Below are 144,179 nucleotides of genomic sequence, written 5' to 3'. Positions count from 1 at the left end.
GTTTTACACAATGTTATTAAAAAAATGTTGTTAAGTGCCTGACCTCATGTCTGACATTTGACCTGTTACGCAGTCGTCACCAGTGCTACCTTTATTTACCTAATAACCCCATTAGAACATTGTCCATTTTGCATGGCTGTTATTTTGTTTGTACACATACTGGGTCGCTAGCACACCAACATGAACCTAAGCTATTGTTAATGTTTTGTATCCTTCTGTATTATGAACAAATATCTGCTGTGAAAACGGTTTAGAGATCTTCCTTACGTCTGGACCTGCGAGTGTAGTTTCCACCTCCTCCTCCAGAGGGCAGAGATGTAATAATGTGTTTCCTCCCGAGCGGCTCACACAGTACATACATGGATAAAGCTGGAGCTTGTTGTATTTAACACTGTGTCCCTATTAACCATATCATAGTTTACATGGGTTCTGAGTAAACCTTGGTCTATTTCGAATACAGGGGTAATCAGTGCTTAGTTTTTAGTTTAAGTTTAGACCGTAATTAAAATGTCAATGTTCTTTTTACACTTTCCTGTTTTTCCTGTTTACCTCTTTGTGTAGTTAATGTTGCCATTACCCACTGACATTAATCAAATACTTGTCCGTCTGTCTGTTTATATACATGACAGTATGAAACCTCAGATAACCCCATCATATCAAGGAAAAGTCAATTTATCAACTTTGATTTGTCCAAAACACGAAGGATACTTTGCATTTAAAACTGCTGAATGGTAAATGATGACAGTGCAGTTTTGCCATTCACACACACATTCATACAGTGCAACTATGTGACATTATTCACACACAGTCAGGGGCCATTTGGGCTTCAGTATCCTGGGACACTTCAGGGCAGTAGTGGGGAGACAGGAAACCAACTGTTGAGCTTGTGGTTACATGACGACCTGCTCTGCCTCCTGAGCCTCAGCCACCACAATGTTACATTTAGGCGTGTTACAGCAACGGCATTTTTAAACTTGTTAAAGCAGCAGAAACACAAGTGATTCTAACAGTATGAACAAAGGCCCTGCCACGTTCAAGTGTCCCAGTGTGTGCAATAACAGGACCGTGAAACTGAAACAGCTAAATGGGATAAACGTTATGAATCTTGTTATTGAAGCCTGTTGTTTCACATGTCAAAGCACTTTCCTCTAAAAAGGCCTAGGAGAGAAACAAAAGGCATTTCTTTGTGACTGTGCCGTTTTCTGTGGCCTTGATTTACAACTCACTCTCTCCTTCATTCACCGTGTCTGATGCCTCCGTTCATTCTTTGCTGTGTTTCTACCCCGCCGCACACTGACCTGCACATAAACCCGAATGAAGCTCGAGTGAGGGTGCTCAACGGAGGAACCAATCAGCCAATCACGCACCCTTCCAAACCATGTAATTCATGTGATTGGAAAGGAGGAGTTGGAATTTACATGGAAGTACACACACTAACACTTGTGTTGTCGCTTGATTGCAAGTGGAAACAGCACAAATGAGGGTGATTACAGCACGGCCACAATGACAGCACTGTCAGAGGATTATGAAACAAAAAAAAACCCAACCCAACAGAAAGCCACACACATGCCACACTATCATTTCCTCATATCTGACATTCTGTGTTTCCTGTTGGTTGCTATAGCGACCCTTCTTTAGTGTTTGGTGCAGAATAAATCCGTCTCTCTCTGTTTGGAATAAAACAATGACGAGGTTCAGCTAATCATTCGCAGCATCTGATGAACAAGGCACAACTCATTAGCACAAGAGGACTCACAGCACTGACATGGCCACTTACACTGACACTGGCGGCCAAGACATATCCGAGGGCCCACTCCATGATTAGGCTTGTGCTTATTATTGAAAATAATCTAATCTTGTGTTTTTTCTTGTTCAGATGATTCAATCATATGTATCCCAGATTCAACACATTCCCGTCAATTCTTTCTTGTTGTTTTTTTGTGCTTATTTTTGTTTTGCGCTCTAAAATCCACAATATTACAAGGCCTGCACTAAGGAACCACCATCTCTTCTGCATTTCCCAGCACATTCTGAGGATATACCAGTATGCATGGCAACAGAGGAAAGGAAAGTGTTTGCTCTCCACGTCATTCGGCACCAGTCAGACAAAAATACAAACAAATTGGAATGACTGTGTCCAAGACTAAGCATAATTTATAGACATATATATGTATATGTATATACACACCGACCATCTCCCTTCACAAATCATAAGACAGGATTTCTCCCCGCACTTATAAATAATATAATTTGTTCATACATTTGTTCAATTGGCAAAGGGAAAATGATCCTCAGTTAATTTATCCATAACTGGACATGATGATTGTACCTCTTTTAGAATGGAAATACCTTTTTAAGATGATTTTCAAAGCATGTAAGAGTTATAACATATGAAAATAACTAATTACTTTTTCAAAATTAGAAAGAAGATATTATCACATACTAATCAGGCCTCTTAACTGCATGTCAGACACCGTCTTAGACTCTTCCCTCTTCCTTCCAATGTGCTGCAAGCATCTCATCAGAACTGATCACTCATTCATCGCCATCAGAGCGCTCTTCTGCTCTGTGTTGAATTTCTCAATGTTACAAATCAATGGGACGCAGATTGTGAATGACATGGAAATGCACAGGGAAGCCGGAGACGTGCTGGAGACAGTGTTTCACTGTGTCATGGTTGCGGACTGGGAAAAGCCAGGGTTTAGGGTGCAGTGATTACCACATGCCTTCTGGCAGAGATGTAAAGAGGCTTTCAATAGATCTGTGTGCACCTGGAGACAGTGCTAAACCTAATGAGGTTCAGAGAAGGGGAGAGTGATTGGTCAACCGCTGCTTCTCTTAACATAACAGCTTTCGATAAAACAGCATTCTAACATAGGAAGAAGAAGAATCAGCATGACACCCTGACAACAGGACTGCATATATGTTCTGTTGTAAATGTACATTAGATCCATGTTGCACATACAGGGAATTTGGGATTATATTTAAAATGGTCGGATTAGTGTAAAAAAATGTTATTTCTGGATGTTGCTATTCATGGACTCTCTGGAGAGGAGGGTTTTTGAGCCATATTCTTTAACTTTCTCTGTTAAGACATATTCGATTGAAAACCACCTGTTCAATCAAGTTACAAAAACTGAGTCAACTTTTTCATGAATTGATTGAAATCATCAAACAGAAGGGAAACGCTGTCCAAAAGTGACATATTGTTTTGAGTGAAGGGGCATTAGGTAGCTGAAATAGGTTCTCAAGTCTAAGCTGGGATTAGCAGGGCAGCTCCGTATATTGCCAAGGGATTTCTGTTTTAACCTTACGCCTCGGGTGATGCCGGGAGATGAGGGGGGGGGGGGGGGGTAGCTGTGGGTGAGTTTGTATGGTGACAGGGGAGAAACACTGTGAGGAAGGAACCTCTTCATCACTTTAATTGCTCACCTCATTTAATGCTGATGAAGAGGTTTGACTCGATCTATTTCGCAATTCAGGATGTTCCATTCAAAAGCAACTTTATGTGTTGACAAATTATTTCACATGGTCCGTCTCATCAAATCGAATGCTGACGTATAATTAATTATGAGAAACCAATGTGTATACCTGAAGAATTTTAACTTTTTCCTTATTCTATAAGAAAGAGCAGGACGTGAGGCCTTTGGTTAAACCAGCTTCTGTGAGTTAGGTACAGTATGTGGTGATACTACTCATGGGTTATGACACATACATATATACATACATTCATACATACATACATACATACATACATACATACATACATACATACATACATACATACATACATCATACATACATACATACATACATACATACATGCATACATTCATACATTCATACATACATACATTCATACAATCATACATTCATACATACATACATCCATACATACATGCATACATTCATACATACATTCATACATTCATTCTTACATACATACATGTATAACATAATATAAGCTTTTTGGAAGTATTTCATGTTTGAGACATTTAATTGCCACATATTGTTTCAAAATGTGTTTATAATCACTTTACTTGTTTTTTACGTTATATTCAACAATAAATATTTAATAAACTTGGAGAAAAATACAAATTTGGAGCATAACAACAACGGAATTATGACATAAAGTACATAAATATAATCAATACAGGTGGAAGATGTAATGATAAATTGTATTACTCCACCATCCAGAGTGTCTGTGCACGGGCGTGCGCGCGCGTGCGTGTTCATGTTTGTGTGTGTGTGTGTGTGTGTGTGTGTGTGTGTGTTTGTTGTGGACAGTGATGGACAGGACTCCTCCCCTCGCTGATCCAGGATTGGTCAGCCATGTCTCCTCTCTCCTCATCCAGCAGAGCTGTTGGACTAATTATGGAGAGAAGACGTCGATATTTTTGGTGACGTTGTGCGCGAACGAAACGGGCCGAAGAATATTTTGACGAGAGGATTTATGTTCTATTGGTGATTTGAAGATGGATTTATCAGGAGGTGGTCAGAGGAGAATGGCTCGTTTGCTCGGGTTGGAGAAGTCAGTGTGAGGAGGCTTCAGACAGGTGAGCTGAGTGAGAAAGTTATGCGTAAAAAGGCAGCAGGTATTAAGTAGTAACATCTTTTTGTTTTATTTTTTTGGATAAGGAATCAATAAAGTAAATTAATTACGGTTAAAATGTCTTAAAATGAACATGTGGTTACAGCAAACACAAAATGTAAACTGGTGAATAACAATTACTGAGTCTTGACTGAGATAACATATGGAATGATAGATTTAGATATGTACAGTTATTATGTCTTTGTGAAATGTGATGTTTTCATTTAACAGATAATGCCTGTATGACACATTGCAGGCCTGTAGGTGTGTTTGAACTGTGTACAGTGGGCCTTGATCTATATAACATTATGAAGAAACCAAATCAAACAGTCAATTAACATGCGTAAGGGGCTTTAATGTGGATAATGAGTTATTCGTATATTAGGGTAAAGGCTGTCTCTGTGAATTCACAACTTTACCACAAGACACAAGCCTCTTAGTGGGTCTTGACCTGTGGTGCTTCAGAACAACTAATCTCCAGGAACAGAAATAACATTAAAACTGTGAGACTCAGATTTATTTTATTTTTAAGGACTCTATTACGACAGAGACACTATTCAAAAAATAAAATGATGGAAGTGTCATCACTAGATTTTTAAACATACGTTATGAGTGAGTTCAAGTTCTCTGCTTCAGTTTGTCCAATTTCACGATGAAGAAAGCAAACAAGTTTGATCAACCACGATTCTTGATGGAATCAAACTGAACCCCTCTCAAGGGGCGAAAATTAGCAAGAGTTGGTTATAATGTTTGAAAGTAAGTTAAATTAAGACATAGCTACTCAGATTATCCCATAGAAAAACATAAAGGCAAATCAAATTATATTCAAATAAATTTTTTTAAAAACTTTTAGTTCTCGGTTATTCTCAGTATCAGCCACACACACTCTGGGCTTTGCCTTTTATGATCCTTCAGTTACCCGGCTTCTTGGTGATTCTGTCAGCATAGCTTAGTTCAGTGGGGGTTGGATAACTCCCTGGAATTAGCACTAATCTACATGTGTGCACGTGTTACGAACATTGGCGTTCCCTAGAGATCAGCAAGTCATTATTAATTCCAAAGGCACATGCAAAGAAAATCATTTTTTTTAAGGTTTGAAAAGGAGTGTGATCTCACTTAACAAGTTGCATTTTGAGTCTAATGCACGGGAATTTTCACAAGAGCCCAAAAAACCAGCTGAGTGGTATGTAAATATAAAAAGATTAGTTTTTTGGGATGGGGTTTTACAGGAGCTGATGTGGCTGCTTCCCCAGACCGAACTGAGGAGGGTCACTGCCCTCAGCCACGTACACTTGTAACTGTTCTTTATGTGGCGCCCTAATTGACTTATCAGGCCGTGTGCAAGAGCAAACATAGCGACTATAGTCTACCTGTAAGCCATAGCTTAGTTATTTTAAAAAACAGCTGATCGTTCACAGAGCGAGGGGACTGATCCTGTTTAGTGTTAAGGACATAATGAGGATGTATTTTTAGGTTCTCCTCTCAGACAGACTGTGAACAGTGGTACTCATGGGAGACATCAACAACACAGCTCTCAAGAGCCAATGTTTGATGCATGACTTCTGGCTTGTAAAACCTGCTATGTGCCCCACCATGTTTTCAGCCTCGCGTTGTGTATTTTTGTGTACCTGTGTGCTGCAGGCTCGCACGGCCAGACACGACAACATGGCAGAGATCGAAAAGTCCCTTTCAACCAGACAGCGTTTGTCCTCCAACACACCTGCTGATGAGCTGGCGGTGATTGAAAATGGAGACAGCAGGTCTGAAATCAACATAAGAGTCTAAAGATTCAGTTTTATTCAGAGCTTGTTTGTGTAGTTTGCATAGATTAATATGAGGCTTGTCACTGTCACTTCTTCCATCCTGCCGTCTTCCACTAGAGCTCACTCTCTTTGTGAGGACGTCTCTGAGAGAACAACATCCTCAGTGTCCCACAGAGGCTCGTTTACAGGTGCTGCAACAATGGGCAGGTAAACTTCTGCAGTAAGTGGGTATCTACCAATGGTGGAAAGTTTAACCCTTTAGGTGGGACAGACCTCTTTACTATACTCCTAATGGTTGGTTGTTGAATTCCTCTCCAACACATCTAAGTCCAAACGTTGACAACTTCCCCACAGTTTGAAGCACTCGCGTGCACTCGCGTGCTTCAAACTGATTTCTAAGGTTTTGAGACAATGGATGCTGTGATTGGCCCTATACAAATAAAACTGAATTGACTAATATAGGCTATATCAGGTCAAAGTGGCTTCACCCCAAGCAGCTACAATAGTAAAATGCTGTTTCCAACAATTCAATAATGTCATATTTGATCATATCCTGAATGTGTTTTGTCAGATATTCGTCTGTAGAGTGAGCACCTTCCCTATTCAAAAAGTCACATTTAATATAACATTTTGTAAAATATTGGTCTGAACACTTCCCCCACCACTGGTATTTACATATTTAAATATGAGTAAGTATGACCAATAGTTAGTTCCTAGTGTAGTCACCTTGTGCTCTTTGACCCCCCGCTGACCCTTTAGGCTCTCTTACTTCTTCTTCATGCTGCGAAACTGGGCCTCTCACAGAATGCACCCAGAGACAGAGAGGCACGACTCCTTCCTGGATCGCTTCAGAGGCCCTGAGCTCAAAGAAGTCGCCAGTCGAGAGAGCAACGCCCAGTCTGTGGGTCAAAACGACGTGGTCCGTAAGAAAAAGTAAGTACTGGTCTGTGAGGCAACACCGCTGGACTGTTGACTCCTAAAAGGGAAAATGTCTGGCCTCATCTAATCTGATTTACCTCACATGAAAAACAACCCCATCGCTCACTGTGCGAAAACCGTGTCCTTCATTTCTTTCCAAAGTCTCGCCAGTAAGTGGCCGCTGGCTACTTACAACATGAATAACTGCAACAACACAGACGAGTAAGTGTATGCACATCAGAAAATAGAGGTAGATTCTTAGAAAAACAACGTATGTATCCTGTTGGATGTCATAGTGTCTCTGGCGTGCTGTAGCCTGCAGTAAATAGCATAGCCAATAGGACAGAGATCCCTGACACCATATTGTCCAACCCTCCATTGTTTTTGCTCCCTTATCCTCCTGGATTACACAGAAAAAAATCCTCCCTTTGATTAGAATAGGGATTTCTTTGTTGAAAGTCATGATGTGGGTTGTACAGAAGTGTATTGCGTTCACTTGAGAGGGGTGCCATCTGCTGGTATCATGTACGACCTGCACCAGATCTTCCAACAATGTTTCGTGAAGCCTCCTGTGTAGACTGCGTCCTCGTGTAGTCTGGTAGCCAGTCTAGCCCCTCATAGGCCGACGCCGTTCTTTTTCACCACCGTAGAAAGTAAACTTGTGATTCATAGCAAAAAAGAGGACAAGAAAGAGGAGATTAAAAAAGATGAGAAGAAAGACGAGAAGGATGAGAAGAAGGACGAGAAGGATGAGAAGAAGGATGACAAGAAGGATGAGAAGAAAGACGAGAAGAAAGATGAGAAAAAGGATGAGAAGAAAGATGAGAAAAAGGATGAGAAGAAAGATGAGAAAAAGGATGATAAGAAGGATGAGAAAAAGAAAGAGGAGCCCCCGTAAGTATACCAGTAGATAGAAATGGAACACGTCTATTGGTTGTGGGCAAATTAATCACGAGAACATGTGTTTGTAAAAACATGAACAGCGTCTTTAACAGGAATTCATTCTGAGTGTTTTTTGTAGGAAAGAAATCTGGATTATGGATCCAGCTGCAGACCAGTACTACAAATGGCTGACTGTCATCGCAGGGCCAGTATTTTATAACCTAATGATGATCGTAACAAGGTATTTTCAATTGAATCTGCATCAAAACATAAACTTAATTTAATGGGATGTTCATAAAATCTGACAAGAATTCTCTCTGTTTTCTAGAGCTTGTTTTAATGAACTCCAAAACTCTTATACAAAACTCTGGATTTTCTTGGACTACACCTCAGACTTTGTCTACTTCGCAGACACGTTTGTCCGAGCAAGAACAGGTTGGATTTCTTCAAAATGTTTCAAGACAAAATTTTGAAAAGGAATCGTTTGTGTCCTTTGGATTATTCTTTTGTTTGATTTGGCTCTTAATTTCACTTTTGTCACTCAGGTTACTTGGAACAAGGGCTGCTGGTAAAAGACTCCAAGAAACTGAGAGATAAATACAGAACAACATCTCAGTTCAAGTACGACATGATCTCCATGATCCCCACTGATCTGCTGTTCCTGCAATTCGGATTCAACAACCCCGAGTTTAGATTCAACCGTCTCTGCAAACTGCCAAGGCTATTCGAGTTCTTTGAGCGGACTGAAACCAGAACCAGCTTCCCGAACATGTTCCGAATCAGCAATCTCGTGCTTTACATCCTGGTTATTATCCACTGGAATGCTTGTATGTTCTTTGCCATTTCAAAAACAATAGGTTTTGGGACTGACACGTGGGTGTATCCCAACATCAGCCACCCAGAGCACGGCCGCTTGGCCAGAAAGTACATCTATTCCCTCTACTGGTCAACACTGACCCTCACAACCATTGGAGAAACCCCTGCACCAGTCAGGGATGTCGAATTCCTCTTCGTCATCGCCGACTTCCTCACTGGTGTCCTGATTTTCGCTAGTATCGTCGGTAACGTCGGTGCCATGATCTCCAACATGAATGCATCTCGTGCTGAGTTCCAGGCAAAGATCGACTCTATTAAGCAGTACATGCAGTTCCGAAAGGTCTCCAAAGACCTGGAGGCCAGGGTCATCAAGTGGTTTGACTACCTGTGGACTGAGAAGAAGACGTGTGATGAGAAGGAGGTGTTGAAAAACCTCCCTGACAAGCTCAAGGCTGAGATCGCCATCAATGTCCATTTGGATACTCTAAAAAAGGTGCGTATTTTCCAGGACTGCGAGGCGGGTCTCCTGATTGAGTTGGTGCTGAAGCTGCAGCCGCAGGTGTTCAGTCCTGGAGATTACATCTGTAAGAAAGGGGATATTGGCAGGGAGATGTACATCATCAAGGAGGGGAAGCTCGCCGTGGTGGCTGATGATGGAGTCACTCAGTTTGTGGTGCTCAGTGATGGCGCGTACTTTGGGGAAATTAGTATCTTGGGAATCAAGGGCAGTAAGGCAGGCAACAGGAGAACTGCCAACATTAGAAGTGTGGGTTACTCTGATCTCTTTGCCCTGTCCAAAGATGACTTGATGGAAGCACTAACCGAGTATCCAGACGCCAAGAAGGCTCTGGAGGAGAAGGGGAAAGCTATCTTGATGAAAGACAACCTCATCGACGAGGCGGTCGCCAATGCCGGCGCCGATCCCAAAGACATGGAGGAAAAGGTCATCCATCTGCAGAGCAACCTTGACTTGATGCAGACAAAGTTTGCCCAGTTGATGGCACAGTTCACCTCCAGCCAGACAAGGATAAAGAGTAGGATCACCGACATGGAGTCCAAAGTGAAATCCATACAGCCACAGGACCTTTCTGAAGTGGTGGCCGACAAAGACAAAAAAGTACAGTGAAGTGAACGACACCTCACGACTTCACAAAAAAAAAGATGAGATTTTTCATTCATAATAGAACAGTGACACTTTTGAAAAAGGCCCATGTTTATATCTATTTATACATCATGTTTGTTCATCCTAATGTGTCAAATTGTGAACAGTGTATGCAGCAAATGTATATTTTGTGTGCACGCTATGATTGAGAGCCAGTTTCATGTTGTCATGCTGTTGAGTATGAAGCACAGTGTAAGCAAACAAATGGCTTTTCATAGCCTTAGGGAAGATATATATTTTTCGGATCAGTAGCCTATTGACGTCATTTCCCCAGAAAATATCTTCTAAAGTACAAAGGAAACTCACTCACAATTTCACAACTTCAATATCCGTTTGACCTTGTATGAGCAAAATAAACCTACATGCCAGGTCTGTTTGTGAGTTATTCTGTGCAGATGTAAATCTGCAATGTTAATGTTGTTAATAAAGTTTTTTCGTATAACAGATTTGACAGACTGTAGGTATTTATACTGCCAATTTACAGGTTTTCTGCAGCAGCGGGAGCATTAGGACTTTTGGTTTCCTTGCTGGTTTATCATACCTTTAAAGACCCTGACAACTGAAAACTACAAATCATGAAAAAAGGAACCTGACTCATCTAATAATTCCACAAACGTCTGTCTGTGTTTTGAACAAATTATTCTCAACCCGTTCATCTTATCGGCTTAGCGCTTATTATCTGTAATGTTAATGGCCTTGTTCAGTTTTGAATTTGGAGTGAATTGGACACAGGATACCTTCAATATTGATAAAAATGTAATAAAAAAGGGACCAGCTCTCTGCAGTAGTCAGTGGGTTGGAAAAGTGTTTCTTCAGTCCGTGGACTGAGTTGAACATTTCCTCTACGGCCTCGGATGAACAGCAGCAGCAGTTGGAAACTGGCGGCCTGCTGGTCAAAATTGTCATTTTGATAATCTGATTAATTGTAATTCCCCATATAAGACTGATAGACATTCATTAGTGTCAACGGTGCTGATGTCCTTCATGGCAACATCACTCATTGAATCCTAACCGCGTCTTGAAGGCCGTTTGAGTTGAGATTCACTGCAGCATCTGGTGATACATTTTTAATGCATTTGTCACTAAGATCGACCCTTTTCACATTATGCACAGTCGTGTGATGCTTTGCTACTACAAATGTATTGGCCTCAGCAGCTTTGAGTGATTTTGACCATGTTATTAGTAGAAAGCCTTTCAATATTTAAGACAAACTTTATAGATTTTTTTCCCACCTTTTATTAACTTTGCATAATTCTTTCTTTACAGGGGATTTTCACATTATCTGTAAATAAATGATGTACCTGAGTTATTTGGCCTAATAAAAACATTTCATGTGTCTCTTCTGCTCCAACAGGCGTTACACATTTGGTGATCACACCCACTAATAGTCACTGGCACTTTACAGGAAACAAACCGAGAGAAGAGAAAAAAACCTTTTTGAGGATGTGAGAGTCTGAATCGCCAAGTCAGTAAATACATTCTAAAACATTATCCAAACCAAAAACGCCACTCGGGTTCACCATTTCACAACACACAGTATTATTTTCAAACGTTACACAACACGGAAATACTTTAAAATAACCTTTCGGTTGGAGGTGAGTTTGTTCTGTCACTGGCAGGAAACAGTTCAAATATATAAGCTCGCCAGTGAGGCTGTAATAAAAAGGCTTCACCTCAATGACATTCATAACCAAGAAGCACCGTTACGCCCAGTCCACTCAGATGTAGGAAGTTGGGCTAAGGACCGACGACTGCTACATTATGAAGAACTGCAGAAATATAACACTGGTCAGACTAAATCAAAAGACTAAAAGCATGTGCTGGCATTCCCTAAAACACTGTGTATACATGTAAGTGCACTTTCACAGTTTCACAAATATTTCTTCATATGTTGGCTGAGAAACAAAACACACGTGGAAAAGAGAACGGATGTAAGTGCCATGTTAAATCTCTTTGGAAAAAACCTAATGTAAATGAAACTGACTCTGAGGGGAAGAGAGGCCTCGGAGTAATAGACTGACACTGGAGCTCGACTGATAGAGGTGAGTTAGGCACAGGTTTACTGCAGCATTTTGTGTCATGGTCTCATTTCTATCTGCATTTCTGCAGCGTTCCCTTTTTTGTTATAATGCAGTCAGAAAACTCTCCTCCGGGGATCTGTCACAGCATCCCAAATCCTTTGGCGTAAGTGATGGCCTTGAGGAGTCTTTCTTTCAGTTTCTCTTTGGAGGTGTACTCTGGGAGCAGCAGTGCATTGAAGCATGTGTGAGAGGTTGGTAACCTGCAGGAGAGGATGGGAGTAAAAAACACTGATTAACATGCAGTTGACAGCAAGCCACCCGGCCAGGAATGAGCCTAATCATTGGGAGCAAGCACCTGTAGCCATGTAGACAGGAGGAGCTGGGGACTGAAGTGTCTACTTTGTGATTAGCTGACAACCTGCCTTACCTTCTGAGATACAACTTCTCTTAAAAGGTACATTTAAACAACGGACAAACAACAACTGTGTAAGACTTTTGCATATTATTGAGTTTTGGTCGCTGAATCCTTCAACTTATTCCACAAATCTCTGCCTATATGTGCAACGAACATGGCCTCACACTTATCATGTGTATTATTTAAGGCCCAGGGAAGTGCAGTGTCACATTTTGTGTGATATGGACACACAGTCAATATTGTTCAATATTAATTCCATTAATAAGCAGGGCTTTACAGGGGGGCGGAGCCTTGATGGCCAGTTGAACAAGTCTTCTTTTATAATCTCAAATAAACTATATTAGTGGGAGGCAACTGGGAGCCTGGGGGCCAAAATTACTGCCAGATCATGTTGATAGTTTGATAACTTTAATTTCACTGTATCAGACTGGTGTTAATATCAATCATGGCAGCAAAATTAATTGAATTGCCAGCAATTTGTCAAGGACATAAAAGCACAATGTTTGTTTTGTCGGTGCTGAAATACAGAGCTTTTAATTTGAAAATGCACCACACTCTTCTGTACCTGTCTGTGTCTGAGCCGTTCTTGGCGATGATCATTTTTAATTTGCCGAGTCCGCCAACTGGTGCTCTGTCTGTGCCGGTAGTAAACTGAAGGAACAGCCTCTTCTGCTCTTCAGCAAACGAGTGAATCGTTTCCCAGAAATATCTGTGAGGAGAAAATAAAAAGTAACTCTAAACAGAAATGACCTGTCAATTCTAAAATATGACCTGCTGCTTAAAGCATGCTGTCAGATTCCAGTTAACGTCAGACTTACTTTATAATATCACTATCTTTGCTATAACCTCCATCATATTCTGTGGTCTTCTCAAGTGCCTCAAAGTCAAGTTTCTGTGAAATCACAAGAAATTCATCTGTAGGTCATAAAACATCGGCTACAAGAAAGCAGCAAGGAGTTAAAAAAAAAGGTTAACTTCCTCACCCTGCTTCCACAGATGAGCAGTTCCACTTCCTCTGGTCTGAACAAATATTTCAGTGGGGACTCGTTTGTGACCATTAGGAAACCTTTTTTGAAAGCTCTGAATTGTCGTTCCACGCTCTCGTTCAGTATGTAGTCAGCATAGAGATCCACAAACTCCTGTGAATTAGAAACGTAAAAACAACTTTAAATGTACAGCAAAGCAGGCATTCATTTTTTTTTTTTTTTAAACAGAGTCACTTTATTCTGTGCTTTTAGGAGGAAGATGGGAATTTTTACATGATTAACAGCTCAATCATACACAGTGTTGTGAAGTGTATATTTCAACCAAAAGAGGAACAAACTAATTGTGTTATGTAATATTTTTCCTCAGTCAGGAAAATCGAAACTTGATATCAATTTGTCAAAATCATATAAAGTCATCACACATATATAACTGTTGTGATTTAACACAAGATTATATCATTTCTAAAAAAGGTTCACATGTTCCTTAGCCGTATTTGAACCAGTATGAACGATACCTGTAGACTGTATATGAATATGAACGGCATGACAGGCCCCCGAAAGGGAAGCCGAATTCTATTTATCACCCCCTGGTCCCTGGCTGCATTATAAGTCATAATCCGTGTCTCCTCCATGTTAGAGGATAGGACACGGCACAAACTAAAAACTCTTATTTTAATCCAAGATGGTTTCTGTCATTTTAGGTCCATACTACTTCGATTCACCCTGTTGGTTTGACTTGATGCTGACGATTGCCAAATGTGTGCATTGGTGGGACCTCATTACTGGGACCTAGCTCCATCCCCTGAGTGCTACTGCATAGATTCTGGCTTGAAATACATGTTTGGCACAAGACAGCAGTAATCATATAACAGCCACTTGTCATTGCAGTATGTCAAGTGGCTTGTGTCAAATATTGCATGATTACTTTTAGGTAGACATCGCTCTAAATAATGAACTGAGCCAGTTAGCTGCTTTATTACTCTACTGTACTGATGTCATGCTTCTCATTGCTCACTACATTATCACATTAAGACCATCATCTTGTGCTTGTCACTTTTGGCCACATCAGCAGAAATTCCACAGACTCATTTTAAACACAACAGTGGATTTTCAAACACATCACCTGTCTGTTCTCTTTGGTAACAGGGATCTGGTCTCCCTCTTCCTTTAGGTCATGTAACAAAGGGTTTCCAAAAAGGTCTGTGTGTGATATCTGGAAGGTGAGCGACATGTCTTCCTCCACGTTGCCAGTGTATTCAAGTAAACCCTTCAGACTTTGGTAGAGAGGCTGCAACAACAGAAACATTTGCTGTCAAGTTCTGCAGTGAACCTACAGGAATCAGGCATTTTTACAAACTGCTGCACGACTGGTAAAACATGATACCTAGTCTGTTCTGTATTAACTTAAGAGAAAGTTACTATACTGGATGTGAGTCAGACAGGTCCAAGTAAGTCCCCTTCTTCCCCAACAGTTTCCTGTAGACGACCATAGGGAAATGGACGTCCAGGATGCAGTTGTTGTAAATGGCGAGTCCCAGGACGATTCCAATGAGTGTGTACTGCGCTTCATTCTCCAGTGAGGACGAGTTAAACCAGAAGACTTTTGTATCATTGTCGTAGGTGAACATTCCTGTGCAGAAAAAGTCACAAAATTTAGAAAATGTAATATAAATGCATGTTTAAATTACAAGCATCTAGTGAAACGCTTAGTTTCCGAGACCGATCATTTCGGGTCTGTGAGTAAAACATAAAGACAGTTAGCTAAGTATAAAGACTGGAAATCTGACAAAAATTATGATTAATCTTCGGTTTTTTTCCAGGCAACCAGGACAAACACCAGGAAGTCACTTCTCCTAACCAATAAACAGCTCAACAAATATCCCCTTGATCAACCCAAATTGTTATTTCACACTTTCTAGGAATGTATTAATGAGGTATAAAGTGCTCTGGATTTGTTACCTCTGGAAAGAGCCAGGCGCACTGTCTCCATCCTCTCTAGTCTTTGTGCAAAGCAAAACCTAACAGTCTCTTGGCTGTAGCTTGATATCTAAGAGGCCGATATGATGAGTCGTATCAGTCTTCTCATCTTCCTCTCAACAAGAAAGTAATTTTTTCTAAATGTTAAACAATAACTTGAATATGATGTGATACACTGATGCATAGGAAACAAATACAAAATAAAAATCAAACACTATTAACAGGGCTTACATCAGCAATCACAAACTCCCTTTTCCTGATTGGTTTCTGACGAGTCATGACGTTGTATACTTGAAATCTGATTCATCAACGAATCAGTTACAAGAGGTTTGGTATTGACTCTCAACAAACCTCCAAAACCATCTACACTGATATCCTGTAAGTGGCCTGGATCCAGATTATTTTCCTGTGGCTTGCCCTTTTTCATTTGTTAATTATTTGGGTATATTTTGCGTGTTTCATATTTCTCTGATAAATTAGAAAGAATTATCACAAAAAAGAGATAAAAACGTTGTTAAATGGTCCCACCGATATCAATATTGAAAATTTCCTCCAAGACCAACAAAAAGAACTCCTTCGACACCCCTCCTTCGTCTACACCTTGCTCCCCCTCAAACTCAACAAACAGCTGCTTCTTCAGGTCAGAGGGGTTCTCCATGGAGATCATCTCCAGCTGCAACACACAGAGGATTCAATGAAACACAGAGGGACTACGTCACATCAACACAACGGTCAACACTAATGTGACTTCCTGGGACTCACCCTGACCAGGGCATCATCGATGAGGTGATCTCTTCGAACTTTGAGCTTGAGATAGGGGTTGGGCTGCTGTCCCTGCACCATGCTGTAGAGGGCGGTGAGGCGCCGTTCACTGTACATTCTGATCCTGTTGTCATAGTACAGTCCTTGGTTCTTGGTGATGACACTGAGGATGAAGGGGCAGCTCTGAAAAGAGAACTTGGTTTCGGCGTTGACCTTGAAGAAGGTGAAATCTTTGTCCATCTCCACTACATCGTTCACTGACTCGTTAACAAAATCCTCATGGCTGATGAGAGGTCTTATACAATCTATGGACCGAACCCCCAGTTCTCTCTCCAGGGGGTCTGTCCGAGGACCCTTCTTATAGAGCCGCTCCTCACCCAGCAACTCGTGAAGGCTGAGCTCATCCGACTCAGAGTCATCGTCATCCTCCTCATTGTGCTCGACGTCTACGTCTCCACCCAGGATACTTGCATAGAAGGCGACCTTCAAACACTGAGTAGCAGCCACCACAGTCTCGTCATCGTTGACCAGGTTTTCACCATCGTATTCGTTACTGACAACTGTGAAAGTGATGAGCTGCTGGAAAGTCTCCATCATGCGGCGGATGTGTGGGAGGCCGTACGATGACCAGAGTTTTGACAGTCTTGCAAGAGCAGTGACAGGAAGTTTGCTCATTGCCTTGCAGAACTGTGGCAACGCCACTTCAAGGTACTCTGGACTGTGAAGGTTACTGTTCTCCAACACAATGATGAAGATATTCAAGTAATCTGGGTTATTTTCGTACACATCAAGGTAATCTAGGTCAAGTTCCATGTTTGGAGTGAGGTAAATAAGAGCATTCACGAGAGCGGTCTCCACCTGGTCGATGGGTAGAAGTCTGTTGTAGACTCTTCTCACGGCGTCAATGTCCACAGTAACCTCACAGGGGTCGAACATTTCTCTAGGACACTCGTCTGGAAAAGCAGCTGCAGAGGAAGCACCGTTCTTTTCCAGGGGTGTCTCACTCTGCTTCTTGTGCTTGTCCACATCTGTTGGTGTTAAAGAGTCCAGGTCATCTGTTGGATTTGGTTTGTCCTTCCTAAAACTCTTCATCAGTGTTTCTGCAGTGGAGAAAATTCTGCCAATGACGCGGATGAGAACAGAGTAGTCTCCCTGCTCCTCGCAGAAACTCAGGATGGTACACACATTGTTCTCTGTGAGATAATGCACATCTGCAAGAAAACAACACATTGAAAACTGAATTAAGACAGTTAACTGAATCAGTGTTGGTGTGCAAAAGAATCCCAGAGTCAGCTTACCTGAGAAGTCCTCCTTCTCGGGACTAAGGTCCATGTCACTCATCTTCTCGTCAACACTGACGTCTGGGTGCAAGGTGTCAGATTCTCTCTTGGAGATTTGAGGACAGAGTTTGGCGTTAATCTTAAACATCTCCAGCGCTTTGGCAGCGGCTGAATTTTTATCCAAAGGTTGAAAATTGCAGCATGATGCGCAAAACTCATTCGTGCAGTTGCCATTTCCACAGCCTTCAGTTAACTGCTGAAAGTAGCGCTCAATGAGATGCTTTGCAGTCGTTCTGTTCCTGTGTATGATATTCAAACAGGAAGTTTGCCGGGGGATTCAGTGTCATCAGTTATTAGCAACAAGCATAAACACATAATTGCAATGCAAGTAATAAACCCAGGAACCCAGCAGAACTTGATATTTAACAAGTCGTGAAAGGGGTCACTTACATTCGGCTGGATTCAAGTTTCCGCCTGTAGGTCCAAAGGATGATCCCCTGAAAGGAAAATTTAACAATTATGTTATGTCCTTTTTACAATGTATATATTCAGTTTATATATATATACAATATATATATATATAAATATATAAATATAATATATAAATATATATATATATATATATATATATATTGTATACATCATTGTATCAAACATATATTGCAAGTTTACTACTTATCTTAGTCTTAGTGTAGGAGCTATTTCAATTGATTGATATATTGTGATTACTAATATTTGTTATTTTTGCATTTATATCTGTATACACCAGGGGGAACTGAGTACTAGACCAGATAGGATTCACAATAAAGGTAGCAGGTGTGTTAATAAAGGGAGGGGAAATGTTTTTTTTACCAGAGCATGGAGCCACTACACTTAGGATATTATTCCAGAAGTGATAAACCACCGTATTTTAACGATGGATATTGGGTGTCACATTTCAGTCATTTTATATCTATTGGCCAAACACGAATCTTGAAGCTGGTGCCAATATCGATAAATGAGAATCATCATGAACCACCTTTACATAAGTACAACAAAAACAAAATAAAAAAATTGAGATGAGTTTTTAGAGAGCTGGGTGCGAGATATTTTTCGAGTCTGATGTTTGACAGTTGTAAAAATCAGGAGTGACACTGCCGCTTAATGACATCTCTTTTTTACATTAGTCTATTGCAACACACACGTCTATAGTATCAGCTGGTTTTATCAGCTGGGCTCTGCTAAGTGTGTTTAATAAAGATGATCCTTCTTCATACAGTTATCATACTGGGGACAATATAAAACAAATGTTTCACTTAAAAGATAGTTATGAAATTACATACTCTGAGGAAAAACTACATGGGGTCGTTTTCACAAATACGCCGAGGGAGTTTATTCAAAGATTTGAAACCCTGCTCATATTTGACCGTCAAATACTTAGTCACAGCTGAAAACAACAAAAACAAACAACCCAAAACACACAACACAGGAAACAAATAATAAACAAAACAAATCAGACACCTCGAGGCTGTAAGAGAGACGTGATTCAGCAAAGTAAAGAACGACATTTCATCACTTGAGTTCAAAACAATTCTCCAGCATGATGATGCTAAAATCTGACAAGCGAGCTGTCACCTTCAAAAGCCTCGTGACAGCGCGTCAGAAAACACACCCGTCAGATAAACAAATCAACAAACTTCTGAGCTGCGTGTATATACCCATATTTATGAATAGTTGTGACATGTGCATCGATGTGAGTACTGACCTGTGATTTGAAGGGTAGCTGCCTCTGCCTGTGCCTGTGTGTGTGTGTGTGTCAGTGACGGTGCAAAAAGCAGCGGTGTGTTGTGTCAGTGTGTCCGCGGCTGGTTCTCACTCGGGCCCCTTCACTGTCCGCGGCTCCGCTTCGGGTCTGCTCACCTCCGGGAAACTCAGCTGCAGCGGCACGACGTGAACGAGACTTTTAGTCAGAAGATCAAAACAACACATGCTACTCTGCTACCGTGTAAACAAGCGAGACTCGTATCCCGGCATGCAGCGCGGGGGCTGTCAAACATCCAGGCTCCCGCCCCCTCCTCCTCCTCCTCCCCCTCCTCCTCCATCCACTGACCTACAGAAACACACCACACATCAGAATCAGAATCAGAATCAGAATTCTTTTTATTGCCTTGTATATTTTCACATACAGGAAATTGCCTTGGTGTGGTTGGTGCACTTTACGAACAACAATATAAAAGCATCTTTACAGCTGCACACATCTGGACCTGGTTCATTTAGATGGAAGATGACTTTATAATCATTTACTTTCCTCTGACTCGATGGAGCAGACTTAAAGTAAACTAAAAACCTGTCTGTTCCTTTCCTGCTTTCATGTAGTGTTTTATCATTTCATGGCTTGTAACACTAGTTTTATTTATTATGATATACTCATATACTATGATATACTAAAAATTATCATTTCTTTTGTTATTATTGTTATTATTATTTATAATATACTCTGTAGGATTTCATTCTTAGTATAATTTATTTTGTCTTTATTAACTTTTGTTATTTAATTATCATTTGCTTTGTTATATTTACAAATGCATGAGTGCATTGTTGTCTTAACTCATGAATGTTTTTTTTTTATAACATTTTGTCAACCGCTTGTCAAGCACTTTGTACTGCAATTTATTTGTTTGAAAGGTGCTGTATGAATAAAGTTTGATTGAGTGATTTATGATCCCTGGGTTGTGCACAAAGGAGCAAACTTTTGTGTGTTGTGAAGGGATCATACTATCCTGCAAATGCCCAGAGGAAAGTTTTAGTGCTCACTGTAGTCTTGTCTTTGTCTTGTGATAAATAAATAAACTTCTTCTTATTCTAATCTGTTTCTCCCAGAGAAATAGGAGCAATTTAAGATCTGGCTACGTAAAACAAGAGGAAGGCTATTTCCCATGAGCTAGATTTAAGAAGTACGAGAAAGTAGTGTAAATCTCATATTGATCTTGACTTGAGCTTATGTCAATGAGAAAATGGAAAGATGAAGAAGAGATCTTAGGGTGAATTTTAATTTCCTCTAATGCAGTAATGTTTGAACTAGAGCGACAACTGAAAGAGCAGAGAAAGGAAATATCAGAAATCACATGTAGGGCTGATAAACCATCTACTCATATGAACCTGTATTATAAACACATGGCAAATGACTGGGAGAAACAGAATGAATAAGAACAATTTAAGACTTTATTTAGTGATGTTACCAAAACCTATGGTATAAAACAAGTCACAGGGTAAAGGCTCCATCCTCACTACCCTGCTGTCTGTAATACACACAGTGTTCAGCTAAAGACCTTCACAATCAAACATACTCAATGTCTAAAGTTTAGAAGTTGATGAATGCTGTGGGACTAGCTTGTCAAATACGAAGTGTGGAAATCGTCAAAAGTCCTGATGATTTGATCATGCACCACAATCATAAAATATATATTTTTTCACTAGACTGGATAAGTGTGTTTTCAAGCAGGTTAAAAAATGGACAGGAAATAGAATCAAAGCTATTTCCATTATATGTTCCAACCCATTCATAACATTGAATACACCAATAGGTTACTAAAAGGCTGAATAGGATCACCTCAATAAAATGAGAATTCAAAATCACCAATAAATGCAGTCGCCAAAATCCAAACAAAGTTGAATCAAGAACTCTCTAAATGAGTTTAACTAAAACTGAATATTAAATCCTTCATGAAGGAGATTCTATTCTTGGACTTCTGTGTTGGACCACATTCATTTTACCTTATACAGGTGTACCTTATACAGCTGAGTGTAACTATATACACAACCACTCAAAGGTATCATATATGTTCTAGTCTTGAAAACTACACACACAGTTACTGTGAACTTGGACATTTTCTACATTCTGCTACAGCTAAAAAAAACATACACTTTTTGTGAGTTGTTCGTGTTTAATAAAATAATAAAATTAAAAGAAGAGAGCACTGAGCAAGTACTTTTCTCTGCGATGACTTCTATTGTAGTAGGTGAGGTGAAATCAACCCAGATCGTTTTTTATTGAATGGGAGGAACGTGTTGTTTCACCATTCTCTCCCAGTCACATAGTGGTTTACAGCCCATCCAGGACGCTGCTCTTTCCACCTTCCTTTCTCCTCAGATGTCCCTCTTGGACAAAATGAATGGCTGCCATATATCGTGTCTGCAGGAGACTGTCAGGGATGGATCTGGCTGCAGAAAGATTCTTCCTCTGGGTGTGATGAAGACAGGATATAAGCTGTGATGCAGATAGGAAGCTGTGGGCAAATGCAGATGACAGGATCTGTGTAATGTTGTATTTTGAATGGCTGGAATTATTTCAAAATAAAAATTACAACTAAAGCATTTTGTTTTGTTGTAAAGGAATTTTGGTTTATGATAAAATAAATAAATAAAATATGATTTAACATCACCATACATGGTACAACATAAGGTAATGCTGTCTGTTGTTAGTGTTGTTTTTACGTCATCGGTGCATATTGGATATGAGTTGACTGCTGAGCCACGTCTTGGGAACTGTATGAAGAGCTTTGAAAAGTGGCCTCAGTATAGACAAATATCGATTATCAATACTAAAGAAAACTATAATACTGATGCATTTACGTATTTAAATGTTAGAGTAGTTGGTCAAAATGTATCTCATTTTGTGTAGGCCTACTTCAAAGATTGTTAGGTGGTTTAATCTTCAACAATACATCATATATTAGGAGATGATGACATGTAGCGTGTGTGAAATCTGTGAAGTAAGAACTGTTATATTCAGTTACATTCCACCTATTATTATGTGCATGTGTCCCAGGAATTCATACAAACTTAATATATATATAATGCTCCTTAATTATTCCTATCACTAACTATAGTATATTATATATCCAACATGATCATATATATATATGTATATATATATATATATATATAATCATATATATATATATGATCATGTTATATGTATACATTTATATATTTAATATAATACAGCAAACTTCATTTTACTGAAAACACACACACATAAGTCACAGAAGTCGGAGTAAACCAAAGCTGGAAGAGCACAAATCATGTCCCCTCGCTGTGTTGATGGAGGCCAACACAGAAAAATATCATCCATAACCTCTAAATCATATTCATAAACCGTAAACCAAACCTGACGTACGAGGCAGGTAGTCAAACCGCTGCCATCTCATTCTACAACAGGGCCCTTGTAAATTATGCATCATGTAATCCGTGTGCGTTGCTCTCATGGCGCTGAGGAGATGTTTGTTATTCTGTCAGCATACAAGCACAACACAGTGTTACACTTATAGTGTGACATTTATTTGATGTACATATCTCAGTGTTTCACTTCAAACTGAGATGGTTTCATCTTCACAGATTTACCATCGGACAACATTAGGAAAATACAGGAGTCGCACATGAGAATACAGCAAAACCATAAATGGAAAAAAGCCATGCTCCTAGTACATTCATGTCCCTGAAAGCTATCAAGCTACTCGTGAACATACAGAAGTAAGTGTGGACATTTCAAATAAATATGTCATGTTGAATAAAAGAATATGACGCTCAACATTAATTACCAACCTTTTTTCTTATTTTGAGCAGGTAGATTGTACATCACTATAGAACAGGGCTGTAGTGCTGTACATGAACACTGGGAGACGCTGTAAGCACACAAAGCGTCAGGCTCACAAGGTCTTTTGGGCCATTACACCATTATCACATTATACTATAGTAGGGTTTAAAGAAAACTATATTTCCAGTGGTGGAAAGTAACTATGCATATTATGCTGAGGTACTTAGACTTTAATAAAAATACTCCAGTACTTCTAAAAACTATTCTCTACTCCAAAAAAACCTAAGAAAAAATTTAAATTAGATAATAATAATCATAATGATAATAATACTACTAATACTACTAATAATAATGATTCTCATTATTATAACTACAAACTTTTCAAAATCCATATGACAAAGTGCTTAAGCAGACTAGTCATACAATCATCTGTTTTCAAATGGAACAGGTAGAAACATTTGATAAAAAAAAAACACTAACACTAACAGGCTAAGCTTAGACACTAAAGACCTCTGCTCAAAGATCTCAAAGTATGTGCTGGTGCATACAGTACAAAAGGTCAGAGATAAAAGTTAAACAGAGACCATGTGGAGCCAAAAAAGTATTCAGTGAAATATTAATACCTACCCCATCCAAATCTACGCCAGTGTAAAGAGGCTAAAACAGGCGGGATGTGCCTTTATATTCATAACATGCAGCTGGTCAAGACAAAATGTGCAAATATATAAATGTTTCCTGTCTGTGTTAATGATATTACAATTATGTGATCTCTACAGAAACATATGAAAAAGTAGATAAATAAACCCCACAAATAAAATGTATGAGGGTTGACTCTCCCAAAAAATAGCTTTGACAGCTTTGTTGAAATATGGAGTCGCATACCAGAGATGCATATTCAGCAAAAACTAAAATATAGCAATTGTGAATCATATGATGCATCTATTCATGATGGGGATTATGGGTAACTTTGCATCATCATGAATCTCTTTGCCCGTTTTATTCTCATCTGTTTGAAAAGATGTGAAGAGCAGAAAGAGAAATTTACAGGGTTTCGTCATTTCTTAGAAATCTTTCTACGTGTGTGGTTATGTTGTATGTTTCAAATGGAGGAAATTATGGGTTTATCAGCCACTGGATCAGGTCAAGATCTAACACTGGACATTAGCCGACACTGGCAGCGATGATATTTCACTGTGTGTCATAATCTGTGGTCCATTTGATATGGATTAAGGGCGCCTCAAATTGCCATCATCACGGCATGTCTCTTTTCCTGGAACATATCAATTAGCTTCCAATGTACTGTTGGCAATCTGGGAATGTAACTGCAGGGTGGTGCAGAGTTCAGGAGAGGACGCTGAAGGTTACATGTAGGACAGATGTGTAGAATTTTTTTTATCATGGTTGTTAAGTGTTTCCTGGAATTGTGTCATACAGAAACAGGGGTCAGTGAGGCAATCAAGACAGAGCAGAGGTCTTCTGTGATCAGGATACATGTCCTACACAGACATGGAGGCCACGTCTCTGATCAGCCTTCTCACTTCTGGCTCATTGTCCAAACTCATAAACCCGGGTGAATTTCTATACTTCAGCAGAATGAGATGCCATCACAACAAAGGGGCAAGTGGTTGATTGAAATGGCTATGAGGCAAAAACAAGGAATGGGACTTGGTATTGGTTTCTGGCTCACAGTGTTTTCACAGCGTGTTTAAAACACATCCCGCTCTTTTTTATGCTGAGTTTGTTTATTGTGGTTGTCTTGGCTAACCTAGTCGCGTGGCTCCAGGGATGATGTAGTATATTCTGCTACTTTTAACCTTAGTATGAACAAGAATCACATGTATAAGTATGCCGCCGCCATCTTTAGACTCTCAGTAGTTCTTCTATGCATTTCTTGTTAGTTCTCTCCCCTAGGGTATGATCTGTGGCCCCTTAATGGATGAGTGTAGAAAATAGGTTTTCTTATATTAAGCATGAGGCATGTTGTTATGAATTCATCCTTACATTTACATGTTATGTGCTCAGATACATGCAGTTATGCACCTCTCAACCATGGGATGTGGGATGTTGCCATGGGCGTAGGCAAACCCTATATATATTGTATGTTTGACGCCTGCAAAGCGGGCTTCACTATTGGCGTGTGAATGTCTCCGGATTTCTAGAGTCCGTCCTGACCTGTGAAGACTTCTGTGTAATAAACTTTAACTATACAAGCAAGTTCTGGGTCTGCGGAGAATTCTTCCTTCAGCATCAACTTCACCATCATCGACCTCTTGGCTGCGCAAGATATACGATAATGACAATACTGATGATGATAATGAGGATGTATCCTGTTGACTGTGGTGATCGCCTGAGTTTTCATCTTACACTGCCATGTGGTTGACGCCTTGATGACTATTGGATGTATCGTTGATCCCCAGTAATAGACCCTAATGAGTTTTAATGTAGAGCAACTAACAGCCCAATACAAATTTGTACAGACGTTCCTGTTTCCCAGGGGATAAACTCCTTCAGTGATTCCTTGACTTTTTATCTACTGCCTCCATGATGTCCACATACCCGATATTGTATCAATGCTATGTAATAGCCATGAAATTTGATATTCATGCTCCCCTCAGGATGAACCGTAATAACTCTTACTTACTTTTAACAATTATATTTTCATTAAATGTTATCATCCGGTATTTTTTTTTATTTGTTCAATATAATGATTTATGACCAAATACTACACAAACCATTTTGCTGATTTGTATCCTTTCATTTGTTCAAAGATAATCAGACTATTTGTAGTATATTCACTAACTTTCCTTAACTAAATGGTCTGGTCATCATTTAGTACCTCAGTGTGAACCTCAGTGGAAGAATGCATTACTGTACTATGTGTGTTGCTGATTCTAACTGTTTTAAGTTTGGTAGTGCGTTCAGTCTCTCACAAGTTCTAGATGTTACTTCAGGGTTTTGATTATATTGAATTATCAAAGAGCAATTTAACATCTCCTGAATGGCTTGTTTTTATTGTTGTACTGCAGTGACCAAAGATATGATGGGTGTGGACAAATATGCAACTTCTGACCACACCCAGCAGGTGCAACACAAACAGTGAGGGCAGTGAAAACACTACTTTACTTTTTAAGAAATAAACGTAAATATATTACGACATCAATTTAAATAGTTTTTGTCTGAGAACAAGGAGGTTCTCAGTGACGATAGGTGTTTGTCTATCTTTGTGTGTGTCCCTGCCGTTTCTCTTGTGTGAACCTTGGGAAGTTATACTGAAAAAGAGCAAAAATACTTTGGCCCAGCTACTCCTGTGCAGAACGGTGCATTACAATGGCCCCACCACCTGTAAGACAAATGGCCCTGGATTGCAGAAGGTCTTCATTTGTAATTTTGAAGTAAAAACTATGGAGTAACCTCAGCATATCTTAACAAGTATAAATTAACAAGCAGAATTCAGTTATTGGAAGAGTGGAATGGGGCTGTGTGACTTTATAAAAAAACTCCCATAATCCAGTTATCTGACGGCTTCATCCGTCCAAGTTATTTACAAGGCAGCTTTGGAAATTGGAAAAGCTCTGATTTAAGCTTGTTAAAACAAAGTGTCCTGAAGCGGGTCAAGGCCACTGTAATGACCAGAATCAATGAGGCTCCTCTGTGATAAAATGCAAATCAAACTCTATTAGCTTCTGCAGAATAATACTCCTCTCTGTTTGTAGACTGCAGGTCATCAAAAAAATAATTAAAGAAAATGAAAGACGACTACGAGAGACGATCCTTAATTTCCAGTGTGGAGCCTTTTTAATTACATTATCAATCTCTCTCATGAATTCTCATAACAATATATGTGACACGTGTGACAAAAAAACATTATACTGCATGTGCTGCTTATCTAATGCCACAGAGAGCAGATGAACAGCCTAAAATATTGTTGTGTGGACACTAAAGCTTTGCACAATGGCACAAAAGTTCCACAGTACCACACACAGTATGCAGAAAAAATAGCTGATCAATTTGGCTGGTTTACACTCGGGCTTTGAAAGAGATGGAGAGAGCAGCCCTGCAAGGGCAGACGAGTCATCATTATCTCTGTGTTTAGACGGGGAACCTGCACTTGCAAAGTGCAGTGGCGGTCGGTAATTGCAGCGCCTCGCTGGAGTCAGCATCAGCAGAGGCTCATCTGTCCCTTTTCCCTCATCGTACCTTAAAAGAAACATTAATAAGGTCCACCGTGTTGGCGATGTTATGCACACAAGGCAAAGACAAAGTGCTGCTACACCAGGCCAAAGATCTTCCATCTTCTGAAGGACGTTCACCTCACACCTTAGTACCGATGGGAGTGGATGAGAGACTCGGAGGGCTGAAGGTATGGACATGCCCTGTAAATCACTGAGACATTAGACCACTAGCTCCTTCAGAGCCTGGAACTGCTATGAAAAGCTAATGGACAAATGTGAGCTAAATGTTCGAGTCATGTGTGTGTAAGTATGTAAATAATCAAGTCAATGTGCAGTTGCAAACTGGTGCATATTTCTGTCTGAAGCACCTGATAGGAACATGATAGGAACATCAAGAGACGTTTTCACTTCATCAGGATTGTTGGACCTTGAGCAAATACAACCCCCACCTTGCAACTGTGTCATGATCTAACAACTGGGCTATTCACAATTGTGGTGCCGACTTTGCAACTGATTTAAAGGTTATCGTCACTGTTATTCTAGTGGCAAAGCCCAGTGGAGTCAATAATGTACAGACTCAGTCAACATTTTATAGACTTGCCACGTTTCTGTTTACGTCCAGAGGTCAAACACTTGTGACAGCAGCCATTTGAAATTCACTCTCTTTCCAAAGCTGCTCCACTGACCTTAAAAGGGAGGGCGGCGGCTGTGGCTGAGGGGATAGAGCGGTCGTCCACTAACTAGAGGGTCGGCGGTTCGATCTCAGTCTTCCCCAAATTCATGTCGAAGTATCCTAGATACTGAACCCCGAATTGTTCATCTAAAACAAAAGGGCTCCCCCTAGAGGCACCTTCTCTTCAAGCAACGTTGCTTTAGTCAGTATGTTAGTATTCACAAAGCTTGGTGTAATATGAAACAACAAATTCTGATTAACTTTTCCATTTGACAGAAAAATGTGTTATCTGGTGAACATAATGGAACTTTTAGCAGTTAAATTTAAAGTTAAAGTTAACATTATATATACTTTAAAGTTAAATCCCCAAAACAATTGACAAAAACAGAATTAAAATGAAGTGACATCGGACGTTTTCAATTTTTTCAAAGGATGTTATAACATTTTTCAGACAACAATTTTTGTTAGTAGATGATATGGACTCTATGACCAGTTGCAGTTATAAAGAATCAGTTAATGCAGGTGTATGAAAATCAGAGATATAAATAATAGTCACTGAATGTTTCTTATCTGCTTTGGTTTGAGGGCTCTGGTATTACACATGCTTGGACACTTGAAAAGAATGGAATGTCCCTGACGTACCTGCGCTTTCACAACAATAGGTTAATATGTTCTGTTCTGTAACAAGAAAAAAGCTAAAATCTCAAATGAAATCCTGGTAACATGATAAAAACATTACATTTGGGATGACAGTCCCTTCAGACTGTATTTTATATATTGTTGAACTAGGTTGAATATTTATTCCACCGGGAGATTAAAATAAATCTTTTGGCTCAGTTACACAGGGACATTGATCCAACTCACCTCAGCATAGCTGCCATAAACTCATAGTACTTAAAGGTCCAGTGTGTAGAATTAAGTTGCATGTTGCAGCTGAGTACCCCTCACCTCACCCTCCCCTTTCAAGCATAAAAAGCCTGTGGCAGCATTCACTAGTCATAAGATTTAAAAGTTTAGATTGTCCTCTTTGGGATACTGTAAAAAGCACGGTAGCTCCTTATAATAAAAAGTGTTTAAATATAAAGGGCCCATTCTAGGGTAAAGAAAACTCATTCATCTTAGATAATTACACACTAGTGAGAACATCAGTAGGAATATTTTATATTCATTTCGATCCCTTTCACGTAAATCTTAAATATTAGACATTTAAACATTTCCTGGAAAAAGAAAGGAGAAGACTTTATTATCATTTTTATTCTGTTCACAAGTAGCCAAGATACAAGTAATTTGCAATTACTTGCAGAACAAAGAAGTAGAAGAAAAACTTGGTTAACTTTTAGAAAAAAGCAAAAGTATTGTACTTTTTCCAAGTTGGTATGTGAGGTGATGAGTAAATGATGAATTAAGCATCAACAGCAGATCAGTCCCCTCTTTATGTGAAACATAGGCCTGTCTTGTAACCAAAATACCAATGTAAAACAAATTGCGTTCAGATACTGCATGTTTAAGGCCATGTGCGCCGAGATCCGAGGTTCCTGTGAAAGTGGGTGCGCAGCAGTGAATGAGCTTCAGCTTCATTCTGGCATAATTGTAACAACAAGTGCGACGCCACAAGCACAGAACAGACACAACCTATAAAACAAAGTGGACAGACTGCGGAGTCAGAATCTGAACAACATGCCAGGAGAAAGCAACGTGTGCAAAAATAACAAACAGGAGGAGAGAGGCCACATAGCATGGAACATCATAAATATCCTCTACACAAACACTAAATGCTCCTCATTGAATAAAGATGCACTGTCGTATTTGAACAAATAGAACTTCAGCATTATAAGCAAAGTCTCAGATTTGTAATTTCTTATCCAGTGTAAATGCATGTACTATTGATTAGAAAATACGGAAATATAAATGATCTTTGGTAAATGATACTCTATACAAAAATGTACTGCAATTGGATACAACAATCATAACATACTAAAGGCGCTGCTGCTGTAAAGGCGAAACTATCAAACTAAACATAGCTTCTTTCCAAATTTCCAGACTAGTGTTCTTGATGTTTGCAAGTGTGAAAGTGAATAAAACTTGCCATCCTTTCCATACAGTATCTGAGCACTGCACACGTCAATAGCACCGACAACACTCATTAGTACTTCTCAAATTACCCACCGGGGTTTTGTTTTTTACAGCTGAACACAAGCAGGAAAAAAAAACATGAAAAAAAAGTTTAAAGGGACCTTCAAGTCAACTGGTTTTATGAAATGTGTGATTGCAGTTTGTTGTACAGTGCAACCTTCTGTACGAGTATGACATGTTGGGAAATTTGCTAGATTTCAATCAGATGTTACTGATCTGAATTAGATAAGATTGATACCACTCAATTCCTTTGTGCTAAATATGAAGGTACAGCTTGGATACAGTTAGCTTAGCTTGGATACAGGTCGCTTAACATGGCTGGACTGGAAACAGCTGAGCAACAACTCAAAAGCTAACTGGATGACACACTGTATTTTGTTCGCTTGGTCCATATAAACAGTGAAAAAAGACTGCAGTTTTTTACCAGCTGCTATCCAGGATAGCAGTTTCCCTCTGTTTTCCAGGGCTTTATGCTAAGCTAACTGTTTGCTGGATACAGGTTAATTGCTTGGTACCAGTTAGCTGGTTAGCTTAGCTTGGCATTAAAGATGGAACTGGGTTAAACAGTTAGCCGAGCTATTGGACAGATACAAAAAAGTGGCATCAATCTAGTTACCTAACTCAAAAAAAAACAAATGCACATATTTCCTGAAATGACAAAACTACTAACTACTACGAAACTGGCTGAAACTGTTGAAACAGATTCAATGAGTCAATGGACACATGCAGACACACACACACACACACACACACACACACACACACACACAGAAGCATAATTTCTGGTAGAGTTTTGCTGAAATGATTATTTCTCAGTATACCCTCTGAATGGGATTAAATTTAAAGCCTACATCTCTCATCGTTTTTCAGTGGAATGTACTGTTAGACATAAAATATGAACACACTTTTCAGCATCCTAATCTTAGCACAAACAAAATCCAGCAACAAATGTGCGCTGCACTAATGCCACTATTTGTTGACGTATGTAAAAATAAAAACTCTTACTTTCAGGGAAATCCTCGCACAAGAAAGCCAAAGTGTTCCTGTGGAGATGTATAAAATATCTGTCCTCTGGAATTACAACACTGATATAAGGCCACAGTGGCATCTGGTCCGGGTCTTGTTGCGTTTTACAGGCCAAGCTGAAAGAATGAACAGGGTACCATATCAGAGAGAAAACAAACTCCCAAATACCCAATGGTGGAATGTCTGTACGCCACTTGTCTTCCTCTACTTTGAAACCTGTACTGAGGTGCATCTTTGTGAAATAAAATGTTCCCAAGATAAAAGAAAACAAAAATGGGAGATATTCCAGTTCTTCAATCTCCCAAAGCTCAGACATATCTTTGGCTTTAAACAACACAATATAAAGTACCTATTACTATCTTTTATAAAAGATTCTCCTTGAAAAATACAATAAAAATAGATTAAAAAAAACTAATCGTGCAAATTGGAGTTTGAGATAACATACTTAAGACCATCATAGAATCACAAGCTGATGTGCAGCGACTGCTCTGCCATCTGCCCTGTCCTATGTGCTGGATGAATGGTGTGGTCCGGCTGGAGCCTTTCCTCTGAGTTCCTTGTGTATTTCACGCACTGCGAGCCCCCGTCAGGGGGCAGAGTCAGATGGACGCTGGCTGTTTGTGTGAGCAGAGGCGTGGAGGTGATCCAGCTGGAGAGACTCTGCTTTGAAGGCTCTAAAGTCTTATAGAGACACTCTGAGTCTTTGGTGGAAGTAAGCTGCTGCTCCTCCGAGAGTGGAGGAGCTTCTTTGGTGTAAGGAGGAGAGTCTATCCCTGTAGGAACTAATGTGTAGATATTTGAGAGGCCCTTCTCAAAGTCTGTGGGCCCCAGTGGGCTCTTCTGGCCCTTTTCTTCATCTGCTTGTAACACAGACCAATCTTCGGCCTGTGATATTTTGGTGCTTGAGAACCTCCTCTGGTCTTTTTTATTGCAACCTTCAGGGGAGGGCTTTGTGAGGGACAGGAAGGGAGGCTTGGGGCCGAGCGGTGACCCCACATTGACCCTGCTCAGGCTAAGGATGTTCCTGCGGGTTTCAGCGGGGAGTTTATCCAACTGCCTTCCAACTTGAACCTGGCTGGGAAACAGCGTGCCTTGACACGCCCTGTAGAAATATCTGGAAGAACAGCAAAAACAGATATTGGGATATATCAGTACCATTCCAGAGATGAATGAGAGGTTCATGGGATAAACAGCGGAGGCATCTGGACTTAATAACTGATATGATTTATAAATGGTTATTAACATTTGAGAAATGGGCCTGTTTATGCACTCATTACAAGTAATCAGCCGAAGTATACCTTGGCAGCAGCGCTGCTACAGGTGTGATGACACAGAGCAGGTAGAAGAGAGGGTCCTGCAGCAGCCTCTGCATGGTCCAGTATGGGTTAGAGGGAGAGTAGCAGGTGGGACAGGAGGCGTTGTAGCACAGAGCCACAGTGAAGAATAAGGCAACACTGAAGCCGATCGACAGCCAGTTCATCCAGGTCTACAGGGGAAGGAGACAATACTTGTGAATAGTCATTGCTTAGTTTTCTAAAATAACAAGAACTGACTGATCATATAAATCATAAAAACATACCATTGAACAAATGTGACATTATCTACCAACTGATTTCTGTCATAATGTGGCAAAATAAGTTACTAAATAATATTATGTTCAAACATTATAATTCATACTATCAAGATGGGTAAATATTTATTAATATCTCTGTTCAACATTGGCTTTCTGAAGTTTGTTTGTAAAGTGATTCCAAAATTAATGATAAACACAAACATTGATGAACCACGGGGGAGTCAACATTTTTCTTCTAATAATCTGGGTTTAATCTCATAGTGCCCCTAATTAGTTATGAAACTGAAGCTGTTTACTTGAACAAGTTATTGAATCGTTTTTTTGTATTAATTATTTCTAACTAAGTACTTAATTAATTTAATTTTTACTTAAAACATGGTCACATCAAAAGCTGATCATAACCGCCCTACAAACTCTTGCCGATTTAGAAGGCACAGGAGGGTCAACTGAGCACAAACATTTTTTTCTAACACAGATTGTAGTTGGAGCTAAAAAAATTTCACAATGAGATTATTTAGATTTTTGGACAGCAAACCCTAGTTTCAAGAAGATTGGCAGAGAAGGAATTTCCCAACCTGACAATGATCCCAAACACATTGAAAAAGTGAAAACTGCGACTTGGCAAAGTATGTCCCCCGGATTTGAGAAGGCAAAGCAACAAAACCCCTCCAGCAAAGAGCAGCTGAAAAGAATCATCTGTGGAGAGCAGGCAGAACATCTCTTCACAGATGTGTCCAACACCGCTATCATCCAGGACGCACATACACAATATAAAAAATAGAAATACTGCACTAAGGTTGAATTCCTCCACAAATTAATGGAGTTTCAGTCTACAAACATTCATATGATGTCACAGTGACCTTTGACCACTGGAATCTAATCAGTTCATCTTTGATTCCAAGTAACAAATGGGCATAATTGGAAGAAATTCAAATTTGAGATACCTGACGAGATTGTGTTCAAATGGTGAGGGCAACATGACCTTGAGCTGTGACCACCCAAATCTAATCATTTCATCTGTGAGTCTGAGTGAATATATGTGCCGAATATTGAAAACCCTCTCGAGGTGCTTTCTATAAATACCCTCAAGACATACTGAGATGGTGTGTTAACCAGGATGGGGCGGATGGACAGACGGAGGGACAACTTGACAGCATAACGCCTCCGGGTTTATGGCTGTTGATTAGCCTGACGTTGTCAGACTCACAATTCTAGTCAATGTGCAGTTGCAGAACTTCCCGACCTAAAATGTTGTGGGCGGGGCTAAGTTCGTCTGGCATCCAGGCTAGCTGTTGATGGCACAGAGTTGTGGAAATAAACAGAATCTCACTAATGAAGGGAGACTTAAATAAGAGTCTCATTTTAATTAGTGATTCAACATATCTGTTTTTCTTTTTAATTGGCTTAATTTAGTTTAGTGAGTTTTGCCTCCAAAAATTTAAATGAATTAAATGGACCGGCCTTATAATCACATGTTAGTGATATTGATATTGAGATGTAGTCAGTTGAGTTGTGTACTGTTTGTCCTCCTGTGTCGTGAGTTTAGTCTGTCAGGGAGAAAAATGCACTGACGTATCATCCTTGAGTGGACTGGCTGATAAGACATCTGACAAAGTGAATACTAAACCATGGTTCACTTGAGTATTGTAAATCCTGCACGCGCACGCACACGCACTTGTGCACCCCCCTCCCCCCCACACAAACAGATAATTAATTATGGCCTTAGTCTGTATGTGTGAAGAGAACGTGTGCTGTCTGCTGTAACCTCAAATACCTCTAATTGACCTTCACAGCGGTTTACCAATCACGAGTGCATTATTCTCCCGAGCAGCTGGAGAATGAAGTAACTGGCAGCTGAGCTTTTGCAAAGATGTTTGCTTATGGTCAACGCTGCTCACTGTGAACTCTTCCTTGCACGAGGGGCCATCATGTCCAGGAAGGTAGTTAGTGAAAAGAAAATGTTTCATGTATAAAACTTGTCGAGCTATATTTACACCCTCAGCATAATGGAAAAGACTGATTCAACGCAGGGTCGTACATTTTAAATTGCTTGTGACCAAAAATGCGGGGTGTTTATGAGAAACATGCATAGATGCCTGAGAATAAAACCATGCGAGGGAGAAAATAAATGTAACAAAGGTTTTTGGAGCTTTGTGGCAGTGTGAGGTGGATGGGTTCGGCATTGTGGAAGAGACTGTTTACAGTTTTCCTGGACAGGGACAGACACCATGGAGCTGACATATAGGCTCTGATGCTGCAGCACCTTCTGGCTCGATAAAATCAGCCAGAGTTAAATATCCATGTGCCTGTCAGCGTTCACACCGGACAAAAAGCTGAGATTAGTGAGAAAAATCAGTGCTGGCAGAAAATATTTCATTTATCTGTGAAGGCGTATTAGTGCCATTGTAAAATAAATGGATAAATAAATAGAAATTATGGAGCTGAGAGAGGTGCTGTACTATTGTAAGAAATAAACTCATTCTCTGAGATTACAAATTCACACATTTGTAAGAAATCCATCCATTATCTATAACACTTATTCTTAGAAGGTCGCAGGGCGAGTTGGAGCCAATCCAAGCTGACATTGGGCCGACATACTGAGACAAACAACCATTCACTCTGAAGTTTAAACCTACAGTCAATTAAGAGTCTCAAGTTAAACTAAACCAATACATTTATAATACTTTATAACACAACAATTCACCCAGCTGTATACAGGATTATTCTTGATTCAGCGCTGCTACTTTGATCATCATCATCATCACTATGCCAGTTGCTTTTACAGTAAAAGTTCAAGTACATCACTAGTGGATGAACTTAGTGCCTGGATATTTGTGCACTGCTGTGATTGTTCTCGTCATTGTGTTTTGTGTCTTATTGGTCTAAAATGTATACAGCTTTATTTCATTCTATTTATATTAGATTATTTTTTCCTGTATTTGTTCTAGACTTGGGCTGGTGTAAAACCAAAATTTCCCAGTAATGGGGGTGAACGAAGGCCAGTCTAACGTGCAACAGATACAGAGTAACATGTAAACAGACTAAAGGACTGTGGGAGGAAACTGCAGACAGACCACATGGCCACAAGTTTCTGTGTTCGAAGCCGAGTTTCCGTGTTCTCTTGGCATGTAGAGATAATGCCACACAATGCACCTCTGTAAAGCTAGATCATCTCCACTGGTCTCAGGCTTCACTCAAGCCCCTGTTACATGAGCCTGCTCCACAGCTCATTCTCCTGCCTGTTCACCAGTCATCCAGCCTCACTCCCAGCTCAGCCTTCTTTGGCTCCCTCCAGCAAACCGCCACTCCCTGAGCCTGTGAATGCCAGAGCCCTCATCTCCCCAATAAATCTTCACTTTATCACTTCAAGCTGTGTTCTGCATTTAGGTTTACACATTCACATATACTGCATTCATATTTCTGCTTTGGCCAGTTGCAAAGTATGAACATTTTTTAGATCATCCGCTAAAAGAAGGTCCCTGAAAAGACCCAATACAATTTGTTTGGAGTTTTTTCAAGTGAAATTGTGACAATATAAAGCCCCATCCCTGGTCTGCAATATATACGGTATTTACTTTTACCTATATTGGGCCTGATTCGGTGGGGTAATTCTCTCATAAAAGTAAAAAAATTTAGTATTGCCAAAAATATCGAGGATTGCCATCAAGTAATAAAAAATTAGTTTCTTTACCCATGTTTTGGTCTCAATGCCCAAGTGCAGCAGAATGGTGATTAAGGCGAGGGTAGTGATGGGAGTTCCCCATGTAAACAGATCCACATCAGAGTCAGAGTAGGCCTGAGGAGAAGAAGAGGGAGAGTGGGAGTAGAAAGGGCGGAAAGATGGGAAATGATGAGTAAGTCAGAGGAACAAACTGAATGAAGAACAGCTGATGGAAAACATAAAACCAGACTCACAAAGTAAGGAATGAAGAAGCAGACCAGACTTTGGTAGAAGGCATCAATCATGTTCATCCAAAACATATATGGCTTATATTCCTGCAAGATAAAACCAGAGAGTCACAGTTACGAACCTCATCAATGTGACTGAGCAGAGGCGGAGTTTAAACAGTTGTCATGAATTGGTAAGTTGTAGCTGACCTGTGTAAACTTTTAAAGCAGGCTAGACCTTACTGTTGCTTTCATAGATTTTTCCCATTTACATGAATAGCAAACATTCACAAAAAGCTGAATAATCTTATAAATGAAACAAAAAAGAGTGAGGAAGAGGAAGTTCATATAGCAGCTGTTTGTAATTTCCTTTAAAACGGTTTGGATTTATGAATCATTACTCGAAACACCATGAATTTACATATTCTGTGATGTGGCAGAAAACTTCTAAACCAATATAGTCACTGGATCCTTTAGTTAAAAAAAATTATAATAATGAATACCCTGAAACAAAAATATTTTTCTGAATATATTTTATAAAAGTTTTCACAGTTTAGGAATCCAGATGCAACTTGTTATTTTCGAAACTGAAAATACAGTAAAATATTCCCAAAATATATTCACATATTCCCAGAGCTCCAAATCATGTCTTTAAACAGCTTGACATGACTTTATTAGTGGCCCAAAACTATTTAATTTACTTTCTTATATGATACGCACTTTTGAGTCTGAAAAAAACAACAAATATTTTTTATTCTGCTTGAAAACAGTGTGTAAAGGGGCTCATGAATAAATTGGCGTTTATTTTAAAATGATGACGATGTCCTCCATGTCGTGCTTTATAGTTAGTTACCTCCGCTAAGGATCTGTGTGTGTCTCTGTCAGCAGGATTACAAAAATATACGGAATCTATTTCCAGGAGAGTTTGTTTAGGGCATGACCGCAGGAAGAACCCATTCAATTTTTGAGCGGATCTGTATAAATCGGCAGATCCGGGGAATGTTTTTTCCTTTTCTTAAACATGATGAGGGAGGACATTAGAATTAGGTACCTGCTGTCCAAATTGCTTGTTTTTTGTTATGTGATGAATTTTAACTATCATCAGTTTTATGAATTTGAAGTAATGTCAATTTACTTCCCAGAATGTTTAATCAGTAGGAGACGAGGAGGTTTCTGTAAACACACATCTTAATGTCATTTTTCCAGGCCCATACTCTTTACAGTAAAACAGAATATTCAACTGGACCTCAGAGTTCTGGCCGGTCACGTAGAGCTGAGGTAGTTGTTGGAGAGTCGCTGCTGACACGTCTTTGTTCAGAGTGCCAGTGACAAGTTGTGGAAAGGCAGAGAACATCAGGTTGAAGAAGATGATATACCACTGATCAATCATGGCTGAACCCGAGAATCCACAGTAGAACTGATACCAGAAGATAAGTGCTACAAACATCTGGGGGAATCAAAGACAACGTGAATAGATTCATATTAGAGCCAGGATTCAATTCACACAAATGGAGTGTTACTGTGTTCACTTGAGATCCGCATTAATTCCATGAGATCAGTATATATGGCTCAAACAAGTATGGTGAAAGATGCTTACTGCATTTTTGTAGAAGAAATAAAGAATCATGTTGGCCAGCCGGGAGTAGCACCAGTGTCCATGGACCAGCAGAAGCTTCTGGAGATACCGGAAACGTGGAAGAGCAAAGTCGCTCGCCATCACTGCCTGCAAAACACAAAACCAATCAATCTCCTCGACCCAGTACTTGTCGTCAACACGTACATAACTTTGTGCAGTTAATAGGAAACATCTGTTTGAAATGTCTAATGTGACTAATTTCACCTGCCTCTGTTTAATGAATCTTCTAGCGGGTATAATCCTTCCCAAGCAATAACCCTTAAACGAGTCGTCCACCTTTTGGGATTCCTGATTACAGCTGTTGAGAAACCTGATAGTCTCATCTATCAACATCTAAAATAAAACCCTCCCTGTTGTCATGCCTGGTTTATAACTTATACATTAAACAACGCCATGAGCTCTTTATGACACCTCTCACCTGTCGCAATATCTGTCAAGAAAAATAACAGAAGATGCCTCATTGTGTAGCAATTTACTTTCTGCTGCGCTCTAATAACGGCCTCGTAACGAGTGCATGGGGAGTGGGCTCCTAATAGGAGAAAGGTCTGTTAATCGTAATGAGCTATATGCGCTGGCTTGAGTGCAGAAATGTGCGTCTCAGCACACCACGGAATCCTGAGGAGTGACTGCTGTCTCATTAAGGGGAAATTTGATTAACAATGATTAATCTAGCGGCTCCGTTAAGGACAGGATAACCGAGACTTTAACAGATGTGCTACACAGCAGCGCGCCCGTAAAGTCTCCCCTGGAAGGTAATTGGCAAGCTCCATCATCGCCATGCAAGATCACCTTTTCCGGAACACGCTGCTACGATAAAACACACGTGGGGAAGGGGGTGTGGGTCAACATCTTTTTCCTTGCTGCTGTTTTTCTATGTTGTCTCGTTTGTGGTATTGGCCATGACCTCAGAGGGGGAACAGAAGCTGGTGAGGATTAAGTTGAGACTGACGCGCTCATAAAGTGAACGGATTCTCTGCAGGGCACAGGATAAGATACCGGAGTCAGCAACACACAGGCAATCCTATTTAAAGGAAGTGTATGGATGTGGGATAAAACACACACACTTAAGAGTAATGAAAAACAATTACATATGCTAAAGAACGCCTGAGTCTCCTCTGTTCGCTTTATCTCCCCCCCGTGTAGATCATTTCACTGTCTACTCAACCTGTCTCATCCCTGGGTTTATCTTTTTTTTATGATCTCCTTCACCTCACCCTACAGCTTCATCCACTCCCCTCTGTCACTCTCTTCATCTGTCCCCTCCTGTAACCGCACAGTGACGCCCACAACTCTCCTTACCTGCATGCCCTCCTGTCCCGAGATCCCCACGCCCACGTCCGCCACCTGGATCATGCTGACATCATTGGCCCCGTCACCTGTGATTAATATAGTGATGATACATAAACTGTAATCAAGAGATTGACAGGCCGCCAGTTTTCCAGCGGCAGCCTGACAGAAAGCAGAGAGAAGTTTCTTGAGCGTGTGTTTAAATGTGGGAGGAATATCAAAAAAATATTCATCAGCTGTTATTTTACACTAGCTGTGTGTGTGTGTGTGTGTGTCCATCAACAGCTCCACTGTCCCTCTGGCTGAGGCAGAGTCAGGCCTGTGCAGGGGGGTTTTTGCTCCATTTTGAGCACTACAGTTATTTTTTTGGCATCACAGGTGATTGAGTGGGAGATTAAGTGTTGGTGGGCAGAAAGGGGTTTTGTTGTCGCAGTAGTAAACAGCACTGAAGTGGCAACCCAGGCAAAATATGAGGGGTGGGCGGTGATAAATGCTCAAGCCTGAAACTGTTAAGAAGCAATTGGGGGATGGAGCTTTATCGAGGTCCCGCCGATCCACATGCTCAACTAATCATTATTCAGTATCAGCAGTTAATCATGATGGTTCGCCCCCTCATATAACTAATTAAACCCAACGTGACTGAACCTTTTTTAAATTTGGACAAGAAATACCTAAAATGACAGAACCAACTTTGACAAAAATATATGACACCTATTTCGAGTTTGGTTTGTGTCCCATTCACTAACATGGAGGCAACAAGATTCTTGACTTATCAAGCCACCAGTTGGCGATCAAAACAATTTACTCTTGGCAACCCGTTTTCCTGTCTAAAGGAAACAACTTTTACCTGAAAAGGTCAAATATTCCTTATATTTCTGTTTTTGTCACCAGCAGCTCCTGAGGGAAATATCAGGTGGATATATTTGATGTATATTTACTCAGAGGCGCCTTTCATACCGGTCATTCAGAGGGTCCGGACCAAACCTTGACCGTCCAAAAGCCATCTTACTTTTTACAGTGTACAGAGCATGTCTACATTATTTTCACATATTTTGCATCTTTTTTCTTGCTTACTCTAGACAATTTCAATTGCTGTAACAGCAGAAAAACAAATGATATTATCAGAAATATTATGTGAGGAAAAATATAATTAACATATAGACGACAGCAGGTGGCAGCTCTATTCTTGTTAGGGCTAGAAAAACTGAAAACGATAAATAATAAGATTAGAGCGCTGATAGATATCAGAGCTCCACCATCCTCGCTGTGGTGTTTTCCTCAACAATACTGCGAACATAGCAATGAGAGAAAAGCCCTTGTCTGGCATAAACGGGACCTTCCTGAGTGCAGCAGTAGCACATAAATGGAAAACAGAGAGTAAAGTCGTAAGTCACGCTGACATCCTCATGTCACCTCTATTGTGCTATAACTGCATAATTACTACAGCTTTCTTAAAATAACATTGTTTCCACTCAGTGGTGACAGCAAAATGTACACTGCTGCCTAACCTAAATTTCAAAGTCAGCTCATACTGACACCACAGCAGGGCGAACAGTAAAACAGTGAGTCTGCCATATACATATTCATGACAAAATGAGTATAGGGAAATGTCATTAATAATTAAGCAGGAAAACATATTGTTTCTCCATGATGTTTTAACCTTTAGGGAATTAATTTAGGTTTTCTGTGTATGATTAATAACTGCTACAGGGTTATTCGACAGTGATACAGTAGGTGATGTCTGAATTATGAACATGTAGTTTGCTAAACTGACCAAGAATATATTTTCACCTTCCCACACTAACCATATATCAGCTGTTCAGTGTACTGGTATGGACTAGTCAAAGTATATAAATTAATTAGCTTTGTAAGCTTTGCTCTACGGTCGTTTTGCAACTCAAAACTTATTTTCATTACTTTTACCCCCATCTCCTATATAATTGCCCCACTTCTAATAAACCTAAACAAATAACACAAGCTTCCTTTCTTAGACTTCCCAGACTTAACCTATTAAAAAGCCATAATGTTGTCATCAGGGTTATTTTTTAAACTTAAAAAAACTCCACCATCCAGAGCCAAAGCAGACATTGACAAAAAAAACACATAAAACTAGAATATTCAGAGCCTCTTTAAATCAATTATTTAGATTCTGATTAAATAAATACTTATTCACATGAAGAAATATATGGAAGCAAGGGTTGATGCACCATCTGTTCAGTATAGCTTAGCATTCGTCCACGATGTGGTCTGAACAATGAGTTAGCAAGCTTTTGAGGAAAAACTGGATGTATTTGAGAAGTGTTTATAAAGTGAAAATGAGAATATTTCATATTAACAACTTTAAACATAGCAGAAAAGTCAAGTTTTTTTTTTTTATATTTTCAGCAGCTGTGTATAAGAGGTCAGACGCTGCCGGGTCTCCCAACCCAGCGAAAGTCGGAAGTCTCAGTTTAAAAATTAATCAGTTTATATAAAAGTGTATGTGTATATATATATATATATATATATATATGTACTCTTTCAACATAAAAGCATGTATTTAATTATCTATTTTCCGCTCTGAACAAGATTGGAAATTAATCCAAAAAAAGTTATTATTGGTCTTGGTATTTTTTTTTCAAATATTGAACCACTGATCAAAAATTCTCCATGTGGGTTGAGAGCAAGTGATCATCCCTAAAAAAAACAATATCGGTTTTTTTAGACACACTGAAGTCGCGACAGCCTACGGGGTTTTATACGTTTGACTTATTTATTCGTCCAATGAGCAAAGTCATCAAGTAGGTAATGGTTGAGTTGGGTTTTCACTGTAGCATGGATACATATTATTATGGTAGACATGACCTCTATGGTTTACTTAAAAAAGTAAATTGTGTCATTATATCAATGATTGTGATATAAAATCATCACATGGCCTACCCCCAGTCGAGAGCTCAAAGACAAAGGGATATTATACTGTATATATGAATGTGTGTAAAATTGTAGGGTTTACTTGATATTTACCTATGGCCAGGGTCATGACCTTCAGCTTGTTCCGCACCAGTTTGACCACCATGCTCTTCTGCAGCGGTGTGGAGCGGCAGCAGAGAACTGAGCGGCAGCTCCTTGCTACAGCCAGAAACTTATCCTCCAAACTCTTATCCAGGGCATAGGCCAAGGTCCGCCCATCAATAACCAGACCCAACCGGTGCACCATGACGGGCATGGTGTGGGACGATGAGGAGGACGACGTAGATGAAGAGGGATAGATCTCAAAGGGTGCAAAGTTAGCTTGGAAGGCCTTGGCAGCGTGGTCTGAAGCACTGCAGAGGAATTTGGTCTGGATGTAGTGTAAACTCTCCTCCAGCAACAACGCACATCCCTCCTGGTTCAGAGACAGGCACAGAGCGGACTGGACTTTACGATCAAGAATCTGAGTTATTCAATATCAAACTGTCTGACCAGCTTCACATCTGGCAACCAGATACTGCAACAGCACATAATTAATCCATCATGGTTCCTTAAATGGCCCCATGACTCTATTTTGAATAAAGGTATGTTTTTAAATAAGAAAACAACATATAGATATGTTTAAAGGAATAGCTTAAACATTCCTGAGAAATATTATTGTACTTACTTGAGCGTAACAGAGTAGAGAGAGGGAGTGGTGGCACTCGTTTGATTTCCAGATCTTGCATATTTGCAGCTTGAATTTATTTCTATTTTGTTTTAATGATCAATAATTCAGTTCTGAAAGTTGTGAAAAACTACCATAGATGTCTTGAAAATGCTCATTTTGACCAAACCCAGTTGTTCAGTTTAGTTTTTCATAAGACAAAAAAAAAAGGTTAACATAATTTGTAGAATGGAAAACAATTAATCAAGTTGATCAATCAATAATTAATCATAAAATTAATGGTTAGGAATTGGGCTATTTCTTGCCCCGAGGCAGTAACATCAGCGATTGAAGAAAAAATAAACAAATAAAATAACTAAATAACTAAATAAGATAAATCTTTGTTGGGATTGGCCAGCCCTTCAACACATCCCAAAGGTCCTCACAGAAGGCCAAAAAAACCAGCAGACGGGGCAGGTACAAATTATTCTAAGGCCCACATGAAGCTGGTTTCTGGGTCCTGGGAACTTGAGCAAAATTCTGCTGAGGGTTCTTGTCCCTGACCCGTGAGCCGTGAAAACTGTTTATCTATGACTAAATGTAGAGACACACGAAGCAGCTCAGTTGGGGACACAGACCAGAGCGATGCACGTCAACTAAACATAACAGTAATTAGCTCAGATGAAAGCTTTCATGAAAAAAGCAGAAAACTGAAAATAAAAGTCTGTTTATATATAAAACATGCTATCTTCTAAATCTCTGAACCATGTAGTTGCCAGGCTCATGGTGACACCCCCCTCTCACTTTTTGTAATTTGGTTCTACACTGATCTCATACAGTAATCACCTCTTAGATGACCAGAAAGCACCAGGAGGTCACAAGAAACAGTGCTGCACTTAACTGGTAACTAGTTAGTATTAAACAGATAACCTTTTCCCCTGGTTTCCAGTCTTACCAAGCCAAGCAAACTGCCTGAAGATTCATGTTTATTGCACAGAAGTGAGAGTGGTTTCAGGGTTTTCTTAAAATCAAATTTTCTTTGAATTGGAGTTTGTTGACTCTTCCATGTGACAAGTTACAGTTTATGAAGTCCTGGTGTGTGTAGCTCACCTGAGAATCAGCATTCAGTGTCAGGATCTCCTCCTCGGGGTCCAGCAGCTTGCAGGCGTAGGCTATATTTACAGCCGTTTCCTGTTTGTCGCCTGTCAGCACCCATATCTGAAGGCCAGCCTTCCTCAGAGAAGCTATAGTTTCAGGCACGCCATCCTGCAGACGGTCCTCAATTCCTGTCGCCCCTGCACGTGAACACAAACAACATTGACAAACCCTCCCTCAATATTATATCAAATTTTAATGATAATTGTTGTAATTTCATCTTAAAAGGGAGGAGTGAGCTTGACATTTTCTAAGGAGGGCTGAACATTAATTACCTAGAAGATGGAGGTTGGTCTCTAGGCGCTGGGCCGACTCAAAGAGCAGCTCCTCTCTTCCCTGAATGGCCGTCTCAGCCTCCAGGTGACGCTGTAGCCAGCAGGCATACTCCTCCTTGCTCATGATCTGGAACATAATCACAAACATTTATAAACACACTCACACATACACACATTCCATTATCTATTAAAGTAGTTGGGTAAGTGGGGCAGTACTCCTTCTTTTCCTACACAGGAAGCTCCATAGGAGAATGTGAGACCTTGAGAATGCGTTGTAACACATCGTGCTGGTGACGGACTTTGCAAAAGCAGGGACATAATGAGCGCAGCTTGCGTGAGCATAAATTAACAGCCGGGGAAAGTGGCACAGATTGCGGCTGAGTCAAAGAATGTCACTTTGGAGGGTCTGGTCTATGTGATCATCTGTGCTGGGCTATTAACTCGAAGGCCACAGAGACACATCATCACCACCTTCTAACACAGTTTAATTAAAGAGGGCGTTTGTTCAGCACTTCTTAAGAGGTTTTTGAATCCCTGTCACCTTTTTCGCAATGCACAGTGTGCGAAGGCCATCTGCAGCATAAAGGTTCAGGTAGTTCTGGGTCTTGTAGACAATCTTTTTCTGCCGTTTTCCTTTGGTGTTACCTTTAAAAGAGAGGACGACAGAAGGACAGAGATGAAATGTTCTTGTTTTTAGGGAATTGTGGTTGAAAGTGGTTAAGGGTTTTGGATCCAGACAGCCAACAGCTTCTTCCACGAGCCACATGAAAGCCATCTGTTCTCACACCAAAATTAACCATGTACACTGAGCCTCGATACATTTCACCAAATCCTCAGATTCTTCATTGACCTACGTCTGCAATATAATAAGGATAACGTGATAGCAACAATATTTAAAATATCATTTAAAAAACACAATTAATCTACATTACTACATTAATTTGATAAAATTGTCTTATTTCATGTCAGATTAGAAAGTTTGAGGTATCAGGTTTTTTGCTCAAGTGTCTCACTGGCACAGCAGGTTGGCCATCTTTCTGGCAGGGAGACAGTGTACCAACAGATTGGCTTTATCAGACACAGATGAACAAGCCAACCCTCATATTGCCAGCCATGTCATCTGACTAATAACCCCACAGCTACACTACCACACAAACTGATTTTTTAAAACTGAGCGGAATAACATAACACAAAACTGTCACTATTTAAACACAAAGTGGATTTTATTCAGCATGATAGTAGGTAAAATCTAAATATGCTTTTATTCACAACCAAAGCACAGTAATACGGCTTCTTTATTGAGAACGAAAAATTCTGGTTGCTTGCAGCAAAAACTTACTCCTTTTAGCCTGAGGGGGGAAAAAACGTGTTTCTGAGGACAGCTGGACTTTTTGTTTCTGAGACATAGCTGCTAGGATCAGATCAGCCCAGATGCAAAGGCAAACAATGTTTATTTTTCACCCTCCGGAACATGAGAAAAGCAACCAAAAATAGAATTTGTTTCCCTTGTGTAAAAGGCTGTCAAATGTCAAGTCCAATAGTAACTCTCCTTGTAGCTCCGTCCTGGTCTCAGTCGACTCCTCAGAGATTATTTGACTTTCTAGCTGCTAAATGCTCCATGATGTTTACTAGCTAACATTGTCTGTCATTTGGTGCTTGGCAGGTTGCGTGCAGTGGGTCAAGATGGTGTTTCTTTTCAACAGCAAGTGATGGAAAAGAGTTCAGTTGGGTCATCATATCAAAACAATGAACTGAAAGATGCTGAAATGCTCCATACAAAACAAGAGTTATTATATTTGGTTTGTCTGAACAAACCACTCCTTCCACAACACCATCATATTATCAACATATTGATCATAGCACCTTCAATTGTATGATTTTAAGATAATAAAACAAAATAATTGTAAATGTACAAGTCTTACTTCAATGCTGTCAAACAGTATAGCTCCATAAATGTCAGTAAGAGACTCTAATGGTGACATGTAACATGAATTTTAAAAATGTGTAAAATGTTTTAAGGTGGAATGTGGCACTAAACAAGACCCTGCTGCAAATGCAAGAACAGAGTTCATTCATCAGACACACTTCTAAGACCCAGGGGTGAACAATCAACTTCCAGCACCTCTGTGTGCACTGTTACTAATGACACACAACAACTCCCTAGTCGCCTGAAAGGAACCATTATAGATGTCTGTTATGAGGAAGCCAAACTCGTGCCATGCTGGCTGGTTTTACCCAATGGGAAAACAAAGAGGTGAGTTGTCTGAGCGAAGGCACACCCAGTCGTCCTTTAAAGGCATTCAACTGAGACACATGGTGGAGGAGGGGTGAAGGTGTGTGTGTGAGAACTTTCCCAGTGACACGTCTCTCCTCTCGTGTGCAGACCCACTCTGAGAGAGTGAGTGAAAAACTTCTTGGGCTGGGTCATCTTAAATTTTCTTACTTTACTTGCAGACACACACATACCGACACCAACTCAGCTGATGTATCTGACCCTCTACAGTTAAATATCTATTTGTTGGAATGACAACAATATCAACCCTGATCACCACCTTATGTTTTTAACTTGTCTTAAAAGAGTAAAATATTTCTTCATTGCTGGGCGCATGCATTCATCAATTCAGCTCATCCTGACTCTGCTTGCTCTCTCTCTTCCGCTGAAATTCACACACACACAGACAGACAGTTCCACAGTTCACGTCAGAAAAAAAGCTAAACTGAGATGCAGGGGAGTGGACTTTTGATGTGTGACCATAGAGTATTAGTTCAAAGCAGTCTTGATGTTTTCCTAGAATAAACAACAGTTTTTAAAAGTCTTTTATATTTTAAACATAATTTTAACAAATATATATCTATGAGTTGTGGAATATTAGACAAAATAAATAATAATCTTGAAGATGCTGCCATGAGTTCTGGTAAATATGAACAGTTTATAGTTTAAATGATCAACAAATTCACAAAAAAAATATTATGAATAGAAATAATTCTTGGATGCAGCCTTACGATCTGTGTGTTGTTTCAAGCCTTCAGTGTGTGGGCTGTAACAGTCCTCGCTAAGCACTGCTGGACAGATGTGTGGTGGCTGTGTATGAAGCATTAGTGAAAAGTGCCTGTGTAGCTCCTTGTGTGCCTGGAATACTAACAACCTGGTACACCTCTGCCATTAGGATGTTAAAGAACGTGCAGAGCATGGAACAAGGTTTTAAAAAACACACAGGACAAAATACACAAGGAAGCCCAGAATTATTTTTTCAGGCACTAGTCAACGCAGGCATTGAGTTTTGCTGCAGTGACTTGCTCTAAAAATACCAGGCCTTACATAAGAAGTTTCCTTATACGTTTACATCAGTGGAAAGCATGAAGGTGTTGGCCAGAGGAGGGGGTGGAACTTTGAGTGCTCTATAAAGGCAAAGCCCACCGACCTTGTGCAGAAACGTTGATCCACAGCAGAATCACAGTTTTTTCACAAAAGCAGCTACAACTGAAAACAATCCATCAATTTTGACTGACAAGGGTTTGCTGACATGTCTGATTCGCACATGTTAAGATTTCATAAGATGATTTATATAACTATGATTCATCAGTTCTGGTGGAGACGTCCGCCGACATAATGCAGCAGTAGCTACACAGCATCTGGAAATCACATCATTGGTCATGTTGACAGCATTAATAAAGAGGGTTCGACCACTAGGGTTGGGTATCGTTTAAATTTGATCAATTCCGATTCTGCTTATCGATTCGGGAGGTGTTGGCCAGAGGAGGGGGTGGAACTTTGAGTGCTCTATAAAGGCAAAGCCCACCGACCTTGTGCAGAAACGTTGATCCACAGCAGAATCACAGTTTTTTCACAAAAGCAGCTACAACTGAAAACAATCCATCAATTTTGACTGACAAGGGTTTGCTGACATGTCTGATTCGCACATGTTAAGATTTCATAAGATGATTTATATAACTATGATTCATCAGTTCTGGTGGAGACGTCCGTCGACATAATGCAGCAGTAGCTACACAGCATCTGGAAATCACATCATTGGTCATGTTGACAGCATTAATAAAGAGGGTTCGACCACTAGGGTTGGGTATCGTTTAAATTTGATCAATTCCGATTCTGCTTATCGATTCGGGTTTTTTAACGCTTCACCATTTCGATTCCCAATAGGTAAAAAAAATATATATATTTATCAAAAAGCCCTTTATTGGACTGGACCGATGCACAGTAGCTGTGCTTCTTGTTACACAAGGGCAGCAGTTGTAAAACCTTGTGGTAAACAGGCAAATTTACAAAAGAAAACCCACACAACTCGTCTCAGGGCCTGATCATACATCGTTTGTTAGCCATGCATTCTAGGTCACGTCTAAACAAATGGACAGGCTGTTGCGCGGTACGTGATGTAGTCACGTAGGCAGGTTCTGGCAGAAACGTACGGCGTCCTTGCAGTTTCGGAAGCGATAAGCAGAACGGAAATTCTGTTTTTTTTACGGATACCCGCTACTTGTCATTTTGGATTCCTTTCTAATTTGGAACCGAGGTTCGGTTCCAAACTCTAACCACCAATGAATTCCCCTGTAAGGACACAATGACTGCGTTTACATGCACACTAGTATCCAAGGTATTATCAGGTTTACGAAGTATTCGTTTTTTGTGTTTAAGCGCATGTAGACAACATATCCCAATTTGTAACCTGGATAAGCCCTTAGCTAATGACCAAGGCCGACTGGGCCTTTTCTGTCAGGGCTCCCACTCTTTGGAACAATCTCCTGAGAATATCTGTTATTTATTCATCTATGTAATTTCTTTATTAACCCCGGTTAAGTAGATGAAATACTGGTGCATGTAAACATCTTATCCCATTTTGATCACTGCAGACTGGAGCTCAAACCAACCTGATTCATGATCCGACACCATCGATTAATAATTTGTTCAGCACCCTAAACCTAACCATAGGGCAAACACACACACATTTCGACAGCAATCCTAGTGAGGAAATTGTTGGCAAAATGAATTCCCTAGCCCCTTACCCTAACCATCAAAACTAAATGCCTCACCCTAATCCTTACCCAAACCTAAACCTAATTCTAACTCTAACCCTAAAGCCAAGTCTTATCCCTCAAAAAACCCATTAAAAGTGAGGACCGGACAAAATGTCCTCCCTCTGAAGATTGTAGGCTTAAACTGGTCCTGACAAATATATCTTCACAAGTATGCACACACACAATAGCCCCAATATTATCAAAACCGGGATAAGCCTCATGACTGGGATAGTAGTGTGCACTAATGTTGGAATGGCAACAATTCAGTTCCTACCTGTGCTGGATGGTTTGATGAGGTCCATAATAGCAGAGTCTGCTCCTTTAGTGTAGACAGTGATCTGATCCGTCAGAGGATGTCTCACCACAACAGACATGCGCTTCCTGGTGGAGTCGAAGCCCAGCGTGTGCAGGAGCTCAAAGCTCAGCTTCCCCAGGTGTGGCAGTTCCACGGTCACCTGGTCGGGGAGGCGTCCAACGAGGGAGCATTTGTAAGCCCTGGCTGCGTAGACAAGCGCGGCCTCGTCAGGCGACTCCGCCTCGTAGCGCAGCTCACCTTCCTCCATGCCCAGCACCTTACCGTCATAAGATGGCGGGGCGGGGCTGAAGGTGTGGTCCAGCCCTCCGCGAGAGTGCTCCTCATCCAGCTTGGTGAGCGTGCTCTCTGCAGACGGGGAGGACAAAATGCTGGAGCAGCCCTTATTGGAGGAGCGGTTTGTGATGAGGCTGGAGGAGCTGCTGTTGTTGGAGCTTGACGTCAAGCGGCTGGGAGTGAAGCGTTTGATAAAGTCCTCAATGGTCTTGACCGGGGACTTCAGCTCAAACCTCACGCGCACCTGGAGTACGAGAAACAAGATTGATTGAAGCAGCAACTAGCAATTAATTTGTCTTTATGTTCAGCCTTTTATAATTCATGCTACTGAGTGGATATCAGGTAAAGAAAATATGAGTTAAACTATGAGCTGCTGCTGGAAGAAGACATTCAGGGGCTGGTATCCTCCGAACACAGTACTCGGTTGAAACGGTATTTCCTTTGCATTCATTCATTAATCAGATTAATATATCAGGCTATAGGGAACGATCCTTTACTTTAATGCTGCCAAAAAAAAAAAACTGAGCTCAACCTTTCTCTGACGAAGTGCTGCAGTCATCACAGTGATTAAATATGTGCTCAATGCTTAGCTTTTGTGTAACTTCAGTCTTATATTCGTATTTAAAATCTATGATTCATTATTTTACATCAGTACATTAATAGAGGGCGTCAAAGGTCATGAAAAACGAAGTCTTGAAAACCACTGGCATAAACCACAATGACTCATCATGCTCTCTCTGTGTAGGAATGAGAGATTCAATCTTTCCACTGGAGAGTATGAGTGTGTAGGTTTTATTTCTTTTCTCTCTTCTCTCTGTATTATCACTGTTGATATTTCTACTGAAGTTTGTTGTGGACGGTGAAGCCTGCTGGGGTGAGAATGAGGGCGGGATTGGGTGCTATGGTGGATTGGGTGTAGTAAAGACTATAGGGTTGGAGAAGGGGAGGGTGTTTTGAATGGTAATTTTGGAAGAAAATCTCATTCAACATTCAATACAGAGATTATAAAAACAAATAGACAAAGCATCTAGGGAATAGTCCTTACCTTACAATAAATTCTTAAGCTTAAGAAGTTTGTTAAAGGGTTTTAATGATAATTTATTCTTAAGATACAGTATAGTACAAATGCTTCAGGCATTTCATGTGGTTTGAATCTATTCAAGCCCATGTGTGTATTTACTGTCTCTGTCATGTGTCTTTGTCTTTTTTTCACAAACAAATCTAAACGCAAATGAACAATAAAACAATATCTATACTATAATTGTCTTCTCACCTCCAAGGAAGTGCGCTGCCAAATTTGGTGCAATTTGTACATGCAATACATTCATATTCATAAACCGTGAGGCAGCTACTGCTTGGACTCGTTAATGTTAGTGACAATAATTGACAGTGGGCCAACGGCAATGACAACTGATTGTCCAGTTCAGACTCTGCATACTAGGTCGAGCTACACTCAACTCTAAGTAAGCAGGAGAACTGCTCTTTGTGCAGTTTCGGTGCTAGTGCAGTTTCAGAGTTCTGTGGATTGAGTCCAGCAGTCGGTCTGTACTTTTACATTTTTACGGTCTCAGAAAGAAAGCAGCAACAAGCATCACCAGAGGCCAGGAAAACAGCCCATTCCAAAAACACAGGTTTATAATAGTATTAAAATTAGTGGGATGAACGGTATGTATTCATCAATTAACCTCATTGAAAGCTTGTAAACTTTCACTCAGTTGGGCTCAGGTAGATCTAGAGATCAGTGTTTTCCGTCTTTGTGGGGGTTACAACAATGTTGTTATACAGCACCTTGAATGTTATTGTGTGATGGATAAGAATCTTAAACATCTAAAGTGCCTCAAACGTTAGCAAAGTGCTGTGTTTGGGAAACCAGCCTCAGCTTCAGTGGCATACAAGACTTTTGTACTGATGAAAATGCACCTCCTGGCTTTAATCCTTCAGCCAATCCTTTATCCTTAGGTGTTGCAGCACGACAGCAGAGACTGTGACTCACTTTGAGGTCTGCTGGCAGCCGGAGCCAGAGTTCTCACACATAAAGATATAAATCATTCAGGTGCTGGGTTAGCCGGGAAGGAATCATAATAAAATGTGAACAATTACACTTAAATAAAGGACAAAAAAAAACTTAGAGGACATTTGTATCAAAGACAGTGCTTTTGTGCCAATTTACATTTCCCTCCATATTATCAGATAATCTCCAAACAGAAACACAGCAACATAAATAACGTGTCACAGTGTAAAGCTATATCTGAGGTGATTTGTGCATCTGAACAGCAGGTCAGCGAGGCGCTGCACACAGTGAGTGGCGAGAAGAGGATATCACCCCTGAGCAGGACGACCACACCCAGACCAACAAAACAAAACACGGATACACAGCTGCAACTGGAGAAAGCACATCCCAGTAACAGGCAACAAAACAGTGAAAGCTTTGTGCGTACGGAGCGTTTAGGAATGTTTGGGTGCTTTTCAGAATGTTTTTATAGTAAGAGTAGCCAAAATAACAGATTGAACCCTTTTGTCAAAAGATGCAGGCTACTACCATGTTGGTCAAAGGAAAAAAAACAAGAGAAATCAGACATTAGAGAAGGCCTTGTGTTAGTGCTTAGGAATATCAAGAGAATTAGTGCCCAATGGATATTTATGCTCCATGAAATAACCCATAGTTTTCTAGATATCAATCTCAAGACTACGAGCCTGCCGACCAATAGACAGTGATCTGAAGATGCAAACAAAGAAACAAGAACTTAAAAGATTCTATATTGACCATATGCAACATTTTTCAATTCTGCTCTTGTTATTGAAAACACTTAGAAAATATATAATCTATCATCGCTTCACAAAAGCTCTCTTGCACATTTGATCTCATCAGACAATTCTGTATGCTGCGTTTCCACTGTTCCTAATACAGATATCTCTCTCTCCTGCAGGATGTGTGTGAGGGTTGGGTCAGCTCATGCTGCTGTGTCCATGCTGCTGTGTCCATGCTGCTTCAACAGCATGGACACACACCTCACTGGTAGTCGATTCAGACTCGCGGTGGCATTAAACATGTATTTTCTCTCTGCATTTCAAAACTTAATGTTACGATAAAGATCCAGCACAACAAGTCTTTTGAATATAAATGGAGGAAACAAAAAGTACTACAATCCAATAAAGGCAAACTTGCTTCAAAAATTACATCCAAATTCACTGGGTACATTTTCAAAGTGGAGTCAACCCTTTATATGTGTCATATCCGAAAGTTTCCATCTAAATTACTGATAAATACAATTATTTATAATGCAGTTACACCAACATTAATGTGATAAAGAAAAGCCTTTAGGCAGTCTATCAGACGAAATAATGTGTTAACCTGAAGAAGGATTGATAGTGAGATTGTCTTGAGGTGAGTTTTACCTTCTGCCTGGGCTGGTTGGGGGAGGACACCACCACCGTGTTGCAGATGGTGAGAGCGATAAAGAAATCAATGATATCTGAGAGGTCAGAGGGCAGCTGGGACATTGGCTGACTGTGAAAGCGCATGAAGTCCATCTGACTGCTGCATTCATTGACTTTGTCCAGGAGCTGGGGGTCGGGGGTGATATCTTTCTCCTGCGGGACAGAGGAGGATTTTATCAGTGAAGAGCAGACAGCACACAGTGTGACAGCGGGACAGTGATGCCCACTGACCATGGGGCTGCTGAAGGCCGTGTGCTTGGACAGGATGCTGGCTCGCTTGGCCTCCGCTCTGCTGCCCGTCCTGCGATGGGACTTGGTGCTCTGGGATCGCAGCACCACTGGGGCGCTGTGGTGGCTAGCTACGCTGTCCCGCCTGGGCAGGGTGCCTCCGTGAGATGTGCACTCCTCTTCTTCAGAATCCATCTCCTGGTACATAGCAAGTCTCCTAGCTGGATAACACACACTTTTCATTATTAACCCATTAGGACCGCATGAGATAATAGTGAAAAACTAAAGAAGATTTTAAGACCGGGTGTGACATCTTCATGCTTATCTTACACAACTGTAAGATGTTCGCAAAGTTCAGGGAAATTTCAATGATTTACAATGAAAGCAAAATGCTTAACCTATAAAACATCTTTAATTCATGTTTTTATTTGCTGTAGAGGCTGAGAAATAACATGTTTAGTAAACTTTTTCAATTCTGTCAGCTCTACAGAAAACCCTCAGATGTTAGGTGGTCGTCAAACAACACGCTTTTATTTGCCGCAATCTTAGTGGATTAAGAGGGAAGTAAAGAGACAATGACTGGTAACTGCTTTTGTGAGGATGTGTTTGTGCAGTGTGTATCTCACCATTGGCATCATGGGAGTACTCCACACCTGCCACAGTGCAGCGGCGAAACACCATCTTGTTCTCCGTCAGCGTGCCTGTCTTGTCAGAGAAGATGTATTGCATCTGGCCGAGATCCTCGGTTATATTAAGAGCTCTGCACTGCAGGTGAGAGTCTGTCTCCTCGTCGTACAGATCCATGTCCTGATGGATGAAGTACACTTGGCAGATCTTGACAATCTCAATCGAGACAAAGAGGGAGATGGGTATCAGCACCTTGGAGAGGAGAAAGGGTTTATTAGAGAAGAAAGAGATAGAGCTGAACATCAGCATTTTCCAGCCTACATTGTGATGTGTATATATATATATATATATATATATATATATACACATACACAGAGCAGGCAGTGATATCTACATTTCATCATTTCAAACAACACCTGAAAATACAAGTTTAAATGAATATGTGAAAAGTAGTTCCCAGGTAGAACTTAAAAACATAAAAATTACAAAAGATATGGATAAATTCTTGAGATGTTTAACAAAGGGTAAATGAAGATATGTAAAAACAAAGGATTAACACATGGAAAAAAATGGCACATCATTTAAAACCAACACAGATGGAAGAAAAGTGGTGAGTAGTGTAACCCCTAAGTATTGTTTGCTCTGTTCATCTTTAATCAACATCATCAAAGGTGAAAATCAACGGTTCATGCAGATAAAATATAGTTAAAATCATCACATGAACAGCTCATAGCAAAAAGTGACAGATTACCAGTAGAAATAGGTTAGTGGTATATGTATGAAATACATGGTGGTGTTGTTGAAGGGGTTATTTTATACACACTGCTTTTCAGTTAGCAATGCTACGAGCCAAAAACCTATATAAATAAATTATATGAGTTCTTAGTAGCCGCTTGATTGATTAAAAATTGTTCCCTACTGGGACATTACCAGGCAACATTTGTGGAAAGTGGTTCCGCAGAAATGAGTCATAACTTTTGGGAGGGCAGGTCAGCATGCACAGTGCTTGTGCCTGGACGCGTGTTTATTTCAGAGTGTATCGGGCAACGTCTGGCAACACTGGTGGGTCTCCAACCTCAAACAGTTCCTGTTTGTACAGTGTAACCATGCTGCTATCTTCATTGACCTCTCATTTATTTCAGCAGAAACATTTGACACAGGACAGGGTGACATTTGATCTGACATTTTTACATGCAAAGAGAAAAGAAAACAATAGCTGCCAGGTAGCACTTTTTCCTTCTTTGGTCATGATTAATATGCAGCATGAAAAGTACTTTGTTTCTCCTTTTCTACACCAAATGTGACGAAAGAATCTAGAGGTCACACACACACACACACACCTATTGGGGATATAATAACTACTGCCGATGCTTTTGGTTTATAGCAATGCTTGTGTACAGTGGGATCAAATATTTCTAACTTAACGTGATATCGTACGTCTTTTATATATCTGTGTCTCTTTGGGTTTCGCCCCATTTCGTACCTGAAAGACGATGATCAAAGTGAGGAAGAGATAAATGGCTGACATGATTGGTGATAAGTCTGTCCCCTCTGGACTGAGAACGTCAAACACAGGTCTCTTATCTCCGTACTGAAACATCCACAGCCCGTGACCTGGAACAACGACAGAACAAGGTCAACTCGTATAAACACATAAACGAGAAGATATGAATTGAAGCACAGTAAACACAATCCACCAGACTTTATGTGAGATTTATCTTTTGTTTCCAATAAATCCAGCAAATGAAGGTTTTTAAATTGAAATTTCTCCATACAACCAGAGGCATTCCCACACTCACAAGTGTAAACATAACTCTGAAACAGATACACACCCACAGCAGCAAACAGGCACATGAACAGCAGGATGATGACACACCAGAACACATCTACATTCATCTGTCTCTCCAGTTTGCTGCGTTTGTAGCGCGGGCCGTTGTTGTTAAGCATGGCTTTGGTCTCGTGACCTGCAAAGACACACAACGTGTTAGATGCAGTAAGGTTAAAGGTCAAGTGTGGATGTGACAGCTACTCTGGGGGATTACCTGCATAAATGACTATCCCCACGGCCTCCTCTGTGTTGCGGATGGTGCAGCCTCGCAGCAGCAGGTTTTCTTTATAAAGTGCATCTCTTCTGCCGCTTCGATGGATTCTGTCAAGGAATTAATATTACCGTGAGTTAGGCGTGGGCAGTACACCGATGTGTGATAGTGCAACTCGACATTGATTATGCCATACAGACTTCTTCATCGGTTATGGTTTGAATACTTGTCCCTACACAGTACATTTTGGAGTAAAATAAGAGTACACCATAATCGCTATGTTAGCCCAACAGCAGCTGCCCTCATGCCAGGGGGGTGCTAATAAGGGAGAAGCCAAACTGCTCAATTAAAGTGTGGTGAGGTCAAAGGTTGCCTTCTAAGCTTAAAGAGATGAGTGGAGTGTCAGAATCAGACAGAGACATCAAGGCAGCCCCGGTAGAGGAAACTCTCCATCCCCAAAGGAGGCCAGTTTCATTGGTTTGGTTTTAAGCCATCCAACACAGAGCAAAATACAGTACTATGCAATAGACTGGGGCTTAGGTGGCATATTTTGTCTGAACCGGTCCCGGGCTGAGACAAAACTAACAGACCCCGACCTGAACAGTAGGCTTTTCAGTGGATTTTTTTTCTGAATCCCCCTCAAGCACGATGCAGTTGATATAAGCTGCTATGAGTCTGTTACCCTGTCCTTGAAATGCATGGCTATTTCTTGTTTTCCCTGATTCCTGCCATGTGCAGAGTAAAAAAATCAAGTAGATAGCCGAACAAACATCAGAAAACTTGACCAGGCGTTTAAAAAAATTCTCCATATCCAGCCCAGGTCCCAATTGGCTCAGGTCCGGGATCCAGCCCTACGATGAGTTGTAGTCCACAGGTTTATCAAACGCAGGTGAAACGACTCAGTTATGTCTTTACACTCACGTGAAAAATAGTGATGCTTGCGGGGAGAAATGGAGTATCTCTCCACACCAGAGCTACCAAGCCAACATCAGTTTATTCTGCTGAGCGCCTCAATCCATCACGCTCCGAGGCATCATGGACTTCCCTTAGCAAGAGCCCTTATCTCAGCACAAATCCCCCCTGATAAAGAAGCACTGAGCACGCGCTGCACCACAGAAAACCCCCTCGGGCTTTGAATCATTTAAGCAATTCACTGCTTCATCGCTGACCCTTAGATCTCACCTCAGACCTTCTATTATAAAGCTTGTCAGGTTCATCTAAAACCCCACCGTCATATAAAGACTGAATCCAGCTCTCAGAAAAGAAGAAAGGAAGAAGTTTACTTTGAGCATTTTAACTCAAAGCGAGATGTGTGTTGAGCTGCGTTAAGTCAGAGCAGTGTTGTAAGGGTGAGCTGAGCTTTTACTGTCAGACGTAATTCCATAACTATATCAAGGATTACAAACGTGTTAGTTGACTATTAGCTCCTTTAGCTGGGAGCAGAGTTTAATCATTCCTGTTCTTTTTCCTTCAAAGCCACGTAGCTGTTAGCATGTTTACTAACAGGATCGTTCATCCTTTGGCCTCTGACAGCAGGCCCCATGACACACCAGCACCGATATGGATTAATGTCAGTGTCAATGATCTTACACAAACCTCGTCCTCATTCATAACGCACAGTGTTCGAGAAATTGATAATGCTCCTCTCCAAGAAGGCTGAAAGATCAGACTCAGTGCCACTGGTCGTAATGTAATAAAACACTGCGGAGACAATGCTGGGTCTGTGCTCCGCTGTAGCCTGGCAACTGAATACCTGCAGCATCTGGTCTCCTTCTGAGCAAAGAATACATGTCATAATCATGCGAGTGCGGGTCAGCCTGGCGGGTTCACCGTCAATTCAGAGGACACTGCTCGTCTTCTCATCCTCACACAAACGTACGTGTGTCAGAGCAGAGTGAAGAGTGAAAACTTCTTTTATGTTTAGTCAGCACACTGGTTTTTATCCGGGTTAAGTGTTCCTGTGTGGGATTTTTCTTTTAACCACTATGAGCATTTCTACTGCAAACAGAGACAAAAATGAAGTTCGGTGTAACACAGCAAATTAGCTGAGTGACCGGCACATTGTTGCAGCTAACAGGGTGCCGACAGCTAAAGACAAAGACTACACCAAAGTGAAAATCTACTTGTTCAAAGTGAACATACTTATGACTGACTCCAACGCATTGATCCACATTGTCACAAGTTTGAAAGACTTTCAAAACACAACACAGTTTCCTTCCTGAGCACTTCCAGGCACTGGCTTTCACCACCACAAGTATTCGTCTCCTCAAACATGCATTTCCCCATGTCCATTTATTAACTAGCAGGCTGACTTGAAAGACATCAGTTAGACCTAAACCATAGATAGATTAACAATGCAGCACATACCAGAACGTTTTTGGTCTGGCAGAGTAGAAACATTTGCATGACCTTTGACAGTGACATGCCTAAAAAATTAAGAGTTATCCAATCTCAATTTAAGAACTTTTAAAGATAGGTTTGGTAATCCTGGAAAAAGCACGCTAGACTTTGAAAATGAGCAACAGATAGATCACACCCCCTCCCATCAGCCCTCTCGTCAAAGCTAAGCCACAAAGCTACGCAAAATGCTTGACAGCTGCTAATTGCGGACTTTTACATGATTAGCCAACTTCTATCGCCTTTGCTTCAGCGGTGTATGTCTCTCAGACTGAAGACTTTGGTAAAGTGCAATGAGAGCACAGGCAGGGTGCATGAAGGCCAGCAGGTCAGTAACAGACAGGAGCACCAGCCAATCTTTTCATTCTGACCAGACAAATATGATCAAAAGTGCTTCAGAAACAACTTACCAACCCTATCTTTAAAACAGTTTCAGGACCTGCAGCCACCCTGTGTTAAATAACTGAACGGACCAGCTATTTTCCATGCCTACAGATACAACAGCTTTTGTTATGAGGTTGCAAAGAGCAGCTGATGATTCATTTTATTCTGCTTCTAAAAAAAGCACATGTATCTAAAAACGTGCACGGTCAAATGGGTGAAACCCTGCCACCGCATCCCAAGAAGGCAAATTGTAATCTTGATTTGGAAAAACTTTGAGTCATAATTATAGGTTGGAATCTCCAGGCATGTCAACAATCTGCTGTTTCACATTATTTCCATTTCAAAGCTCAACATTGAACAAAATGTATCTGCATTCATTTATTACCAAGTGAAAATGAAATCCTTAATGAGAGTTAACAAATTAAAAAGCCAAGCATCTCCGAGTCTGAACAGATGGTGGGCGTCCGCCAACCACATACACACATGGGAAGGAAATACTCACATGTAGCCTCGAAATCTGTTCAGGTCATTGTTGGGTTTTTCACATTCAATTACGCTGTTGTATTTTAAAGGGTCGAAATCACAATCCTGCAAACAGAAAACATGTAAATACATTTTTTTTTCTTTTTCATGACAATTTTACAATTCCTGACCAAAAAGAGCTGATGGCGCCCTGACAAATACTTGGACTAAAACTACATTCCAATGTCTAGTTTGCATGTGCAAATTTTCAAGAATGCAGTACCTACTTAATAACAAGGATAAGTGCACTAATGTATCTGTAAGTGATGTCTTGTGGAATTTTGTGATGTCTGTGTCTTTTTTTGAAATGTTTAGATACTGATAGGATTTTTGTGAATTTTTGTCTTGGGGAATTTTCAAGTTTTCTTTGCTGTGCTATGGTTGAATGCTCTAACTGGACTGTTGAGAATAATCTACCCATCTATAGTATATGTGTGATTTATTAGTGTTTCTCATTATATTGCCCTCTTACATCGTACTTGTTGGTGTTTTTTTTCTTTTCTCATATAAATGTATCTTAAAAAGGTAAATCCAAAACTTTTCTAGTCCAGGAAAATAAAATGTTCTATTTCCCACAACTTTCAGGTTTTTCATGACTTTTTAAACTCTTCCCTTAATTTTTAAAACATCCAAACTGGTACAGATATACAACATTTATGGGGGGGGAAATATTGTACTTTAAACCCAGTGACATTAAGATATTTCATATTTTAACTTTTAACTGATTATCAAAACTGATTATTCTGCTGTTCAGTGGTATATTTATTAAATTATAAGTTGTATCTGTAGCCACCAGAAGTGGAAACATTTAAGAGCAACAACCAGAGTAAAAAAAAAATTGGGGGGGGCTGTATGTGGAATCGAAATGTCTGAGTCAGTTGCACTTCCCTGAAATGTTCCTGCCTGCCCCTTAGTAAAATAAAAAATGTCCGATTGTGGGCAGGAAAATTTCTGTAAAATGTAAAGCGAGCAAGTGTGAGTGTAGATGCCAGAAGGAGTCAAAGCAAATTCAGGCTCAACCCCTCGTTTAAATGATTTGGAAATGTTCCTTTTGTTGAGAACGCATGTCTGACAAATCAAAACTCCAGCTGCATTCTTCAGAGTTCAGATGTCTGATAACGGTAAAGGACACAAAAGTTCAGAATCCAAGATTAAAAAAAAAAAAACGTTAACTTAAAGTGATCTTCTAGGGTCTCTCCATGGATAAATCCTACTATCTGATTGGCTTAAAGATGTGAGCTAAAACTGTGAAACAAACCTTTTCTGAATTTATTACTTTGTGACCAAAGCTCCTAACCAACTAAATGAAAGTAACCAACAGTCTGAAACTGCAGCATACACACTGAAATCTGAGTAAATGTTAGCTTCTATCAAAGGATTTATCACACACACACAGTTTGTGTGACCACAGGAAAACAAGGGGTGATGAGCATCCGTCTCACCAGGTCAAAGAAGCTGCGGACGACCTGCCTCTGCTTGAGGTTGGTCTCTCCGTCCAGTGTGGCGGTCTCGATGTGGCACAGGCGGTCAGGGTCGCTGGAGCTCAGCAGCAGAACGTCGGCGGGGAGGATTTCGTTGCATCGCAGCCTGATGAAGTCTCCCACCCGCACCTCCTTCCAGTATTTCTCCAAATAGCGTCTCTCCGCTCTGCCAAAACCATGAGGAGGCAAAAGAGATGGTGTAAGCTGGGGGATGAAAGATGTGTAGCTATTGTTTTCAATAACTGGTGGTTCTATAAACAGAAACTTCAGATCCACTTCCATAAATCTGGAACAGTGGACATGTTGAGCATGAAGGAGGACAGACTGTTTGCTGGTGCTAAAGCTGTTACCAAAGACTATAGTGGTAACAATTCCTCTTAACCTAAATTATTCCTCTCAAAGTCGTACACAAGATGTCCATCTAAATACTAAACATGTCCAAAATGTATGAGCACAACACTGCGTCCTCAGAGGACTATAAACATACTGTATGTGGGATGTAGGTGGAGGGACCGGAACTTTCTCAGGAGGTTTAAACAAATGTTATTCCCCAACTGAAGAGAAAAGGATCTCATATCTCATATAACAAAACACTGCCTTTGTCACGAGTCAAACACTTTTGGGTTTTTAGTGTCAACACTCAGATTCTTCTCTCCACAGATGTGGTTGTGTTGTTATTGTAAATGATGTCACTAATCTGAGTGGAATTTGCTGCATTGGACGGATAACATCTCTGAGATTATAATAATGGTAACCAGCCTTTATTTCTGTACAATGTGACCTGGTATCAAATATATTAAATAAAAATATATATAGCTCTGATAGAAACCACCCCTATACACACACCCGCACACACACATTCACTGACATTAATGAGCTACATCAGAGTAGATAAGAATATGTCTTTCCTTTCATTTTCACTGCAGTTCACGTGAATTCATCATGAACATCAGACTATTTCCATGCATAAACTGTTTAAAGAGAACAGGACAATAATAACACAGAAAAAAACACATAGGGAACATGAGAGAGTAAAACTCATCTTCATAGCTGTTTGTGAGGTACAGTTATTCTATTGCCTAGAAATAAGGATAACTCAATAACCTATGAATAAAAAACTATTTAGATCAAGGGAGTATTGAATGTGTGATTCAGCTTTTTAAAGCCAAGTGTGAGACATTTATACCAATGCAAACAGGGGCAAGAGGCCAAAAATAATTACTCATAAAATGATGGTTAATTATCGGTCAACTTGTCAAATTCATCAAATAAGTGAATAATTAAGTGAATAGTCATTTGTTTTACAAAATATTGCATGCACTGTAGGGCTTAAATATTATTTGATTAACTAAAAACTTCTTAGTATCTCTTTTCATAACTAATCACCAACTGAATTCATTATTAATCTCTTGTTCCAGCTTCTCAAATGTAAGGCTTTCTTGGTTTTTATTCTCAGTAAACTGAAAGTCTTTGATTTTTGGACAAGTGGTTAATTAACTAAAGCTATTTGAAGGCATCATCATGGGCTGTGGAAGACTGTAACAAACTAAATGATCGTTAAAAAAAAAAAAAGCAGTTCTTCTTTCCAGCTGGGAACAACAATGTGCATTTATTTTGAAGAAAAAGAACGTGGAAGTCTTTTTCTATAAGAGAAATAAGATTTCCTGTCACAAAGAAGTAAAACCAAGAAAAAAATCCTGAAACGGCTGAAGAAACGTACAAGGTAAATATGTCTACTCCTTGTGGACAAATTTACATTTTAAATGTGTAAATCTAGTGAGCACATGGCTTTGTTATCTTTGACTTCACACCTTATTAAAATGTACACAGCCAACTGGAACCATAACATACCAGGATCATGAATCTATGAATACGAATGAAAGAACCTCGAGCACTCCTCATACTGGTGATCTTTGTATAAAAAGGTCACAGCTACATTAAAAACTTTACTTCTAAAATGAAAGCAACAGTACTGAATGGAGGAAATTGTTTTACTTCTGTGTCAGGTTTTTTTCCGAGCATTTAATTATTTGATCAATGTTTATTTCGATAGATTTGTCAAAAAACTACTTCAGTGTTTTCTGAAAACAAGTAGACTGTGGAAATGCATTATTCCTGTGGTGTAATGGTGGCCAGAGATCAACCCTTCAACGATGACTGAATGAGAAATTTATCTTCAATTCTCCGTAAAGAAAAGAGGGTCATGGAGAAGAAGTCTGACACACGTCACTAATGAATGATCCGGTTATAAAAGAGTATATCAGCTAAGATAGAAAAACAACTAGATAAACTGCTGTGGTAAAACTGAGGCGTTGAGTGACCTGGAATCCAGATTGTTTGAGGACAGCACCATCAGATGCTGATGTCACTTTTAAAAACTGATTAGGAGCAAACTATTTACATTCCATTTAAGTACATTTGCAAATGTGCGATTTCAGTGTTTATGTGCATGTGTCTTTGTAGCGGCTTCACAATCTACATTTAGGAAGAATCCTCTGCTTTAAATCATGACTGTTTCAATCATTCTGACTCTGTAAATATTAGTGTTTTTGATAAAAATGGAATTTCTTTTATCACAGATCCAGACTCCCCCTACTTTGCCATGTGAAAGGTGGCTGTGTGAGGATGAATATTTGTTTTCCTAGACATGGGTTCACCTGTAGCTTTAGGGAAGTGATCCGCAGTGTGAGCGACTTTGTGTGTCACCTTGAGGAAAATGACACAAGGCTGTGGTGTGAGGTAAAGCCCAGTCAGCTGTTATTGGGCATGAGCAAGGAGATGTTTTTCCAAATACAGCCAAAGCAGAAGAAAATTGAATTATGTCCAACCTTGACAGAACAACTCGGGTCAAGACTTAAGCTCAAACTCTGTAGCGGCCGAACACTGAGCCTTTTGATTACCGTGAATTATGCTCTGTACATGGTCAACAGTGCTGCTTTTCATTAGCAAAATGCACGCACGCACGCACGCACGGACACACGCACGGACACACACACACACACACACACACACACACACACACACACACACACACACACACACACACACACACACACACACACACACACACACACACACACACACACACACACACACACACACACACACACACACACACACACACACACACACACACACACACACACACACACACCTGAATCGCAGGGCAACTCACGGTACGATACGTGATACATGGCCTACAATACCGGTAATAATCAAGATATAGGGATTCTGCGATAATCAATGTATTGCAAGACAATCATATAACGATAGATCATGATAACTGTCTACCTGAAGAATAAAAGATGCCCCTAAAGAGTAAAATAACAGGATATGTGTATGTATTCATTGCAATGTGCGGTCACTCAGACTGAGATGAAACAATGTACAAAAAAGTGCATTGCTGAGTCCTCAAACAGTTCTACGATAGACTGTCTTTGTTATTGTTTGTGTGCTGGATGTTGTGTGCAGAGCTCTTTGTAAACAGTCTATCGAGTAAAGTCAGAAGACTTTGTGTTTATCCTACCTGGTTTGTCTGCAATTAAGATTATATACTGAATGATTTTCTGAAAATGACAATAAATCTGCTTTGTCACTGTTCCAATTCGTGCTTGTATATAAGTTTGAATGATTTACTCAACTGCTCTTATTTTCTCACACATTGCATGTGTCAGTAATTTCAGAGTTTGTTAAAACATATTGATAATCCTATCTCACTTGTCAGGATGATTATGTGGTGATGTACCGATATTTTGTCCCACGCTTGGTTGGTAGTAGGGCAAACCGGTTGTTGTTGTTGTTGAGTCATATTAAACCATGGTAGCACTTGCGTGTGTCTCAAGAGGATTCACACCTCTCAGACAGACAGGCGGGCAGGAAACAGGTGGTTTTTTTCAGACTTTTAGATTCTGTGTGATATACGTTGCTCCTGTGTTAGCCAGGTTTAGCTTGACTTTACTTCCTATCCTGGACTGACAAGGCCAAAGTGGATGCATGGCCATGATCAAGAAAAGTCAAAAAGCACATCTTCAAAACTACAGGGTTTGACTCTTTAAAGAGTGGGTTGATTGTTTTTTCTTTTAAAGTGCCCTCATCTGCTCGTGTGTAGGAGGAAGCATTAGTTGCAGAGGACAGTTTGTTCAGTGGACCCTGATGGACAAACGGCAGCATCTGGACACACATCTGGCTGCCCTGGCTGTGTCCAGGCCCTGACGTACCTGCTGAAGACCAGACAGTCCATGTGGTTGATCTCTTTATCCGACCTGTGTCTCCTGTAGTCCTCCCACAGGTCTTTGATGGCAGTGACTGACAGGATGAACACCACGGGGGCCAGGGCCAGCTCGGGCTGGAACGCGTTGACAACCGGGACAAAATTCAGCAAAGCGATGAAGACAAAGTAAACATTGGCGAACCTATGGAACTGCTCGAAGAGGTTCTTTGGCAGGAAGGAGAGCACCGTGTACTTGGTGGTCTTTATCTTGTTGTTTGCATAGTGTCTGTTGGGGTTTTCTTCCCCTTTGGAGAGGTCGTAGAGTAGGTTTGTGTGGACAGTCCTGGTTTTGTTCTCCTTGCTCTTCTTCTTCTTCTTCCTCTGGACTTTGGGAGCTTCGGACATACCGGCGGCGTCTCCGCTCCGCGCCATAGCCCTGCCTCAAAACTTTGCCACACTTCAGCTTGTCGTGTCCCCTCACACAGTCACACGCGCACGGAAAAAAGCAAACAAAATGCTATCATTCTTTGTCCGTGCGAAGAGAGCCTCCCGTCAGTCTCTTCGTCAGGTCACACGAGCTGATCCTTTTCGTCCATGTAGACTCTTCAGGAAAAGTTTTGATTGTTTAGCTTCTTGCCTTTTTTTTTTTTCTGAGGATGCTCGGGTAGTAGGAGGCTCCGCTCGGACTGCCCCCGGACTCGCTACTCGATCTGTACATCATGTGGATGGGGCTCAGCCCATGGTCGCAGGGTGGCGCTGTGTGTATGCAGCAGCGGCGCCGCCGAGGCTGCGCACACACAGGATGCTCGTCACCGACCCGGTGGTCTCTCTCCTCTGGAAATCTGAGCCACAGGCCCCTCCCACCTCCCAAACCTGGGCTTTCAGTCTCCAAGTGCCACGCGGTATTATTGGAGTTTACACTGGGCTACAGGAAGCTGCAAGTACACACTCCCTAAACACTATTTATAAATATGTATGTTTACATGTGTGAGTTATACCAGTTAAAAAGAGTCATTCAACTCATAAATAATTTACGTCTGTACCACCTCTAATGCAGAATGTGAATAATAATAAGACAACTAATAATCATAATAATACTGCGGTGGACGAGACAGCTCAACATACTGCAGGTTAAGAAAACACATGCATATAGGAAAAACACGTGCAAATTAAGAAAACATCGTCATCAATTCCGAAGTTGTTGAAGTGTGCTACTCGTCAGTGGTGATGGAACTTTACAAAGCATTGGACTACAGCCACATTCATGACTTATTGGGTCCCCTGGGGACATTTTCAGTGTTGTTTCTGTATTTGCATGTGTTGTGACTTATTGTAACAATCAATTTAAGCAAACAACAAACAACAAGGGTACTCAAATGACATGACGAGAAATAAGTTTAGCTACATGACATTATTTAGTGCATGTATTTATAAATGTTTCTTCTTTACACTGTTGACAGGGAAAAGTAACTAGCGTAACAATGTGCCATTCAAAGTGAAAACTACTCTACTACTACTTTGTATTAGTGGTAGCTGCATCAGGAAGTCATTTTTACTTTTTCTTGTGCGGTTCTAATTCTTTCGAAAACAGACACTAAACATTACCATCTTATGTTACAGTCAAGTCTAATGTAACTAAATTGACACAACATCAGCAGATAGTTTGGGCCATCAAGTCCATTCAGTGGTTGGTGCATAATCAGACTACTGAAAACTTGACTGACTAATCAGTTTTCCTTGCTAGCTTACCAGCACGACTTAGTGCCAAACACTGACAGGTCATTGACTCTGTGAACCTCCTCAGCCTCTAATCTTGAAAAACTGCAATAAGCTGTGAAAACGTTTAACCAGATGAACTCAATCTGATAAAGGTAGCTCTAAGTTGGTGAGAAAAGTTAAAAAATCTATATGTTAGCAAGCATTTTAACTCACTACAGTGAAACACTTTTCAAAATAGCACAATACAAAAGGGAAATTTTAGGTCACACGATCACCACAACAGCCAAACATGTGGTACACAGCAGTTTGGGTGTTGATTTCTCTCAGTGTTTTTCCTACCCCCTAGTGGCCAAAAAACAATGATTGTAGCTTTAAATCACAGCGATTCTCTGACTCAGTGAGGTTACCAACAATGCCATGTGTAACCTTGATGCTTAAATTGAAGTAGTTTATCTCTGCTGTCTTTTTAACATGTTCCTACACTGTATTGCAAATACAACACATTCAATCAAAATGTAGTATTATTTTATTCATATAACTTAACCCATCAAAATAATTATATTTTTGTTTTTATTCTATGTTGGTCACCTGTTGAGCTGCTATTATTACCAAGTGTATCACAAAATGATTGTCTGACATTTTTTAAAAGAATCATCAGATTTGAAAATATAATCCCACAAAACAAGACAAGGAGTCATTAAAGTCACAAAATCCTACACAAGGGTTTAAAGTTTGTTGCGTGGTTTTTAAGTGTACCAGCTAATCATATTGTACAGGAGTAGGTTGCAGGAAGAAATTCCTAAAGGGAATGTGGAGTCATGCCCGAAAGCAAAGCAGTGAAAAATGAGCACCTCCAGAGACAGACTGTCCAATTGGCCAGCAGGTTCCCCAGAAGAGAATAAATCAAAGGCCTATACCAGCATTTGCAGCAGTTTGCCATGGGAACATCCAGCTGTTGGGCTAAAAACTAATGGCTGATTTTACACTGTGGCATCTTGGCATGGAGAACAATTCAATTGCCCAATGATGAATGACCGGAGTGAGGTGCGAATCTGAGACAGAAAACCTCTGTGGCCTCAAAAAGAAACAATTCAAAACTAAGCCGGGCTGTATTTCTCAACTGAAAATAGAAATCATCCCAAGTTTTTCGCTCTTGCAAAAACGTAAGGTTAAACTTCACCTGCAGATTGTCATCGTCGGGTGTTAGGAGAGAAGCAGTGATAATGCTGTAAGGCATTAGTTATCTACCCACAGAACTCACAGAAATATTTTGAGTGTGTTAAAACTGCGAACGGAGAGTTGGTATTTTTCATTTTGTCACCTAGTGGAATCCATATTCATATTTTCTGCCCCTTTGGTATGGAGTCCCTCCTCAGAGAGAGCTGGCATGCTGCCCTTCAACATAAACTTGTGGCACAACCCAATGGATCTCTTTAAATCACGGTGATGCATATTTGAGTAATGTGCTCTGGCTGTACAGGAAAAAGCATTTCTACCAGCAAAAAAATTAATTTCAAGAATTCTGTCTATACCATAGAGTTAGGCCTTTCATGATATCAGTACAAACTGAAAGACCTTAAAAAAAGATGACGCACAAAGCATCATTGAACTCTCTAGTATACTGACATTATTATATAGTTTAAGTTTTCGTTGTTTATTAGTTTTAGGGGGAATGAAGATATTTTCCTAATCTGCGTTTGATTGGTCTATATTTGTGTGTCCTCTCTTAAATTGCAACACGAGGAAGAAGCTTAATTTCGTCTGTTTTTTAAGCCTCATTATTATCTCTTCGTTAGTACTTTTCTCAGCTCATTGACGTTATACTTTAATAAGACATGTAATACCTTAGTCTTTAAAGTAACTAATAATTATTAGGTAAATGTACTGAAGTAAAAGGTGTTTCCCTCTTGAACGTAGCACAGTATATTTTTACTGCAAGAAATGAAAATGCTCAAGTAAAGAACACATCCATCAAACAGTGGATGTGTTCTTTACTCACTGTAGGTGAGTAAATTCTCTTTACTTATTCTGAGCAGTACAGAATGGTCTCTTTTCAGAGTGCCCTCAGGTGGAAGGTCAAATAATAGGAAAGTGAACATCCCACAGGAATGGAACAGGACTGCTCTGTAAATGGAGCCCACTGGAGGTTAACAGAGACACAGCTGCAGTCCATCCTCTGTCAAAGGCAGCGAGCAACCTGCCAGAAGAGGGCATGATACTCCAATCAGTACGGTGCGCTTCATTTCTCCCAGTGCAACATCTAGACTACAGGACGTGGGTGCAGACAAGGGAATGTTATAAATGGCCATGCTGTAGGTGTTATATGACAAATGAAAAATCCTTATCCTCCATTCTTTAGTTTTTGTTCTTTAAGGATGTTTCGGGTTACACCAACCTCACCAGTCTGAATCACCTGTATGATGATAATACTGTGAATATAAATGAATGAATCGTACAAATCGACTGTTTTAGAAGTGCATTCAGATCACATGACAGCTTTGTTACATTCAGACTCAATTTCCATTTCTTTACCCATGAAACTTTTAACAAGGACAAATGAAGAGGATCTGAATATGAAATATGTGAGGGCGTCCTGTGAAATCAGAAAATGTCTCTGGTGTGAAGATGATACTTCTGTTGCTGGGACGTTTAGCACCTTTGATATGATCTGTAGCTGTGAAGAAAACCAAGAGGAAGCCATAATTGCACATGTTCTAAACTCTCCCATGTTCTGATAAGATAATATACCATCTGTTCCGGCAGTAAACCTGATGTGATGATCTGTCCATGGCTGCCGCTCTATTTTTATCTGTATGTAAAAAATGTCTTTCAAGTCTCTGAAGTGTGAATAATCCATCTCCCTGCCTGTACATCAGCCCGGTGACCCTCTCTTCATAAGAATGGATGTGATGTTTGTCACACAGTAGAGCAATTACTGCCGAGGCCACTGATTTCCTGGTGAGCCGGGAGTAAACCTGCTGATTTGGGTGAAGCTGCAGATCAATCTGTTGGAGTGATGTTGTTGTATCAAAGGTGATCAGTTTCTGCAGATGGCAAACACAACCAAGTGAGGGATGATTAAAATCCTCACCTGTTCATCTTCCTTAGGCAGTGTTGAAGAATTATTATTCAGTTACATAAATTAACAGTCTTATCAAAGTAATGTTGTAACAAATTTGCAATGATCCTATACTGTGTTAAGACATGCTGGCTAAATAATTATGGAGAACTTTGGTTTTGGGTGATTATTCACCAAAATAAGAGAAATTATGATATCTACCTGCTAACTTCACAAATGTCTGTCTGTCTGTCTGTCTGTCTGTCTGTCTGTCTGTCTGTCTGTCTGTCTGTCTGTCTGTCTGTCTGTCTGTCTGTCTGGGGAACACATGCCTCAAGAACCATTGATCTTATTGGTTTCAAACTTGGGACGTTTATTTTTAATGGCCAAAGGAAGCGCAGTGCCGATTAGGACATTTATAAACAGGTGAGCAGAGCCCTGTAGTCTGTCAGGTAGTGAACAAGGGAAATGCCCTTATTTGGCAAGGATTGCTGTTTAAAGTAGACATATTGTGCTTTTTCTGCTAACTTAAAAAGGCCTCAGTCAAGGTCTGTACATGGTCTGCCCCACCTTCCTCTGCGTGTAATTGTGAATGAATGTGTCTGAATGAATGAACAATGATGTCTTGGTATATTTGAGCTTGTGTGTGATTTGACTGGCAGGTCTGGGCAAGGTTTACTTCTGCAGGTCCCTTGAACTTTTGCAGCTGATTCCCAAACACCTGATGCAGTATAAGAACCCTGGTCTGCCTCGCAATCTTCACCAGGTTATAAACTTTCACTACACAGTCGTCTTGTCTTTGTATTGGCTGCAGTTCAAACTCGTTGTGTCAGTGCTTCGCCTGTCTGCTGATGACAAATATCTGCCGGTTAAGAAGTCTCTCATTAAAGCTTTTATTAAATGTCACTCATTGTCTGAGTCTTAATAATGGATCGAATTCCTGCCCCAATCATTACAGGGAGCTCTTCTCCCTGACAGAAAACTCCGGTCCTGAAGCTCCTGACCCCCCCAGTCGTCCACCGATACTTCTGCATCATCGTGATATTACCAAAATGTACACTTAGCGAGTAGTCTCGCACATCCACTAACAAATCCAGGTAAAGAGAGAGTGGAGGGCGACATGTGGTGGTCGTTCAATCACTATAGGGTGTGGGTGGAAGTTGTTCATGCTACTTTCAAATTGTATTCACCTTCTCTAACCTATATGCTCAGACCCTGTTTATTAGAGTTCAGATTAGGGCCAACACAAAAAATATCTAGTTCAGCTGCACATCCTCATGATCTTCAAACAGCATGACTCGAACTTAATGAAAATCATCTGACTACATTTGACACAGTTCTACTCCTGCATGGTGTCCTTGATTGGCTCACATACATATAGATAAGATATTGTATTTAAGTCGTTTCTGCATTTTGATGATTATGTTGCAACATACCAATCCAGCACCTGCATGCTTTGAGTCACAAAGGACTATAAAGTGAAAGATTTAGGTAAGTCATATCAATTGACATATTGAGATTCTTTAAAACAATGAGTAAATCATTGTATATATATACATATATTATTAGTCAGGAACACTGTAAAAAAAACATGGCGGCCTCCACTGAGAGGACCCTCTCCCCATAACATAAAATTAAATAATAAAGGGCCTATTCTAGGGTAAAACACAACAACAATTCATACATAAAAGGACAGAGGATGTCACACCATGTTTAAGCCCTATGAGACAAATTATGATTTGTTAATATGGGCTACACAAATAAAGTTTGATTGATTGATATATACGATTCTGTTAGTTACACACCAGTGACATCATCACTTGGATTATTTACTAAAAAAATTCTGCCAATAGATCACTGTCTCCTACATCTTACCCACTGGCCCTTTAAGTGGAGCGGCATGTACTGGAAGCCTGTGTACAAAGAATGCAGGGTCTTGATTGGTGTTTAATTAGAAAGCACATTGAATGACCATTCCTCCTGAGACTTCGTTAAGTGGATACTGTTCAGCTTAATTAAAAAGTGTTGCCATGTTGATGAAGACGAGATAAAAATAGGTATCTTCCTTGGCTGCAGTGAGGAATGTGGGCGGGTGTAGCACAAACAGGGCTGAAGAGCTGGGAAACATTTTGCAAGATAAAATAACAAGATAAAAATGACTGATGTAGGAGAGACAGATTGAAGAATAAAATACAAACTATTCAAGTTACACACATTTTTTATGATGAGTTAATTATTGCAAATGCAAAGCACCTCTTTGCCCAGGTACAGCTAAACAGAGCTGTTAGCATGAGGAAAGAATCTTGGTCTTGATTTCACAAACAAATGAGCAGTCTTATCAAAGTTCTGTTGATCCGTAGCTCTTGAGAAACAATGTCACTTTCTGTTCTGTGCCCATGACTTGGTTATGAAAGGATTCAGCTGACTGCCTCTTGGGTGTGTAAAGCATTAAGAGGTTCACTGTGCACAGGCCCAAATAAATCAAAGTAATTAACTCAATAATTGATTTGATGAATTTCCCTGCAAAATGGAGACATTTTTGCTGTATCTGCACAAACGTGTAGCTCACAGGGCTTGGGGAAATCACAGCGAGAAAGAGGTCTTGCATAAACAATTGGCATATTGTGCCAGAGGGTAGAACCTTCTTAATTACAGGCCACTGCTACAATATGACCTTTTAATCAGTGACTGAGTGGTGGATAGCTGCCAGTCTGATGTGAAAATGAGAGCAGAGGATGAACAACACCTCCTAATGATCATTCTCCTACAATAAGCATCTTTTCCATACACAGAACTGCGTTTACAACTAACAAAAATAAAGTTGGAACATAACTGTTTGGCGGGGGATATCAGCTCCAAGAGTGTTTTACCCTGTCACTGAAACAGACCAATAAAATATAATGTGTATTTTACCTGCTATGTTAAAAATCTGGATTTTGCGAGGTTATCTTTAAAAACATGTTTTTCCCTTCTTGCCGTGTGTTCCCCATTTTAATATGTTTTATATAAAAGTGAGAAGCCATCACAGACTAAAGTAAACATGAGTAATTACTTCATCAGTCTTTGTCCTTAATGCCAGTCCTACTTAATGAAATTTTACATGTCATTATAGGTGATCTAAAATGAAATTACAGGATCTCCCAATAAGTCATAGAGATGATGGAAGCATTCAATTTTGAATATCAGAAAATCCATGTTGCTGTTCAGGGATACTCTGACAGGCCACTGAGGCCATCAATCACAGCCCAAGTGCACAAGATTGTGATTTCATTCATACACCCATTACTCTTTCAAAGGCACCATAAACTCTTTCAGCTGGGGTGTACTTGGTTGTTGTAGTTGTTATTATGTGTTTTCAAGCTTTGTCGGAACACCACAAGTAAAACCATATTTTTCCCAAATTGCTAAAGGTGAGTGTCATGGGGTAGATATAAGGTGTATGAGTCTCCCCTGGAAAACAGTCTCAGTGTTGCACTTACACATAAAAATTGACAGAAATACAGTAAATATGTCAAGGAGGCTCCTTTATCCCCATGGCAGAGGTAGGTGGTCACAGCATTAGGGGGTTTGTGAAGGTCGGATTTGGACTGTTGCAGAAATGGTCAGACACTAACAACCCCAAGCACTGATCTGATGGACTACACTGGCACCTTGAGGGTTCTTGCAAGAGACAAACGCACCAATCATATGTTGCTATTTTCCCTGATCTCAGAACCCAAAGAGTTCCAGTTCTGTCTGCATTCGTGACATTTAAAGGGTTTCAAAATGACTCTCTTGACAACTCTAACCCAGCCACACCACAGTGTCCTCTATCTATTGTGTTCATCTGTGTCCTGTCACTCCCTCTCAAGGTGATGGTGTGCACATGTGAGAGTAAGTCATCCTGTGCTCTTCACACACCTTGCATGAATTGACAGGCAGATGAACTCCATCCCAAATTACTACACACAAGGTTGAATCAAGTTGACCCTCAGGTCAGTATTAAGTAGACTTTATCAGAAATTATTCAAATAGAACACAAACCGGTACAAATTTACCATGACATAAACATAATAAGGAGATAAGCATAAATAAGCATGATGTTGCTACTATATCACACATTCCTCCTTCCTGTGGCCGCATAAACACAACGTGTCTATTTTTATCTGATCACAAACCCTTAAAATGTCTCTGATGTGGAAATATGCATATTATTAATCATCAAAAAGTTTACTTTGACAAATCAGTCATGGTTTCAAATGCCTGAACATCAGGATGATGTCTGATTAAAAAAGTATCCAGTCGCCTGAAAAAAATGTCATCAACTACAGACACGAATCATGTAACCTAAATGACTGCTAATTGACAAAAATGATTTACTGACTAATAAAATAGCTTAATAAATCTATTTGTGATTGTGATTGAAACAATTACTGCCCTGCCATTGTATGTCTCTGACATCCTGTGCAGTTTAACTTGTTGTGCATTGTCACATTAACCGATTAAATTCCCATACAGGTGTTCACAATAACATGAGGTCACTTCGACCTTGAATGTTGACCTTGGCCTCCAAAATCGAAATCAGTTCTCCGAGTCAAATTAAACATTTGCAAAAAATTCAAGTAGAAATCACCTGCAGGCGTTGTTGAGTTATCTTGTTCAATAAAATGGGACGTCCAGACAGACAACCCACATGTAGGCATAACAAAATCTTACAGCATTACTGCTAAACAAACACACAACACAGAACTTCTCATACAAATACACAGCGGTGCGGGAGACAACCATCATGTACACAGGAGGCTACAGTTGGGTCTAATAGATTATATAGAGAAGCTTGTTACGTTTGTTCAGTGCAGTGGCTCCACCAATATAACTAATGAGCAACACTATGCTGATTCAAAATAGGAATAACATCTGTTTTCACATAGGTGCTAACAAATCATTTTATGGACGGCACTAGCTTTGCTGCTGTCGTTAACAATTCAGCTTATCTTTATCCATCTCTGCAGAGACTATAACGACCTGAAGAAGACTTAGTGGTTGAAACATTGACTTGACAATAAATCACAGTGTCACACGAGGTACATCTGTGTGTTTTCTATCCTCAGTCAGCAACTTCAACACTGGTGCCCTGCTCTCCATCTGCTGCACCCGCACTGGAGCAGCTACAGTGTCACTGAATGTTGGCTGTGGATATTTTTAAATTCATCAATAAGGTGTGGTATCTGACTCAATCAGATACTCTTAACATGTGGGCAGTTTGAATCAGCTTTTCTCTAACACCTAATTTGCAGGAGCAATTATACAAGGCCTACAATAAAAAACTCCTTTTACAGGACATTTGTTGGTGAAAAGCCATCAATTAATGTCTCATTTATGAGCCTATGGTCATATCCTGCATTAATATCCCTCTTTCACTCCTCCCCCTGCTCTCTTTCTTTTTTAAGATAATTCACATTGAAGAGATGAGTTGGCAAAGGATAAAACAATATTTCAAGTAAAATAAAATGAACTGTTGTATATATTCTCTACAGTTTGTGGGCATCGCTGCATGAACAAGGATATATGAGAGATATAAAGAGAGTCCTGGCCCTCGGGGTCTCCAATAATCTTTATTACTCAATGCGTACCAGGGGCCAGACATAGATTCAGTGGCAGAACATTGATCAATTTGCAAGTTCAAAGGGCTTAAACATGTTCCACAAGCCCATAAAAGATCCCAGCATGTTCCTGTGGTATGAAAAAGAGTGTTTTATCTTCAGATGCATGTGTTAAATATTCAGATCCAGAAGAGAAATGATCAGCATTCCTGGATGGGGACGCCAGTGTCTGATTTGTAAAGGCAATCATCCGGACACCAATGAAGGTCTGCTGACATTCTCTTTACTGGCGGACACAGAGGCCGGGCTTTTGCCTCTGGAGGACACAGCTCTGTTCTGCGAGTCCTTCATGTGAGGAGTCATTTCAGAGTAAAAAAAAACTGAATCAATGAGCAACTCTATTGCCCCGTTAGAGAGCTGTGTTAGAGCTTTCTCACACCTCTCTCATATTGACCCTGTGGCTCTGCTGTGCTGCCACAGGCGGAGAATTGTGCTCCTGATACACTCACCTCTGTAGCCACTGGGTTTGACTTGGACACATTTCAGAGGAGAGGGAAGGAGAAAAGAAGCTCTGCCACTGCCTCTTTGCTTACAGTGAGTTTTCCTAAAACACTAGTAATTTTATTATACAGCCTTTTTCAAGGTTATTTTCAAATCCAGCTGATCAGACACTTTTTGTAGGCGTGAATACAGGAGAGTTTTGATGTGGAAGGAAACATTGTGGCTTGACACCCTTTCAAAATGTGCTCACGACTCTTTGTCAAAGTTTGGAAATGTTTTTGAAAGATAAACAAATCAATCACATCAACCTTCTAAATTTGTTATACCTCAAAAATCTAGGGGGGATATGGGAGATTAAATATGCAAAGATTGCCTACAAATCTAATAATCATTTCTTTTCTGTAAAGGTCTTCTGGTACAACTGCCTAAGCGAAACCGAGCACAGTCAATGAGCGCTCACAAATACCAAGGCCCAACAGTCTCCTCATGGAACCACATTTGAACTCATTCGATTTGTATTTGGATCAGCATCAAATTGCACACACTCATAAATGTCAGTCCCCGAACATGTCTGATTCTTTTCATCAAGATCCATCAAATAATTTCTGAGAAATCGACATACATTTTGAAATAATTCTTAAAATAATCCATACCACGTCCTTTCACCAAGTTTTGTAATAATGTGTCCAGTATTTTTGGGGTTGGTGGTTGCGGAGTTAGAAGCAAATTAAGTTACCAGACCTCCATGGCCAGCTCCTTAGCTCTGAATAAGGTTATGCAAAGCAACATTAGCTGCTGCTAATTTAGCCTAATCTGCAACTGGTTGCAGTGTCAAGGTGCCAGGTTATGACTATAGGAAGAAAAAAAGTGTGGATCACGATTCATATTGCATTTCATAAATGTTTATAAGGGTCAATGTTATAGAAGATGGTGTGTTAGTGGAGTTTATGCTCTGAATCATCCGACGAGCTCTAACAGTTATCCTGCTGCCCTTTGGGGCCTCACTGATTTATTGTCCATAGTATAACTTTACGATGAAACAAGTAAAAAAAAGTCACTGACAACCTCTCCCCTTTTGAACTGATATAGGAGCTTGTCAGGAAACAGCTCTTCAGCTTAATATTAGCATGCATTTAGAAGCATGTTTCTGGCAACGTGACCAGATCAAATCCACTTTTTAGTTTTTTTAGTTGTTTTTAAATGCTCCACCATCAGCTACTGGCTAACTTGGGTTTTGTTTGGAGCAGGGCAAGTAACGTAAACTAAGTTGTGGCCTGAAAAACCAAATCAGTGTGTTAGAGGAACTAAACTCTTCATAGAACTTGGGGGAACCACTGTGGTTATACATTTTCTGTGGGTTCATGACTATGAGCACTCCCTTTTACACTTAGAGTCATTGATCAATTGTTAATAGGGAAATATTGATTAAAGCAGCTTTAAACTGCCTCTTTCACCTAAACTCAGCTACTACAGGGTCCATACGATTACTGTTGTTTATTATATGACCCAGAAATGACAGCCTCATTCCTGTGTGATTATATGAATCAGGGAACACTCAGCTTCTACAGCATATCACACCTCACATGACTTTCTTTCCCCGTCTACCTGCAGGTCTCAGGTCTAGCTTTGAATTCTCTCGATTTCTGCAAAGTGAGCGCCGAGGCCGAGTGGAGCTGCGGGAGAAGTGTGTGTTTGCAGGATCAGTGCAGGCTCAGGGGGTAATCAGGTGAACGCAGCATATGTACAGTTATCTCATTAATTTAAAGGGTTTCTGGGCACCGTGCCATCTCCAATGGTGGATGCCAAGCTAGTGGAGCATCACGGTGGTAATATTATTTAGAGGTATTACAATGATCTACAGTATGCTTCATTACACGCAGGGTTAAGGGTGGCTGTTGTACAGGGCTGACTTTGCTGAGCTGGCAGACTTTTTCAGTGCTGACACTTGCAGGTAGGGTGATTGCAGGGGTTTAAAATCATCCTGCTATCTGGTGTCGCAGCTCTTTTTCCAGACAGGACAACAAATCTGTGATACTCTGAGTAGAGTCTGCTCTCCCATATGAGGGGCTGCTGCCATCTGAGATTTTATGGTCAGAAACAAATAAAACCCCAAGTTGTGCTTGATTATACAATTGAGATGTAGGCCTGTTGTGTTTTTTTTTTCATTTAAATGTTTTCAGGATTTATTGTCTTCTCATCATTAACATAATATTTCATACTTTACCTAGACATTATCACTAAATTGGCAAGAGTGTGTTAGTAACTCTGACTCATTGATTGACAAGTGTTAACCTGAAATTAAGATTGAAAAAAATGAATCTATGGGTGAAAGCAGGGACTGATGGGGACCAACAAATCTGCCATGGAATTTAGGGCCAGAAATGATAGTGGCGCCTGATGGTCTTGGGGGAAGCTCCATCCACTGCAGTTTTTAAAACCTAAACAATTACACTAAGACAGACCATCATTTTATTCTATTTCTCTATTATTATTTTACAGATTTCTTTCGATTTTATTTGTATTATTATCTTTTTCAACTTATTCTACAAGTTTTTGTGTCATTTTTATTCCTTTTATCCGTTTTGAATCTCTACAACATTAACACCACTCTTGTTTTAAACTGTGCTTAAAAAAAATACTTTTCTTTTCTTTAACGTCACTGAAAGCACATTGAATCGAGTTCTGTGTATGAAATGTGCTCTATAAATAAAACTTCCTTGCCTTTAGTAAACGACAACTGTGGCCTACTTAAATATTTGAATCTTCTGTTCTATTTTCTAAAATGAGCGGAGAAGTGCGTGACGTGGAGCAGGTTTGCTGTGTTAACCCCCACTCCGACGGCTAGGAACCTGGGCGTAACACTCGACAGCCAACTCTCCCTTACTGCCAACATTTCTGCAACAACACGGTCCTGTAGATTCATGCTGTACAACATCAGGAGAATACGCCCCCTTCTCACTCAGAAGGCGGTGCAGGTTCTGGTCCAGGCTTTGATCATCTCACGTCTAGATTACTGTAACTCGCTCCTGGCAGGTCTACCTGCTACTGCCATCCGACCTTTGCAGCTCATCCAGAATGCAGCAGCTCGACTGGTTTTTAACCAACCTAAATTCACTCACACTACTCCTCTCCTCCGCTCCCTTCACTGGTTACCAGTGGCTGCTCGCATCCGGTTCAAAACACTAGTACTTGCGTACCATGCTGTGAACGGATCCGGTCCAGTCTACATCCAGGACATGGTCAAACGTTACACCCCACCCCGTTCACTCCGCTCCGCTTCGGCCAATCAGCTCGTTGCTCCCTCACTGCGAGCTAAACAATCATCAAAAACACGACTGTTTTCCGTCCTGGCTCCTAAATGGTGGAATGAGCTCCCCATTGACATCCGGACATCAGAAAGTCTACACATCTTCCGCCGAAAACTAAAAACAACTGAAACTAACACTTTAGTAGCACTTAAATGGCACTTACTTATAGCACTTTGTAGTTTTGCTTTATTTGAAGAAATTGTATTTTCTTGATTCTTGTCGTCCTTGGTATGTACCCTCGGGTTTGAATGCACTTATTGTAAGTCGCTTTGGATAAAAGCGTCAGCTAAATGAAATGTAATGTAATGTAATGTAATGTAATGTACAGGCACTACCTATTTAGATTTTCTTTTGTCAACTGGTTTTGCTTATAATTTGTTTTAAATATTTGTTTTAAATATTTCATTCATTCAAATGTGCAGACAAAGGGACTCAAAGGGCTTGACACAACTGCTGATTGTAATAATGAGTGTATCATTGAAAATGGTAGAGAGACAAAGGCAAAAGAAAGGATGCAGTGAAAAGCTGAGCCGCTGTGCTTTCCACAGAGTGCTGACAGTGCACAGTAAAGTCCAAAGAGGTTCAACTCGGAGAAGTCTAATCAATTGTAAAAGAAAAAAGGAGGAAATGCAATACAGTAGCAGCTGGTGGAAAAAATATCGGATCTTATATGAAGACGTACATCCAAATGAAACTTACTGTGGTTTCACAAGAACACAACTTTATTTTATTCTACTATAAACCCATTTAATTTGTAATACTTTTATTACAAATTTGAAGTATCATTATTTCCTCATCATGGATTTCTGTGGGATTCACTAATATATCAGCGACTGTTGTTCCCGTTCTGTGTCGGCTATTGACCTTGAACTAATGGTGAGTTTTCTGAAGCGCACCATCCGCTTACCCAGCCTTTTTCAGCTCCGTGCTTATAATCGACAGGAACTTGAAAAACACTGATAGTTACTTCCTGTGCTGACAAACACACACTAAATAACACTTTTGCTGCTTTGCACATTCACTTTTTAATTCCACACCATTTCACTTCAGCTTGAATTTTTTATGAAAATTACCATGTTTTTGGTACTGCTTCAACATGCAAGAGTTGTTAACTTGGACAGGTAAAACGACGGATGGAAAAATAAGATTAATCCTCAATCAATAAAAGAAAAACCCAACAGAGTAATCTTTATACTATATCAATATTTTTTTTAAATCACATGTTCCTCATAGAAATATCCTATCTAATATGTTAAACAATTTTTACAGTGTCTATCATATTAGCATATTTGCCAAACAATCCAGGCTGCCACTGTTCATTTTCTATCCCATGTCTGAGGTCTCAGGCGACGAGGGACAGTCTACATGGATTATCTTCGGTTTGGACAAAGTCATTAATATGAATGAATGTATCTTTTTCTGCAGCTATAGCTTAAACAATACACTTTGGACAGTCTGTCCAAGGCCTTTATTTTAGTTGGTGGATGTTGAAGTGAAAGTTCAAGATCAAACATCGAGTCTTTGGTTTTCCTTGATTGAAGAGTTTAGAGCTTACTGAGTTTACAGAACTAAAAGGGAATCATCTGAAGTGGTGTTCTTGATCTAACGGGAAAGATTTGTTTGACACCATATGGTTGTATTTTGTTTTCGGGCAGATTTTTTCTAACAATGCGAGTCGCGGAACAGAGTGAGGCTGCCTGCAGTATCAGTATCATACGTCTTCTGAGTTGAGCACCCAGCTGGTGATGAAGAGCATCTTTGATGAGCCTGGAGATCCAATTTCCACCTCACCTCCTGGTTATTGGTTCAACTGATCCTCTGGGATTACTCTCTATGTAGTGGCTGTTGATGCTCCTGCCCCCCCTTTTGATATCACTCATTTAGATTATTTATCCTTTGTGAACACACAGATATTTCAACTGTCTCGTTACATCTTCAAAAGTATTATTGCTTCTGGTCTCATTATCTTCCTCAGAGTTTTCCAAAGAAGTCTTTGGTTGGATTCTTTAGAGATTTTATTTCACTTACACACACTGAGGTTCCTTATCCAAGAGTCAGAAGACATTGAACAAAAAAAGTATTCATGAATCTATAGTATTATGTTTTTATCTCATAATTAAATATAAATGTCTGTCTGCGAGATTTCATTATATTCCACCATAAAACATTTAAGCTTCTCTGAGTAAAACTTTCTCTCTCCTTGAACCATCTGATCCCTTATTTACACGCCAATTACTGAGCCAATGTAACGCCTGATGACTTTATTTTGAGTGACTGCCTCTCACCCGCCCATCCGACAGTTCTCCTGTAAAAACCCTTACCATGCACTTAAATCCTCCAGGCTGCACTTTTCACGGGGAGTTTACTGTCCAGCATCCACAGGGATTTTATCCGAGAGGAGGCTTTTACTTTCTTTAAAAGTTCTGCGAATTTGTTGTGTTTTCCTTTTCATCGTATAGCAAGTGATTGACATTTCTGAAGGCTTGTGTTGTGCTTAAATCCTTATACCAAGAGATTTGGAGATGTTTCTGGCAGCTTGTACCTTAAAAAGATACTTCACAAAAAAATGAAAATTCCCTCATTATCGACTCACAACTGTGCTGATGGAGAGGCGGGTGAAGTTAAGTTTTAAAGTTTTGTAAATTATGTAGTTTTGAGTCTAATTTGAATGAAACTGTTTCATTCAAGTTCGACTCAAAACGTCACTATCCTACGGTGGCCCTGAGAGCTCAACGAACAGCAACTTAAGAATACACATGCAAGATGACAAACACCTGCAAGTTGACAAAACACAAGCAAAGTAAGAAAACATCTTCATCAATTTCACAACACAACACAACACATTACAGAAACGCGCTGCAAACAGACAAACGCGCTGCAAATAGACAAACACACTGCAAATAGACAAACGCGCTACAGATAGACAAACGCGCTACAGATAGAGGCGACAACGCAACGGAAGTGTTTCCAGAGGACAGCTAAAAGATACCGCTGCCACAGGAGACACAAAAACGTCCAATACAAATTCGGTTCCGAACAGGAGTCGGCCACCCGCGGCTCTGGAGCCGAACGAGGCTCCTCAGTCCCTCTGCAGTGGCTCCCTGTACAGTGTTGTGCATGTGTTTCGCGAACACTGAACTTAACAAATCATTTTTCAGATTATCAATGTGAACGTAACGACGAACGTGATTGAACGTAACGTTCATTTTTTAAATCATCATTAAAATTAAATCATCATTAAATCGTATTAGGCCTTCATGAAATACCAGGAGCGGGCGTGGGTGTTTGTGTGTGGGGGTATGTGTGTGTGTGTGTGTGTGTGTGTGTGTGTGTGTGACCAGCGCACCGGGGCTCCGACCCCGCCCACCCGCTCGGAGAGACCCACAGTGAGCTCTGAGCACGGAAGATGGTCTGATCTAGAGACATGCCGTCTTCTCCTGTTAAACTGAATAAACAGCGCTAACAAGCAAGCCCCTGATTGTGAGGCCATGTATTGTTCATAGTGAGCAGGGGGAGGAAACCTTTACTATCAAAAGAGACATTTTGCTCCCTCTTCTGAGCGAGTGGGCGGGGTCGGTGCCACGAGACCCGAGACCGGTCAGCCCGCTACACACACACACACACGCCCGCTCCTGGTATTTCATATAGGGCCTGATACGATGATGATTTAAAAAACTAACGTGACGTTCACTCATGTTCATCGTTACGTTCACGTTAATAACATGAAAACTGATTCCATAAGTTCAGCGATCGCGAAACATATGCACAACACTGTACAGGGAGCCACTGCAGAGGGGCTGAAGAGCAGCGTTCGGCTCCAGAGCCGCGGGTTGCCGACCCCTGTGCGGAACCGAATTTGTGTCTCCTGTGGGCACGGTGTCCATCCCTTTTAGCTGTCCTCTGGAAACACTTCCGTTGTGTCGTCGTCTCTATTTGCAGCGCGTTTATATATTTGCAGCACATTTGTCTATTTGCAGCGCGTTTGTCTATTTGCAGCGCGTTTCTGTAATGTGTGGTATTATGTTTTGAAATTGATGAAGATGTTTTCTTACTTTGCTTGTGTTTTGTCAACTTGCATGTGTTTTCTTAAGTTGCTGTTCGTTGAGCTCTCAGGGCCACCGTACTATCCACCTCTGGAGCCTCATTCGCCCGCATGCACTGCACACACACTGCACATTGCTACTTCCAGAAGCGGGCATTTAGATTAAAAACATGCTGTCAATGCTGCAGATTTGATCAAATTTGAGTATCGGAGCTTACAGAAATCTGGATGACATGACAGGAGCAGTAATTTGTAAAGTTAGAACTCTCTCTCTCTCACACACACACATACATTGTTTAAAATGTTTATGTTGTGGCTGATTGGTGTATATTTGTGGCCTATTTTAATGTGAAGTGCCTACAAGTGTCCCACTTATTGTACTTCCCTAACCCCAAGAGTGGGACCTTTCTAGGCATTTTGTCTCAATGATAAGTGCCTAGAAGTGTCCGGCTCATTGTGATTGGTCGGGACTTTTCTAGGCATTTTGCTATGATGTAAAGTGCCTAGAAGTGTCCCCAGTATTACACTTCCTGAACCACAAGTGTGGGACATTTCTTGGCATTTTGCTTTAAAATAAAGTGCCTACAAATGTCCCACATATTCTACATCTCTAACCAAAAGTGTGGGACATTTCTAGGCGTTTTGCTATGATGATAAGTCCTTAGAAGTGTCCCACGTATTGCACTTCCGTAACCACAAGTTCTGGACATTTCAAGGCATTGAAGTGCCTGAGTCAGTGAGCTCCAGGACCGGTGCTCCTCTTCCAATGCCTGAGTCAGTGAGCTCCAGGACCAGTGCTCCAATTCCAATGCCTGAGTCAGTGAACTCCATGAACGGTGCTCCACTTCCAATGGTTGATTCAGTGAGCTCCAGGACCAGTGCTCCACTTCGAATGCCTGAGTCAGTGAACTCCAGAACCAGTGCTCCACTTCCAATGTCTGTTTCAATGAGATCCAGGACCAGTGCTCCACTTCGAATGCCTGATTCAGTGAACTCCAGGATCAGTGCTCCACTTCCAATGCCTGAGTCAGTGAACTTCAGGACCAGTGCTCCACTTCCATCGCCTGATTCAGTGAGCTCCAGGACCAGGGCTCCACTTCCAATGATTGATTCAGTAAGCTCCAGGACCAGTCCTCCACTTCGAATGCCTGAGTCAGTGAGCTCCTGGACCAGTCCTCCACTTCCAATGGCTGAGTCAGTGAGCTCCATGACCAGTGCTCCTCTTCTAAGGCCTGAATCAGTGAGCTCCAGGACCACTGCTGCATTTCCAAGGCCTGAGTCACTGAGCTCCAGGAACAGTGCTCCACTTCCAAGGCCTGAGTCAGTTAGCTCAAGGACCAGTGCTCCTCTTCCAAGGCCTGAGTCAGTGAGATCCAGGACCAGTGCTCCACTTCCTAGGCCTGAGTCAGTGAGCTCCATACCATAGACTGTATAAAATAGACACACAAATAAAGCTGTTTGTACAGCTATCTTAGTGAAGACACTCATTGGCAGTGCATTCCCTAGCCCAGACATGGGCGAAGTACGGCCCGTTGGGAGAAACTGTCGCAGTTTTCAAGGAGTACCACATCAGCCGTCATCTTGCTACGAAGCATGCTAACTCCGCTAGCAAGCAGTCAACGCAAGAACGGGCGGCTATGGCTCAGAGGTTGGCGTCTAATTTACAGACTCAGCAACATTTTTTTCACCGACAAACTGCGATTCAAGAGTCAAATACCAAGGCAAGCCTTTCTCCAAAGGCGAGTTTTTGTTAAATTGTCTTGCAAATAAATGCCTGCTAACTGTCAAAGGCCATATCCTTTCTTGTGTGATTGTTAAAAAGTTTGCCCACCCCTGCCCTAGCCCCTTAGCCTAACCCTAACCATCCAACGAAGTTTCTAACCCTAAACCTTAATCTAACTTAAACCTAATTCTAACCCTAACCCTCAAAACCCACATCTTAACCCCCAAACAGTTCATTAAAGGGGGGTCACAAAGTGAGGACTGGCCAAAATGTCCTCACTTTCCCAAAAAGTCCTCACTCTGTAGGTTGTAGGGTCAAACTGGTCCTCACAAAGATCCCTGTACAAGAGCGCACGCACATGCGTGCTCGGGCACACTAGAAGAAAATATTTAAACAAATATTTGGACCATTAACTTTTGAGCAGATATTCATGGTCCTTAAATGATGAAACCCAAGAAGTTGGGTTTCGATTTTTCTTTGAGTACCTGGCACCGCAGGGTTTTATTTTGTTCATCTAAAGGTTAAATATCTCACGTGGCTTTGTGTGTGTTTGTGAAATGTATGTTTTAAAGGCTCAATACAACAACTTTGCGTTTTTCAGCAATATAGCGAAATGTTAACCATGTCAAAACATTGCTAACTAACTAACTAATAGAATTGTAGACTATTGGCTGGTAATGATTATGAATGTGACGATGGGGCATATTTATATCTCCAGGCTAGTTTTCCAGTGAGCTGCCATGCTAAGTGGCTAATGTTGGGCTACTTACATGCTTCAGACAAGCCTTGCCTTATGTAAAACAAACTGTAGGTGAAAGTTTGCCTCCAGAGGTCTTCACTCTCTTGAAATGATCCCACACTTTTCATGTATACTTACGAGCTAATAACCACAGGGATGGCTGTGTTAATGTCTGTCAGTAGCTGAGTGCAGTCACCTCCTTTGGAGTTTGATTCTTTTTTCATTTGATCAACAAACCAATAACAAACTTGGCGACTAAAACTTTCAATGACAAAATGATTGTAAAACCATTTGGGGGCAGCCCTGATAATTACTACTATACCAGTTACAGTTCTTTTGTATTACCAAGGAACACATTTTATTAAGTTTACTTGTGCTTATAAATACCTAACAATTGGGGGTTTAGTAAAATGACACATACATTATTCTTTTGTCAAGTCAGTACAATTACCAGTATAAATAAGTAAAAAAAAACAACAGCAGTTGAAGTGTTTTTTTTTGGGCCATTTAGGATCCCAATGGAATTCAAGTGCAGTTAATCTTTCAAGTCTCCACACTCTTTGGAAGTGCTGCGAAGTGCTGCACATTAGTAATGTGTTTTTGTTTGACTTGTTATGGAATGTTGGGCTCTGTCAAGCAGGTGTGCTAAGCTGAGTGGACTGCTGACAGGCGGTGTCACTCCTACGCGCTGCAAGTCGCTCAACCAAGTGGCGCAGATGGTGCGTTGCGAGAGGTGTCGTTGCTTTGGAGACGGGGTACTGCTTATAGCTCCCAATTCCTCCACTTGCAGTATTTCACGACATCTGCCCCCTCCTCCAAGAAAGAATAGACATAATCACAGGCTGCGATATTGTGTTTTATATTTACAACAGAAATAGGAAATGATAATGTTGAGTAAAGACCGACAAAACAAAACAGCAAGTCCAGAATTCACTGCGCAAAACATTGTTGAGCTGAACGAAAATGTGCAGTTACAGTATGTACATTAAACTCCAGGGAGGGTCAAGAAATGTGAGCGTGAGGAGAAAACCTGACATGAGATCTGTAACAGTGATCTGCACTCATTCCCAAATACAACAAGCAGTCTGACAGAAAGAAGAAGGTCGTCATGTGAGACATGGTGTATTGAATAATTAATGATGATAAATATGATGGCAGTCCTAAAAGCACAATGACAAACAATAATTAAAATAAATATTGTAAACTGATAAGATAATGTAAACGTTTACTACACAAGCATGGGCACCTTTTTCTGCTGTCATGTTAGAAATTTTTCATCTGTTAGTTTGTATTTGAATTTTCATTTCAAATAAGTAATTTTAAATGGGTAATTGCAATTGTTGAAGAAATAGTTTGATATTTTCAGAAATATTTTCATTCACTTTCCCGCTGCATGTTAGATGAGAAAATTGATACCACATCACGTGCTAGCTTAGCATGAAAACCAGTTAGGCAAGCTTAGCACCTCTTAGCGTAGCTTAGCATAAAGGCTAGAAACAAAATTATCCAATGGTGGAATCCACTTACCAGAAGCACTAGAGCTCACTAATTAACACGTAATAAAACAATTCCTCAGTCTAATCTAAACATACAAACAAATTAAAATTACCAGTTTTGTCCAGCCAAAGAAAGACCCAATCTGTTTGGATTACAGGCTCGCTGTTTCCCATCGTTTCCAGTTTTTAAACTAAACTAAGCTAAGCTATGCTTATATCTATCATTATACTCAACAGACAAACATGAAAGTGGTGTCAATCTGTTCATCAAACTCCAGCAAGACTGAGCCCATTTCCAACAGTACGTTAACATTTTATTTTAAAAAGAGGCAGTGAATGACAGAATAATGGCTTTTATAAAATGCTGGTATGGATTTCCACAAGGCCCCCTGTGGTTTTAGGTTATAACGCAGTTCCTGTGTGGACCTTTAAAAACTGCAACAGTTGGTGGTATCAACTGCAAGGCAATTTAAAGGAAGAGTTGGGGGGGGGGGGGAATCATTTTGGGGGGGAAGTGCTTTTCGGTTAGCCCCTAATCTAGTGATAGGAAGTTCGGATCATTTTACCGACTCGGTTCTTTGAATCTCGTTCAGTAAAAGGAAAGAATATTTTTTCGAGTCATTCGTTCATTTCAAGAGGGGGGGGGGGTGCAAATGATCCAAAGACTCAAACAAATCGTTCACCTCCCGACCTTGTCTTCAAGATCAGTGATTCATTCTTCTGCCAACAGATTCTTCGGATCAGTGATTCGTTATTCCGCCGGATACAAGTCTTTTGATCCTTTTTAAACGTGACCTGCATCAGCCTATGCAACAGTCCCGATGCGCGGCCACGAGAAAATGAACGAATCTCCCGAGTCCTTGTAAGGATTTGTTCAAAACGAACGAATCATTCACGACCGACACATCACTACCCTACTCTGGATAACTTGAAATCAATTGTAAAATCATAAGAATGATATTTCTTGCTGCACTTATTCTTAGCAAACAAAAGCATATTACCAAAATTTACAACCATTCCCTCAAGACTGGTTTTGGAGCAATTTATGTCCAGATCATAAACTCAGACTTTGGCCTGTGTGTGTATACCATTATAACAAACATGTAATGTAATAATACAATGAATCATCGTCAGTTGTCTTGTCAGTCGCAATATGTTGTAACAAAGTGACCACATTTTAAACTGAAATTATGGGTACAGTTTTCATAACTGACCTAAAACAAATAAGAGTCTGTGCTTCAACCCATGAGATACTGTACAATGTCCCAGGTCTCCACATGAGTCAGGACAGAGCAGTGTCATTCACATACATACACATTCTGTAGATGAATCCTTGTGGTGATGTTGTATGCGCACACTGCCTGAGTGACAGTTCTCTGATCAAAGTCTGCCTTGCTGTGTAAAAAAAGAAAGTTCATTAGGGTCACACCATAATGTTTTCTCTCATTCAAAAACTAGAATGAGGCTGAGCTGGGTTTAAAAAACGTCTGTGCATTAATTGACATAATAAAGCCAGTAGATTAGGTTGAAGAGGGAGAAGGTGAAGGGGAATATTATCCGAGACCATCTGTCGATGGCGTTCACATCGGTGAGGTCTGGGATTTTGATTTTGAGCTGCGAGGATCGTCTCCGCAGACGGGTCTTCTTTAGATGTGAACTTCTGTCTAGACTAAGGCGGCCCGGCTCCCGTGGCCCACTCGGCTTCCTGTACTGGACCCCCGTGTTGTCAAACACCATGGAGGAAGAGTTGTGAGTCTCGCTCACGGTAGTTGTGACCTCATTCCCTCCCATCTCGTTGTGGATCTCCAAGGTTGTCAGCAAAATGTTCCCCTGGGAGTCGACCTGGGCACAACAGACAGGAGCAGCGTTAAAAATGGTCTGTGAGCTGAGGCTTCAGTGACTGATGACACATGTGCAGCATACGTCAGGCCCCGGGGCCGGCGTCTCATTGCAGGCTGATAGATTACAACCTGGAAACAGAGAGAGCGGCCTTCAAAAGCAGGGTTCCTGTCCCAATCACTTCTCACAAATCAGCTCAAGGACTGGATGGCTCTAATACTAGTGTCATGACAGCTATTTCTTCCTACACGAAAACAAATAAATCATTCAGACCCATGTGGCAAAAGTAGAGGCACAAGGTGTACACATAAATAAATGCGGTCACAAGCCACCAGAGGAAGTGACAAAGTGAATATTTATTTTCCTACTCTGGTCCCACTTCGGTGCAAACTAATGACGACCAACATGCGCCCTCACACTCTCAGTATAAATCATTTATATGTATCTGTGGCATCTAAAGCTCAAGCCAGATTAAAACTTTCCACTGATCCCTTGAAGAGCAGCACATGACTGGAAACAAAACTAATAATCTTGGTAGCCTATAAATTCAGACAAATACTTCACATGATACCTGAACAGCTTTATAAACCACTTAAAATCCCTTTCTGTCTTATTTCTCACAGAAAAACCTGCACTTCCACATTCATACTGGTTACATATTTAGGTAATGATATGCTGAGGGGAAAATTGATATATGACATTTGTTTAAAGATCATTTAGACAACCCAACAGAAGTCTGACTGTCCTTCTGCTCACTTATTTAAACATTATAAAAACACATGATTCACTTCACGGGCGGCTGCGGCTGAGGGGTAGAGCGTTCGTCCTCCAACCTGAAGGTCGGCAGTTCGATCCCCAGTCTTCCCCATCTCCATGCTGAAGTGTCCTTGGGTAAGATGCTGAACCCCGAATTGCCCCTCATAGAACAACAAATTGCTGCTAATATATGCACTTTATGAATGTGTGTGTAAAAGGGTGAATGTAAAACTGTACTGTAAAGCGCTTTGAGTGGTCATCAAAAAATGTAAAAACGCTATATAAATACAAAACCATAAACCATTCACTGAGGGATCTATTGAGCCTCCCTGAGACATGCTCCACTTCTTGGTCAAAACAATGCAATACTTCAAATGATTGTTTAAAAAATTGACATCGGAAAATATTGACTTTGACTGCAACATAGACTGCAGGCACTAATGGAAAGACAGTAGGAGTTCAAATTGTATATATAAATGGATTACATATTAATCTATCAATTCATTGATAGTGGTGGATTGATCTTTTGATAAATATTTAACACACAATACAAGTTATTGTAGTTTTGTTATCATAATTATGATAATGAGGATGTTTTAGTCTGCATTTGTATGTGTGATTGCAGGATTATGCAAAAATACCTCAACTGGAGCGGTGGGGCATAATCAAAGGAGGTACACACAAGTTTGTTGCAGATCCCGTTTTTGGGGCTGATCTAGAATGTTCTTCTCTCTAACATTGTGAGATGGGTCATTTTCATTGATTTTAGTTGATTTCTGCCTTGATAGAGGTATGGACCCTCTGAGTGTCTTTCTAGGTGTGTGTTTGTAGTTCATATTCAGTTTTTTTGTATTTGAGTTCATTGAGTTCAGTGTAGATGTAATTACCCCAAATGCTCCATAATCAGTAGAGTGAAGAATACAACAATTACAAAGTAGAAAGGTTCCTGCAGTATTACACAACAATGCAGGCATCTACATGTATCTTGGAATAACATGTTGGTTTGAATAATTAGAAAGCAAGTGAAACATGAGGACAACACCAGGTAAATCACCACAGAGGAAAAGGCAACGTACAGGAATATGTGATGGTGATGATGACGAACATGGCTGCTGGGGATAAAGCACGTTCCTCCGTCACACGAGGAGGTCAAACTTTGCCCTGCAGCAGCGAAGTTTGACTTGAGGTTTCACAGATATGACACAACAGGAAGTGACAGACACTCACCCGTTGTGAGGTATGACGCCCTTGTGCCTGATTGGACAGTTTAACAGATGAAGACTTGCAATTGCCTCCTTCCAGAATGGAAGACTATCCAGGAAAAACACAAACAAACGCCTTTGACTGAGCTGTGTTCTGTCTGAAGAGAGGATGCTGTAAGGACCTGTCAGGCTCTGATGCGACAGAGACTTGGAAATTATTTCATCAAATTTGAATTATATCCACCTAAATTTGAACGATATAGGAAAATACTCAAATGCAAATTGTATCCTCATTTCTATGTTTGAAAATGAATCATCGCTGTTGACATTGCAGTTAAGATATTTAAGATATATATCATTATTTACAGGACTTCTGTAACTAGAAGCTGCTGTCTGTGATGGGACCGTAAAATCCAAACACAGTATAATGAGCCTAGATATTACTGAGAAATACTTACTTTATACTCTAAACGTTTAAGAGGCCATGTTACAGTATGAAAAGGTAATCTGCACTAAATTATTTGGTTGTCAATAAATTCCTCACACCTCTGACAATACTCATTCATGGAAAACCAAGCTTCATTTAATTTAATTTGCACAAAATACTGAATATCTATATATCACAAATATTACTATGGATCTCATCATCCTCATATCGATTAGAGCCACAACACCCAGATCTAGAATAGACCCTGGTTTCATTATATTTACTTAAGAGCAGGTTGACATTGCTTGTGCAACTCGTGTGAACTAAAGTGTGGCTGGTTTCCTCACCTTGGGCCGGTCTAATTTGTTGCGCTCATTGGTGGCCTTCTGTGCCTTCTCTGCCAGCTTCTTCTGCATCTGAGGACCTCTCCCAAAGAAGATGTAGTTGACAAAGGCATATTCCAGCAGAGCCAGAAAGACGAACACAAAGCAGCCCATCAGGTACATGTCGATGGCTTTGACATATGGGATCTTGGGCAGAGTCTCTCTTAAATGGGTGTTGATGGTTGTCATGGTCAGGACAGTGGTGATCCCTGAAAGAAAAAAAAATGAATTAAGAGACGCACATGTTGAGTGACATGACAACACAAGTAATCTTACATATTTAGGTTTAGATTATTTTGTTCTGTCATGTAAGAGCCTGAGCGCCAGGGATATTTGCTATATGACACATTTTTATATGCACAAAGATGTGTCTTGGCCATTATGCAGATGTTAACTTTTTGGGTGAATTTATGTAAATGTGAATGTCAATTAAAATAGTATTTATTCCAGTTAAATTATTCAGCTACAGCTACAATACATATAGTTGGGAGATGTTTAAGAGACAAAATAAAAAAATAAAAACCAAGTTGTAATAGGGAGATATAATACTGATATATCCACAGGATATTTAATATACTATAACTGATCTCTGAGTAAAATACCAACACTGTGCATACGTAACGCTGTAATCATAATCATTTATGAAAGTTAACATAACAAAGTAGATTGTATTCTGGTTGGACAACCCTGTTTGAATCAACCTCTGTCCGAGGATATCAGTCACGTGCCAGTCAGAGCAGCGTGGACACCAGCTGATGTGATGTGAAATCAAATGATTTACTAAGCAGTCAGTCTAAAGGTAAACGGGTCAAATTGCTGCTGATAAGACTCATTTTTAAATATAAGAGGAGTGGAACAAATTGTCATGGCCCAATCACTAAAATTTAGGTTTACTCATTAGAATTTTATTAACTCATTAAGAGAGAACACTTTATCTGTATGTCAAGCTCTAAACATGAGAAATATGAGTCACTTTCATCTGCTGCAGATACAATTCCCTCCAACCTGGTTATGAACCTTCTCCTTTCCTAAGATGAAACCACTCCACTACATGGTTTACAGCTCAAGTAGAATACAAAGACAGAACAGACACAGCAAATACAGCAGCTAAATGAACAGCAGTGTCGTAACGCTCTTGATATTGTGCATGATCACTAATAAATGTGTTTTGTTTTTGGTCTCCTGGATGTCTCCAGCCTGGACGGTGTGTCTATTTCTGTCAGGCTTACATAATTAGACCAAAATTGTTGCACTGTACTGTATGTGTGGGTGTGAAGAGAGCTGTAGGTACATGGCATCGATTTCTGCATATCAGAGGCAAGAACAAGAATCTAAAGCCTCTTGGAGCTCAGAGGAGATGGTTTCTCAACAAACCCTCAAACATTGTCAGTGCAGTACTGTGGACCTCACCTCTGACTTCACATCAGTGATACTAGTACATGGGCGGGTAAAGAACTGATAATCCTATTGGGTGAATTTTGGTAATCTGGGACATTTTTGGCCATTTTGACTTCTGCGCCTCTTAACCAATATATGTTTAACATATTAGCTCAACATATTGAGAAAATTTATTTTATTTAGAAATTACATAAATTTATACCAATGTGTACAAGTCTTCTTATTTCCATAAAGAACCAGACCACAGGACAGACTATTCTGTGCTTTGTGGATCATCTCTGTCCTAGAGAGCAAACTGATTATGTGCTGGTTATCAGTTGAAACAGACAGGGACAGACTGTATTTACCATCAATGCTACATCTGTGGTTTGTCATTTTTTTTTACTTAAGAAAGTCCCTAAATGCATTCAGGATAAATCCCTCTCAACCATGATTTATCACAACTTTATGTTACAGTGCTGTGGGCATTTAAAGAGTTTATAGGGAGACGTTTTGTTCGAAATCCAAACCAGTACATGGAACGAAAAGAAAAGTATAAAGTAATAGGCATTTTCTGTAACATATACTCCAGATATCAGCAAGTCAAAGGTCAAGGAGGACATCAATTAGTTTGTGGAGTTGTAGGTTATCTTTAAAAAAAGCTCATCCAATCATCATATACAATGTCTTCCTACTGTTTAGATAGAACCACCTGAAAGCTACAATAATGTAAGCTAACGGTTGTAGCTCTTTCTGCATGTTGGTAAGCACACATCTTGAAAATCAAGAAATCTAATACATTTAAAATACAATTCTCAAAATCATATTTTAGCCATAATTGTTCCAAAAGTACAAAAATACTAGTTAAATTTAAAATATAACCATATAAAAAGATCTGCCTTGTGGTTTTGTGACATGTCTCTGGCATAGCTGTTTTAGGGGTCTGGGGCTGAAAAGTTTGGGAATCTCTCTTCTACATGGATCATAACCTCATGAGGATGCTACAATTTTGCCTGTTAAGAAAACAGCTTTTACACAGTTTTTTAATCAGGTGTATGATTAGCATATTTAACCTGTTAACTAGGTTCTTACCTCTTAACGAAACTTGTAAAAATTACAAAGCCATTTAGAGACATTGTTTTCATGCTGTTGTTAGCTTTATTAGCCAGCTACAATAAATCTACCAAACTAAATGTTTACCTGCTAGAGATGAGAGAGCATTCAGCAACTGGTTAATTACCTGTTATAAATCTAAAGACATAATGTTCCACTAATCTAAAATAAGCCTGATAGATATACCTACAAATGCAGCCTCGTTATGGAGATATTCATGCTTCCATAATGGTGGAGAGGAATGAAACCTGGAGCAAATCATATAAAGATAATTGATTTTGGATTTGGATGATACACTAAGTGTAAACGGTTTCTAAATTGCATTGATCTTGCATTGTCTCAGACAGTGGTTTTCTAAAGGAGGAGGTGTTACACCAGTTCAACCAGAGGAGTGTGTCCCCTGAACAGGTCTGACCCTGGAGAGGTGCTTCTGTATAATCAACCTCATCCTTCTTATCACAGCTGATGTTTAAGGAATGCTGCAGGAAGCTGCTCTTTCTCGCTTGAGTGCACAGATGATGAATGAGGATTTCCATTAAGGCAAATATTTCAGCAGTGATCAATGCAGTAGAGAGGAAGAAGGGTGTTTTCCAGTGAACTGAACCTCAGATCTGTTTCAGTCCCAGAGGCCTGTGGAAAGTGCGAGTAGTCACTCTCCTATTACACCATTGAGCATCTAACTCAAACACACGTGATGGTACTTCAGTATGTATCATTTTTCATTCTGTTTTATTTTTGTATCTTATTTATCTCAACATATGACTAACGTGGGAACAATTCATCACTAGCATGTTATGTCATATCACAATCATTTCCTGTCATGCCCCGGACCCAGGGATGGGTCACAGACTGTTAGTCCAAAAGCCATAATTTCTTGTAACATAATTTGAGTTATTTAAATATTTTCTTCAACTCCATTAATGACAGCAGGACAACTTTTTCAAGTTCCAGTTTTGAATGGGAACCAGACGTAAAATTATAACAATGTGATGATTCTCTTTGAATTTGTGATAATAAGCTACACCTTTCACATGACACATCATAATGTGATCTATTGTAAATATAACATATTCACTGGTAATGCTTTAACCACCACCAGTGCACTAATCTTAGGCCTAAAAAGCTATTTTTCTCAATACCTCTGTGACTCCACTAACTTTTGGAAAAGGTCCCATCCCCTGGTTATGATCTGTGTTCGGTAACAAGGTCTAACTCATCATCCTGTCAGGTCACAGTATGGTAAACTTCATGAGCTTGACATGAGCTCACAGCAGACACTTTTTCCACACTGCAATGCCTCAGAGGACGAGGAAAGGCCATCAATCATAGGCATGGTCCGTGAAACAACAGACATTTTCTGCTGTGTAGCCATCCATTCAGAGCATCTCATTACCTTCCACTTAAATGTCATCTTTTTCTTTTATGTCTACCTCCTACTTTTAATCTGTCCTTTATGACCTGTGTGACAGCGATGGTTCACAACTGCAGCAAAGTACCATCAAATCTGTGGTTTGTGAGAAGAGATTATTAAATCACAAATTGAAGAGAAATGTGAAGTTAGAGCAATTAAGAAAGAATAAAAGCTTAGTATTATTTATTAATAGAACCCAACCACTTTATTGGTTGGCCCATGAAATGTTGGCATCTTCATTTATGTTTGCCGATATGAAAACTTTTATTTTACAGAATAAACTGTAGAGAAGATGTGCAGTTTTGTTTACATTTCAGATTTGTGTTTTTTCTTTTGCTTTATATTTAGTCAAAATAAAGTATACATACATTGTATGATTAAACTGTAAAATATCAAAATAATATATGATATACATATTATTAGTATAATGGTATCTAACTCATTTTGGTATCAGCATTAAATCCAATAACCTATTTTATGATATAGATTATATATCTGACTTTTCACCTTTTCACCTTTTTTCACAGATAAAACTCTAAAGAAAATACAAATCTGTAACTCCATCCCAGGCAGAATGACTGTGTAGCTCCTCCCTCCCACAGCAGACCTCTGTATGGTTCATTTGACATATTTCCACCACCTATGCAGCATAGACAGAAAACGTTCAGCACCTAAAGGCCTGCTACCCGCTGCCTTCAAATGTCTTTAAGGAAGCTGACACTTCTTTAAAGACATTTGAACTGAATAGTACCAGACGTACAACATATAGTTAATAGTTGTTTCAGTCAAGGCTTCTTTAAAAAAATCCATTCAGGATTCTTTAGCAATAAATATCTAAAGCCCAATATCAAACAAACACTTTTAAGATCATTGAAAAGTCTGTGTTCAAGAAAATTTATATTTTCTTGGTGCAAAACAGTTTCTTCAATATTTGTCAGCCTGTGCACACCGCAGCATTAAGACTGCAAATCAAGTTTTTAACTAACAAGAACACTAGTAGTGTCATGCTATATTAATGTCTTCTTTTTTCTTAAAATAAATATGTTAATTTGATAGAAATTATTGTTAGTTTTAAGTTGTAAGTTTTTTAAGAAAATAATTTTGACTGGGTGGATATCCTAGTATCCGTTGTCTGTCCGGTTTGTAGCTGTGGGACAGAGATTGTCACTGTGTCACAAACCAATACGGCCAAACCATAAAATACAACAGTCTATCTGAAGGTGAAACCAAAGACCTGAGGTCAATCTACTGGACACATCATACCTAATGCAACTCTGGCAGCCGAGGCATCATAATTTATCCAGAAAGACACCCAAGACAGGATGGTGATGAGGATGGAGGGCATGTACGTCTGTAGGATGAAGTATCCGATGTTTCGCTTCAGCTTGAAGCTCAGAGACAGTCGAGGGTAGGCACCTGCAGGAAAACAAGTCTAAGGTGAAGGGGACACAGCTTTAACCTTTAATTCAAGAATATTGTTTTGAATCCTGTGGCAATGGTCTCATGACCTGGTTTCATCACCATAGAAAGTGTGGCCTGAAATTCAAATCATCTGATCAAATTTAGCCATGAGAATATCTGTGCGCAAGGACCACAATATACGGTACAGAGACAAATATGAACACACACAGACAGGTTACGCAGCTATCAATATTAGGACATTGAAAAAAGGAATAGTTTGATATTATTATAATGTCTGCATCATAAAATGGATATAAAGATAGATCACGTGTTTACACTTTCGTCCACAGGCCACTTTCGCAGTAGTGACCAGGGGACCAGCCGAACAATCACAGGTCAGCCTCAGCTTTCAAGACAATTTACTCTTTAAAGCATCAAATTACTAATGAAAACAAAGTTACTGGAATAATTAACACTTAATCAAACATCCGGGTGATAAGAACTACCTGTAATGATAACTTGATTCTGACTTTTCAGCGGGGCCCATTTCCTCTCTGCCAGCATGGAGGAGAAAGGGTCTATGACCGATATTGCAGCAGACCACCAGGAGGCGGTCAAGATGCTCTGGCTTTACTTTTGGGGAGTTGTCATGTCGTCCATCTTTACAGTCTATTTTCTCTATTGTGGGACTAATAAAGGACTTCGAATTCTTATTATAAATATAATGGGATTTAGCATGTTAAATGCTGATTAGTGACCTTTAGGTGCTGATAAACAGATGTGAAATTGACCTTCTGATAGAGCCAGGCTAGCTCCCAGTCATAATGCAAAGCTTATATCTAACCGGCTGCAGCTGTAGCTTCGGAATTTAACAATTACAGTAGGAGCGTTGTGAGTGTTGTCGTCTGTGTTTTGTAAATGTGTACCCAATCATGCCATTGTAAATAGAAAATGTTAAATATTATAGACTGGTTATCAGCTCTCTCAGTATCATCCCCCACAGAATGTTCAGTTAAAATATCCATTTTTCTTGTCACTAATTCGGCAGTGGGAAAAATCACCGTTTTGGTGCCTCTGAGGTTTTGTATTACAGAAGAATCATTGGTGCTTTCTGCTTCATGAATACATTACACCGCTGTAAGTACAGCAACCTTTCCTTTATCAGGAGCTTGAAGAATAATAATAATATTTGCCTCCTATCCCTCCACAGACATGCTTCTCAATAATTATTCCCAGTTCTTGTGTTCTAGTGTGAGAGGCCATGATATGATGAAAAATACGTTAATTAAGAATGCATACACTCTTGCAGGAAAACAGAACACAGGAGATCTGACATTTGGGCACCTTCAGGAAACCTTAGAGGCTTTTCTCTCTCAGCTTCTGACTAGGACTGATGGAATACCGCAAGAAAACTAGTTTTCTACTACAAAAGCAACAACACAAATGCAAAAGTCACACAACAGAAACACTACCAAAATTGAAGTGAGTTACATTGGATGTTATAAATGAAATAAGCAGAGTAACTTATTTTAGATCTTATATCAGATCTCTTCAAACAACATAAAAACACCACTGGAGCATTGAACTCTTAATAAATTATTCCATGTGATGGATAAATACTATAGAAATGTAACATTTCCTGCTGCTTTAAGGGCAAGGGATTGAACACGAATATTGATGCAGTGGGATTTCAGTTTGAAATATTTAAGCAAAAGTGGCTCCGTAGGATGCTATCTCATTGATTTGATGAGAAATATAAACAGTTATGTGTGAACTGGAAAGCATTATTTGGATTTCCGATTTCCGCCCTCTTCCAGGATGACTGTCCACTTACCTGTGGAAAAGACCACATTCCTCGACACCAGTTTGTAGTCGACTATGGAGAACTGAGGCAGCTCGATGCGCGTCACCCCCGTTACTGCAGTGTCTCCTCCTTTCCAGTAGAACTCTATATCATCTGTTGTGTAACCGTCTGCAAAGAGAGACATAGATGACGAGGTGTGACGTGATTCTCATGAGCGAAATAGCTCTGGAATTATAGTCGTCTCATTTTGTAGTATTAATCATGTCTTCTGTCTACTATAGCTGCGGTTGATTTACAACAAAACCTTAGAATCACATGGACAAGTGCTGATTGCTTCAGATGTAAATCTTCTCAGGGCTGTGTTTCCCTGCTGGCAGACACAAAATGCATGGAATCCTTGCATCCATGCAGAGTTAATGGCAGCACAGAGAGACATACCATCAAGATATATGAAGTTGGACAAATTATGACCATGCTCTACTGTGCTGCTCAACTGTCTGGTTAAAACCCGTCTGTATAGACCAAGTGGCTTTGACTGGAGAGGGTGAAGCAAGCAATCTCCCTGAGATACGACGTCTAAATAAATCGAAAGCAATTCAGCCGTCGGTGCAGTTTCTGTCTCCACGAGATGAGGAGTGTGAGAACTTTTTACGACAATTACAGTGCGGTTCATATTTTTAAGTGATGAAAAGGTAGAGCTGTCTGCTCTATTTCTTTACGAAGCACAAGACACAGAACTTAAACTTACAACTCTCAATTTCCAGGGTGCAGTTCTGTTCATCCAGCGGGTATCTCCTCAGATCCATCATGCAGGCTGCTGTGGTCGTGATTCTGAAGCAGAAAAAAACAACAGAGGCAGTCTTGCTTAACCGAATAATTGCATATACTCAGTAGAATTTAAGAAACTGGTTACCTTATATATAAAACAACAAAGGAGGATCAGTTAAAAAAAAATAAAAAATTGAATCCTAAAAAATTGCCATTTAAAGCCAATGACAAAAGTAAAATTTAATCAAACAACCAAAACCCACTGAATGATCTTGAATAATAAATAAATAAATAAATGTGCCACTGTTTGATAAGGTAATAACAGCAGTGCTCACCTGAGGCCATAAAGGACAGTGCCATCTGGGTGGAGCCGAATCATACGGTTCTTTACGGTGACACCATGCACAAAGGACTTCTTGTCATTGAGGAAATAGGTGTCAGGGACCCAGAGCTGATCTGCTACTCTGTTGTCCAGTGTCAGGTTGAGAGGGATCCCTGCATAGGCCAGTCTCTTATCTCTCCAGTACTGTTGGAAGTACATGGTAAGTGTGTAGTCCTGTTGGAAGCAAAACAGAATGTCAGGTAGTTATACTTGCAGTTAAACATGAGTCAGTGATATTTATTTCTCGAAGCCATTGTTGCCCACACTGTCTGTACTGAAGGTTTTTTTCAGCCCATAGTTTAGGATGGATTTTTATAACAAAGATCATATTTATAAAATTTTCCGACAACTCCGGTTCTCATCAGTCCGTCGACAGCAGACGTATTTCAAGACCTGCATCAATGACAAAATCATTCTCTGCTGTTCTGTGTGCAGGGATGTATGGATAGATGTATGGATGGATGGAGGGATGGAGGGATGGATAGATGACAGACAGACAGACAGACAGACAGAGAGACAGACAGACAGACAGACAGACAGACAGACAGACAGATAGATAGATAGATAGATAGATAGATAGATAGATAGATAGATAGATAGATAGATAGATAGATAGATAGATAGATAGATAGATACCATGGTATATTATCAGCCATATGTGCTATGATATGAACCTATTTTAATAATTTACAACAGTATCCATCAAACACAAAAGCTTTTCCAGGCCATTAATGGGGCTCTTTACTAGCTCACTTGACTCAGCCTTGTTCTGCTGACTAATGTTCTCTTAAATAAATAAGCAGGTCTCAAGAAATAAACAAAAAACTTGGCGGCACAGAAAAAGCCTACATTTCAATTCTCTGGTGCGACGGTATATTCATAATGAAGTGGTTCGAAAAATACCTGGATTTCCTATGAACATAAAAATCCATATGTTCTTTTTTTTAACACTGAACTAATAATTAGTACAAGCTGGTCTATGTTGTTGTTCGTGTCAGAAACTGCTGACCTGACACAGATCTATCGTATTTGGACTTTACTACCAATGTTATACGTCTAGCAATGTAATATAAAATATTATGATATAAAGGGACGTGTTAAAGGTTACCTCAAGTAATGTCCTTTATACTGAAGCTGCCAGTGAAGAGAAATGACCCGAAGAAGAAAACGCTGCATCTGACCACAGACGTGGGCCACAGACATCTTTCCAATACATCAGAGTGAGTAGTGAGTAATATCCTGAGTGTCTATCCAGAATATCCCTGCATGGCTTCAGACCTGGCTGTTTTACTTTTTCTATTCTCTGTAGAAATGCTTTCACCCTCCCAACTCCCTGTGACCTCCTGTGAACACAAGATGCCCTCATTACGCTCCAACCCCCACACAGCAGAGGTGTAGGTGGGGTGAATCAGCTTTACACGACAGCTCTTACTCTACAGAGATGGAGCTCATCTAGAGGAGCAGCCCTCTCACTCAATGTCTGGACCACTATTTCTGACAACTATTTCTGACTCTTTTACATCTTCACATCTCTCCTCAGCTGTTGTCCTTCCCTGCCATGAACATTAGCATCTCAAAAACAACACTGTCTCAATGGACACACACAATGCACGCTCCTGCTCCCCTGCAGTACCCTGTGTTACCTGCAGGGTCCCACAGGGCTTGAACCATGCCTCAGTTTATTCCCTACAGGGAGATTAATGTTGGTACACAGCGAGCTTTCCTCTGACAATCACACAGGATATCTGGATATCTGTAACTTTTTAAATGGAAGGCACTGGCTCCTCTGATATATACATAGGGTTAATAACGGGGATGGCCAGGGGGGGGGGGGGGGGGGGGCACCCGCTTCAGCTGAATGTGGTTGTTACATTAGGGGGGCCGGACCTGACAGTAGTCTAATTATTTGAGGAACACAATGTATTTGAACAAGGAATGATATTAAATGATGTTCTGGCTTTTCTAAAAAAACTATAAAGCTAATAGTATGGAATGACCTAAATGTGAACCTTACTGAATCAGGAATGGTTGATGAATGCTGAACATATAATTGGCTCCTGTGGCCCAATTGTGGCCCTATTGTGGCCCTATTGTGGCCCTATTGTGACCATTGCATTCAGAATAAATTCTGAATGCAATTGTCACAATATGATTTAAATTTGAATTAATAAGCTTGTTTGAATATGTTTTGCTAGTTGAACCAGTTTAAATCAATATCAACAAATAGCAAAAGCTAAATCAACAAGATATATTTCATATAACTAAGTACTTTTGTGGGACTTCAGTTCAGTCGTTGTCTTTGGTTATGTCTTTGTGGACTTCGATTAGATTGTTGTTCTTGAAAGACTTTTTTGGGGAAACGTTTCTCATTCTTGTATTTAGTTTAGTATATATTGTTTATTTCTTGGTTATTGGAGATGTGCCTCAATACTGGGGCTGCCTCATCTGGCTTTGTGGGCTGATATGACATGGTCTGATCTTTCCAAGATTTCCATGATCGGTGTCACCAACTTTTTGGAAACCCTTTGAAATGTAATATACAGTATGTGCTGTTAAAAGTTGGGTTGATTTGAAATCCGATACTCAAGCATTTTACATCACTAAGGCGCAATTAATCCTGGGATGGGTTGCACTGGGAAGGATCCACCCGTTGGAGCATTCATGTCTCAGGAGGTAAAGGACTCATTGGAAGGAACCTTCGAAAAGGGGCAGTCTGGTTGCATCGCTGTGACGCAACCATTCTTCAAATGCAGCCATTGAAGTATGCAACCCTTTGAATTGAGACACAGCTATCTTTGTCCTGTTTACTGCCCTTGTGATTGTCCTACTGTGTTCCACTATCCCCGCCCCCTTTGTATATATGGTCTCTGTTTTTCCCTTTTTCATTTTTTCAGTTGAGAGTTTTTTGTGCCTTTCTAATTAAAAATAGAGACTGTTAACCTTCTGATTTAATTCAATATTATTTTCTGCTCTGCCCATCCTTGACTGATGTGTGCATTTGGGTCACTCAAGACAAATTCTATTGAGAGATCTAATACCTATTCCATAAAAGATAATTATCATCAAACCCAACACAACACAACACAAATAATAAAACAGTGGGAGGTTTCGGAGGGGGAAGTGGTGACAAAGTGTTGGCAAATGCATATCAGCAGACTAATAGTGATTGTCAGGTTATAACGGCTTTGCTGTACAGCTGCTTGAACATGATTGGCCAGGATTTGTCGCAAGTAGCCACAGAGCTACTGAGTGAGCCAATGATTCCAAAGCTGAATGAAAAGTTCATGCTTATTGGCTAATGCAACTGCAGAGTCTTGTAAAATGCTAAAATGTCTTTCCACAAAAGGAATTTGAATTATGGACAGCTATGTTGCAATTGAACCTCCAGTGCAGACCATAGACCAGAGAGTGACTGACTGTCAAATGCCATATTATCCAAATAATGTTACTAATGGCTATATCTGATAACAAAGGCTTTCAGCATACACTGGAGCAATTGGCCACAATAGAAGAATGTGAAGATACCTGCAGATGCTCCTCTGTGTCTTTTTTATGTTTGGTCACACTGAAGGGTGCTGTTGTTTGTTGTCAGATATGAAGACTACAAGAGACAGGAAGAGGTTTGTTCTCAGCACCAGTGAGTAAATGAGGCCCAGTGGGAGGACGACACTGTCATGTCATCTTCAGCTCGGAGAGTTCACAGTCTCATTCTCATACATGGTTACTTTGTGCCAGTCAAACATCGTCTGTGTCAAGTCAACACCACAATATCTGCTGGGAATACAGGAATAGCGCTTACTCCTGACAAAAGGGAGGAGTTTCATCACTCCATGAGACAGCTGCCTGTTGCCATAGGATTCCAAAGTGTACTGTAGGTGTTTTACAAACTACGTGTTTCATCCATTTTGGTCACAGCATCCTCCCACGCAGCATTTAACAAACCAGTCATTTTATGAGTTCCTTCCTTCAACCACATTAGAAAAAAGGCTACTGCTAAGAGCTATGTTAGGAGAGAAAAGTTGTAGGGGAGCTATTTTGTTTGTATAGAGAGATCAAGAGAAAAATTCATAATGAAAGGTAAGATCACGGGTTAAATAGAATGTGTGCTGACTAAATTCAAAATGTATTTTTCATGGGGAGGGAGCGCACAATGATAGAATTGGAAATCCATTCATATATGATAGAAAAATGGAAGATTATTTTATTTTTTTATAGCAAAAAGACAATTTCTTGATGAATTTTAACAATAGCTATGCATAAAGCAGTATATGCTGCTTGGTTAGATACAGTGAAGCCTAAAGCCTCAATGGGTCCTGTCAATATGAAAATAATGATAAGTGCAGCTTTAAAGTTTGGTATAATATTCAGTGATTCCAGCTGAGTGGAAAAGGCTTGTCAATGTGTTGTAAGCTTTGTTTGTTTCCCCCTCTAAATATGTCAAAGTATTCACGCTATTTAAGTATATAAATAGTATGTGAAGCTTTTGAATAAAGTCCATAGAAAAATGTATTTTTTGAATGGAGAAAATGAATAGTTGTGTCCTGTGTGCTGTGTTCACATGGATGGGTCAAAAGCAGAGGACACATTTCCCCTATTGCATGAAGTGTGTGTGCCTGTCTGTGGGACCAATAAAGGAATCTTGGGACCAAATTTGTGTCCATTTAGTACCATTCACACCTAAAAGGGTCTGAAGGTCCTGAATAAATAAGGTAGTTGTAAAAGCTCCCTAAATCCTGCCAGGAATCATGTCAGCTCTCACAGCATTTTCTCTCAATGCTCTGCAACCTAAAACGCATTTGATCTTACAGTATAAATCAAATGTATTTCCCACAGTTTTTTTCAACTGGAATCTGGTTCCTTTTGATAAAAGCTACATTTATACCATCTTGTTAAGAGTGATGAAGGATTCTGCTGCACAGAGGATATATATTCCTGTCGGGTCCCATCCCACTAATGGCAACACTCATGAATGTTCCAGCACGGTGTGAAACTGAGCATGTTGTGTTTGGGTGACTCCAGTATTTCTAGCTGAGTTCTTCTTCCCGTATGAGGAGCTGTAGCCTCAGCCCTTCAATATAAATCAGAGAGAACATCTTTAGTGTGAAGTCTTTAAGGGTAACACTTCCTCCATGCAGAAAGTTGATAATGTTAAAGTGCCAACAAGGATTGGTGTTAAAGCACATGATGGATTTTTCTTCCATCTGACTCATACTGTCTTTGCTGAATAAATACGGAACAACAATGCTCTGCTTAACAGCTTAAGGTGCTTTATATGCCTGGACAGAGACTCTGTGGGGTCACAGCCAGGGATTCCTCAAAAATACACAAATATTGCAGTTAGTAAACTTGTGTAATATGAGCACCCACTTAACGTGGATTATTAAAAATAACGACAGAATGGAAAAGATACAGAACATCTTAATATTGGAGCTAAAAATAAAGGAGCGGAGCAAGTTAAGTCAGAAATATATTCATATTCTCATCTCCAAGACAACAGGCTCAGCCGCTCGCCCACACGGGCTATAACGGGCCAACACCTTGTGTGACTCTGTCTCTTTGAACACGTGCCACCAACACCTTTATGCACTCCTCATCTAAAGGGATAGAAACCTAATGGTTCCCTGATCTGTAGAGTATGAGGAGTGTAACTGAACAGTCATCAATCTCCTTTATATTGATTTGGCTCCTAAAGAATCTCTAACATTTTTAACAGGATTGAAAGACAGCTGTTATAAGTGTGCCATGGTTGTTAAAAATCTTGTAAATAGGTTTGAGTTGAACTGTTCTGTCCATAGAGAGATAAATAAATATAAATAATATATAGTATAATAAAAAAAATCAATACAAGTTTAATACAGAGCTCTTTTCTTTATAATCAAATTTTGACCACTAATCTGTGGCTTAAACACAAAAGCCAATCAGCTTGTTAAGACTCAGGAGGTAAAGTACATATAAACCATAGATCTACAGTAAATCAACATTAGAGCTTGACCATACAAACCAGCTGGTGGATAAACTGGCGGATATTAGCTTATTGCGGAGATTAAAGAGTAGAGAAATCCACTACAGCAGAGGGTAGTGACAAGTCGATTTTTCAACTGTACAAATGTCTGCAGGATTGGGTCCGGAAATTGTCCAGACTTTGCCTTTCAAACATGACCAACATATCAGGAGATTCTTTGTTCAGACGTGTTCACAACACAGACATTTCCAACACATTCAGAAGAGAGGTGGTGCAGCAGACAGAGGCCGGACGTAACCTATAAATTCCGCTGTGGAGGTCTCATGTTTTTGTTTACAGCACATTGACATCAGCCCTTTCTACCAAAAGCTCTCTTAAAATCTTTGTCTGTGTCTTTTACATGTGTGGCGCTGCTTTTTCACTCTTTACTATTGGTAATCTTTTCTATGTTAGTTTTTAACATAGGCAGCTGGTGGTGGATCCTACTTGCAGCAGTGGAAAATGACTGTCGACTATAGTGGCATCCTATCTTGATGATGGACTATGATCGTGGGGGCTGCTGACCATAGACTAGGATTGCAGCAGGACTGCTTGTCCTGTATTTAATATTTCTCCTCAGATACTCAACCATTACTGAAAATAATCCATCAATTCATTGACCTTCAGTTATGCTTCAAAATGTTTATTCTAACAATACTGCTAAAACCCTTATCTTGATGATGGTCTCCTCAACACTCGACATCTATTGCACTTCTGTCCATCCTGGGAGAGGGATCCCTCACATGTGGCTCTTTCTGAGGTTTCTACGTTCTTTTTACCCTGTTAAAAGTTTTTTTTTCATAGTTTTTCCTTCCTCTTGGTGAGGGTTAAGGCCTTATTAAAGCCCTATGAGACAAATTATGATTTGTGAATATGGGCTATACAAATACAATTTGATTGATTGATTGATCCATCTGCTCTTTCTTGGATTCATGAAAAAAGTCAGGCACATTTAAGCAACTGATATCTATGAGAGTGAGAAATTTGCAGCTTGATTGAGTTTAAATTTAATTTAAATATCTCAGAATCATTCTCAAAGGTCAGTTTAGCTATAATCAATATTTTTCTTGGCTCCTTTTTATTGATATTTTGTTAAATTAGTAAAACATTTTTTACAAGAATTACAAGATTTATGCCACTCTCATGTGTGTCCAAACAGCAGCCGGTTAGCTCAGCCTGGTCCAAAACAAAGTAACAAACTCTCCCAGACAAATAATATATATCTTGCCAAAGGACACTTCAGAATACAGATTGGAGTTGCAGGGGATCGGACCAGCAACATTCTAGTTAGTGGACCACCCTCTCTACCTCCTGAGCCAGTTGCTACATGGGAGACAACTTCTAACAAAGCAAACACGCTAAATACTACATCTCTGCCTTATTCAATTAGTTGTTGAAGTAAATTCTACCTTTACTGATCCATTGCAGTGAAATAAGATTTTACTGACAATGCGATAAGAGAATCCACGGACACACAATGTCCTCAGATGTCTCATTTGAGGACATCTGAGGCCATTCAAAATAACAGGTCCAGTGAAATGACTCACTAAACTCGGATCGTCATTTAATGATCACAGCTCAGGGTGTGAAAAGGGAAAAAATTAAATAGAGGGAAAAGTGCAGTGAAAATCTGACGTGGTGTGAGCTTCATATTTTCCTCTGGACAACAAGTGAAGACACTCAGAGACACGGCACTAACAGGAGAAAGTGTTGAGGCAAAGAGACGACAGACAGACACACAGTGCACTGCAGATCTCTTACAGCACCACTCTCAACTCGGCATTAACAACTGACACTGATTTACTAAATGTGGTCTGTGATCCTGTTAACAGATTAAAGGTTACTGCAAATAACAGGCCGGCATGCACAGACACTTTCTCACCAACACACTTAAAAAGCATCCAGTCAGCAAGTCAAAGTGGAGCTACAGAGACGAGGCAGATAATTCATGATCAGTTAGTGTAGTAAGTGGTTCTTCCTCCTTCGCATAAACAAAAATAAAAACAATGCCAAAAAATAAACATATTTTTCATTATCAATTAGGAGGATCTTTTGCATTTGGTTCAGCTCATTCTGGCTTTTTGTGCTGTTATTTGGACAAAGTGCGTCTCCTCTCAGTGTCTTCTGGTCAGGCTCAATAAGGCTTTCTCAGGACTCATGTCCCTCCTGCCAAGTCGCTCAATAGATGACTGACAGATCTCATTTTCACTTGGACATCAAAACGAAGCCGTCCATGATCTGACTGGACATGTCTCTCGCTGAGCTGTCGCTTGTGGTGGCTTCACTTCTTTTAACCGGACAGACATGGCAACTATTCTGGAAACGTAAAATCTCCAACACCAACTACTCACAAATAAATGGCCTGAGACGCGATCTGAGGAAAAAGAAGATGCCATATATTCAGTTTCTTCAATTAACTGAAGCAAACTTTAACCATTTACCATAGTATATTGTACAGAGACAACCTCAAAGGGCCTCAAACACAAAGCTGGGACCATTTAGAGCCATGACAAAGAAGGTAATAACAGGACCAACAAAGGGGCATGAATTGATGAGATGTAATGTTTTAAAGTGCAGGAAGGAGCAACGGCTGCTGCAGCTACAGTAAATCAGAGGGAATGTGGCGTCAACACTCCTCTTGGTGAATGATAAGATGGACTGACTCCTTTTTGCACATATCTCACTGTAGAATCTGTCAAGTACAGTTATTTCAAATACACCAAATACACAATTTTGAATATTTTCATGCAACTGTTAAGTAGTAAAAAGAATAAAAAACAAAAAAATTGTAATAACTTTGATTGTTGTAAATTTGTTCCCGAACCTGTCCTTTATGTGCCTCAAGATTCTTTTGAAGTAGCTTTAAATATGAAACGTGAATAACTGCATTGAGTATTTATGACAAAGTTGATGTATATGTAGAATAAGATTTACCTACAATTCATTTTATAGAATTCTGTTGGTACAAAATATTTTTTATAAAAAGTCTGAGGGTACGAAATACACCGGAAAACTAAGTAAGTTGACAACAGTCAAAATGTTGGAAGTAAATGATTACTTACGACTATTTAAGAAGTGGTAATGTTTTATAAGTATGAATTTTCTATAAAATGAATTGTTTTATTTACTGCTTTAGTTTCCTCTGAACTTAAATAAATTACTTGCATTTCAAAACATGTTTTATTTCTCTCAACTTGACTATATTACTTGTAATGAGATTTACTAGTGTAAATGACCAATGACATATGTGGTGTATATATAAATCTTACTCTACTTAATAAATAGTATATACCACAATTGAAAATTCATCAAAGGCAAAAACACACATCCAACATAACTTTTACTCAAGTAAGATACTAATCCCTCTGACTCCATGAAGGAGTCCACACAGAATATGATCATTTTAGTGAAGCCTCAATGCCAATGACTAACAGGCAGCTAATGATCCCTTTACGTTCTTTTCCTCCATATAAGTGATTGGCAAACCACCAAAAAGCAAGCAACGGATCATATTGCCTGTGAGGGAAAAGCCTATCGATATGTCGATTGACAGTGATGGGTGCAGGTTGCTGTTGTTATATGATTGTTTGACCGTTTCTGAGAAAGAATGATTCCAGGTCATTTTCAGGTTCTCAACAACTGAAAAAGTATGAATTTGCTTGAGTGGTTGTACATGTACTTCGGCAGCCTGCCCAAACATAATCAATAAATTGAAACCTGGCAGTGACGGCACAGTGAATGCCTCAAATAACATCTTGTCACAAAACGATGTATCTTATAAGGTACAAAGAGTTCCTAGCAATTTAATATTCATTATTTTCAATCATTATGTTGGTATGATCCCTTTTATCCACACACATCTATCTGTAACCTTGAGCTCTCTAGACAAAAGGTGAGGAAAAGCCACAAATGCTCTCAGGAGGAAGACACAACATGACAAAATAATGCTGTTCAGGACAAATTGCTTCTGTTCAGGGTACCTTGCTGCTCAGCGTACCCTGTTATATGGGAATCATGCCTCCAAGCTTTAATAAAAACATGGAAGAACTGAGGTGAGGTCAGTTTGTTTCCTACGATTGACATGTTGGAGGAGCCTGAGCAGAGATCCTGAAGGTTCCTGTGTGTTTGTCACTGGAAAGCTAGTGACTCTTTTTAGAATCCCACATGAACAGAATGTAATCAGCTCCTGGTGTCCAATCATTCATATCATGGGTAAATCCTTTTTAGCACATGCTGACTGGAAGTCTGCATTTTCCAGAGATGTCCAGTTCCTCCGGCCTGATGAAGAGCTGTACCATTAACAAAACCATTAACACGGTCTGATATGATCACCACTGAGGCAGCCAAGTGCTTTCATACAGTATGATGGCACAGACAGAAACTCTCCAGTTAAAAGCAGGTGTGGTTTCTAATAGGGAAATTAAGTTTGGCCCGTTAAGTGCTGGGATTAGTTAAGTGATTATTGATTTTCATGTGTATTTTTAAATGACATTATAGTAGTCATGTTAAATGATGAGATTTTGAAGCAAACTGAGGACTCCATTCATCCAAATGTAACGCCAGTTATTGTATTTCAGGGATCTTTAAAGTCTAAAACTGCCCCACCCCGAGATGAAATTTCAACTAATGTATTAAAAGTATGCTGAATAGGCTGCTAGCTGTTTCTGTTTGAAATGAGCCCACTGATGTTCATGCAGCTGTCACTTCTTCACTTTAATACTGAAGAAAATTAAAACATTATCATTTTAAGCCTAGTTCTTGACTTCTGAGGAGCATTTTTTTCCATGGTTTCAACTTTGTTTCAGGTTAGACATTTATTTACAATGGACATAGAGGATTTGATGGATATGGAAGTGTAAGGCCAATTGAATCTATACAAAATAATTCTGTGTTATGACTTCTAGAAGGAGCATGAATTTTGATGAAAATCTCATCCCACCTCTCTCCGTGCTCTACCTCATTTATTTTACTAACTTCGGATTTGATCTTTTAAGAAATCCACTCACAAAATCCAAATCGTGCTGAAAATGAAAACCTCTTAACCTTCATCCCACTGTTGTGACAATAAAATAAACCTGTTTTAATATAACCATCATCTTTGACTATGGTTACTCCAGCATCTAACTCATTTCAGAAATATCAATCTGAGTTGTTACTGGAGGGAAGGGTTAAGCATCTCTGTGGCTCTCACTGTCTCTGCTGCTGCGTAGAGATGCATTAAAATGCACTGCGGGTACATTTCATCACACACACTTGTCAGGACAGCATGTCAGTGGCATTTCCTCTTGGTACCATGTGATCAGGCATCAAGCTCTGTCAGCAGTTCAGACTCATGATAGATGGCATATAGGCACTAAACTGTAGAACCCATGGTGTGCCAACCCCCACTCTGCACGCACATACGGAAACACAAACATGCACAGTTATCCTTTATAGGACTTAGCACCGACCTCTAACCATTGAGGACACTCTAACCCAACCCTAACCTTAGCCATAACCAATTTTTTGCAAACCCTCAACTTGACTTTTCCACAAGTCCCAACTTACCCCTTAACTAGTACCTCAGAAATGACCTCTTGCCTGATAAGTACCAAGCTTTGGTTCCCATGAGGACTACTGGTCCTGACAGGGCCATGTGTCTACCAGAAAAGCCCCCAGTGAGGTAGCATGAATGTGTCCTCTTCTGAAGGTCTGACATGTTTTCTATGTTTGAAAGAAGGACTTCTATGACCTTATCTTTAAACAGGACTATTTGGATGGCTATCACTGATAGCCGCATAGCCAATGAACCAGGATGTAAAGCCACACAGCTCTCTGAATCTGAAGACCAAACCACTCTAGACAATACAAAAACTTTATAAAATGTGATATATAACTTGTCTATGTTTTTTGGTTGTGTATATTCATTTGTTTTATACTATTGGATATAGATAAGCTAACATTTGTTTAGTCACCCTAAGATGGTTTTATAAAGCATTGCTTTAATAATGGTTAATACATTATTTACTAATGGCTTATATATCAGTTATTAGCTATTCACACGAATAAGTTTGGATTTCCTAGTTTGTGACATTTCATTGTGGCTACTGTTGTTATATTTCTAAGAGTGTACCATTTGTAGAGGCTTATGCATTTCCATGGCTTCATTATTACTTCAAAATCATTTACCAAAGCTTAACATTTACGATTTTCATAAGAACAACTTTAGGGTAGTGAGTGCTTGCTCTAATGGGTTGTTAGATCACTTAGCTTCTGGATGGATCATTGGAGCCTGCTAATGACTGACCACCATATGCTGACATAAGAAACCCTTGATTTACAAATACATTCATAAATATGTTTAAATAAGACACAGTTAAAATAAGCCGAAGCTTTTTCACAAACTAAGAAATGGCAAAATAATGACTAATAAATTAAACAATTGGTTACATTTTTTCAAACCATTCGTGAAGGGTGTGATAAAGAAAATGGTGCAGTCGATTCCGGTGAACTAAATCACCAATAACACCCTACATTAAGTGAATTGTAGCTACTGAAAGTAAAATCAGTCCAGTAAAGTCGACTAAATAACTACACTTTGCTAAAAAAAAATTGAAAAGAGATTTTAATCAAACTTACCATGTTGACCTCTGACACCATGTCTATACTGGCCACGTCTATACTCATGCCCACAGCCACCGGTGCACCTTAGGAAAACCAAGCAGAGTAAAGTTACTGATGGACTCTTATGAGGCAGTAGAGTTGATGGACACCACGCACAGATGATGAGAGCGACTTGTCAGAGACATACCTCCGAAGTCTGGCCGGAGACGAATATCATATCCTTTCAGCAGTTTGTCCACAGTCTCTTTGACAAAAGACATGTTCCCCCGTTCGTTGACGCTGCAAGAGAAGAGAAAAACGGGGACGGTGAGTGTTTCTGCAGGAGGAGAGGCTGCCTTCGGTCCGGTGTGATGCCCCGGACACTCACCTCTGGGCACCGCACATCAGCGCCACTACCAGCGGCACAGAGAGGACGTCAAAGAGCCCTGTTCTGTGGCTGCACCACATCCCTCCGGAGCTGTGCGCGGACCGAGGGCTGCTGCTCAATGGGAGGAAGCCACGGTGCTCACACGCTGCTCCGTGAAATCAGGGGAGACTTCTTCCACATCATGTCACCCCTCAACCCGCCTTACCGGGAGGCGGAGGCGCGCTGACTTGGATGTCAGAAGTGTTCATCTCCTCCTGTGGAGTCTCACTCAGGCTGCTCTGCGTCCCCATCCCCATCCTCCTCCTACTCCTCCTCCCGTCGGTCTGTCTGACTGACTGACTGCCTGACTGACTGACTGTTTGTCGGTCTGCCAGCAGCTCACACCACACTGGGTTTTCTCAAATAATCCACTATAACCACAGGAATCCACAAGTCAGGAGCCGCGTGCGTAAAATACACTTTCTATCATCGTACAGTTTCAGGACAATCGTCCCAACAGGGAGGCTCCTCGGCTCCGGATAATCTCCGAGTTTGGGAAATGACTCTTCATATGCGCGAGGCTGTCCCGGTAACGATGATAAGACACGTGCCAGTCTGCATATACTGTATGAGCTTATAAAATAGACTGTCCTGATCTGACACACACAGCAGGAGCGTAAATACGGTGCCGAGGCAGGGGCAGGATGGACTGGAGCCCCCCCACACAAATGTTTTTGCTGCACTCTCTATTGGACAAATCCTGCAATTATCCTAGAGCTGGACTATTTGAGGGGATAGTTCATGCGTGTTTGCATTTGGGGTAAAATATGGTCTAAAAGACACCGCTTTGAGTCTAATTTGAATGTCACAGCTTACAGACACTTGGATGACACTACAGGAGCAGTGTGGAGGCATTTTTGTAATTTAAAATTTTACGTTTGGAAAGGTGGTCACCATTAACTTCAATTGTATCAGATTTGGCTGCAACACTGTTCACCTCTGAAACTTCTAAAGTGCCTCAAACACTTCACCCACCCCTCCAGCAGCATAGTGGTGAGTAAATTATGAGTTTTCATTTTTTGGTGAACCATCCCTTTAAGCCCCTTTTCCACTGGTCAAAAAATCCACCAGCACCTGCAACCACCCAACATCTGGCCATTTTCTGCAAGGATAATCAATTAAATCGGCATTCACTCCCCACTCAAATGACTCAGCAGATAACGGATTTAGTCTAGTATGGCCATTAGCTTGTGGTGGCTGATGTTAGCTAACATTAGCCAGAGTATCATTATCCTGTATTAGACCACAGTATCTGCTGATGAGCAATATTTAGATCAAATTGCTTTATATTTGGTTCAAGACATTTGACATGTCTAAAGGAGTCCAGGTATGGTGTGGAAGTGTCAGTTTTTTCTACTGTTTAATAAGAAAATAAATCATGTTCTTCTGCTGCATTTCTGATCAACTCACTCGAGACGTTTTTATTAATTGTTTTTCCTAAAGAAACAGACGTTCTTACCTTGTATCATAGATGGCGTACAACTTTTTGTTCCCATCAACAGCATTCCTGTAAACACACAAAAAAGGCAAGACATTATTTTCTGCTTGAGTTGACTGTCACTGTGTGGTTCCCTAACCTCTTCTATGTCTCTGCTGGAGATTTGTTTCAGAATGAATCGAATCATAAATCTCAGGAAAACAGGAACCAGAAGAGGTGTGCACAGTCAAAATCAATAAAGTTGCAACAGCTTCACATACAATCACTTTTATTAAAGTTGAATAAAATCCCTTTCTGTAATTTACTCAGTTGGAAGTGAGTTTATAGTAACCCTGGTGGAAGTGAATGGATTAATGTTGAAGAGTGGAGTTTTGTCTGTGCTGCTCGCAGACGCGTGTGTCAGTTAGTCTTTTACTTAAAAATCAGGACTTTTTTTTCAGGTATGTGTCCTACTTAAGACAACACTGGAGTAGGTCGACCCGACAAAAATGGAAAAAAATATGGTTGACTAAGAGGCACCCATCCGTCTTTGGCTCCAATGTCTGAAATCAGGATCACCGCAAATACTCCATAAATGTACAATCCATCGTCATTGCATTTCATGTAAAAACATACATACTTTCCATAGCCTGCCTGAGATTTGCAACTACCATCATCTCAAAGGAAATTGATGTGAGCTTATTCACCAAAAATTGCCCCATGTTGCAAATATTCCTGTTGTGCATTAAACTGACATCACAGTCCACTCAGAGGTCACATGGATACAAAGAAAAAGGTTGAGGATTATTTGCAGGGTTTACTTAAAAATTCACCAGTTTTTTAATTATATTTTTAGCCTTTTGGAATAATTACTCATGTTTGGAAACGCTGCTGGCCCTATTTTAGTTTGAAACTCCAGGGCTGTGTTCTAGTCTGGACGGGCAGAAACTGTGATGTTTGGAAACAATGACGTAGACACTCACTACCCATTGCTGATTGGGTCTTTTCAGTCAATGGCAAATGTTTTTCTTTTACAGCTTTTAATACAATAGTATGGATGTACCCTCTCGTCCCAAACCCTAGTTTGAGAACCACTGTTGTAAAATACACATACAAACTGAAGAACCACAACTGTTTATCACTATAAAATGACTTTGATAAGTGCCTAGTGTTACCAGAGTCAAGTCTATAAATTGTTTGTAGTGATGTAATATATTGATAAACCATTATCATTAAAACTTCTAAAGGGTTTGTGTTGATGCGAGCATCCCTCCTTTGGCTGGCATTATACTTTATTCTTTTCTTCCCTCTCTCTCTCATCACAACCCTCCTCCTCTCTCTCCCTTCTCGCCATCTCTCCTCAGCATCTCTCCCTCTCTCTCTCTGACCACACATCCTCCTGCTTCTCACCACACTGCTCGCTCCCCTTTTTAATTCCCACCAGCGTATTTGTACTGTACTTCGAACACTGAGTTGGATTTTTGTTCCAAAGGATGGTCAGTCAGCACCAGTGTCTTTGGGAGGACTCGGGTTTTTCTCTGCCAACCTTTTAGTCGCCGAAAGTGAAACTAGTCCACATCTTTTTTTCTTCTTCTTTTTCTCCATCACCTCCTCCCTCCTTCACTGTCTCTCCAGTGTTACGCGGCCACTGTGCGCGGATGGATGTGACGCGCTGCTGAATAGATGCCCGCTGCTGAAACTGTGCGATCTGCGTGCGAGACCTTCAGTATCTGCTGGAGCAGCTGGGAGAAGTTGGACTGCGCATCGTCTTGTGTGGTAAGATTTGACAACTGCGGCTCCACGCCGGTGCGGCAAGGCGCGTTGGCGGCACAGACCAGTACTGTACACTGGGAGATGTAGTGGGACGTGTGGGCACCAGAGGAGAGTAGACTACAGGGAAAAGCATAACCCCCGAGATCTGCTGCTTCTCCTGCTGCTGCTGGAGAGACAGACTCGTGGAGAAGCGTGGCCGGTGGTGAGGAGAAGAGCAGAGGTACTGAAAGAGGGTGTGTGTTTTTTTTAGGGGGTGTGGGCGCGTAGGAGTCGTGCACGATGCTGGTGCAGGGTGCGCACAGTCACAGCAACAACACCGAGAGGGATCCACTGTATGTGTGGAGTCCGGCTGCGGTGCAGGGAGGACTGCGGGAGTACAGGGGTGCTGGTGTAGAGGATCTCAGAGAGGGGTGCAGATCCTAGATTTCATAGATGTGTGTGTGTGTGTGTGTGTGTGTGTGTGTGTGTGTGTGTGTGTGTGTGTGTGTGTGTGTGTGTGTGTGTGTCTGTGTGTGTGTGTGTGTGTTTGTGTGTGTGTGTGTGTGTGCGTGTGTGCGTTTGTTTGTGCGTGTGTGTGTGTGTATGCGTGAGGCGTTTTCACACACGCGTTATGCTTTTATGGTGGAAAACACAGCGCATGCAGCTCAGCCTGTGTCCTGCCAGAGGTGATCAAGTTGTGGAGGAGGAAGATCAGTGGGGTTGAGGAGAGGGTCTGTAATGGGAGGGGGTCCAGCACAGAGCGAAAGAGAGGACACAGTATTTGAGAGTCTTAGATGAAGAAAGGGAACTCAGTACTTTGCATGATCAGTTTTATTATTTTATTATTTAGACAAGCAGGCCAGATGTTGTGTTTAGAAAAGTGAATGGCACTTTTGGGTGCACAGGCGTTGCTGCATTTGAGTGATTGTAATAGAATTCCCTTTTCTTTCCATTTTGTAGTGAAAAAAACTGATTTAATAACCCTGGAGTGCAGCTGAGTATTTGCCATGCCAATGAATCCCTGCAATAACTTATAGTTACATTTTAGGCTACAATAATGATAAATATAGCGTCTGTTATTTGACATGTTTATAGATACTTTATTCTTTAGTTTGTACAGTGTAGCTGCTGGGGCAAGATATGATTGACAGAAATGTAGAGTTTTTATATTGTTAAATTCAGTCAAATCTGCTTTGTTTTATAGATGCAAACTGTCAGTATTGCTTGTGCCACTGTTAATACACAATCTTGAGAGTGAGGACATCTCCTTTCAGGAATGGGTGATGGAATGTGCTACAGCTCTGCAATGAGGAGTCTGTGGGTCTTTGTCTTGCTTGCGAGCATCACCTGCCGTCTGAGGTAAGGAACTGACTCAACACTTCATAAAGGCACGTTCTGAATTATTCACCTCTGAGGAAATGTGAAACACTTTTTTAACATTCGCTCGGATGATGAATTACGGTTGTAAAAAATGAATTCCGGTTTTCTGAGGCGACACTGAGTTATTTCTTATTTTAAGTTTCTTTCCCCTCATCTCCTAAATGATCATTTGCTCTTGTGTGCAGCCTCTCGCAGGATGTAACTGGAACTCCCACAGAGGCAGAATTAAACGACAACATCACCATCTTCACCCGCATTCTGGACGGACTGCTGGATGGTTATGACAACAGACTCCGCCCTGGACTGGGAGGTAAGCCCAGTGCATAGAGAAGCTTCCACACCTCTGTCACTGAGGTAATTAATGCAGCCACAAATATGCTAGGTGAGAACTGATGATGGCGTTGTGACAGTGTCTTGGACATCTCTCTCTCTAGTCTAATACACAGAATACAGAAAGCTCTAAATGAGAGAGGGACGCCTCAGCGTGAAAGATTACCGTCCTCACAGAGAACAAGGCTCCGCACTGCAACATCTGGCATCTGTCCGTGTTCATCAAGTCCTCCACAAATGATCAGCTGCGTAGGCCTCCTCTAAGTATGATTTAATGGCACTGCGAGTGCCCGCCGAAGCACATAGGTGTGACCTTGAGAAAGCCATTACTGCTCTCAATAAAAAAACAGCTCCATTGTTCTCAGCAGATTCAGGCCCGCGTGGGCGAGAGCAGAAAAGTTCTCACTGATTCTGGTCAACACATTAAGTAGCCGAGAAAGCGTTTCTGTTCTGCAGCTCTGTTGTTTTACAGTGTTGCATAAAACTACACTCTGCCTGTATCACACTGGTCCTGCAGATGTTTGTCCGGAGCTTCAGGGGCTGCACCGATAGATTCAGGGTGTACGATTCAAGTCGGATGCATCCAGAGTGACGCAGTGTATACAAAAGACAGTACAAATGTATAGTGTGATTACAATATATTCCAAATGCATTTTATTTCTGTATTCATATGTTCTAATCTATACATTTTAGTAAAAAAAAAAAAAATGTATCTCGTTTCATGTCAAAACACTCCACTAGGAGTCACCAAAGTTTAATCTAAGTCTTCTTAGAGTATTGGGACTTGAAATAACTTTAATGCTATGCAGAAGAAGTCCCTTTATATCTAAAATATTATATTATTATATCTCATCATTTTTTACCTAAAATGTACTGCTACTAAAAGGAGAATAAAATTTATTAAACTGTAAATCTAATATATCTCAGCCTTGGAATACAGTATGTTAAAAAGTACATTGAATCACTTACATTCATCTGTCACATTATCGGATTCACTGCGACTGTATTATGGATCATTGTTATTGATTCACTTCTCTATCTAACTGAACATAACATAGCTTCAGCAGGGAAAGTGTGGTTGAAAATGTCACCACATCAGCAGTGTCAGTGCTGGCACAGTGCAAAGTATGTGTATGTTGTGCAGTATTTAATGTAAAGTATCACAATCTGAGCCTGGAAGTCACATGTGATCAGCAATGGTAGTCAAGCTTTCAAAATTCAAGCTCAGTCAGTCAGTTTGCATCAGTTACTGCATCAGTAACTGATGCAAACTTGAGCTGGGGCCTGTTATGAGTAAAGATTTCACAAAAGCACAAAGGCAGGTACATAAGGTGCAAATGAAAACATTCCCTCGTCTGCATTTGTTTATGATCTGTTGGTTAGTTGGTTTACTTTCACATTGCGAGATAGGACACTTTTAATATTTTGGTGGATTTCTCAGTGAATAATGAGTTAGTCTTTTTAAAACTAATCAAGCACATTTAGGGAACTGGTATCTGTCAGTGTGTGCAATGTGGCGCTGCTTGATTGACTTGGGCTGTTGGGCCTACAGATTAACTGGCTTACAGATGAAGCAGTTGGCCGACAGGCAGGCACATGCCATGTAAAGACACACCAAACATTAGGGGGGGAAATACAAGGAAAGTGGGGAACAGATGAAAACGAATACGACTACAGACTTAACACAAAACGGACACAGGGAAAACTAACTCAAACTCGAAATGTCATGAGTTCCTGTCATTCAGCAAATAAGTCAGAGACTGATATTTTCTTAGGAAAACTCAAATGCAATTGTCACCAATTCAATACATGAATTACATCAGTACTGTATATGTAGCCCCCCTATCAATGGTATAATATGTTTTGAAGCCACACACTGTAGTTGCCAACAAGAGGATCAGTAGGTTTGATGCTGCTGATGCGTTACAGATATAGACACTATCACAGCGTCTCTGGGTGTACCAAGTTCAGAACAAACATTTGGCTCACTGTAATACACCAACCAAAATAAAAGGGCTTACTGTACTCACTCTGTTTTTTACAGAAAAGGTGACGGAGATCAAAACCAACATCTTTGTTACAAGTTTCGGTCCAGTGTCTGACACTGAAATGGTGAGAACCTTCTTCTGTGAGAATTAAGCCACATTTTCTGCAGCGTGTGAAAGAGTCAGTTGTAACATAAAATGCATATTATGTACTGATACTGTGTTGTTTTTAGATTCCTTGTTCTCCTAAAATGAGGCTCCACGAACATACTACAAAGAGAAGAGCATAATTTACATTTATGTGGCTGACCCTTTAAATATGTGTCGATTGTGTTATCTTATAGGAATACACTATTGACGTATTTTTCCGCCAAAGCTGGAAGGATGAGAGACTATGTTTTAAAGGCCCGATGGAGAGGCTTTCCCTGAATAATCTCCTGGCCAGTAACATCTGGACCCCCGACACCTTCTTCCTCAATGGCAAGAAATCCATCGCCCATAACATGACGACACCCAACAAACTGCTGCGGCTCCAAGATGACGGAACACTCCTCTACACCATGAGGTAAGCTGTTCCCAGGTTGATCTTTAATCCTGCTTCGGCGACAGCGGGATAAACTGGTTTTTGCTAATCAGACTAACTGAGTCATGAGACCTGACTAGTGCTGTTTAGAAGTGTTGTGTAATCCAATAAGAGCTGCAGCCTCACCAATGCAATTTCCTGTATGTGCAAATATACATGGCAATAAAAAGAATTCTGATTCTGATTCTGATTCTGAGAATGGACTAAAACCTCCACCGGTATGTAATACTTCTATAACCATGTTTTTTTAAGAACCCTGGTGCACTTACATATCTCACACACTCATACTATACGCCTCAATGGTGCATTGATGCGTCATCATGTTGTCCCCACACTGTATACTGGTGGTCAGAGGAACCTGAAATGTTTGCTTCCACCCAGTACTCTGACGCAGGAAAGTGGAGGTTTCACTCCTCACATCACAGAAAACCTGCATGACCTATTTGGCTTCTGAATGTTCCTCAACTCAGTCATAGTCTCCTTTTTTTTTTTTAAAGCTCTGGAGCTACTTATTCCTTGTAATCAGTGATTCCTCCTCAAACAGTTCTACAATATACTGGTACCTTTTTATTGCTTTATTGCTGGATGTTGTGTGCACAGCCTTTTCTAAACAGCCTATGGTGCAGAAAGAAGGTAGACGACTGTGTGTACATCCTACCTGGTGTATCTTCAGTGAATATATATTTTTATGAATTGAGACTTAATCTGATTTAATGTTCACGCGTGTAGTTTATACATCAATTTGAAAGATTTGAATGAATTGCAGAAAGTAAAACGATCAGCTCCTGCAATACCTGGGAATTATAATACAATTAATAATTGACAGAGATTTTGACCGGCTGTTTGACCCAGTCACCGACTGCTGCTGTAGTTTATCCGAGGACATAGATTAGGATTGAGGTCTCACTGATTAATATTGAACATATAGTATGTCCAAATCACACCAGATTTGAGACTGCCCTTCCCTGGGCCATACATATGCAGAGACAGAAAAACACAAGAGAAATTAAATTTTTTTGCTTATCTGCACTCTTTGATGTTAACTGTGGAAGCCAAATGAGAGAAAATAAAACATTCCATTCGATGGAAAGTGATACTACATCTCAGAAGGAATCATCTAATTTACATCCACTTCCAGTGCAGTGCTGGATCATCATCTTATCAGGACAATAAATCCTCTAAATCAAATATTAACAAAGGAAGTTGGAGGAAATGGAGATGGCTGCAAGTCAAAAATGACTATTGATCCACCGACTTCGAAATTGCTTCAAATCTACGGCTCATTTTCAAACACTGCGAGCCATTAGAAATGGGTTCACGATGGCCCGTTAATGCGTTTGTGTTCTGGGAACAAGGTTTTAGAGTAACATTTTCTGCATACATAACTGTGCAGTGCCCTAGCTTGTGTACCATGAAGTAATCTCTGAGAGGAAAGACGTAGTTTTCATCAAAGCATTGCACGCCTCGCATGCAGTGTATTTATAGTAGTACACAGCAGATAACAATCATTTCCTATTTATCTAAAGCATAACATGAAGCAGTGTACAGAAGTCTCCCTCTTTTGTTCCAATGGGTTATTCATCTGTGTGTCTGCAAGTTCCTTATGGGTCATTATGATTTATTACAAAGTCAGTACCCTATACATTTGACTAATTAAAGCCATTCAGCGAGGCCCATTTACTTCAAAGTCCCTTATTGGATATTAGTCATGCTCAGGAATATTTTAGAGCTCTGTGCAGCTAGAGGAACCTAGATGACCAGGATATCAGATGGTAGATCGGCACTTAGATAATAACACTTTGTCTTATCTCAAATAAATTCTAAATAACCGCTTCTACTCTACTTCCAATGACAAAATAAAGACATTTGTCTATAAAATCAGTTAAAAATTGCCATGCCCACATTGATTCTTAGGTGTCACCAACAATCCAAAAACCAAAACGTGCTGAGGTTACGATTAAAAACAGAGAAAAACAGTAAATTATTACATGTGAGAAGCAATAAGTTAATCAATAATCAACTAATTATACCCTGATGTAGACATACAACATGTTCTTCAACTGGGAATCAAAGTTCCAATATACAATAGACAACACCAGAAATGTCCCTGTTAAGCTCCACTAGGAGTTGATATATGATGAAACTCACCGAATTAACCATTTAACAAAACAATAATGAGCTTGGTAATATAACACATTCAGTCCAGCCTCAGTATTTCTATTCTTCTTTTCACTATTTACATTTGAAGGTCAGTGTGTGTTGTTGTGTTGCATTTTTTCACAGCTCAGCCAGCAGGTGGCCATTCAGTTACTGATGTCCCACTTCTGTGGTCCATTTAGATTTCATGTATGCAGAGTATATTTGCTTAAATTAGAGGTAGAGGACATACTGTGCGCTTTAGATTAAAACAGCAATAGCACAATATTAACTATATATACACAAGAAAACACCCTGCATTCAAAATTGTACTTAATTTTGTTGAGTGTCCAAATGAAAACGATTCAATATGCAGCATGATTTCTTTAAAGGTGATGTATTATTATAGTAGACAATTATTTGATTCATCAATAAGCCGATCTGCAGAAAATAACTAGTGTGTAAATCGCTTATTGCTTCAGTGAAACAATGAGACGTGATCAATGATGCTTCTCCAGCCTCTTGAATTAAACACTTTTCAAACAAATCAAGACGTTTGGCTCTTCAAAGTTCTGACTATTTCTATGTGTCATAAAAGAAACAACTATTTCAAAAAAAGAAATCAGGTGATTTTTGATTTAACGATCATGAAAACATTTGAAAACATCAACTAGTTGCAGCTCTGATTCTTAAGTATCTTGATTTGGTATATTTTGTTCCCCTCCTATTTCAACCTGGCAGAGTTACATCTTGGATTCCTGCTACAATCTGATACAAAGTTCTGTAGTTTTGAATGGAGCTTGGCTGCAGAGCTTAAGATCAGTTTTTAAAGGAGAGATTTTAATGATTTGTGTTCAGTGTCATACTCCTATTGTCTCCTGGAATTAGTAGGTATTTGTATACATGTTCATAGTGACAGTAGCTCTGACTGTTATGAGTGTGGCCAGCAGAGGGCAGCATCAGATAAGGTTGTGTAGTTCACGTTTGCCTGTGCGGAAGCTCAGCATTTACACGTCTTCATAACTGTATGGGTATGTTTGTTCTCGGTTTTGTTTTCAGTAAAACTTTATTTCAATTTCTGAAAATAGGTTGCAGCCACACTGCATACAATAAAGCTAAAATATTTAAATGATTCTCAAGCTTCTTTTTCCAGATAAAATTGTGTAATTTGTATTAAATTGGCATCACTATGGCTCCCTCTGGTGGCTCAGCTGCTCACTGTGCTGTGCTGGGAAAAGTTGAAGTCAGCTGTTAAATATATTAGTAACACTGTGCTTTTTATCTCCATATACCAAACATAGCTGAACCTACACAACAAACAAGTATTCATTTAAAAAGATATGAAGGATGAAAACGATCATTTTTGAAACTGGTGATGGTAATGATGATGACATATTCAATTTGTTTTCTGCACAACTTCTCTTTTCAGACTGACGATATCAGCAGAATGCCCCATGCAGCTGGAGGACTTCCCAATGGACGCCCATGCTTGTCCCCTTAAATTTGGAAGCTGTGAGTAAACATGTCTCTAAATAACTGACACAGTGTGGGTAAAATTAAATAATGCAGGAAAAGTTACAGTGTTAATGTGTCATATGGTTGAGCTGCACATCATTGACACAAGAGCAAAGTCTTAAAGCATGTGAGGTCATCAGTGAGAGAAGTCACCTATAGGTTTGGCATGGCATCAGCTGCAGTGTCATTAGCCATGCAGGGGACACAGGGACGTATGGACCGTTGTGTGTCGGACAGCCTGTGTCCCTCAGGTGCAAAGCTATTGTTGTGGCAGAGCCGGAGATAGCCATGTAGACACGGACACACTGCTCCTGATTACACCATTAATCATCGTGTCAGGGCTGCTCCCCTGCATCTTTCACTGCCTCAGCTACATTTAATGGGAAATATTGGAAACACACACTTACACACAAACCATTTACCACCAAGGTAAGATTTAGAAATCCAATCCCACACCTCCCACATGCTCAGCTAAAACCCTCTTGTGGCTTGTGCCCAGCCCTCTAAGCTAGTTAGGTTTCCTCCCACAGCTCCAGCGGTACAAAAATATCTGATGAGCTCCTGTCATGTAAGCTTAAGATTAGTATTTAAGGTATCCCCTGACGCTGATGTATGGAGGGTTGGTTCCGGCCTATTTGGACTCACAGGCAGCACAGCGAATGTGTCATGACATTTAGCCATTCCCACGCCCCCTTTGGTCACCTCCAGCCCAAGCTGATGGTGTTAATCAGAAACCATGACCACATTCCACCTGACACCGAGCGCTCTTTGTCCGTAAACTTATCTGGTAGCTCAGAAAGAGAGAACCTGCCTGCAGTCTTCACCTGGTTTCCGGCACATACAGTGATGGAGATCACAGTTTGCTGAGAAACTTCAGTACAACTGTATTTATCCAATTGTTTGCAACAGCTACATCACAGACAATTAACAGGTGAAAAAAGGAAACACACAAAGTGCATTTCCATCTGTTTATCTGCAAATTTTCAATTTATGACAAAACCAACATTAAGGTTAGTAAAGTAAGGGTTGGTAAGCAATATGCTGTAAAGTGCAGTGAAAAGAGACTTATCAAATAAATACGGAAGATGGAACATATGGACAGGAATGCAAATTGATTTCCATTTTCTTTATAAGCACACTTATATGCTATATATGTTAACCAGTAGAAAGTTTCAGAATTCTCTCCCCAGCTGTCGTTCAAATGTACATTATTCAATGTATCAGTGTTGCTGAAATTAAATCACAGAAAATAAACCATTTTAAAAAAAGGATTCATTTATCATTCATCTTTTTGTTGATTTGAGCTCATCCTGGAACCAAATATATTCATAAAAAAAAATGTACACCATGGAAACGAAAGAACATTTATTGCCGCAGAAGTTCATATGAATGTTGTACACTATTAGTTTGCTTCGCCTTCATTATTCATTATAAACAGTGAGGCTCAGGTCACTGGGCTGCTCTTCATCATGTGAAGCCTGATACACACTAAACTTCCTACAGGACAATATTATCCTCATGCATCAGATGGTGTAGAAATAAGTTAAATAAGAACACTTTACTTTACTTAAACTGCTGATTTACGATAAATTTAAATTGTAATAAATATATTAATAAACTAGAATGTCACTCAGTAGTGTCCCCTTATGAAACTGCATTTAAATTGGCTGGTCCTAATTTTTATGTGGAACTAATCCAAATTGAACATGCTCATGAATATGAATCCTCTGAATATGATTTTTCTTTAAGATCCTTTAATTATTCCCTGAGAAGTCAATGCAAACATAGAATCTCGCAATATTAAAGAAAGTGAAAAAAATCTGAAAAGAAAAAGTCGGTCTGCACCTCCAGAAAAGTTGGAGTTTTACCTAATCCTGATAACAAACTAACAATCAAATAACCTCATGGAGATAATACATTTAAATATTACAAATATATACTATAGTATGAAAAGTCCTTCAAAAAGTGTTTCTATGACGTGAACGTGAATATTCTCTCTTCTCTCCATCTGCAGTGGAGGTGAGTTGGTCGCTAACGGAAGAATAAGAAGCACTTTGTTGACCAGACAACTTTGAAATCCTAATGTGAAAGTAAAAATATATCCCATGTAGGGTTATAAACTGGAAAAGTTACAGTGGTGCAATATATCCTGTTTTCTCCGACTCCATTAACCCTAGCTAATCCTCTGACCTAATGGACAGCACTCACCCCCGAGCTGGAGGCTTTCAGAGCTCCGGTAGACCTGCCCTTTGCCGTTGTGTTAATCACCTCTCATGGACTGAGCTCGCTCTCTGCTACATGATTATTCCACTGGAGCTCCAAACTGAAACCAACTGTATCCTTGGCTCAATTAAGAGGAATAAAAATGGATATAGTGTTTCAATGACATGAAAAACGATTTTGCTGCTATTAAGTATTGGAAAAGCTAAAGCTACATAGCCAGGTCTATATAAGGTTTAACAGATTTAAGGGCACAGAAAGTGACTTAAGTGAAGAAAACAAAATATGGAGACGGGCCGTCAATGGCAGCTGGTTGGACATCTGTGTGCAGTGTTTGGCACCGAAAAACGAAAAATACAAGAAAAAGAACTGTCACGACAGAAGAGATGCTATCAGAATAGCTTAAAGATTTTTGCTACATGATCTGGAGATAAGCCAAAATAGTTTTAAATAAAAACAATTGTCGGTATGCAACATCTGGTTAATGACACCTCACCCTAATTGGTTATTGTAGGTTTCCGCTCAGTAGGCCTTTGCTCTTCCTGTCACAGGACTTCATGTCAAAATCAGGGAGACTGATCCACTTGGTAACATTACGTCTGTAAATCCCTCGCACTACAGGAGCATTTCAGTAGATTCATAAAGTCTGTTTATTGCTGGATTGTGTTGTTATAGAGTTGTTTTGTAAGCAGGTAGCTGCCAAGCTAACATTAACCATCTTGTGGTTGTAGCTTCGTGTGCAGACATGAGAGTGATATCAGTCTGTTCATCTAATTCTCAACAATAAAGAGAATGAAAATATTTTGCAAAAGGAACAATATCCAACCGACTGACAACACGGGGAAGGCTTTAAAAATGGGGGCAGGATGAGTTGGTTAGTTTATTTACTTATATTGTTAAAAGCTCAATTTGTGGACTTTTGTTCCACGAAGTAGACACAGACCTTAACAGTGGAACATCATGCAGCACTTCCTGTGTACAGTATAGGTGTCATGTAAAGTCTCACTGTGTTTCTGATTCTGATTATAAGTCATGCTAACGTTAGATGTTCACTTCACAACACTTTCAAACACATGCAGCTGCTGATATGTGAGCTGAGGTCTGAGAAAGACACAATAAATTTAGGAATTTTTAAATAATGATAGAACTGATAGATAGTAGAGAAGTGGATTATCCCTGCATGTGTGGTTAAAAGGTAACTTTGGACCTGCAGTTCGCTTGCTTCGCCTTCCAGCTTAATAGAAGGTTAACAATTCACCCAAATTAATTGAGAATCAGTTCTAGGATGTGACTACATGGCCTACTTCAAAGTTCAGCTCAAGACTCGTCACAGCAATGACAGCCCATCATCGTTGTCTGTGAGAACAAACACAACATGTCCGGAAATACGATTTATAGTGCAATGTCAAAGCTAGAATCTAAAGGTTCTTTTAGGAGATTTGGATTTTTTAAAGAAGGACATGTGTCCTGCAGAATGCTTTTGTTATGTTCATGTGACAATCAGATTGTGTGTGTGAGGGAGTCTTTCACATTTCTGTAAAGGATAGTTTCACAATTTAACAAAGCAAGGGATGTGTACACATACGTTTTTCTTTTCAGTACTCACTCAAGAAACAGACGTCAAGAGTTTGGTACCATTAAGCATAAAGACTAGAAATGGAAAACAACCGGCCTGGCTCAGTTTAAAGGTAGAAATCCACCAGCACGTCTAAAGCTCACAAATCCACATGCTACAGGTCATTTGTTTTATCCAAACATAATATTGGGCAACTTTACAGACAGGGGTTTGGCCGTTCAGTTTGAGCTCTTCAGATCTGAGATGCTCAATTGTCTCATTAATATTACCTGTGTTTTTTTCTTAGATTGTCTCATGTCAATACTGAAAGAAATCTTACTCTCATATGGATTAACTACCTGAGTAAATAAAGGTGATATTGATATTTAAATCAATCAAAAACAACAGAATGCAGTCTCTAAAGAAAATAATGGCTACTTTAATACATAATGCATATGTTTTGCTTTTATACATAGTGTGTAGTCATGAGGTTGAGCTCCCTGAAGTGTTCATCTGCACACAAAATAATTTGGGGGTTTAATGGTGATAAAGTTGTGATGTATATTTATTTCTTATTTATACGTCACAATAACTTAAGTTTGCTCACAACGCCTGCAGATGTGAGTGTTCTCCCGAACATTTTTTTTTTTTATTTCATAGCTCCATCGTCACTTGTACAAAGACGTGTTTGAGACAATGAGGAGTGTCTTTGAGACAATAATCCACAGACTGGTTGGCTGGGGTCAATCTAAATTGCTGTGAAGTCTTCCAACACCACAATTGCTGGCTTAAGGCAATGCTGTTTGATTGGACACTGCAGTGCAGTGCACTGAGAAAGACACACACAGATTTATTGCAGCTACAGTACAGCGTGTGCAGTTTGTGCGTCTCTGTGAGCAAGTGGGGCGTTTTTTTTGCATTTTGCACTGTTTGCTGGTCTTCTAAATCAACATGAATAAATTAACACATGTTCTTATTCAGCCTGTATTTGAAATTACATTAAAGCAGAAGATCTTCATCCTGTCGGTGTACTAGCAGCTCGTCTAAAAAGTTTCCTCCTGACCCTTTGAGCAAACTTCAAATCTGTCAAAATGTGCCAACCTTCACACATAAGATGCCATTAGTAACATCTGCGAATTGTGGTACACTCAGAGTGATTACATCAGATCCGCTCTTAACAGTGACACCAACTTAATCTCTGTGTAATGAAGCAAAGTGGGTGAAAGGTCAAGTGTTGTATCACAGCCATACAACATCTTTTAGCAACATCTGAGAAGATGGAGGAGAATGGAATATCACCAACGTGGGAATGATTTAGAATATTTGTGGGGAACAATGTTAGAGAAGTAGAGAACTTATCATGATGGAGAATAAGTAATTAGAGGAAACCAAGGTTTAAAACACCTTAATATACAGTGCCTGAACAGAACCAGACCAAATGTATTCTTCAGGAATAAGGCTGATGTTGATTTATCTTTTAGTTTTTGGTCAATAAAGTCCAGCAGAGACCAAAACCAACAATGAGTTTTTCAAACAAACAAGTGTAGCCAAAAATTGTTTGTGACCACATAACAGTTGCACAAAGTGACTATATATATGTGTTCAATATCCCCCACTCGTTCACTTCCCCCTACTCACTATATAAGAACTTCTGTAAAGGACTTTACAATTTAATCTGCATCAGAACGCTTTGGGACATTTATATACTTATACTAAAAATGTTTATTTTACTGTCTGTCCTCACGGTGATTCATATTTTCCTGAATAAGAAAGAGTATAGATGCCAAAGAGAAGAGGCTGAGACATGCTGCCCTCCATCCTCTCATCTCTCCGCCATTTTTTCCCTGACAACCACGCAAGCGCAATGCATGATGGTATATATTGCTCGCTTAGTGACCATCAGATTTACACTACATATCACAATGTATTTTGGGATACAATGAGTCCACTATATAGGGTATAAAAATGTCACTCAACAGTCAGACAGCAATACATTACTCACTATATATTAAGTGAGTGATATCGAACACAGCCATTGACTTTTGGAGAAGATTTGATGCAAGTTTTTTTCACCTTCTTTAACATTGTGACAGAGGGCATCATGTGACATTTATGTGAATTTTTCGATGATGTAGTGCAGAGATAGTGACCGAAAATAGACGTGTGGAAAGTGCAAATAACGCTTGGTGTCGATATGGATAAGGACCTGGATGTATCTGAGTTAAATACATGTGGCACATCAGTAGATGTAGAAATAAATGACCTGTGAGAGTGTATCTGCCAGAGTTCAGAGGTGGAGCCCGCAGCTGTAAACTAACATGACTATAAATGTAAAATTTCATTCACATAACATGTAATTTGTCAAACTCATCTTTTCCTCAGAGGAAGCAACAACAAAAGCTCACAGCGAACATGAACATAATAAAATGAACATGCACCGAGGCTGGAGGGCATTAACTTGGATTTTATTACTTGTTGCTACTGCTGTCTAAACGTGTGTGGGAACACATAGTCAGTGTGTGTGTTTTTGTTTTTTTTTGTACATCAGGAGCAACTTCAAGGTGCTGCTCAAGAGCACTTTGACACACAAACACATGGATGTGTGTGGGACAATAAATGTATCTTATCTTATGTAGAGTGATATATATATTTATATATATACGAAACCTGGAACTGAAACATCAACCTTACTTCTCCATCTATTGCCACCCATGTGGCTCCTATCTGTGAGGCAAAGTTAAAGAAAGTGATTTCAGTGGCTGTTATTAATGGTCCATATTTCAGTATGGGACCTATTTACACTGGATCTTTCTCTTTACATTAAATGTCCATACTATAACTATATATTACAATAATATTAATATTTTGCACAGAGCCACAACAAATATTGATGTATGAACATCTTGTGGTCATTTGTAATAGCTACTGTACAGCCTTGTGCTCAATTCAGAATATCTAGATAGTTTATTGTTGATAAATATTAAGATTATCTTTATTATTAATGAATTGCTATTTTTTTGGAGAAAAAGTGAGATTGGTGCATCCTCATCATTTTTTTTACTCGCATTTTGCACATTTTTAAAAGCCATAGGTCAGCTGTTGGCTAGGGTATTAATGAAGATGTATTAATCTGCACCTCTTTAACATATATGCATCCATTATCTATACCACTTATCCTTTGAGTGTCTCAAGGGGAGCAGGAGCCAATCCCTGCTGACATTGGGCGAGAGGTGGGGTACAACAGTACAGGTTGCCAGCGAATCACAGGGCCAGCATGCAGAGACAAAAAACCATTCACACTCATACCTACAGACAAATTACCAGTAAGAGTTTCCCCAGTCTGCAAGTCTTTAGACTGTTGGAGGAAGCTGGCCTAACAGGAAAAAACTTCTTGCATCATGCAAACAAGGGGATTCTAACCAAGAGCAAAAGTGCTACCCACTGTGCCCTTGTGCCCCCCTTATCCGCTCATATCAAAAGATAAATTAAGAGATTAAAACAGAAATTTAAACACATTTTTAACAGCAGGCTTTAGATAAATATTACATTTTTTCTAATTTGTGTTAATTAGAAAAATTCTGTGTTGTTTTGTCAGATGCTTATCCAGTGTCAGAGGTGGTCTACACGTGGACACAGGGAGCAGCCAAATCTGTGGTGGTGGCCGAGGAAGGGTCTCGGCTCAATCAGTACCATCTGATTGGTCAGACTGCAGGGACGGAGGACATCTACACCAGCAGAGGTACAGTGAAGTGAGACTGACTCACAAACAGTGGCTTCAGGCAGCTGCAGGGATGTTAAGTCCCTGTTTCCACCCCATTTTGCAGCTCTGTGTTATTACGGCGTGGGCCAACCAAAGATGTTATGAGAAGAAAATGTTTTCAAATCAAGCGGGATAGAGACAATGAATGAATCCCAAGGATTTCAGAATGCCTCCCACACATAGCCAGCTGTCTCTGGGGCTGCCAAGAGAGGATAGTTGCTTGGGGGGGGGGTGGGCAAAAAAAAAATCACTTATCCATGGTCTGAGCCATTGGGTCTGTAGGGTTAATCCGTACGCAGGCCCATCAGTTGTGCTTTTACTGAGTGACGTCATAGCTCAGGGAGTGGCTGCTCCGGCGGAGACACGGATAGAAGGGGGGGGGGGGGGGGCAGCATCTGCTGAATTCTGTTATGTAAAGAAGTATGATAATACATTTATGATGCGTGTTGGGATTGACTTTATTACATGGGAGGTGTTCATATAGCTGTACTTTATGCTGTGTTGCTTCATCCTGCCTGAGAAAGATGGTGTTGACACTGGATAATGTAACATTAACCGTTAAGTATTTCTACGCAGCGGGAGAATTCTGAGCTCATGCTGTTGAAACATCCCGACTCCAAACGCTTAACGACTTCAGATTAGCACATAGGATGCTAACTCTGTCCCCACCCATCAGAGTTCAGACCAGTTAAAGAGGTTGACACACAGAGCCTGCACGGCCTTGATTAGCATTGCTAATCTGAGGTGCAAACCCTCTTTAACGAGCCAAGAATAGCTCTGCAAAGTGCCCACAGAGGGCGAGGCTGACCTTTGACCCCGCAGGTTAAGATGAAGAGGCTGAAGCTACAGTGACAGGAATTGAATTGATGATAGCCAAACCTTGTTATTTCATTACATTACCAAATCAGCGCTTTCAGATCAAAATAGAAAGCGGCAAAGCTCAACAGATGGTTACGATCTGTACTCACCAGTTGACCAACATCGCTGCATTGTTCTCTGCTATGAACGGCAGTTCCCCACAGGCACTCCCAAAACTGAGCAGTAAAATAATCCACAACCGCATTTTTTCACGCCTCAGAGATTTCCATCCACTTTGAAGCCCAGCAGGCGGTCAGATCAGAGTGGGGTTAACCCGGTCGTGCCACCACAGTGCAGGGCTGCTGGATAGTAGTCCTTGGAGCAAAGGCGACACAGGTGTCCTTTTTATTAAGGACATGTTGCTTGTCGTCGCATCGCACAGACCATCCAAACTTTTTCTCCGGTCCCTCTCAACTCCCATCCGCTTCAGTCATCTGTGCATCTGCTTGTAATCACCGCTTATCCAGGTCTGTTTTAGTGCTCAAGCTCAGGCAAGGCAAGGATGTATGTCCCCAATCAAGTGTGGCCTGGCCTGACAGAATGGGATGGACTGTCTGCTGCGCACACACATACACACAAACACACACACACACACAAACACACACATACACACGCATAGAAAGAGAGAGAGGCAGAGACAGAGGGTGGCCGAGAGAGAGCTAGAGAGATATACAGGATGCAGATTGTGACAAGGGATTAGTGAGACAGAAAAATCCGATTTTGCCAGGAGAAAGCAGCAGTCATCTGTGGATTTTCTATAGTTTATCAGACTCAATGGCTCGACAGGATTTTTGAGAGAAAAAAATCCTTCAAATGCAATCTTCAGTTGGTTAACAGGATATGATGATTTCTCCATCAACCTGTTTTTCAAAAATTTTGCTCTCACTCTCATATTTGTAGTCTGGCATAGAGGTTGTCAAATTAAGTTTATACTTGCTGCTATGCAAACAGCTGCTGACTAAAGTAGATAAAAACACACCCCGAAAACACAGATTTGTTTATAAGAACGAGCTGAAGCCACATTGTTTTAAAAAGGAAATGTTCATTAGATATTATTTTCTCCAATGTTACTCCCTGCTATTTTTGTTGAAATTGAGAATTTGGATGACATTGTCAGAAAAGTAAAAGGCACACACTCTGCTGTTTTTCGCAGGTCAATACACCGTGATGATGGCTCACTTTTACCTGAAGAGGAAGATCGGTTACTTTGTCATCCAGACCTACATGCCTTGCTTCATGACCGTCATCCTGTCCCAGGTTTCCTTTTGGCTCAACAGGGAGTCTGTTCCAGCACGGACTGTCTTTGGTGAGTTTTTAAACCACAGACACATTATTAATTTTTTTTACTTTTTTGTTCATTGCCGGTAAAAATCTCACTACCGTGAGCATCTCGGACTAAAACAAGCCACACCTTCCTTCTCCCTTAGTCTCAGTCAGTTAAGTGTTTACCCATACAGTCTTTGGGATTTGTGAATCTCTGTGAAAAGCAGCAGAATGGATAAGTACGGCTGAATGAAGTTGGAAATGGATCCATTGAGACTATCATCCATCCCCGTGTTAGTGCTCCTATCAGTGTCTGAGCCTCTGCGACACCCTCTGATCACTTAATGTGAGTTTTAAAAACTTATTTCGGAGTCACTCTCCCAGAGTCTAGCATACTCTCAGTCGGCCTGCTGGCGGCTATTCGCTATAGTTATCAAGGCTAGCATTGTTAACATAGCTGTGCTGGAGGTAACCCTTAGACTGTAAGATTGATGACATGACAGGTCCTCAGAAGTGCCAATGTGTCTAGATTGTCATCTGTTGGCTGGCTGCAGTACAGGTCACAAATGCTGCCTTATCCATGTCAGTGAAAGGGATATGGACCAAACCAAAGTTGAAGAAAAGGTTAAATAATTTTTTTTTAAAGATGGTTTGCCATTGTAGGTCGTAGAAAGTTTTTTTTAGTTAGTTTGGCTTTTCTTAGTTATTTGATCCAAGTTAAACATTGTGATTGAAAACCGAGACCGACTTGCAATTGGTCAATTATCAGAGTGAATGTATTTGTGGGACCTTGTTAACGTCCCCCAATCGCTACAATGCAAGCTCTGACTCCAAATGTGCAAGATGTCAGAGTTTGTATCCGGGATATTTTGGGCTGATTTCTGGATGGTGGTAACGAGTGTACACGTCCATCTTTTGTGCAGTCTATAGCATAGGCTATAGGCGTTTTTTTTGGGGGGGGGGTTTCACAGCCCGGTAGTGGGCAGGGGACAGGTGTGTTTAGAGTATTTGTGCGTGTTTACAGGAGATGTCCCAGCACAGAAGGAAGGACTCACAATCACAGGAACGAGTACCCAGAGCTTTAATCAAAAGAACAGAGCTCAGTTCACAAAATACCATATCCTCTATATCTTAACAATGACAATAGCATCTGGTTACATTATTAAATGTTAAAAATCTCCTATGTAACATTTGAATTTTGCCCTGAAATATATTTCAATAAAAATACAAATTAAAAACATGCATTGCCTGATATTTTATGATCCGTCTATAATGCGTTGAAATGTGCCTCACTATAATTTTATCTGTTGGAACATCAGAATTGTGAGTCTAGTTAGAAAAACTGATCCAGTTTTCCTTCCCACCAGGTGTGACCACAGTGCTCACTATGACAACTCTCAGCATCAGTGCTCGAAACTCGCTGCCTAAAGTGGCTTATGCTACAGCCATGGACTGGTTCATCGCTGTCTGCTATGCCTTTGTCTTCTCTGCACTCATTGAATTTGCAACAGTCAACTATTTCACCAAGAGGAGCTGGGCCTGGGATGGAAAAAAGGCAATGGAAGCCCAACAACCCAAGGTATTTTCTATTGGTGTGTGTGTCAGTGAGTGAGTGAGTGAGTTAATGAGTGGTTCTCCTATTGGATAAAATGCTCCAATGGTCTCCAGCTAGTCGCTGACTCTATGTACTCTTTGGTGCTGCAGATACAGTACAGTTGTTTTTACCAGAATTAAAAAGTGAAGTTGCTGCTAAATGCTTCACTGTGTTCACTAGCTGTTTACACACTTTGTTCTTTTGCAGTTTGGTACTTGGCAAGTACCTTATATTTGGTTTATCAGAGTTTTGCATGGTGCAATGGTTGGCACTGTCAGGGCCGTGGGCCAGGGCCTTGCTTTGTGGAGTCTGTTTTGCTCTGCCTGTGCCTGCATGGCTTTTCTCCAGGTACTGCGGCTCCCTTACACCATCTAAAGATATGCAGGTTAAGTTAACTGAGGACTCTTAATAACCTGAAGGTTTTAATGTGAGCTTGAATGGTTGTTTGTCTCTATATGCCAGCCCTGCGATAGACTGTTGAACCATCCATAGTTTACCCCGCCTCTCCAACCCTGCTACTCTAAAAGGATAAGCGATACAGGTTACTGGTTGGTTGGTTGGACAGATGGAGAGGTTCTTCATTGAAAACAGCTGCCTGCTGCAGCTTAAATGAGGTTGAATAGAATGTAGAGACAGAACCACAACATTCAAGTTGCAGGCTGTAAAACTATAAAACAATGATCTACAAAAGCTAAACAGCTCCCATAAACTGATTGTGACAGTAGAGTTGGGTGAAAAGTCTGTGTGGGCTCATATAAGCAGCTGCATTTTTGACCAGTGCAGCTTAAATTTGGACAAACTGAAGAAACCTTTGTCACAATTGCAAAATATGGAACCCTCTTCAAGAGCTGAGGTCCAGTGTCTGTGACAGGAAGCCCCACATTTACATCCACAACCAGGGACATTATTGTATTAGTGAATCACTCAGCAGCTCATCCCAACAACAGTCAATGACACACAAATATTGTTGTAGCACAATCAGTTAACAACACAGCGACAGGCTTTGTTACTTTCTTCACTGTGTTACTTCCCGATAGTAAAAGAGTGGTGGTAGTAGGGTTGCAAAATTCCGGGGGAATATACGGGAATATACGGGAATATACAGGAATTTTGTGGGTAATTTATACTAATTGTATTAACCTTGTCATATACAGACATAAATATAAACATTTGTTTTGTAATAGGCTGATTTGAGCCCTGAGGAAACTTTGGGCACTTGACTATATGCTTCTGGATCCGTGTCATTCTTAACATAGGTCTTTGCAAATGTACACAGCCTTTTCTTCTACATTGGCTGGGGTGAAATGTCTCCACACATGCGATAGTGCACGTGCAATTGTTCTCTAGAATAAGATGAGAAAAAAGCTTGTAAAAAAACACTAATGCAATGCCAGAGATATAAATAGTAGGCCAAACAATTGGAATTGTCTTTTCAAATATTTTACAATTGATGGATACATGAATAGAAAGAGGCTAGATGGACAGATGAGCAATCCTCAATCAGCATGTTAATATATTTCCCCCAGTAATATCATCAAAACTTACCTGACTAGATCTGCACACTACAGCAGGCCTCAATAGCCCTGCTGTAGTGTGCAGGATGCTGGGAATTATCTGTGCATGTGATGGAAGAATGCACAGTGGAGGGTTGAAATTCAACGTGCAGCATGTGCTGCATTCCATACATCTTTAAAATAGGGTTTTGAATGATGTTTTTATAGCTCAGCGTTTAATTTGCGTATATATATATTTTTCAAATATTCCAAAAATTCCCAAGCTGAATATTCCCATGGAAGTTTTCCGGAAAGTTTCCGGAAAGTTTCCGCCCCTTTGCAACCCTAGTTGGGAGGCGACGAAAGGAGGAGGAGTGAAAACTTTTATGTAAAGTGAGAGATAAATTGGGCAGAGTGTAGAAGTTAAAAATGGTGGATCAATTAATTCACTGCTGAGTGTGCTGGTGTTGTGGCAGAATGCCAGTTCATTATTGCCCAAGCACATTGATCCCTACTTTCAAATACCTTTCACTGGCCAGCTTTTATTATCTTATTCATTTAATTCATTGAATGTGCATCACTGCTTTTGTTCACAGTTGTTTGTACCTAAGCTAAATCAATGTTTTTTTTTCCTCTGCAGAAAAAAGACCCTTTGGCTCTGTCTAAAAAGCCAAACAACACATGCTCAGCCGGTGTGAATTATACCACCAACCTTACAAAGGACACATCTATCTCCACCATTTCAAATAGTACAGCTGTTCAGCTCAAACCCTCTGAAACCAAGGCCCCAGACCCCAAAAAGACTTACAACAGCGTGAGCAAGATTGACAAGATGTCCAGGATAGTATTTCCAGTCCTGTTTGGGACTTTCAACCTGGTGTACTGGGCCACTTACCTTAATAGAGAACCAGTAATCAAAGGGGCTATGTAAGCTCTGCGATGCCAGGCACTTAGTCCTTGTATCATAGATGTGTTTTCTTAGGTCATTGGGTTACATGGCATGTCTGTTGCTTCAGGAAGATGTTGCCATGTTTGCCTTAGAATTGTACAGATAGGATACACAACATTTCCTCACAATTTTTTGTTAATCTCATTTTAGACCACAGTCACAGATTTAGGTTCTGTCAAATTCAGATACATTTTTAAGTTAAGCATTTGGCATAATATTTTTTCCTTGAGTCTACAGTAGATGATGGTAAACAAGGCCAAATGCTATGCAAAAACAATATTTGTACTGTTACTCAAAACTGGCTTTTATCTTTGTAACTCTTACTTTGTTACTAATGGGCTGGAGGTCCAGGAATGCAAGGCTGGGCCCAGGCACATGGAACTTTGCTTCCTTGTTAAAAGCAGTTGAATAGCCATGCTAAATGTGTTGCCTTCAGAGTGTGATAACTAATTATGAATGCACTGAAATCTCCTGCAATTCATTTTCAGAAGTTTTAAACTTTCATTATATTTGCCATGATAAAGTACAAATGCTTTTTGCTCACCTTTTGCTACTTCTCTGAATCTAGAATGGCTAGTTTTCAATTAATATTGTTTTTCTGTTTATTGTAGAGATGGCCAGACTTCAAGCTAAAGGGATAATGGCAGCTTATGTTTCTATGTTAAGAATGTATGTACGTTTGGTTGTAGTTGAAGAAACATGTACTTGTATATATGCCCTGCTTTTAGAAAAGCACCACTAAGCCAGTAAAGTTAGATTCAATGTTATGCGTATACAGCAACCCAGTTTTACTCTAGTCTAGTGCGTCATTGACTGGATGTTGATAAAAAAGAGCAGACTAGCTTAAGCTTTAGCAACTTTGAAAGGATATATGATGCTTTTTAAAACATTTTATTTTATAGATAAGTTTGTTTCTATGAGCTTTTATGACAACTTGCAAATATACTTGATACACAATGTTTCTGTCATAATGAACTTATGTGGTTAAGAGATTGACCTGAGCTGAACAGGTTATCAGTCTTATCACAGACAAAAAGTCACAATGACTGAATTTAAATGTTTATCATTTCAAACAATGTTAAGGTTGCTAAATTTAGGGTTTCAGGCTAAAGTGTAAGATCAAATATTGATTATCAATTTATCAATGAAGACCACTTTTTTAAAAGATTAGATTGACACTTGGAGAAATGCGCTTATTCAGTTCTTTCCAGGAGTGAGAGGAGAATATTGAAACCACTCATATGTCTGTGCTGTAAATCTGAAGCCATGGGTAGTAGCTGGTTAGCTTAGCTGAGCATTAAGACTTGAATAAAGGTTAGTCCATTGAAGGAGCCAATTTTCTAAATATGCATATTCTTTATTTCCTGAGAGATAAATAAGAAGAACGATAGAATCATGTTGATGAACAATAAATATAACAATGCTCAGCTTATCATGAAGAAAAGAGGGAGTGGCCATCTCAGACAAAAAGACTTGCACCACTGCTCAACATTTAACGCTAACATAGCATTAGCTTGAATGCTATCAAACAGTTATACTATATTTTGAACTTGTATTAAACTAAGAAAAAACTGCCGGTAACAAACACAACTTGTTTTTTATTTTATTTCAGTTATTGTTTCAATTTAGGTCAGAATAAGTTCTGTTATTATTGACTTTTACCTTGGAGAGACGGTTTCCTCCATCTTAAATTCTTCATGCTGAGATAAGACAACTGCTTTTAGCCCCTAGCTTTAGTGCACAGATGTGAGAGTGGTTAGTATGACTTTGCTTGAAACAAATTGAAACTCGTTAAGTCAAGCCTTTTGCATGATTGTCAGAGCGATGACTGCATGCACAACTTACACCTGGGCAGAGTTAGCTTCGCTGTCTTCATAGTTCTCCGAGATTGACATTTCAAATCTCTTGTCTGTGTGGCTCTATGAACAACTGACATATGAGCATGATCTACTCATGTGACTTTATGCCTTCTGTGTGGCCTGCCACAATTCAATACATCTATGGTGCACACCAGTTGTATTATATTATGATTATTACATTTAAGGGAATTTTAGTTTGAGGCTGTTCTTTAAATGCAAATTTCTCAAGCAATAAATAATGCTCATATGAATAATGACTTTTTTTGAGGTAATATGTTCTCATTTGACCTTCCTTTTATTGATGTCTTTTTCCAGATTTGATCCTTTTGGCAATAGTCTTTTTCTATCTATGGTAACACTCTGATTCAATTGAGCCCTTCCCTCTTTGGAAGCACAGTTCTCTTTGACCATATTCTTTGTTTTTTTTAAATGTATCTCATCTTATTTAAATTGTGTCTTTTTATGTAAAAAGCCGTGCTGACAAATGGGTTTGATTGAAACCTTAACGCCTGTTTCTTTCTGAATTGTTATGCATACCGGATTCCAAATAAAGCTTTTGATGACTCCGTTTGTCGACTACTATCCTGGTGATTAGGATGAAATTTAGGCTGGGGAGGGTAACGTTGTAAACATTATATCATAATAATTGTCACCAGTTAAGAATGTTACTTTTCTCTCCTGTGTGATGTCAGACAAATGCACACAGTATAATTCAGTAGATAGTGCATGGATCTAGAGTACAGGTCATATCTATATACATTTATGCGGTGGATGTGATAAAACACTGGCTTAATCTTGCTTGATGGAACAACGGTCAGCGCGTGCTGTTTCTCCTTTGATTATACACATGCACATCCAGATCATGCTGCCTCTGCAGTTGGTGGATGGTTAAATCCATCTTGGGGGTCTCTGTGGCAGTAACATCTGGCTCACAGCTGTTTGTCAAGGATTTAGCTCCATTTAAGTTGCTTTTTCCATTCAGCATGTCCATACTCTACACCAAATTAAGCTGTCACTGATGGAACCAAATGACATCAATCATAGTATATAGCTTGAGAAGCAGAGATGGGCTACAGTATATACTGATGGAGAGGACATCCTCTCATCCTGCATCACAGCTCCATCAAGACATATTCCACGCTGTCCTCTTGCTTGTTGACCTTTACACACACATTTTACACATGACACACTGATCCAGCCAAGAAAATCTGTTATTTATCGTGACCGGTTGAAGCTGTAAAAGACTAAATTAAAAGGTCCAGAATCTATGTATATGGATTATATATGCTCAGTTTTATGTTAAAAAAGCCACAACAGATCTGGACCAATCAGTTAGAGCTAAAATAAAAAAACAAACAAAAAGGTAGAAACATTATACCCACAACAACAAAATGATAATAATGTTGTCATAGTGGTCTGATTTTTAACATAAATATTGCTACTACTATCATCATAATGAGATGAATAGTGTTTTAATATTATATATTCTTTAACCTCCCTCCCTGTCCTCTCCACCAAATTATTATAATAAAATCAAGACACTAAATGTATTATTGTTTTTTATATATTAGAACAGCCAAAAGAGAAAGGACTGCACAAATGGCATTCCATACCAAAGTACTCAGTGTTTCATTGGGTTTCTCCAGGAGCACATTTTGCCACAAGGACACACAAACACAGACTCACAAGGTGAAAACTGTACCATGGGAACTATCTATGAAATGTCTTCAAAACTGCTTAGTCAGCAGGGACATGAGGACACTGGCTGTACCTTATGTTCAGACTTGTACTTCAGCTACTTTATCAGGGTAGAAGGTTTCTATAGCCCGTTCATGTAGTTCACTGATATAAATTGATTTCTGGATGCTGCGTGAACACTTCAGCTACAGACTCAAGTTTGAATCTGCTTTTCCTCCTCAGTAGCACAGGGGACTTTATCTCTGTATTATGTCTTTATTTATACAGTATATATCCTTATTCTGTATTTAAGTGACCATATCTATTCTCCGACCACACACTAACTTACTGCACTGCTTCAAAGGAACAAACTCTTACGTTGATTATATCTATGTATTGATTTTTGGAAGACACCCTCTCAGGAGTGTTTATTTTCATGGAACATCACATAACCCTCCTTGTGTCATTTGCAATTAAGGTCTACAGCATATCCAACAGAGTATTTCAAAACTAAAAAAATACTAAATAAAAAAAGCAATATCAAGACTAGGGCTACGTTGTAGCACTAACGGGCCCGAGCACAGGCAATTTCAAGTCTGTTTGCGGTCGGTGAAGAAAGAGCGTTCGATGACCAAGCGCTCGTCTCCGTGTTACATGCGTTTGAGCACTGCAGCAAGGATAAACGCCTCACTTTCTGTAGCCAGCAGGTGGTGCTATCGTTTTAAATCATGGTGTCTTTGTAGATGTCATCAGGTCGCGACTCTTGTCTTACATGTCTGGTTTGGACTGGATTGGACCAAATATGTCCGAGATACAGAAGCTCATGTTTTAATGGCGTGTAATCAAACTTTGACATCACGCCAAGGTCACACCGTGAGACAAGAAATCGATCTTTTAATAACTTTTCATCTCCATCTTGTTGTGATGACACTCAACTAAATTTCACGTTGATCTGTTGAAAGCTCTACAACAAGTACATCAAAGTAAAAGTGTGGAATATGGCTAAAATGGCTACCAAATCCAAAATGGCGGGCTTCCTGTGTGGTTTAGCATATCTGTTCAAGAGACTTATTTCTCTGTCATGAAAAGACACATGTCACTATCGATTTTTGTAGATGTAGACCAATCGTAGTGCCGGGGCTGCCCTTTAAGGGGCGCTAGTCAGTTATTTTGACACGCCCATTCCTTAAAACTATCTGTATATCTTCAGGGGTGGGCTGTTGATACACACATGTTGTTTGAGGGAGCTGGACCCATGAACACAGAAGTTACAGCAATTTCGTGTGTCATGGCGAGTTGAACTTTGATGACACGCTATTAATAATCCGCATGATGAAAAGTCACAGTAATCGTAAGCCTACATTATCAATGTCTTGAGACCCATTAGACACAGTTTGACATGGTTTCACAAAGTGGATGAGGAGAAATACATCCAAGTGTTAAATGTACCAAAAACAAGACATTTCCTGCTGCCACCAGGAGGCGCTGTTATTTTAAGTCACAATATCTTGTAGATGTCTTCAGGTCGCGACTATTGTCGTACATGTGTAGTTTGGAGTCGATTGGACAAAATATGTCTGATATAGAGAAGCTCTTGTTTTGATGGCGTTTCATCAAACTTTGACGCCACGGTCAGACGGTGTGACGAAAAGTTTATCTTTTAATAACTTTTGATCTCCATTTTGTTGTGATGACACTCGTCTAAATTTTAAGTTGATATGGTGAAAACTCTATGAGAAGTACATCAAAGTAAAAATATGGAATATGACCAAAATGGCCACTTAATCCAAAATGGCGGCCTTCCTGTTAATTTTTTCATAATGGTCATTGAGGCTTTTTTGTGCATCTTGTCATGATACACAACCATCCTCATTTTCGTGAGGATCAGCGAATGCTAAATGAGGGGCTTTTCCGTAGGTGGCGCTGTTGAGCCATTTTGCCACGCCCATTTCCAAATACTCCAGAATACGTAAAGTTACACCACTTTCTAATTTACTGCAAACTTTTAAAACTTTGTGAGCATGTTTAAAAATTCTAAGAATAATCCTTTCAATTTCAATAGGGCCTCTCACCAGAGGTGCTCGGGCCTAAAAAGTGTTATAAAAAGGAAGTAAAGCAAGCCAAGACTATCCTGTTGATAGGCTTCGTTTTGATATCCTTCCTTTTCTTCGAAGGTGTTCGAAAGTCTACTATAGGAGGCCTGAGGAAAAAGCACGGCCATTTTCACGTCTTGTTTTTAACTTACAAACCTGGAAACCTCCTGTGAAGGAAAAGAGACGTGACTTAAAAACTCAAGGTCTCTGAT

At 40.1% G+C, this 144,179-nt stretch overlaps 5 protein-coding genes across 6 annotated transcripts; 2 read left to right on the top strand and 3 right to left on the bottom strand.

Moving 5' to 3' along the window:
- The first annotated feature begins 4,382 nt into the window (after positions 1–4,382).
- cnga3a (cyclic nucleotide gated channel subunit alpha 3a) lies at positions 4,383–11,333 on the top strand. 2 transcript variants are annotated; one of them, XM_062395279.1, is made up of 9 exons: positions 4,383–4,556; positions 6,233–6,351; positions 6,472–6,561; positions 7,159–7,287; positions 7,435–7,494; positions 7,945–8,166; positions 8,294–8,395; positions 8,483–8,589; positions 8,700–11,333. In XM_062395279.1, exons 2-9 carry the CDS (start codon positions 6,257–6,259, stop codon positions 10,094–10,096), a joined length of 2,202 nt encoding a protein of 733 aa, XP_062251263.1. In that variant the 5' UTR covers positions 4,383–4,556; positions 6,233–6,256; the 3' UTR covers positions 10,097–11,333. The 2 variants fall into 2 exon arrangements, with proteins under 2 accessions (XP_062251263.1, XP_062251262.1); XM_062395278.1 differs by having other exon boundaries at positions 7,114–7,287.
- An 84-nt stretch (positions 11,334–11,417) lies between these two features.
- Positions 11,418–19,577, bottom strand: ube3a (ubiquitin protein ligase E3A). The gene is made up of 11 exons (XM_062395277.1): positions 19,318–19,577; positions 18,024–18,070; positions 17,592–17,872; positions 16,294–17,504; positions 16,060–16,204; positions 14,979–15,184; positions 14,678–14,842; positions 13,552–13,707; positions 13,387–13,460; positions 13,134–13,277; positions 11,418–12,413 (listed from the first exon to the last, which is right to left on the bottom strand). Coding segments are annotated over exons 2-11 (2,505 nt in total). The 5' UTR covers positions 18,026–18,070; positions 19,318–19,577; the 3' UTR covers positions 11,418–12,292.
- A 9,652-nt stretch (positions 19,578–29,229) lies between these two features.
- atp10a (ATPase phospholipid transporting 10A) lies at positions 29,230–66,186 on the bottom strand. The gene is made up of 21 exons (XM_062395584.1): positions 65,515–66,186; positions 61,259–61,463; positions 59,797–59,882; positions 56,517–56,623; positions 56,307–56,438; positions 55,958–56,088; positions 54,474–54,726; positions 53,851–54,068; positions 53,578–53,772; positions 49,867–50,425; positions 45,103–45,206; positions 44,562–44,688; positions 44,242–44,426; positions 42,540–42,900; positions 39,549–39,625; positions 38,211–38,336; positions 37,860–38,060; positions 36,641–36,721; positions 36,417–36,521; positions 32,451–32,638; positions 29,230–32,266 (listed from the first exon to the last, which is right to left on the bottom strand). The coding sequence occupies exons 1-21, from the start codon at positions 65,937–65,939 to the stop codon at positions 31,615–31,617; spliced, it is 4,518 nt and encodes a 1,505-aa protein (XP_062251568.1). The 5' UTR covers positions 65,940–66,186; the 3' UTR covers positions 29,230–31,614.
- A 20,841-nt stretch (positions 66,187–87,027) lies between these two features.
- Positions 87,028–133,354, bottom strand: gabrb3 (gamma-aminobutyric acid type A receptor subunit beta3). The gene is made up of 11 exons (XM_062396167.1): positions 133,150–133,354; positions 115,008–115,055; positions 113,330–113,421; positions 113,158–113,225; positions 100,492–100,712; positions 100,137–100,219; positions 99,419–99,556; positions 97,447–97,599; positions 92,247–92,491; positions 91,498–91,581; positions 87,028–89,517 (listed from the first exon to the last, which is right to left on the bottom strand). Exons 1-11 carry the CDS (start codon positions 133,242–133,244, stop codon positions 89,170–89,172), a joined length of 1,575 nt encoding a protein of 524 aa, XP_062252151.1. The 5' UTR covers positions 133,245–133,354; the 3' UTR covers positions 87,028–89,169.
- gabra5 (gamma-aminobutyric acid type A receptor subunit alpha5) lies at positions 116,385–140,766 on the top strand. Its single transcript, XM_062396168.1, has 10 exons — positions 116,385–116,741; positions 117,992–118,076; positions 118,283–118,407; positions 120,472–120,539; positions 120,757–120,977; positions 124,561–124,643; positions 132,017–132,160; positions 134,193–134,345; positions 135,670–135,881; positions 138,030–140,766. Exons 2-10 carry the CDS (start codon positions 117,994–117,996, stop codon positions 138,318–138,320), a joined length of 1,380 nt encoding a protein of 459 aa, XP_062252152.1. The 5' UTR covers positions 116,385–116,741; positions 117,992–117,993; the 3' UTR covers positions 138,321–140,766.
- Positions 140,767–144,179: the final 3,413 nt, after the last annotated feature.

This window comes from Platichthys flesus, chromosome 9 (genome assembly GCF_949316205.1).
Source record: "Platichthys flesus chromosome 9, fPlaFle2.1, whole genome shotgun sequence".
NCBI classification, from domain to species: domain Eukaryota; kingdom Metazoa; phylum Chordata; class Actinopteri; order Pleuronectiformes; family Pleuronectidae; genus Platichthys; species Platichthys flesus.
The sequence above is the reverse complement of the archived record's forward strand: the minus strand, read 5'-3'. Positions and strand labels throughout refer to the sequence as shown.

What these genes read in the sequence shown, in the direction of transcription:
- atp10a (XM_062395584.1), bottom strand. Translation starts at nt 65,939, where the DNA reads ATGGCGCGGAGCGGAGACGCCGCCGGTATGTCCGAAGCTCCCAAAGTC. An exon ending in GACTGTCTGGTCTTCAGCAG is followed by an intron (nt 61,464 to 65,514) that starts GTACGTCAGGGC and finishes TGGTTTTGGCAG; the next exon opens with AGCGGAGAGACGCTATTTGG. An exon ending in GTGCCTGTTTGCTGCTGTGG is followed by an intron (nt 56,089 to 56,306) that starts GTGTGTATCTGT and finishes TCGTTGTTCCAG; the next exon opens with GTCACGGGCTGTGGATGTTT.
- cnga3a (XM_062395278.1), top strand. Translation starts at nt 6,257, where the DNA reads ATGGCAGAGATCGAAAAGTCCCTTTCAACCAGACAGCGTTTGTCCTCC. An exon ending in GGTGCTGCAACAATGGGCAG is followed by an intron (nt 6,562 to 7,113) that starts GTAAACTTCTGC and finishes CTGACCCTTTAG; the next exon opens with GCTCTCTTACTTCTTCTTCA. An exon ending in GACGTGGTCCGTAAGAAAAA is followed by an intron (nt 7,288 to 7,434) that starts GTAAGTACTGGT and finishes TTCTTTCCAAAG; the next exon opens with TCTCGCCAGTAAGTGGCCGC.
- gabrb3 (XM_062396167.1), bottom strand. Translation starts at nt 133,244, where the DNA reads ATGCGGTTGTGGATTATTTTACTGCTCAGTTTTGGGAGTGCCTGTGGG. An exon ending in GCAGCGATGTTGGTCAACTG is followed by an intron (nt 115,056 to 133,149) that starts GTGAGTACAGAT and finishes GTGTGTTTACAG; the next exon opens with GAATGCTGTTGATGGGAACA. An exon ending in ACTGTCCTTTATGGCCTCAG is followed by an intron (nt 100,220 to 100,491) that starts GTGAGCACTGCT and finishes TTTCTGCTTCAG; the next exon opens with AATCACGACCACAGCAGCCT.
- ube3a (XM_062395277.1), bottom strand. An exon ending in CGAGAAGGAGGACTTCTCAG is followed by an intron (nt 17,505 to 17,591) that starts GTAAGCTGACTC and finishes GTTTTCTTGCAG; the next exon opens with ATGTGCATTATCTCACAGAG. An exon ending in AACGGCTCAGACACAGACAG is followed by an intron (nt 12,414 to 13,133) that starts GTACAGAAGAGT and finishes CCTCTCCTGCAG; the next exon opens with GTTACCAACCTCTCACACAT.
- gabra5 (XM_062396168.1), top strand. Translation starts at nt 117,994, where the DNA reads ATGGGTGATGGAATGTGCTACAGCTCTGCAATGAGGAGTCTGTGGGTC. An exon ending in ACACTCCTCTACACCATGAG is followed by an intron (nt 120,978 to 124,560) that starts GTAAGCTGTTCC and finishes TTCTCTTTTCAG; the next exon opens with ACTGACGATATCAGCAGAAT. An exon ending in TCCAGCACGGACTGTCTTTG is followed by an intron (nt 134,346 to 135,669) that starts GTGAGTTTTTAA and finishes CCTTCCCACCAG; the next exon opens with GTGTGACCACAGTGCTCACT.